Here is a 106,161-nt window from a genome sequence, read left to right on the forward strand (position 1 = left end):
AAAAATTAACAACTAAACCTTGTTTAAACAAATTGTTCATGACTCAAAAATATGCATTACATCAGATTTGAAATAAATTGTATTTGTATTTGTCAAGGACCCATGTAACAAAAAAATACACAAAATTCTAAAGGTGTATATAGCCCGTTCTAGCTCAAACAGTAGAATGGCACTTTGGGTAAAGGCCTCAGTTGGAGCTCATCTCTGCCCTCCAGGAACAGGTTTGGATATACAATACACATAATATCCGATCTGAGTTTACTGTAAGGCTAAAAAGTGCAAAATGCGAATGGTAATTTGGAATTTCTCTAATATTCTACGTTGGTTTAAAGCAAATGATTTTGCAATCTGTTGACTTGCAGTCAAAATATGACAAACTTGTTAGACAGGATTAGAGACTGAAACCATCACATCATCACACCACCCCGAATGCATTCAAGATCTGACAACCCAACCCTGGTATACAGTAAAAGGGTTGTCTTTGGGTTGAACTAGTAAACAGTTGAAATTTTTACCTGCTGATTGTGATTCAAAAAGTATGAGGTGGATGATGACCAATAGGGAGAGCGGGGCTAGATGTTACACAAGGTAGTTGTCAGTGTTGGATTGCGGAGGGAGGTCGTGGGCAGGTGAGGGTGCGTCCGAAACTTGCTGCCTCACAGCCCAAACAACTTTGCAGGCAGTGTTTGCACACAAAGGTACCAAACACAACTGATTTCAAAAGGACTTCTGAGGCAGTGTAACTGTTTAATGACCTACAACAAAATAGAGAACACTTTGATGAAAACTACGCAAATATTTAATGACTACAATCATTATTTATCACTATATATGACATCAAAAGTGTGGTTTAAAAATTACATTTACACACAAACCTGCCAACTTTCAAATGCCATATTTGCTTTTCAGCTTAACTGTCACAGAATGGAACAGAACGCACAGGATTGTGGGATATCAGTGGCAGCAAAGGATACATTAATGCTGCCTTAAAAAATAAATCATGTGAAGGTATCTCAGACAGGATGTGACATCATAGAAAGTTAGAGATGTGTTACAATATTGTTACTCCTTAAAAAGTAACTAATCGTGTTACTTTTTAGGGAAAGTAATGTGGTATGTTACTTTTTTTTAAATGTTTCTCATCTGGGCTGGGCTGGGCATGAGAAAATTGCTATTTTAACCAAGGACCGGGACGTTTGAGCATTGCATCTGAAGAAGTCGCTTGTCAATTGCGTCATATCTGCGTTACCCTCGGTTTTCAGTTTTATTTGGCAGAAGCGCTTTACTCTTAGCAGTGTGAATAAGTGTCACAGTAGCCGCTGAGTGAACGCACAGAGTAATGTCATAACATCATTTTAAACACACTAACTGATTCTAATATAATAAAGAGAGCAGTGTTACCTCATTCTCATGACCGGAAAAGCAGAAATAGCACGGGCGCCCGGCGATTGTGTCCCGTCACAATAAAAGTCTTGCTGCTTGCGAGGCGTGTGTTGTTCACGCCACATTAACAATCACTCCAGCGGTCTTGCTCAGCTCCTCAACACTCGGTCCTGCTCTGCTTCATACTACAGTAACGTTAATAACCTCATCCATGAACGTGATTTCTGCCCGAGTCCTATTTTCCACCGGCTGTGAGGTGAAGTCACATGTCCCAGGATTCTGCGCTCAAACTTCGCGTCATCAAACTACACCTTTGTTTTGAATAGGCGCCCTCTAGCGGACGGAAAAGTTGCATAGTGCATCTTTAACACAACAAAGGAGATTGGTTTAATATAGCCTACAGAAACTCAAAATATTATGTTATCTGAACCACATTAATTAAGTTGATTTATGCAAAAACATTTTTGGCAAATGTAAAAGCCCTTTCACCCAAAGTGAAATGAAGAAGCTGCAGGAAATGCCTGGGCGCAGCTCAAAAAAATTATTTTAGCTGTGCAGCCGTTCTGGATCTCAGAAGAATTGGCAGTGACACGAGAAGAAAGGCTGCATCCGAAATTGCATACTTCCCTATAGTAGGTGAAAAACAGTATGTGACTAAAGAAGTATGTCCAATTCACAGGAGTAAGCAAAAGGTTCCCAGATGACCTATTTTTTCCATTTTGAATGTCCCCACATTTCACAAAAACAAACATGTGTGTGTGTGTGTGTGTGTGTGTGTGTGTGTGTGTGTGTGTGTGTGTGTGTGTGTGTGTGTGTGTGTGTGTGTGTGTGTGTGTGTGTGTGTGTTATATTGTAAATTATCTATTGATAAGGCTGTTGATAAATTTACAAGAGGTAACAAATATCTGCGGATGGTATTAATAAAAAGAAAAAGGAAAAGAAAATGAAGAAATGGTGAGCTACTTTTAGGCTTCATCGACAATAATTTCCAGAAAAGCAACTCGTGTTGAAATGTGTTGTTCTCTGGGGACATTATTATCAGATGAGAAAGGAAATGACATGAAAATGAATCAAGTGTATTTATGAGTTCCCACTGACTTATTTTAGAGGGTAAGGCTGGTAGAGACTGGGCACGTAATCTACCACTGACGAATTTCTGAGAAGGCAGCTAAAGTGTGTCAGCAGCGAAGGCAGGAGATGGTCCTCCCCCTCCTCCTGATCTCCTGAACTTTTTTTTTTGGAAGTTTGCCTTTAAAAGCGCAAGAGCGGAACGGGACAACACACTGTCAGCTCGGCGGGTTTCGCGTTAGAAAAGCATTACCTAAAGTATTTGACTGAGGGCACATCAGCGACCATGAGTTCTTCACGCGACGTGGGACTTTATTTTACGCTTTTACTCGCTCTTCTGTGCAATGCATCGGAAGGTAAATGTTACTTTTTAGGCCTGCGTCACGCTAATGTTTTTATGTCGTTTGCTCAGAATAGAAAGCTTAGTCATTAATCACTGTTGCATATTAGCTTAGCCTATAAAATATAAGGTTTTAAGAAATATAATATGAATGTGTGGGGCGTTCACAATAGTAAATATTCAGTTGTTTATGTCACGTTTTGTAAGGTATTGTTTGTGTGTGACCAGGTATGTTTTATGGATACCAGTGTTAGCCTAGTAGTCTATATAAAACATGCGTGGCGTTGTTTTTTTATTTACTTATTTATTATGGCTAAAACCAATGTGTCCTACTTTTCCAGGAGCTCCTCAGTCTGCCCAAAGCGAAGTTACTGTTATGCATGTTTATGGAGGTCTGTTTTTGATTTTACACTTATTTCAGGAATTATTAATAGGAATTAATTCATATTATTAAATAGCCTATTATATGTGTTAAATGTGAAAAAGTATATAAAAGTAAAAAAATGGCATTGGTTATGCCTTCATTTTGGTATTTCTATTATTGCATTAGTATTGCATTCTTCTCAGGAGCTTTTATTAATTTTTGACTTTTCAGTGTGAGTTAAATCGCTTTGTAACAATAGGCATTTTTCACTTTCCGCCTTTCACTAACCATGATTATCCATGGTTGTGTCTGGAGCCTGACCTGATTTTTTTTTTGTTTGTCCTTTTTCAAGGTGGCTATCAGAAAGAAATGCCTGTTCCCCCTGAGGGTAAGTGTGATCAGTTGTTTACTTGCCCTGTTATCGATTTGTTTTTGTTATGGTCATTTTATTGAGTCAAAAAAAAAAAAAAAAAAAAAAAAAAAAAATATATATATATATATATATATATATATATATATATAATATACATTTTTTATTATTATTATATATGTGAAGCAAGAAATGCTTTTTTTCTCTCTTTCTTGTATCAGTACTGGATTTGTTGATAATGCAGAGACCGATCATCCCTGACCTTTCTAAATTGATGGGTGGGTGATTGCTGGCTGTTTCTTTAAATGTTCTTGAATTGAAAGTCAATTGATTTGTACTTTATTTGTAATTTTATTTATAATTTACATCCTTTCTTGTGTTTGTGTGTATTTAGTTGCAGCCTCTTCAGACGTGACCCAGAGAGAAGTCACAAACTTTCACCCTGAGCATGTCCAAAATGGTACAGTTGAATGCTTGTTTTTGTTTAGGAGCTGAGATTCAGTTCACCAATGTGCCAGAGGAAATAAGTGCAGTCCTTAGTTGAGCACTGATACGTTTATATAAAGTCCTGTTTGACCATGTTTATTTTTTAAGATGCCCATGACTGGATCCAATACAGCTCTTGTTGAATAGCAAAATTTGTCAGTCTTTCATCTTCCTCATCAGGTCTCCCAGTGTTTGGCCCTCGCTCAATTGGACCCAGGAATGGACCAAACGTTGATTTCCCCCCATCGTTTCCAAATAAAGGCAATCTGCGAGATATCTGCCAGTTTAGTAAAGCTCCGACCAGGTACCAAAAGGAAAAGTTTCCTCGAAGTGGCTTTGGCATGGAGCATCGTCAGGCTGATGCTGTCAATCAACTGCAGTCCTGGTACAGCGTCTGCTGTGACATTAATCTAACACAAGAAGAGCAAATCTGTTGTGCTGAACAAGCGGTGAGAGTCTCAACATTATTATACCTTCTAATGATTGTTAATGATTGGTGGAGCTGTCACAAGAGGCACTGAGGCAATTAGGGTGCATTCACACTCCCAGTTTAGTACAAACAGGGCACATTTCGCAAGGAAAAATGAGTGAAGTGAAAGCTGTCCTGCAGACCTGAAAGTGCATTGAGGTACCGAACCCGAGACTACCTGTAGGAGGTGGTCTGAGTTGGGTATGGAACTTGGTTTCACTTGCATGCATTTTAGCTGATGATGTCATTAGTCTCCTCAAAAAAATTCTCCTCAAAAGAGTCAATTTACAAGCAGCAGAACCATGCAACACACAAAAAGTAAACCCAAGTGTCTTTTACTCTGCTAACTATGCAACTACCACTTTGACCCTTGAAAAATAACATAGAGAGATCGTAAAATGTATCTATTTTAATTAAACAGTTCAGTCCAAATGTTCTGTAGAGACACAATTGCCTTATATGACGAAGAGACTGAATTTAGGCTTTTTATTCACATATAAACACTGATCAGTGAACATAAACAGAAGTAACACAAAACAAGTGAGAATGAACCTCGCTGGTTCTTGCAGAAGCTTAAGCGTGCTGCGTAACACAAGAGAATGGACCTCATTGGTTCTAATGCATCAAGCGAATATGTTTTAAATTCCGTTAACCACAACTTACCATGTGTGAGTTGATGAATTTTATATGTGAATAAAAGTAAATTAAATTTCTTCATAAATATAAAGCAGATTGAGTCTCTTTTTCTCAAAATTTGGACTAAACCTCTCAATTTATATGGATTAGTTTTACAATCTCTCAATTAACATTTTGAAGGTTAAAGTGGTAGTTGCGTAGCTGTCAATGGAGGGACAGAAATCTCTCAGATTTTATCAAAAATATTTTCATTTGTGTTCCGAAGATGAACGAAAGTCTTACAGGTTTGGAACGGCATGAGGATGAGTAATTAATGACAAAATGAATGACAATTAATGGCTTTTTGGAATCTTTTTTTGATTATTGCAGAAAATAAACTCAGAAAAAAGATTCTTGCATGTTTTGTTCATCATGATAATCTTTACTAAAGAACAGAACCGTAATGATTTATGAAGCCTAAATACAACTGCCAGAAGTAAATAGCGGAGTATAGACTACGCCACAGCTGTATGACTTCACCGTGACTATCACTACACTCCAACAACTCTTTCAGACTTCAAGTAACATTTTCCATGAAAGTTTGAGTTAGAATAGATTGCAAGTTCGTGATTTATAAAAGTAATGTTTTGTTGATCCAGCACCAAACTTCTGCCATTGGTTGAGGCATGTTGCCAAATCGCCCCTTCTTCTCAAACAAACAAAACAAACAGCAAAGTTTTAGTGGGACAGAGTCACAGTTTGTGTACACTCACATCTGGTTAACAGCTTTCAGATTCCTCACATTACTAAAGCAGACACTGCAGATCTAGGGAGAGGAACATTTCTTACAGAACCACATTAAAGGGGTAGTTCACCCAAAAATGAAAATTACTCAACATTTTGTTTTTCTAAACCCATAAGACTATTGTTCATCTTCAGAACACAAATGAGGATCTTTTTAAAGAAATCCGAGAGCTTTATGTTCCTCCATTGACAGCTACACAACTAACACATTTACTCTTCAAAAAGTTCATGAAGAGATTGTACAACTAATCCATATGAATTGAGCGGTTTTGTCCAAATTTTCTGAAGGGACTCGATCGCTTTATGTGATGAACAGATTGATTTTAGGCTTTCATTTGTGTTGGGTTAGTTCAACCAAAAATGAAAACTAGCCCATGATTTACTTTACTACTTTAAAGGGTCATGAAACCCCAAAACACTTTTTTTGAGATGTAAACAGATATGTATAGGCTGCACATCATTGAAAACACTAAGGGTACTCATTAATGGTATGCATATGTGAAAATAGTTATTTTTGCATTTTTCAGAGCGATTTCTGTCTTCCGGTTTGAAAAGTTTAGTCGGAGCAACGTCACAAATGCTGACGTCGGCACGGCCTTTTCGGCCCAAGTATGGGCAGCTGGGCACATGCTGACGTCGACCGCTCTGAGCAATTCTCGATATATATTCATGACATGAAGCTCATTCAGTCCAATCCCTGCGCTGTAGTATGCATACAAGATAATTTAGTTAATATGCATGAGACAGTCACTTCTGTCAGGCTCGTCTTACATCATTATTGTAGAGATATGGTGGGGAAGTTTTGGAAGCAGCGTGCGGAAAAGTCACGGAGGAAAGCTAGGCGTTGTGCTGATACGAAGTAACGTAAAGGGCGCCGAGCGAGCTGTAACCGGCGCCGTCTGTGGAAGCCTTTGCTACAAAGGCTCGGTAAAGTAAAATTCACCTGAGGAATCGCACGCCGAACCTGCAAGCGTTGACTATCTATGTCAGGAGTGCAAAATAACCAATCTGTAATCTGTAGACTAATGAACAAAAGCCACGTCCTCTCCGTTTTATTTGTCGTCACAGCCATGCACTAAACCGCATGTGTTCGGGCTCTTAGTGAAACAGTGTGATGCATATTTGGACAAATTTAGATTTAGCTGCCGAGTGATAGGCAGCGCGGATCGTCACGGCAACCCAGCGCGCGTCGCTCTGCTTCAGATGCGCGGTCGAGACTAGCCTCAAACCTCTTCGCTTTTACCCCGATCTAGAATTACACATCTCTTATCACATCGCATGTTGGGTGGTTCACGTTCTCTTATCACGTCGGCGCGTTGTTCATCTTGCCAAACAGCGTGCATATTTGGACAAATATAGTTTTATCACGTTTGCAAAATATTTCGTCATGCAGAATAACATTTATTTTCATTTCTCACTGAATTATGCTGGTTTGAACTTTGAAGAGCTGAATGATTTGCGATCTCTGCTGCACGCCACTCATAGCTCTCTCATTCGCTGTACTCATCCCTCATTTAATCTCTCTGTGGTAAACAATGCCAACGTGAACCAAGAACATGTCTCAGAACCGCTCAGCACCTACTGACAGACACTCCCCTATTTATGCAAACATTCCCTCTTTCCACACAATACCATCCCACATTTTCACAGTCGACCACTCCCCTTTTAACAAGCTTTTTCAAATCGAAGGTGTGAAAAAACACCGCTGCAGCAGGGGGGTTTCATGACCCTTTAAGCCATTCTAGGTGTATATGAAATTCTTCTTTTCAGATGAACAATCTGAGTTAAATTACAAAATGTCCTGGCTTTTCCAAGTTTTATAATGGCAGTGAATGGCTGTTTCTGCTGTTAAAAGTCAGTTAGCGTAAGTTAGAGATCACAGTTTAAGTTTTAAATATAGATATTTTTCCAACACAAACGCATCGCTTTGCTTTAGAAGCCCTTTATTATGGAGCTTTTTTATGATGGATAGATGGACTTTTATGGATTTCAAAACAGAAACAGCGATTCACTGCCATTATAAAGAAGGTGCCTGGAAGAGCCAGGACTTTTTAAAATATAACCGATTGTATTCGTCTGAAAGAAGAATGCCATACACACCTAGGATGATTTGAGGGTGAGTAAATCATGGGCCAATTTTCATTTTTGGGTGAACTAACCCTTTAGAATTTTTTTACTATCCCTTTCTAATTTACTCCATCAATATTGGGTGCGTTTACATGCACATTCTTAAGCCGATTATGACCAATAAGCCGATAATGAACATGGTCATGTAAACGCGGTAACCCGTTTTCTTTTATCGGAGTAATGTCATAAACGGCGTAAGAATAAACCGGTCGGAACAGGTAGTCTTTTGCTTCTTACCTCGATTTCGCGCTGCATGTAAATGCATTAACTGCTTTCTGTCGGCTTATTGATGTGCACATGTGTGATAGGTAACAAAAACGCAAACTTACAGAAGATTTAAATGCATCCAGACAGAGCGAGCTAGAGTTTTGCATGAAATCAGGACGTATATTACAAACGCAGACTCGTTTAAGAACCAGAAAATTGTAAAGATGTGTTTTCATCTCATGCAGCAGAAGTAGAAGAGGTTCAGTCAAAATGCTTCATAACTGCATAAGGGATAATATGAGCCGTAAATCTCCCGCTGACTCGGCGCACGCTTTAGTTAACATCACAACTGACGAAACATTTGAAAAACTCATAGTCAGATATACGGACATTATTATTTTTGACGGCACTACAAGGAAATAAACCGGTTTATAAATAGTCATGTAAATGCGGTTTACTTGCGTTGTCTGTTTACTGGTTTGCATGTAAACTGGGAAAACTGGTTATTTCATTAAGCTGATTTTTTTTTGGAGTTATCAGCTTACTGGTGTGCATGTAAACGCACCCGTTGTCTCATTTTTATGTTACTCAGTTTATCTTGTCTACTAAAAGTGTTTATATGGACATTGTTGACCATCAGGGAACTATCTGTGTTCTCATTTACGATTTAGATAAAATCTCCCCTTGTTTTCCTTTTACTGTTTAGTCTTTGTGGAAAAAGTATCCAAAACATTGGCAGACGTGAAATAGACCAATGCCAAAGTAAACCGCCTTGAGTTCTCTCATGACTGCAGTGCTGCGCTTTCTCTCTCTTTTTTTCATTGTAGATGTGGCTGATTGTAATTATACTAAAGCTGTTTTTCCTTTGTTTCTTTATTTCTGACTACAGTGGAAGAAGAGTCTGTCTGCCTACTGTACTAAGGAATTCTCTATTAAGACCAGTCACTACTTCTGCTGCAAGGAGAGCAAGAAGGCCAGGTGGAGCTGTTTTGAGAAGGAGGCCTCAGAGTCTTCATATCACGTCTCCTCCGAGGTCTCAAATGTCAAGACTCCACAAAAGGTCCGAGGCTTCAAGTATAACTCCCAGGCTTGCAAAGGGTAGGTTTCTACTGGAGCATATACAACATATTTTTGGGAGAGATGTTTTTTTTTAAAGGGCTTTTAAAAATAAAATAAAAATCTGAATGTTCAAAAGGGACCATCAAAATAAAGTGTTACCAAAAATTGAGTGAATCAAGATGAATAACATAACTAGGTGCAACTGTGATTTTTAAGAATTACTATATTCTGTATTTCTTTATGGTGTTCAGGTGTTAACAACATGTCAGTATTACAGAAAGATGTTTCTGGCATATATTTTTGGTAAGCCATGATGTCACATTTATGTTTTATAACGTATATCTCACAGGTCTAAAAGCTTTAAAGGAACTGTATGTAAGAAATGTATTTCAATTAATCATAAAATGACCCTGATATATCACTAGACATCAGGAAATCATGTTCATTTCAAATACTGATATCACTGACAACAGTAGTTCAGCCAGGATATTGTCATGTAAAAGTTGTTGTTGCAGCTCTCAACTTATGTTGATGTTAACATGTTGTGTTTTGGCCTGAAGCTCCGCCCTCCACCTATCGACCAATCATGAAGTCAGTAGTGTTTCGGCATCCGGGTTGCCAGATCTGCTCTAGTTACCACAGCTGCAGCTACAAACGTTCCTGCTGGATCCTACAGCCTATCTGGCAACCTCGAGTCAGGGGGGAGGGGGAGAGGGGATACACCGCTCTACAGTCATTTGAAAGTGATTGCAGTACCAGTTTTGGCCACAATCTTACATACACTTCCTTTAAAACTGAAATTTTTTAAAAATGACATTTTATGCCACAGTAATCATTTTATTTTGAATTGAATGCAGTTATGGAATGTTGTTGTGGGGGTGTGTCATTTTATTCTGTGCTTGCTTTTTCTATAACACAATGGTCAATGTATTATGGTATAGCCTAAGATTGCTTGATGTTTATATCATTCTTGAAACCCTGAACACATGGGATATGGCCTTAAGAGGCTGTAGGGTAGATTAAAAATGCACATTTATGGTAATGTCCATGCATATACTTGCTGGGAAAGTATTATGATCACACATTTACAGATAATGTATTACACAAACTCCTGATGAACAGTATAAAAGTTGACTGAAGAAAGTGGAGGTGTTCTTCTTCTTCTCATTTTTCTCTTCTCTATCACCTTATGTAAATGAACTATATTTTAGTAAATACTCAGTATTACACCTCTGACTCCTGAGTAGTCATTCTTCAAATCCTGGTGACACAACACTGGTTACACCACATGATCGATGGTCATATCAAATGATTAAAAGACACAATAAAAAATAAATTCTATACAACATATTATTTGTGTTAAATAGTATCCTTTCTAGTCTGGTCTATCTATAATAACACAAAATGTAAGTCAATTTTTGATTTAATAATAAGAAGGTTGAATATATATTTCTTTGTAAACATAGAAAGTTCTTTCAGGTCAGATTTGATGCATTGTGAGGTTACACTTACACTACTACATTGTATTAGTCAAAAAAAGTATTGAGGAATATTACTTAACTATGTACTTGTTATAGAGTTTGGGTTTGGTTTAAGGTTAGTTACTTGTAATTGTGCAATTAATATGTATAAGTTACCTTAAAATTAAGTTACCTGTGTTTTTTAATTTGCTTTCAAATAACAACAAAACACTTAAAGGGTTAGTTCACCCAAAAATGAAAATTCTGTCATTAATTATACTCACTTTAATTACTAATGTCATTCGACACCCGTAAGACCTCCGTTCATCTTCGGAAAACAAATGAAAATATTTGTGTTGAAATCCGATGGCTCAGAAAGGCTTTCATTGACACCAATGTCATTTCCTCTCTCAAGAACGATTAAAGACACTAAAGACGTAAAGACACTAAAGAAGAAATAAAACAACAACTAAATAACGACTTCTATAGTGATGGGCCCATTTCAAAACAAAGATTCGAAAGGTTATGGATCAGTGTATTGATTCATGATTCGTATCGCCAATGTCACAGGAGTTTGGCAGTTTGACACGTGATCCAAATCATGAATCAATACGCTGATTCATAACGGGTCGACACTTTTTTTTTTTTAAATCGGCCCATCACTATATAAGTCGTTATTTAGTCTTTAGTGTCTTTAATCGTTCTTGAGAGAGGAAATTACATTGGTGTCAATGAAGGCCTTTCTGAGCCATCGGATTTCAACAAAAATATCTTCATCTGTGTTCTGAAGATGAACGGAGGTCTTACGGGTGTCGAACGACATTAGGGTAAATAATTATTGACAGACTTTTCATATTTGGGTGAACTAACCCTTTAAAACTGTTAAAAATGTACAAATTACAATATATTTTCATGCTATAAGCTGCTTTTTCTTATGAAATCGTACAAAAAAACATTTCACTACTTAAAATAATAATTAAATGCGATTCAATAAAGTTCACTCTATTGGAATAAACAGATTTAAATATACAATGTTGTTTTTATAATCAATCCACATGACATTTGAAAGAGCCACAACATTCACGTTTAACAAAATGAAAAGTGTTATTTCTAAATTTCAGTTATAAGAGTTTTACAAGATTCTAGATTTCCAATGATATATGATATGCTTTATATATTATGTAGCCTACTATGATGTTACTTCCGGTCCAGGTTTTTTAAATACAAGATTAATTAATATATTGTGCAAGTCATTTGCAAAATACAAAACAATTATATTCAAAGATACTGTATTTTTTTCCAAATAATAAGTTTGTCAAATACTATACCTGTTACATCTGAGCAGGGATGAATCAGAGAGAGAATACCAGTCATAACTGGGCCATTTCACTAAATTATATTTTGAACCCTTAAATAAGAGAAAATAAGCAAAACTATAAAACATAATAACAGAGGGAATCAGATAAATAATTAGTGTAATTTCGGAAAAATATCATATGGGCAGTAAAAAGTATGTCTTGCCTCAAACCTTAAAAAAAGAAATGAGTCATTCTCATTCATAATTAGCCACCACCTACAACTCATTTTCTAGTTGTAGGTGGTTATGTAACAAATAACACATTCATTCCACCATGAAAACTTAGGTTTGCAAATAAGACACAGGAAACGGGAAAATGAATATAGAAAGTATTAACATTTCCACTGTCTTTAATCATCCAGCTCACTGGTGGCTTCTCCTAGACCTAGAGCGCCTAGGAAGCAGCCTAAAGTTCCGGACTTCAACTTTCCACCTGGCCGGCCCAATTCATCCAACATAGAACAAATCTGCACTCATCGCAAGATCCGGCCACGATACTTAACCAAGTGTCTTCCTTGCACTGGCTATGACTGGCTGGTCCGTCAATCGAAGGCCATCAATGTCCTAGAGAGAGAATATAACCAATGCTGTGAAGAGAAAAAGGGTGAACAAAGCTGTGCTGAAAAGAAGGTGAAGAAGATCATTTAAAAAATACCTGTTTAATATATATATATATATACAGTCTTGTTCAAAATAATAGCAGTACAATGTGACTAACCAGAATAATCAAGGTTTTTATTATATTTTTTATTGCTACGTGGCAAACAAGTTACCAGTAGGTTCAGTAGATTCTCAGAAAACAAACAAGACCAAGCATTCATGATATGCACGCTCTTAAGGCTGTGCAATTGGGCAATTAGTTGAAAGGGGTGTGTTCAAAAAAATAGCAGTGTCTACCTTTGACTGTACAAACTCAAAACTATTTTGTACAAACATTTTTTTTTCTTCTGGGATTTAGCAATCCTGTGAATCACTAAACTAATATTTAGTTGTATGACCACAGTTTTTTAAAACTGCTTGACATCTGTGTGGCATGGAGTCAACCAACTTGTGGCACCTCTCAGCTGTTATTCCACTCCATGATTCTTTAACAACATTTCACAATTCATTCACATTTCTTGGTTTTGCTTCAGAAACAGCATTTTTGATATCACCCCACAAGTTCTCAATTGGATTAAGGTCTGAAGATTGGGCTGGCCACTCCATAACATTAATTTTGTTGGTTTGGAACCAAGACTTTGCCCGTTTACTAGTGTGTTTTGGGTCATTGTCTTGTTGAAACAACCGTTTCAAGGGCATGTCCTCTTCAGCATAGGACAACATGACCTCTTCAAGTATTTTAACATATGCAAACTGATCCATGATCCCTGGTATGCGATAAATAGGCCCAACACCATAGTAGGAGAAACATGCCCATATCATGATGCTTGCACCTCCATGCTTCACTGTCTTCACTGTGTACTGTGGCTTGAATTCAGAGTTTGGGGGTAGTCTCACAAACTGCCTGTGGCCCTTGGACCCAAAAAGAACAATTTTACTCTCATCAGTCCACAAAATGTTCCTCCATTTCTCTTTAGGCCAGTTGATGTGTTCTTTGGCAAATTGTAACCTCTTCTGCACATGCCTTTTTTTTAACAGAGGGACTTTGCGGGGGATTCTTGAAAATAGATTAGCTTCACACAGACGTCTTCTAACTGTCACAGTACTTACAGGTAAATCCAGACTGTCTTTGATCATCCTGGAGGTGATCATTGGCTGAGCCTTTGCCATTCTGGTTATTCTTCTATCCATTTTGATGGTTGTCTTCCGTTTTCTTCCACGTCTCTCTGGTTTTGCTCTCCATTTTAAGGCATTGGAGATCATTTTAGCTGAACAGCCTATCATTTTTTGCACCTCTTTATAGGTTTTCCCCTCTCTAATCAACTTTTTAATCAAAGTACGCTGTTCTTCTGAACAATGTCTTGAACGACCCATTTTCCTCAGCTTTCAAATGCATGTTCAACAAGTGTTGGCTTCATCCTTAAATAGGGGCCGCCTGATTCACACCTGTTTCTTCACAAAATTGATGACCTCAGTGATTGAATGCCACACTGCTATTTTTTTGAACACACCCCTTTCAACTAATTCAACTAATTGCCCAATTGCACAGCCTTAAGAGCGTGTATATCATGAATGCTAGGTCTCATTTGTTTTCTGAGAATCTACTGAACCTACTGGTAACTTGTTTGCCACGTAGCAATAAAAAAATATACGAAAAACCTTGATTATTCTGGTTAGTCACATTGTACTGCTATTATTTTGAACAAGACTGTATATATATATATATATATATATATATATATATATATATATATATATATATATATATATATATATATATATATATATATTAATTTTCCATCAATTCTTTGGTTACCAACAATCTTTAAAATATCTCCTTTTGTTTTAAACAGAAGAAAGGCAAGTCTTTTTTATTTATAAAGCACATTTCATACACAATGGTAATTTTAAGTGGTTTATATATAAGGAGTCTAAATAACCAAAATAAATAAAAATAACAATAAAAGGCAGGAATAAATAATATATTAAATATATTAAAACAGTTTAGAAGAATGCAAAAATAAAATAGAGTGCAATCAGTTAGACGAAACAGTGTTTCTCTAAGTCTTGTCTGGAATCAAAGCGTCAAATTCTTGTAATATTTTTGAGATGATAGCGCACTGATTTAGTTATTGCTTTGACATACTGAAACTAAGGTCTGACCAAAATCACACCAAGATTCCTGACTTGATTTTTAATTGTTTGACCAGTAGAGAATTTCATCTTGAGAAACTGGTACAGGTTTGAAACAAGGTAAAGTTGAGTAAATGATGACAAAATGTTAATTATTGGGTGAACTATCTCTTTAATATTATGAAGGACATACTATGTATTAGATTAGTATATTGACATGTTTGTTAAATTAAGTCAACTCATTTTTGAAATTCTTCGTTCACGGAAAACTAATGTACTACAGACATTAATGACATGTTTTTTTCCAGTTTTTATATGTTTAATACAGTTCTGTTTTGAAATAACAGTAACTCTTCTATTTGATCAGACCACACGAGCCAGTCTTTGCTCCACGTGCATCAATGAGCCTTTGGCCGCCCATGACCATGTGGCCAGTTCACCACTGTTCCTTCCTTGGACCACTTTTGATAGATACTGACCACTGCAGAACAGGAATAACCCACAAGAACCCAGTTGTCTAGCCATCACAATTTGGCCCTTGGCAAAATCATTCAAATCCTACTTGACCCTTTTTCTTGCTTCTATCACACTTTGACAATAAATAAAATGTTAAATTGCTGCCTAATATATCCCGCTCACTAACAGGTGCTGTGATGAAGAGATAAGAAATAATCTGTGTTATTTCACTGGTCATAATGTTATATATATATACAATATATATATATATATATATATATATATATATATATATATATATATATATATATATATATATATATATATATATATATATATATATATATATATATATGGATGGATAGATCAAATATATCCATCAAAACAAACTGAACTTTTCCCACAATATCTTGCCTTTTAACTATATTTAACAAGAACTGAACAGTAAATATAACCATTCCTTTTTTATTAAACAGTTGTTTTTTATCGCTCACAACTTGGTAACATTCTTAATGAGCTCTTTTTATCTACTTCAGTGGAAGAAGATGGTTGACAAGTTATGTAAAGATGAGAAAAAAACCAAAGGACCAAAATTTGAATGTTGTGGAGAGAAGAAGGGAGAAGAGCAGTACGCCTGTTTTGCATCTGCTGCTCCAGATCCAGGATATAACTCCACTGATCCAGACCTCAGCGCTTCTGCTCCTCCAAATCTCCAAGACTTATGTGATACACATTCAACCATCAAGAGCATGTAAGATCCACTTAATTCATAACTACATTTTTAACAAATAAACTTAAAACGTAGGGTCAGTAAGATAAAAAAACAACGTTTTTTAAAGAAGTATTTGATGTTCACAGCGAGGATGCATTTACTTGATAAAAAAATACAGTAAAAACTATTTAAAATAACAGATTTATGTTTTAATATATTTTAAAATATAATTTAATGTATTCCTGTGATGGTAAAGCTGAATGTTAATCACAATTAATCCAGTCTTCAGTGTCACATGATCCTTGAAATCATTCTAATATGATGATTTGCTGCTCAAGAAATATGTTGAATACAGTTGTGCTGCTTAATATTTTTGTGGAAACCAAGTTGTTTTTTTTGACAGTGCAGGAGTATTTGCCGTCATTTTGGTCAATTAAATGCAGCCTTGCTTAATAAAATAATAATAAAATCAAATTTAAAAAATAATTTACTGAGCCCACACGTTTTAACGATCCTGTAATGTGCACGAGCCACTGGATGAGCTCTGAAATTCTCTTTGTACTGAAATAGTGTTTAATACCGTGAGAATAATATAAATATTGTTAACATGCCAATGTTTCGTGTTGTTTTCGTGCCTTTATTATCTATGTTGACCCTGACTGTGAATGCTGGTTAAAACTAGGACAGTTAAAAAATAATCTGAACGTGTGATTGCACGGTTAACCTCCGGCGCAGCAAAATATTGGTTCAAGGACAGAGAAAATCCAAAGATATAGCCTATCCAACTAAAGTCTGGATTTTATAGTAAAACATTTTGGATTTAATTTAACAATGGTTTTACCAAGACGCAAACTGTAGGCACTAGATATTTACAAAATATTTCATGAATTGGTAATTACATTTAATTTATCATCCACAGGAAGGGTTTCCCTTTTTCAGTCGATAAAATGGTTGAACGCTGCTGTCCTCTAGTGTTACAGGAGAAACCTGCATGCATAGAGGCCGAGGTTTGTGTTAATTGTCTCCATATATTTGTGTGTGATAAATTGCAAACATTCTCTTTTCAGTCATAGTGAGTCATATTTATTTATAAAGCACATTTAAAAAAACAGCTTGGCCAAAGTGCTGTACAAAGTGTACACTTTTGACGCCAATGAATGGCTAAAATAAAACTATCAAAAATGCTATTTATTCTTTATATTGTCCTTGGCTATATTCACTACCTTTACTTGTTCTCTTGCAGCTTGACAGCCACCTGAATGATCTTTGTAAAGCGAAGGAGCTGGTGAAGCCTCATTGTTGTGAACCCACAATCAAACACCGTGCCGAATGTGCCACAAAACTGCTCCTGCATTACATTGACAAGGCAAATAAAGACAAAATTAGTGGGAGGAAGAAATGCCCCCTCATCGTTCAGTTTCAAATGTGTAGATCCAGACTCAGACCCTGATACTTTGAATGTGGAGAAGTTTGAGGGCACACATTTCAGTATATGTTGAGTTGAACCAAACTGGTACCACTTATTGTTCATTTCTTTTCATATGTATATTCTGTTTCTTTATGCATTTTTGCAAAAAGTTGTATTAATTATTGAGAGAGATGTTTCAGCCTTCATAAAATACTGCTAGGATAGTATAAAATGTTAAACGGTTGTTTCCCTTCTGTTCCAAATGATATTAGAAATTATAGGCTACTAAAATGTCTGTTTTCCCCCCTTAAATCTTCTGTGATTGTATGTAATTTTTAGGCAACATTAATTATGTTTACAGCATAAACACAGGCGAATAAAACAGTATAGTTCATATATGTGAATGTTTTTGGGCATCTGTCTTTTTCTACACGTGTGTGTGTGTGTGTGTGTGTGTGTGTGTGTGTGTGTGTGTGTGTGTGTGTGTGTGTGTGTGTGTGTGTGTGTGTGTGTGTGTGTGTGTGTGTGTGTGTGTGTGTGTGTGTGTGTGTGTGTGTGTGTGTGTGTGTGTGTGTGTGTGTGTGTGTGTGTGTGTGTGTGTGTGTGTGTGTGTGTGTGTGTGTGTGTGTGTGTGTGTGTGTGTGTGTGTGTGTGTGTGTGTGTGTGTGTGTGTGTGTGTGTGTGTGTGTGTGTGTGTGTGTGTGTGTGTGTGTGTGTGTGTGTGTGTGTGTGTGTGTGTGTGTGTGTGTGTGTGTGTGTGTGTGTGTGTGTGTGTGTGTGTGTGTGTGTGTGTGTGTGTGTGTGTGTGTGTGTGTGTGTGTGTGTGTGTGTGTGTGTGTGTGTGTGTGTGTGTGTGTGTGTGTGTGTGTGTGTGTGTGTGTGTGTGTGTGTGTGTGTGTGTGTGTGTGTGTGTGTGTGTGTGTGTGGTGTGTGTGTGTGTGTGTGTGTGTGTGTGTGTGTGTGTGTGTGTGTGTGTGTGGTGTGTGTGTGTGTGTGTGTGTGTGTGTGTGTGTGTGTGTGTGTGTGTGTGTGTGTGTGTGGTGTGTGTGTGTGTGTGTGTGTGTGTGTGTGTGTGTGTGTGTGTGTGTGTGTGTGTGTGTGTGTGTGTGTGTGTGTGTGTGTGTGTGTGTGTGTGTGTGTGTGTGTGTGTGTGTGTGTGTGTGTGTGTGTGTGTGTGTGTGTGTGTGTGTGTGTGTGTGTGTGTGTGTGTGTGTGTGTGTGTGTGTGTGTGTGTGTGTGTGTGTGTGTGTGTGTGTGTGTGTGTGTGTGTGTGTGTGTGTGTGTGTGTGTGTGTGTGTGTGTGTGTGTGTGTGTGTGTGTGTGTGTGTGTGTGTGTGTGTGTGTGTGTGTGTGTGTGTGTGTGTGTGTGTGTGTGTGTGTGTGTGTGTGTGTGTGTGTGTGTGTGTGTGTGTGTGTGTGTGTGTGTGTGTGTGTGTGTGTGTGTGTGTGTGTGTGTGTGTGTGTGTGTGTGTGTGTGTGTGTGTGTGTGTGTGTGTGTGTGTGTGTGTGTGTGTGTGTGTGTGTGTGTGTGTGTGTGTGTGTGTGTGTGTGTGTGTGTGTGTGTGTGTGTGTGTGTGTGTGTGTGTGTGTGTGTGTGTGTGTGTGTGTGTGTGTGTGTGTGTGTGTGTGTGTGTGTGTGTGTGTGTGTGTGTGTGTGTGTGTGTGTGTGTGTGTGTGTGTGTGTGTGTGTGTGTGTGTGTGTGTGTGTGTGTGTGTGTGTGTGTGTGTGTGTGTGTGTGTGTGTGTGTGTGTGTGTGTGTGTGTGTGTGTGTGTGTGTGTGTGTGTGTGTGTGTGTGTGTGTGTGTGTGTGTGTGTGTGTGTGTGTGTGTGTGTGTGTGTGTGTGTGTGTGTGTGTGTGTGTGTGTGTGTGTGTGTGTGTGTGTGTGTGTGTGTGTGTGTGTGTGTGTGTGTGTGTGTGTGTGTGTGTGTGTGTGTGTGTGTGTGTGTGTGTGTGTGTGTGTGTGTGTGTGTGTGTGTGTGTGTGTGTGTGTGTGTGTGTGTGTGTGTGTGTGTGTGTGTGTGTGTGTGTGTGTGTGTGTGTGTGTGTGTGTGTGTGTGTGTGTGTGTGTGTGTGTGTGTGTGTGTGTGTGTGTGTGTGTGTGTGTGTGTGTGTGTGTGTGTGTGTGTGTGTGTGTGTGTGTGTGTGTGTGTGTGTGTGTGTGTGTGTGTGTGTGTGTGTGTGTGTGTGTGTGTGTGTGTGTGTGTGTGTGTGTGTGTGTGTGTGTGTGTGTGTGTGTGTGTGTGTGTGTGTGTGTGTGTGTGTGTGTGTGTGTGTGTGTGTGTGTGGTAAAAGGTCCCCCTGAGGAAAACAGCTTGGAAATCATAAATATTTTTTTGTTGTTGCATAGGCTAGATTTTTTTTGTTTTGCATACATTTTGGGGACTTCCCCCATGGGTAGCAAGATCTGCTTGCAAACATTCTTCCACATATCTTTCTTTGTGTACAGCAGAACAAAGACATTTAAACAGGTTTGGAACACCTTGAGGGTGAGTAGCCTAGTCTAGATGACAGAATGCTTATTTTTGTATGAACTATCCCTTTAACCGAACGGGTGTTCTTAACCTTTCATGCACAAACAGTTCTTCTTTTCAGTATCTATTTAATATTAAATAAAATGCTTTTTATATTATTTCACATTTAAACTATTATTAATTTCCCCAATATGCAGACTGTGTGGCAAGCACGCTCAATCCTGTCCGAGATGTTATCTACTCTGTGAACTGTTTTGTTATTTTTAGCACTGTACATAAAGGCTTGGCGAGTTTGTTTCACAAACTAATGGGTCGTTGACAAGGCAAGACTGTCTTCGTCAATATTTTCGTCAAAATTATTATTTGGGTAATACATTATTATTTGCGATATTCATATGTAATGTCAAATATTTATAATAATTTATGTATGTAGATAGTGGTCAGAATGTCTGTTAATGTAGCTGGTTAATCGCAAATAGGTCAGCGACAGTAAACGAGGCCTGCCAGAGAGTCGGTCCGGGCGGAACCGGACACTAGTTTGTCTGCCTGATTCCGGTCATGGATCGGGTCCAGTAAACCCGAAACAAAATGGCGTCCGCCGGTCCACCCGACACGGGCTTATCTGCCCCTCCAGGTAAATTAAATCGTTATGGATTTTATACTTATATTGGCGTGCGCGTTTTGTTTTTTTATGTTGTTTGTTGACCTCGGTCAACTATTTTTTTTATACCAGGACTGAATGGATTCACAGTGTTTATATGGCTTAATCAATCCTTGTGTTCAACAACAACAACAAAATAAATGTAATCTATAGTCGCTAAATTGGTCATTATAATATCTTCATAATTTATCAGATGCGTTTATGTAGGATTTATTGAATTTATTTGATTTATGATCTGAAGGTTTTTCTAGTAAGTTAATAATACAGATCGATGATGTGGATGTGTGGCTAACATGCTATATGCTAACGTTAACTAGCCCAGTTATAACAAACAACCTAAGCCAATATTAAAATAAATAACCTACATTAATGAATGCAATTCGGTTAAGATTGTCTTTTTATTTATTGCTCTATTAAACTTAACGTTAGTTGTTTTAGACTTTCTTGCTATTTGAACGAGCCACCCTCTGAATTTCTCTCTATAAATGTTGTCGATGTAAATGTTGTTAACAAAACAAAAAATAAAACCTAATTTCTTAGTTTATTTACTTTTTGTGAGAAAAAAAATATATATATGTATATATGTTAGATTTTTGTCAATAATAAGCAAAATGCCTATCTGAGTTAAAGTAGGGCTTCTTTTGGTAACGTTCAGTTTTTCGTATTTGTAATAGTCACGGGGGATGCATAATAACCTAACCATAATAAGCAAAATTTCTCCAATAGGACGTTGTCACAACGACGTGTTAATATTTAAAACTAGCGCAATGCTAATATGTTAAAAACGGTCAGGTTTAAGTTTAACGTTACGTCAGTATAGTTCTTTCCACAGGCGCACCCATTCTTGACAAATCAAGTATATTTTAACAAGTAAATAAAGTTTTTTTCATTTCATGTCATTGTTGTACACATAAGTCAAATTACGTTTAGATGAACAGGGGTTTGTAACAGTGGCGTTTTAGGCCAGGAGTTCCCTCAGTTATGATTAAAAGTGTTTAGTTTGACTTATTTGTCCTTCATGAAGGTTTAGCTAAGTTAATACTTTTTTGACGTTTGGTTATTTTGTCACTCAGTGCTGATTAAACCATGACAAACATGTAATTCTATCCTAATATTATATCATTGACTGTATGAGCATGCTAATTAATTTCGACTATTAGTTTGAAACTAAATTATTTGTCATAATGCATTCATCATATTCACTCTTCAAACAGTTTTGTGAATTAGCTAATTAGTTACTGGGATGTAAATGGCATTGACAGTGAATGTCCTGTGAGTGGTTATATTTTCTTTGACTCCCTGTCTATCTTTATTGGCCGAGTAAAAAATAACATCCCTTGGGAAATGAAGTGGTGATTGACTTCAGTAGTCTGAGGTGCTGAAGTCAAAAAGGTGTTCATGGTTTTGTCTGTTAGCTCAGAACATCATGGCATTTTGTGTGGGTAACCCACATTAAGATATCGTTAGCACTAGCACTCTATAAGAAGTATTTTTAGTGCTCACAGTCACGCATACGCTGCTCTCTTGCTCTAAATATAAATGGGAAAATGGGACAGAAACCAGCTCGCTCACCCAGATGAAATGGGACAGACTCATGACATCTAACAGACATCTTAGCCTTAAGTTTCATCTCTCTCACACAGGAGATCTCACCACTATTCACACCTCAAATGCATGTTTGTTTGTTTCTGTGCATAACTGCACATGAGGAAAAATATTTGTTGACTACCACTCTTAAAATATAGTGTAGCCTATGTCTTAAGCTTGGACTAAATATAGACAAGCTTTAGAGACAAGCCATTTTTTCTCTTAGTGGTCACTTCACTTGCTCTGCGATTTAAGGATGAGATGCAAAACAAAACTGGAATTTGTTAAAAGTGTTTTAGTGATAAATTAGCCTATACATTTGTAATTGTTTTAATCATGGCGTATGATATTAAATAATGTGTCTTTAATATTAGTTATTTGTTGGTGTTTTTTTCTGTTGTTGTTGTCTTTTTCTATGAGACAACCTAAATTTTCCTCTCTGAAACGTCCATCTTTTGCATCCATCCATGTAAGGATGACTCAATACCGGTTACATCACTTGCCCATGGTTTCACCGCCCCCACTTTTGTTTTGATTTTCTTTATGGTAATAAAAATCAATTTGTTTAGTTAGAGAACAGACTACGATTAAAAATGCTTAATAAAGCCTGAGCCAAATGTCGCAGTGACAGATCAGTTCATTCATCCCAAGAGTGGGGAGCTGACTGACAAGATGACGGTGAAAAATTTGGTTTCAGTTTTGGTTTAAAAAACCCAATTTAGTTTTTTATCCTTCGAATTGGCAGTGATTCTAAAGCAAAAGTAAAATGCACATGACCACATGGTAGAGGTCTGCGGGACCTGATCGTTTTTTTTTGTGACGCGGGAGTAAACTTCCAAATCAAAAATGGTAGCGGTCGCCAGCGCTGGTGTACTTTGGGTGGGAAAGGGCCCGCCTGCTCTTGACATCCTTTGACAACAGCGTATCCACGGTTAAACTCAAAATGATCCAAACTTTCTGCAGGGGTGGTATGTATATATATATTATAAATATATGTACTATAGATAGTAAGCAGACAGTTTTCGTTTATGTGCGTTTTTTGGCATATAATTTTGAGTGACAGATGTCGTATTTGATTTATAGTATTTTTCTCTTTTACTATTTTTAAGGTGTTGACAGTATCATAACAAATACAAAAATAACAATTAAACATAAATAAAAATTGTATAGACAACATCTTATATTTGTTATCTCGGCTCAACTTAACCCACGCTCTGCTCCGCTCCGTTATGAATGCTTATGCGGCCATGCTCAGGCATTTATTTTCGGTTTAGAATTAGCAATTTAAAAGCCCCCATCGGTGATACCGGTATTACCGGTGTTGTCATACATCGATTAACCGGTTAGAAAATGAGTTTTTAACGTCACAAACTATGCTGTAACCAATCACGTCAATGTGCAGGCGGGCTTTAGCATTTATATGCTGTGTAGGATGGGAGTCTCAAGGGAAGCCAGGTTATCCCAGTGTATTTTTCTGTTGATATGAAAAAGCGGGTACATGTAGCAATATAGCGGCAGGTGAATTATGTATGATGAATTACGATGTTAAACTATATGCCTTTCTCCACTGACATTCTATAATGTTTAAAGTGTTTAAGGATGCTGATTTTTAGAAGGCTGCTGTCTGACTCTGAGATCGGCGAACGGGAACATGGTTTGTGTAACATTAGCAATGCATATAAAACACATTTATCATTCTGATACATCGACTTGTAGACGAGCCGGTATAATTCACTCTTCCACTTCTTTTTCTAAATCAGTTTCTGGTTCAAACATAAATGCTGAATCAATCAAACCAGTATTTCCACTTGCCTTTGTGCAGCGTTTTTACTACAGTAAAGTTGAGCAAGTGCATATTCATGGATCCGCATACTAAATGAAGCAAGAATCTAGTTACATTCAAGCTATTTTAAGGCGTGGATAGTGTTTTTAAATATGTAATTTTGGTGATCTTAGATGAGTTTTAGGGGATACAATTATTGACTACAGTGGGATTTTAAGTGCTGAAAATATGATCCTTCTTATTAAAGGTCCCGTTCTTCACGTGTTTTTTTGAAGCTTTATGTTTACAGTGTGCAATATAACATGAGTTCATGTTTCGCGTGTAAAAAAAACTGTATTTTTCACACAATTTACTTAACTGTACAGCGTTGTTTCCTCTGTCCTAAAAACGGCCTGAGGATTTCCTTGTTCTTTGAAGTCCCTCCTTCAGAAACACGTAACGAGCTCTGATTGGGTCAGCGCTTCCCGTGTTGTGATTGGACAGCAGCTTAGCGCACTTTGCCCGGAAAGGTCCCGCCCATAACGGGGAGATGCAAGCGCTGAATGCGCGCTCTTCTCCACGTGGGAGAGTAACAAGACCACGCCCCCTTTTTTGCGTGTTCTTGTGGGCGGAGGGTTAGTCAACAAACGGTTCTAGTGACGTCATTCCTGAAGGAAGTGCAGGGGTGTAGTCCAAACAGGCCGTTCGCTGTAGGCTTTGAAAGGGAACTTCTGTTAAATAAAATATCTCGCTTGGCATTGAACTTTGAGCTTTATCATTTTACAGGTATTATTTATGCTCTAACAGCAACATTTCACACTAACTAAAGTTTGAAAGATGGAATCGCGAAGAACAGGACCTTTAAAACATCTGTTTTTACCCCTACAGATCTGAGGACTCCGTTTTGGAGGCTTTTGACCTCTCGGAGAGGTAGTACATGCATGGCTCAGTTGTGCTGTTTGATTTAGATTTAGAGACTCTGAATGCCAATTAACCAAAATGGCTTGTCTCTTGCATGGTCTCGTTTGCAGTGGCGATTTAAGCTTGATGACTGGGGGATGGGTGGAATGTGATGAAAGTGGAAGCTGTAACTGACTCATCTGTTTGTGCAATTAAGGCGGATGGGAAAAGGAATTGAAATTTCAGACGGATGATGAAAGGGTCCAGCTATCAGTGGGAACAAGGAAATATCAGTTCTTGGACATTGTGCCAATTGCTCAGGTTTACATTTTGTAGATCCTAATGTGCGTAGGCCTGCGTCTTGGTGAGATGAGCAATTGAATGTTGTCTTTTCATTATCACCCATATTGTTCAAGCTTGTTGTTCTCAAAAGCTTGCGTGATGACCACGAGTCCTTTCACATACCGTAGCTATCTAGATCTGTTAGCCATTGAAATGCGTTATCCGTCCTCACTAACTTAACCTAAAAATAGCTGTTGCTATTGGTTACTGCAAAAATGTTCAGTAGTTGTCTGGGGAATCGTGTGAAAATGGGTGAGTTACCTTCTATGCGTTCTTTATGCATAGACTTAGACTTGGTTATCAGCAATGCCAAATATGTCACATGACTTTTAGGGCTGCAACGATTCATCGAGTAACTCGAGTTAATCGAATCAAAAAAATCCTCGAGGCAAAATCATCTGCCTCGACGCTTCGCTTAGTCCATTTAACTACACACAGATATTGCAGAAAGACATTTTTTGTGTAAGGACTCGGAGTATGAGCGGATTGCGGTTATATCCGCGGTTCAGGTGCATAAACATCCCAAACATTGCAGGTGGATGAGAGAAATCGTTAATATGTTGATTTTAATAAAGACGCGGAACTCTCATATCACGCTAAAACGCAATGAATGCGTGTCGTTCTTTAACTTTCGTTTTCAGCTCATCACGAGATCCAAAGACCGCAATGCGAGAGAGAGAGAGCGGGCGGGCATCAGCACTGGTAATATCATTTAATATCGCTGTTTTTAAATGCAGACAACTGTGTGTTGAGCTTCAGGATGCGACGCTGAACATTTAAGTTTCATTTGCGGCAGTTCACGCGTCAGCTGAGGAGATACGAGCAACTCCAAACACATGAACGCGATGGAGTTTGCAGCTTTGCACATGGATCACCGTCATTGTGATGTGTGTGAAATCTTTAATGAGACTTTATATATCCTACTTGATAATATCTTCGAAATGCACCATTAGATGTTCTCAATACTAGGCGCAACAAATATCAGAACAAGCGTGTGTGTGTGTGTGTGTGTGTGTGATGAGCAGCGCTCGTGCTTTCAGAGCTCAGAGCTGCGTGCTTTCATTGATTTGTGTAATTTAAATATCACACTTTAATCATATTTATAGCTACTAACTTAAAACAAGCTGTGTTACAATGATGAATGATTAGCTCAAAAGATCAGCATGATGTACTTTAACTGAATTAAACATATCTCGCGTTTGATCACGTTCTAGCGGTTATTCCTCCGTGTGATGTATAGGTTGTCGACCCTGGTTTATGTAAATGTAATTTTCCAAAATATATTTTTTTGTTTTGTTTAGCAACCTACTTCAGTGTAGCTAATATGTGACGATAGCATCGCGCTTAACACGGAGGATTTGAAGTTGTGACTATCGGGTGCTGGTGGATGGTTTGTTTCTAACAGCTGATTCGGTGACGATAGAGCTGATCCGCACATCTCTTTCTCCAAGTTAACCTGTCCAATACATTTTGCTTCAGTAAAGGAGTAAATAAGACAGTAAATGCTTATGTCATGCCTGAGCTGAAGCTGATACATGAAAGTTAAGTTGCACAACATAAATACAATGTTTAGTTATTTATATTATTTATAGAATATTTATAGAATATTAGAATATTTATATTATTTATATTGGCATTATTGTTATTTATATTACTACTATTTAGATTTATTGGTTGTAGGTTTAGTTTTAGATTGAACTATGTTTACCTTTTTAAAGTAATTTGAAATAGATTTTTATTTATTATAATATGGCAATTGTATGCATTAAAATTGTTTAGTTTCACAGTTATTAATGTATGCAATTTCAGCAATAAAACTTAATTTTTCTAAAAAGAAGACAAATTAGATGTTAATTTTAAGATACGCGTCTTAGTGTCTCTTATTGCTCTTTAATAAAGAAAAAGTAATTATTATCCGATTAATCGATTAATCGATCGATTAAGTGGTAGATTAATCGATTACAAAAAGAATCGATAGCTGCAGCCCTAATGACTTTTTCTTCCATGATGAAATGAGGTGATGGTAGACGTGAGGTGAAGCACATATGCGTTAAGAGTTTGTGATATTGTAAACTTTTTTCCCCTGATGCAACCTGTTTGTTGTAATCCTAATTTTGATAATGGTTTATCCAACTATTTGTTCTACATATAAAGTTACTTTTGGTAAAATAAAAAATCTAAAAATTCCCACAAAAGCTTAGTATATCATATTATTATTTATTAGATTTTTTTTAGCAAAACTGCTTATTTCAAGTCCAACAAATAACTCAGATACACCTAATTTGGTGCAACCAGTATGCAGAAAATAATTGTTTTAAAGTCAATAAAATATCATATAATTTGACCGGTATATGAAAAGGCAAGGTTAGTTTCATGTTCATGTAGCCTAAATTTTATATCAATAAATACTTGAGATATGTTCATCTATTCAAAGTGGAAGGAAATTAACTTCTTTTTTTTTTATGTTACACCACATGACTTTCTCCTAAAATATTACAAAGGTTTTTTAAAACCCTATGCAACCAACATAAATTAGATATTTTTCTTTATCAGTCATTGGCCCAATCAAACCTGGTTTGCGCTCACAGATACCGGTAATACTGTTACTCTTTTTGTAGGTTGGATTCTAATCCTGATTGTGTGTAATACTATCAAGCTATTGGCAGGATTTAGGTTGCTATGCTATTGCATCTCAGTCTGTTTGTTTTGACGACGAGCAGACAAGCTTTGTTGTATAACTTCTGGCTCGCCTGAAGACATTCGATCGTTCTGAATCAACGCAAATGATCAAGACCCATTGCATACCATGCATTGCTATTATACAAGCCTAAGACCCCAAGTGTTTTAGGTCATGTGTTGTTTAGAGTGAATCTCTTCTCCACCAAGCATCTGCTGTGACAGTCTGCTGATCGTCTGGCACCCCTGGTGTCATGACAGACTTTGCCCTCTGTGACATTAGCAGGTGGAGGATAGTTGAAAGAACTCTGTTTTTCAGGGTGGATTAGAGATGACAACCAAATTTTGTAATTGAGCTTTAATTATTTACATGTGTACAGAGCTGCTCTTTTCAAAGTAAATGTTCTCCATTTGAACTCCGTCTCTGCATCTGCTGTTTATTTGGGTTTCCAATAACATGCATTTAGAAACGCATATAAAATCGGACTCTGATGCTGTTTTATAGCAAAGTGTTGCACTGTTATTAACTTATAATTTACATGCACGGAGTGCGCCTCAGCAGCTTAGTTAACGAACTCCATCTCGGCATATGCTGTGAGTTTGTGTTGCCTTGCATATAACGTTCATATGGGAAAGCAATGTGTGCCATTTCACCAGATTTGTAGCGTAAATCATAAACCTATACCAACATCAATATTGGGGCTGCAACTAATGATAATTTTGATTAATCAATTAGTTGGATGATTATTTTGTTGATTAATCGGATATGAAGTCTATTTAAACACACTATTCCACATCCTGCCCCATGCTGTCCTTCAAAAAAACAAGAGGAACGTTCTGCAGGAACACATTTGTTATGGACACAGTAATTTCTTTATCCTGTAAATATGCTATAAGAATAAGACATTTACATTTAATTACATGCCGTTATCCCTTTATAGTTACTGCTCTCATAAAATACTTGAATGACATGTTGACTTTTAAACAAAAATTTTAGCGCCCAACAGTGGATATTTCAGCTAAATGAATGAGTGTTTTGCGCTAAATATGAATAATCTCCCTCTCGACTGCGTTCTGTCTGTTTTGACACAATTTTCAGTGAAGTTAAGCGCAGACGGTCAGGACACGCTTTCATGCAAAATGGAAATACTGGCATGAATTAGTTGCATTTACAGATATAGCTACTGTTCTCTATATTGATCAGCCAGTGGATATAACCTGTACAATTAACGTTTTGCGCTGCAGACGCACACACATTTGTCAAAGTGCATGACAGAGTATGTTAAACTGTAATGCATTTGCTGGAAGCTTATAGAATTATCATGTTTAGGGCACTTGGATCATGTACCTTTCCTGCAGCAGCTCACTCTGTTTCCACTCCACCATTTCTTTAATTTTGTCCATAGAGATGCGTTATTCGGTTCTGTAATTTGGCGCAACTGTTGAAAGCCAGGTGGAAGGGCAGACCCGACTAATCGATAATGAGAATAGTTGTTGATGATTTTCATTATCGATTATTATTGATTTTATTGACTAGTTGTTGCAGCCCTAATCAATATTTTTCTAAATATGCAAATTGTTTGTGATTTCAAAGTAAAAGTTTAAATCTTCGCTGTAGCATTTCTATTGTAAACATGTGGCCAAATATTAAGTGGATGTTTAAGCAAAATTTTGTTTGGCCAATATTAATTTTATCATGCTGTAATGTGTAATAACAATCACCCCCTTATGGGGGTTGGCTCCCTTATAATCAACCTGTTATGTACTATTTTTATATTATGTATGTGACATTATGTATTTTAAGTGTCGTTCAATAAAACCATGTGATAACTTGCTTACGTTATTTAAACCGATTATTATTCATTCTTATTATACATGTGTTTTAAGTCAGTTAAGTTACTTTTACCACAAAAGTCATATTACTCGATTAATTGTCAAAACAATTTAGTTTTAGTTTATAGGATAGAAACTGCAGGAAGTGGTGTGAAGTTCATATTGTTTTTTTTTTCGTCCCTCCAACACATTTTAATGTTTTGTCGTGTTTCTTTCTCTTTTTGTCCAACTTTAAAGGATCCAGCGGAGTTCGAAAGATGACCATTACGGAGGTAAGCCTGATCTCATGTTGGATTACTCTCTTTCTGTAAGGCATAGAAATAATTTCTTAATTGCTTTCTAAATTCTAAATCTGATGACTGTTCAGTTTCGATTATTATTTCATCACTCAAATTTTGCATCAGTCAAATCATGTTCCTGTTTCATGAGAATTTCCATTATTTCATTCTGTTTGTGTCGGAATGATATATAACTAGAAGAGGAACACATGGACAAAAGTATGCCCTATCAGGGCTTGCTCAGTTGGGGTCACTTAAATTTAAACTATATTACCGATACGCTCGCATTGGCACTATATGATGATTGTAATTAGCTGGATAACATCATCGTTTTCTCCAGAGCATTATTTTCCTGTTAACACTGAAGCTGCTTTGAAACAATCGGCATTGTAAAAAAACGCTATAAATAAAAGTGACTTGACAGGGCAAGGATCTTACCTTAAACAGACAAGTCTTCCCAGTGCATAGTGGGATATGCAATGTTTGATCGTTATAAAACAGATGGTTCCATTCCTGAGAGCTGATTGGTCCATACAGCTTCCCAGCTGTGTTAAAATGCAGAGTATAATTACTCTGGTACTCTGTCTGAAATGGTTCATTAGAGTCATAGGTTTGTAGCATAGTTGAAGTTAAATGTAAATATGTAACTTCAGCTAGGCCCACATTTGTTAGGCCGGTTAGTAAATAGCATGGCAAGTTTATTTATATAGCACATTTCATACACAATGGTAATTTAAAGTGCTTTACATGGAAAAGGAATTAAAATATTCATAAGAAATATAACCTGAGTCACTAAGTTCAGGTTACCCCTATCTAGAGTGGAATAAAATATACATAATTAATTCTCACATATTCTCAAATTTCTGAATTTTCTCTTTAGAGGTTTAAGAAAACTTAGAATGTTTTTATGAAAACAGTTTTAAGTTAATTTCTAGTCAGATATAACTTGCCATTCAATAAGTGAGTCAGTTGTAAATTGTTACACACAGCTTGTGCTGTTTTAATTTACCTCAAACTTGAGAAGGTCCATTGTCCAGTCAAGTTAGTGTAGATGAAGCACAGCTCACACAGAAGTCACTTTTATACCAAGCAGCAGTTGGTCAACATGGCAAATTGGCATAACCATCTTCAACAAGACATGAGATCGTTCCACCCTCACACAAAATCCCCTATTGCCCGGAATCCTATTAATATAAGTTATTTAACAACTACACCTTTAGTATTACTTCACTGCTCCCAGCTTTTTTGTGCCTTTAATGTTAGCTCTTTAACCTTAAATGCATGAATGTTTTGCCAATCATTACATACTCGGGTCTTTAGCAACACAGATGGACCTCTACCAGTCACGATACAATTATATTATTAGTGTAACAATTAGATATTATAGTAACAATTACAAAAGGTTACCTTTTGGAGCTTGGAAGGGTTCAGTTTGAGGAAATGTTTGATACCATCATCACTGTCCTCTTCAGAGCTCATTCCTCAGAACATTCAGCATCTGCCTCATATTCGTCATTCTCAAAACTATCTTCTCAACATCTTCAAGATCAGTATTTTGATGGCTGACAGCTTTACCAGATCCACCATCAAGTGACAGTGACAGTAATATTTAAAATGCGTTTAGTACTTTTAAACCTAAATTTAGCACCGCACAGCATATATTTTAGCTAAACGAATGAGTGATGATGCTTCCTATTCTTTTGTTTTCTGTCTGTTAGCTATGAGTGAAACATCACTTCATCATTGTGTATCAGACATTACCAACTTGTGGAATAAAAGTGAATTTCACTTATTTAGTCATCAAAGATTAAATTTTAGTTTTTTATGAAATGCGAGAGCTTTCTGTATTCTCCATAGAGTAACATTGTAGGCATCAGGATCCATTTTACACTTTGCCCATTGTCAAAATTATTTTTTTCCCAATTGGTGACCGTTTTATTACAGCAAAAGGTTGTGCTGTATGGTAAATATGGGTTTAACATTGCCTTTAAGACTGTTTTCACAATAATGTACAGCCTCTTGATTTATCGCTAAATAGATGTCAAGTCCTGTCTAGTTTCTGCTCTCAGTGCTTAATGCGAACATTTTCACCTTCCCTTATTTTCTCAGTTCTCTTCAGTCAGCCGAGTACTTGTAAAATCTCAGATCAGTATCCACAGTGTCATCCCAGTCTGGGTGTTTTTTTTTTCTCCTCTCAACATTGATAGAGGAATTTGAACACATGAGCCCTTTAGCCTGAAGTAAGATTGACCTTACTGTTACCGTGTGTTGATTAAACAGTCATGCGAGAAGGATCTTGAAAAGGACAAATATTGACACAGTTACACACACACACACACACACAGCTCCCATTGTCAATTGAAGATTCACGTGTACCAAGGCAGTGAGAGGATGAACAGACTCACAGGAAAGTGTGTGTGTCTGTATTTGACTCGAGGAAACACCTGACAAACAGGAAGTCAAACCTGAATTGAATCCCCTCTATTGACATGAAACCAGTTGCCTTTTTCTGTTCACCTTTTTTCTCTGTCACTCTTTTGTGTCTCTGTCTCTCCCACATAGGGGCCAGGATCATCTCAGAGTATGAAGAAGACCATTGGTCACCGAGGAGTTGACCCTACAGGAGAAACGACTTACAAAAAGGTCAGCTGGCAGTCAGATTTGTCACCTGATAGAAGAGGAAGGGCAAGAGAGCGAAACTGGGCTAGAAAAAAGGAACAGACCAAAGGGAGGAGTTGGAAAGGAAAGAGAGGTTATCATGAGAGACATGCTGAGAGGATGTAAAATGAAGCAACATTTGAATATCACAGTGATTTTTTTATTTGCCTATTAAAGTAGGTAAAGAAGGTAAAGTTCACCCAAAAAGTTCCAGTGACGAAAGCGAAGGCTCAGAGGATAGAGCAAAACAAATCTTTGTTCTTGTAAGAGCTCGGATATTCTCACCAGAGGCTTTTATTAACCCCCCGGGGCCGTGTGGAGCAGTTTTATGATAGATAGATGCACTTTTATGGACTTTATTGAAACAGAAACAGCCATTCACTGCCATTATAAAGCTAAGAAGAGCCAGGACATTTTTTAAAGGGGGGGTGAAACACTCAGTTTCAGTCAGTGTCATGTCAATCTTGAGTACCTATAGAGTAGCATTGCATCCTGCATATCTCCGAAAAGTCTTTATTTTTTTAATAATTATATAAGAAAGATGCGCTGTTCCGAGTCTTTCCGAAAAAAGCCGAGCGGGTGGGGGCGTGTCGTGAGCGGAGCTAAATAATGACGTGTGCAGCAGCGCGCTGCTATTGTGTTGAGTCGAGTGCGTCATCCCTAACAGCGGGAAAAAAACTTTATTCAAAATAAAAATATGGCTTTTAATCAGATACAGCCATACATCTATGATCCGGAATCAGACCCAGAGGCTGCAGTTGAACAGGAGCAGCAGCAAAAACGACTAGAGCAGGACGTCTCTATGTGGTACAAGTTATACACTAACTATATAATATGCTTAGCGGCTTGTGTTATTTACATATTTATACTTGAATTATATCGTCGTATTTTTGTCTTTGAAGGTGTACATGTGGGAAGTGCAGTTGTGCACGTGTGTTTGTGTGTTTACACGTGGTTTGTGTAGACAGTAAGCGGACTAAAAAAAAAATAGACATTTGAAGCAGTCTCACTCACCCTTCTAACGTTGGGACTGCTCCATCATTCAGCATTAGGCGATTGGGAAAATCCGGCGTCGAGCTGGGCCTTGTTTATGAAACAGTCGGCACCGAAATGCAGCGAACAGATATAAACATTCGCGCAACTCAGTTGCTGATCCGGAAAAGCAAATTACATCCACTGTTGCCTTAACGCGGGGTTTTGGCGAATCTGTGCAGGACTGTCTTGGTCTGGCAACCAAAAACGCACTTTTTTGGTGACATTGTTATGTGCACATTACCTGTGCAGCGCAGCCTACAAGCCAGCGCTTTGATGGGCGTAGCCTGTTGCTTTCGCTCTCTCCCTCTCTCTCTCACGCGCTTCCGGTAGAATTGTCCGTAAGGCCCATACAAGGAAATTCCGCCCCCATTAACGTCAATGGGGACGCATGATCTCAAAAAACTTGCCGAAACTTATGACTAACCGGAAGTAGTATTTTTGACAAAGAAATACTCCCATCAAACGTCCACCTTAACTTTTGAAACTTTGTCTATGTTTAGTATGGGATTCCAAGTCTTTAACAGTGTAAAAAGATCAGTATGCATGAAACAGCATTTCACCCCCCCTTTAATATAACTCAGATTGTAGTCATCTTAAAGAAGAATGTCATACACACCTAGGATGACTTGAGGGTGAGTAGAAGTGGTGTACCAGATGAAAGGAACCAGATTTATTTTGACACTTGACACATTCAACTCATAAAAAAATGGTAAAACTACAGATTTGAACAGAGACTGTTTAGTTGAAATGATGGTCATCATTTTAAGCATTTTACATAAGCAATACATCTATTTATAAATGCATATATTAAATGTTGTTATATAAAAATATCAACAAATAATCTCCCACTCCTAATAATAACAACACATTCCAGCATTTGTTTTACTGGAAATTACATTTTTTTAAATAAATGCATTATGTTCCCACGCCACCTACATAATAGCTCATTTATAGGTTATTTAAAATAATCATTGTGGTATTTATCTAGTGTTTCCTTTCTGTTTGCACTTCTTTCTCACGCACGCAGTCTTTCTTTGTCTTTAGACGACCTCCTCCGCCCTCAAAGGTGCCATCCAGCTGGGCATCGCGCACACGGTGGGCAGCCTCAGTCAGAAAGCTGAAAGAGACGTTCTCATGCAGGACTTTTATGTAGTAGAGAGCATCTTCTTCCCCAGGTGTGTGTGCAAAAAGACATTGTGCTGTATGCATGTTACCACTTGTGTATATGTTTGCCAGAACAACTCAACCATGCTCTGTAGGTGTATTTAATATTTATTTCAATAGATTTGAAGGGGTTTGCTGACTGAAGTTTGTGTCTGTAAAAAAGTGAAATGTCAACCGTCTTTCGGCGTCTTGTGTGTTTAAACCTCTGGATCGAACAGTAGGAGGTTTGCCAGGTTACATATGTAATGAAAAAGAAACTCATAACCCTGTCTCAGTTTTGCTCTCCCTGTCTTCTCTCCTACAGTGAAGGAAGTAATTTGACTCCAGCACATCACCACGGTGACTTCAGGTTTAAGACCTACGCCCCCATCGCCTTCCGTTATTTCAGAGAACTTTTCGGCATTCGACCTGATGACTATCTGGTTAGCTGAACCATTTATATCAAAGAAATATGATTTATGATTTCTTTTAATACTTGTTTTGATTAATATTAAAGCTGCAGTAAGCAATTTTTGAAAAGTGCTGTTAATATTTGAAATCACCAAAACGCGCACCTACCCAAAAGGATCACCCCCTCTCCTTACTATTAAGTATTAAATAAATTAATACTTTTATTCAGCAAGGACGCATTCAATAGATCAAAAGCAGCAAAGACATTTATGATGTCACATAACATTTCTTTATCAAATAAATGCTGTTCAACAAGATATTTAGTGGCACAATTATATTGAACATTAATGATAGTAATGTTTCTTAAAAACCGAATCATCATATTAGGCTGATTTCTGCTTTGCCATCATAGAAATAAATTACATTTTAAAATAGATTAAAATAGAAATCAGTTAAATAAATGAAATCAAGTAATAATTATTATAATTAGGGCTGTCAACCGATTAAAACATTTAATCACAATTTAATTGCACATTTTTATCAGTTCTAAATTTAAATATGTAAATTAATATGTTTTAAGTTTTTAATACTCTAATAAACATGGGTATAGACAAATATCCATGCTTTATGCAAATGTACATTTATTATTAGTGAAATCATACTCCGAGCATGAAGACTAGACGTGTATCAAAGGTCACAGTTGTTTTTCAAAAAACTAGTTCATGTCTCTTAAAGGTGCCCTAGAATGATTTGAAACAATATGTTAAATTGTTCTCTGATATCTAAATAGAGGGTATGTGGCTTATTTAAGGTCAAAAATTGCCCAGATATAGTTTTACAGGTCCAGTTACAACCCTAGAAATTGTCCCTAGGATGTAATGCTCTGTTTTTTTCTTATTTGGAAGGGTTGTGAATATTAATGCAGAGTGAAAATGAAATTGATGTCATTAGTGACTCACCCTAATGTCGTTCCACACCCGTAAGACCTTTGTTCCTCATCGAAACACAGTTTAAGATATTTTATATTTTAGTCCGAGAACATAATGCAGTCAATGCCCACTTCACTTTCCATGTCCAGAAAGGGAATAAAAACATCATCAAAGTAGTCCATATGTGACATCAGTTGGTTGATTAGAGTCTCTTGAAGCATCGAAAATACATTTTGGTCCAAAAATATCAAAAACTACGATTTTATTCAGCATTGTCTTCTCCTCCATGTGGCTCCAAAAAGAATCAAACGGTTAATGAATCAGTGAATCGATCAATGATTCGGTTCGCCAATGTCACGTGATTTCAGCAGTTCGGTTCGCGTCAAACTGCTGAAATCACGTGACAAGAGACTCTAATCAACCAACTGATGTCACATATGGACTACTTTGATGATGTTTTTATTCCCTTTCTGGACATGGACAGTGAAGTGGGCATTGGCTGCATTATGTTCTCGGACTAAAATATAAAATATCTTAAACTGTTTTCCGATGATGAACGAAGGTCTTGCGGGTGTGGAACGACATTAGGGTGACATCAATTTCATTTTTGGGTGAACTAACCCTTTAAGAGACTTCTTTTAAAAACATTTAAAAAGATCTTACCCACCCCTAACTTTTGAAGTTTTGTGTGTGTGTGTGTGTGTGTGTGTGTGTGTGTGTGTGTGTGTGTGTGTGTGTGTGTGTGTGTGTGTGTGTGTGTGTGTGTGTGTGTGTGTGTGTGTGTGTGTGTGTGTGAGCCTGTTTATGTGGTTTATGAGGACACAAATTTTTATAACTACATGGGTATAACACTGGTATTACACTATAAATGTGGTTTATGAGGACATATCAAATGTCCTCATAATTCAAATGTCCTTAAAAACATACTAAATGATGTTTTTTTGAGAAAGTAAAAATGCAGAATGTTTCCTGTGATGGGTAGGTTTAGGGGTAGGGGCAGTGTAAGGGGATAGAAAATACGGTTTGTACAGTATAAAAACCATTACGTCTATGGAGAGTCCCTGTAAACCACATAGACCAACGTGTGTGTGTGTGTGTGTGTGTGTGTGTGTGTGTGTGTGTGTGTGTGTGTGTCGAAAGAGTTAATTGTTGATACCAACATCCCTAATGTGTTTTTGTGATTTCTTTCTGTCTACAGTATTCTCTATGTAATGATCCTTTGATTGAGCTTTCCAACCCTGGAGCGAGTGGATCAATATTTTATGTGACAAGTGATGATGAGTTCATTATTAAAACAGTACAGCACAAGGAGGCAGAGTTTCTGCAGAAACTACTGCCTGGGTACTTCATGGTAAGCCTTACACATATGTATTCATGTACTTCAGATACATAATACATGGTATAAGTCAAATTGTAGCATTCATCTAGTTTTGAATTGTGATGTTACAGCATTTCTGTTCTCCTCTCCTTCCCTCAGAATCTAAATCAGAACAAGAGAACGCTGCTCCCGAAGTTTTACGGCTTGTATTGCGTGCAAGCGGGTGGAAAGAACATCCGTATCGTCGTAATGAATAACCTGTTGCCCCGAAGTGTGCCTATGCACCACAAATATGACCTGAAGGGCTCCACGTACAAACGGCGTGCCTCACCAAAAGAGAGAGAGAAAAGAGTCCCCACTTACAAAGACCTGGATTTTATCCAGGACATGCCCGAGGGCATCCAACTAGAATCTGACAACTACAACGCCCTCTGCAAAACCATCCAGCGGGACTGCCTGGTGAGCATGCATGCATGCTCATGTTTGGGTGTTATTGCATGTTAGTTTAAACAGAATCCAGGATTATGTTAATAATGAATATTCAGTATACACTACCATTGATCATTTTGCAAAAGGTTTAGATTTCTGTTAGTCTGTTATGGTCACCAAGACTGGCTTTATTTAAATTAAAAATACATTAAAAACAGTGATATTGTGAAATATTACAGCAATTATTTTTTTTTAATTTTTTAAATGTTATTTATTCCTGTGATTGCAAAGCTGAATTTTCAGCATCATTGCTCCAATCTTCAGTGTCACATGATCCCTCAGAAATCATTCTAATATGCTGATTTGGTGACATTTTATATTATTATTACAGTTTTAAAAACTGTTACTGCTTAATATTTTTTAGTAAAAATGATGCATTCTTTTCCCCAAACATTGAACAGTAGTATGGCATAAATTGATAAGCGATAAGTACTTTAAAGGGTTAGTTCACCCAAAAATGAAAATTCTGTCATTAATCACTTACCCTAATGTCGTTCGACAACCGTAAGACCTCCGTTCATCTTCGGAACACAAATGAAGATATTTTTGTTGAAATCTGATGGCTCAGAAAGGCTTTCATTGACACCAATGTCATTTCCTCTCTCAAGACCCATAAAGGCACTAAAGACGTCGTTACAAAGCCCATCTCACTACAGTGACAGTACAATCATTTTATAAAGCGACGAGAATAGGTTTTGTGCAGAAAAAGACTAAATAACGACTTGTATAGTGATGGATCGATTTCAAAACAGTTTGGAACCGTTATGAATCAGCGTATTGATTTATGATTCGGATCGCGTGTCAAACCGCCAAACTGCTGAAATCTGACTTTGGCGATCTATATCATGAATCGATACACTGATTCATAACGGTTTGAGTCTTTGTTTTAAAATCAGCCCATGACTACAGAGGTCGTTATTTAGTTTTTTTTCTGCGCACAAAACCTATTCTCGTCGCTTCATAAAATGATTGTACAGTCACTGTAGTGAGATGGGCTTTGTATCGACGTCTTTAGTGCCTTTATGGGTCTTGAGAGAGGAAATGACATTGGTGTCAATGAAGGCCTTTCTGAGCCATCGGATTTCAACAAAAATATCTTCATTTGTGTTCTGACGATGAACGGAGGTCTTACGGTCGTCGAACGACATTAGGGTAAATAATTAATGACAGAATTTTCATTTTTGGGTGAGCTAACCTTTTAAGTATCCTAAAGATGTGATCAGACATTATCAGATTTGTAGTCTCCATGTTGTGCAGTCTTTTTTTATGTATTAAAATGTTTAATAATATAATATAAAAAGTAAATGTTGCTATTTATTTACTATGTATTGTTATATTGGTGCATATATATGAACATTAGTTTGTATTTTTTTCTCATGCATTAAACATTTTGAATCTTTTTCGTTTGGTTGAAAAGATGCTTTCTGTGTCAAAAAAACAAAAACAATAATAAAATGAATACATTTTGGTGCAAATATTTAAGTATTGAATATTTTCAAAAACAAGACTTGTTTTGTTTATCCATCTCTGTATTTGACAGCTCCTACAGAGCTTTAAGATTATGGACTACAGTCTGTTGGTGGGGATCCATAACACCGATCAGGCATCTCGTGAGCGAGCAGGGGCCGTAGAGGGCGGGGGTTCCGACGGGGCCGTGACGCCAGACCACAGGAGGCCGCAGACTCAGAAAGCTCTGTACAGCACCGCCATGGAGTCCATACAGGGAGAGGCCAAAGGGAAAGGAACCCTGGAAACAGAGGACCAGTTAGTCAACATATTATTCTACTCACTTACGTTCCCTGTTTGATTTTTCTCTCCGTACATGCAGTTAATTCACTAATCCATCCATTTTATGTGTCTTTCAATGTATTTTCCCTTTGTCTTCTTTCCTCTTCAACTTTCTAATTGTTCCATCTTTGTCCCACAATACAATCCCTTTCTTCACTTGGCTTAAGCCGAATACACAGCACACTAGCTGTTTCCATCCAAACTTGTGAATGTATATGAATACATTTTTAGAATTGATATGCATTTTACAATTTCCATCCAGTGTTTTTTTACGTGATAATCCCAAAATGCACATAAAAATATGTGGATTGAAACAGTCACTGTATGATTTTGGCAACGCTTTGGCCGTCTTGAGAAAAATTTAGCTTGTCCTAAAAGATTTATCTAATTCTAGGATAAAATCTGTAATATTTTACAGCTAGTTTGACATTCGCCAACACCTGATTTATGACCGTAATTTTTACCTCTGATGAAATTCTGGAGATTTGTCCTAAGATTTGATTAACAGTCTTGTAGTGTGGTTTCTCCTACGACAACCATCAATTCAAAAACCGATAGAAGTGCAAAACCTGATGACACAAGTAGTGCAAAAGCGATCCATCACTTGCTCCACACACACCTTTACTTTTTTTGCCATTTTTCTATTCGACACACAAGCCACGATCAAAATTAACACTAGAGATTATTTTTGTTTGCTAGCCACCATTTCTGTCCTACATGGAAATGCAGCTCACAGTCGCCGAATGTGTCACAGATTGATCATGTAAAGCTCCAGTAGAGTCTTGCGTGCCTCCATTTTGAATGTGACTGCTGTATAGTCTGACATTAATGACAACTTGGATGATACAGTGTGATACAGGCTTACCACTGTGATCATGTTCGTATAGTCTGACCAGCAACATTTGTAAAAAAAAAAAAAAAAACTGTTATAAATAATACACTGTGCACCCAGCTTTAATTTGGCTGCAATATGTATTACGTAATTTCCGGACTATAAGTCACACTTTTTTTCATAGTTTGGCTGGTCCTGCAACTTATAGTCAGCTGCGACTTATATATCAAATTTAATTCATACTGACTGACAAGAATAAACATATAGCCGCGAGAATGCTCTCTATGCTGCTCCTGTAGCCTACCCCAGAAAAAAAAAACTCTTAACTGAAATATTAACTTAAAGACAACAGCTTAGAAAGACTGAACACAGACAAAATGCCCCCATGAAGAAAATCTTATTCTGCAAAATACAAACAGCATGTAGTAAAATATGCAGCCGAGAATGATTCACACAGCGTTTGAAGTTGAAGTTGAAGTTCAAGGATCTGTGGACTCGTTCCTTCAGCGTTGGCCATCTTGCTTAGAAGTCCGCAAGTAGCTTTCTTTGTTTTCTTCATTACAGTTAAAGTAACGTCTGCTTTTCGCCAGTCCCTTACAAGTTTCTCACTCACTTCAAACTTTCTTTCTTCTGCTCGGTTATGCAGTGAAGCGGGCACGAGCGAGTGCGGCTCCCACTCTGCCCTAATGCAACTTATAGTCCAGTGCGACTTAGTTATGTTTTTTTCCTCTTCATGACACATTTTTTGACTGATGCGACTTATACTCCGGAGCGACTTACAGTCCGGAAAATACGGTAGTCATTTAATGCAAGTAATTTCCTGTTTTGTCCATAGATGGGGAGGAATCCCAGCACGCAACAGTAAAGGAGACAGAATACTGGTTTATATTGGGATCATCGACATATTACAGTCATACAGGTGACTAGTCACTGACAAGAGTTGTGTGAGCATGTTTACATGTTTGTGGCCATCATTAATATCTCTTCTTTGTGTCTTCCTTCAGATTTATTAAAAAAATAGAGCATTCCTGGAAGGCCTTGGTTCACGATGGGGTAAGTTATATGTTCCTGTATGTTACTTTAAAGCAAACATAGTTATTTTGCATTTAGTTATTTGCAAGCATGCGAGTTCAATAGCATTGTAAAAAAATTGTTTGCAGGACACAGTCTCTGTACATCGGCCCGGATTCTACGCTGAGCGTTTCCAGCGTTTCATGTGCAGCACAGTTTTTAGGAAAACACGTAAGTAAAAAAAACAAAACATCTGCTTGTCCAGTTAGTCTTTAAAGGGTTAGTTTACCCAAACATTTTAATTCAGTCAACACTTACTCATGTTGTTCCAATCCCATAAAACGTTCATTCATTTTCTAAACAGGGATTTTTTTTATTAAACCTGAAAGATTTCTGTCCCTCCATTGAAAGTCCATTCCACCAAAACTAAAGTGTCAAAAATGTTGTAAATACAATGTAAAAGTAATCCACATGAATTGAATTGTGAAGAGACATGATAGAATTATTTACCAGAAAAAAAAGATCTACAAACATTCAAAACAGCCCATCATAAGGATACATTTAACTGTTCATCATATGAAGTGATTTATATGACGAATCATATAAAGACGGTTTAAACCTCTCAATCTAAACGGACTACTTCAACGGCATCTTTATGAACTTTTCGAAGCTTGAAAGTTTCAATGGAGGGACAGAAATCTCTCAGGTTTTAGTAAAAAATATCTCTGTAACCAGAAATATATCAGGTTTGTTTTTCGAACATGAATAAAATTCTTATGGGTTTGTAATTACTTAAGTGTGTGTAAATGACGATCATTTTCATTTTTGATCATTTTCTTTAAAGTTGACGTAAGATTTTTTAAAATGCTAATATTCATTCTTTTAAGCCATTTTATTGTTCATTGACTATTAGTGCCGTTCATGCGTTTCTCTACCCTGAAAGTGTAAAAATGAAACCTCTCAGGCACCATCAAAACATTTGAGAGAGGTCTGCTCAGATCTGGCAATCTCTTTCCAGCTGGACCAATAGCGTGAGTTTGGGCCATGGCTACTGTGGCAGGCAGAGTGTGTTGAGCGTAGTGAGCCAGAGAGTGTTTATCTGGTGTGAGACCATGACTGATGTGTTACATGGGAAAAGATAGTGGTAACCGCAGTGCCAAGCAAAAAAAAAAAGATGAAATCAAAGATGACATCGGACATGAACACATCAAAGCGAATGGGGCATTATGATGCATCTAACACTCTAGAAAGGACTCATCAATACCGTACAGCATCATTATGCAGCCGTTTAGAAAGACAAATGTACCAGTTTACAAAGTTTACTTTGATGTGTCCAAACAACTTCTAACAGTTGTTGTGCATCAAAAATGTTCCTGGTGCGGATGGGTATATAATAAGCGAGGCACTTCCAATCCCTATAGGCAAAGTGCTAGTCTACTCATTTGCTTACTCATGACACGTAGCAACACAGCTAAAATTATATGTTTATTGAAAGTAGACTAGCTTTATCTGTTAAAACATGCCTTCACAAACACATGTAAGAGCTGTATGTGTGATGTTTGAGTTGGGGGAGGCTCGACGTGCCAAAGGGGCGTTGCCATGTTGTTTAAAAATATGGTATAATTTTTTAATTCCACTAGGTGCCACTACTAGTGTTGCAGACACTACATACTTCACCTTTAAGTCTTTATTTTGGTAACTTTTAGTGTTTTTGTGACGTCGTCATCTTGTGCCTCTCTCCATTTCCAGTAAAATCTTCCCCCTCAAAGAAGAGTCGAAGTGGCTGTTCGAGTGTTGTGAGACGCCTTCCCATGGGAAGCTCTGCTCCCGGCCCTGGCGGACAGACAGTTTCTGATGCCAGACTCATGTACCATACTAACCTTAACCAGTCCGATACAGAAGGAGAGACCAGTGAGTACCACGACCAAAACTATTTACATCAAGTCTCTGAATTTGTTACTTTATGTAAACAAAAGTTGGGATATGGCAGTAGGCGTCACTGTAAGTTATGTTGTTGTGCGAGCTGATAGAGATGCATTGTTTTAAAAAAAAAATGTGCATGCTTTTCAGTTGAGTCAGAAGTAGTGTGAATAGGCCTTTAATAGTGTACTAATAGTGTACTGACTGAAGCATAAATCCAATCATAACTCCCTGTGTGACTGTCATCCTCAGGCATGCAGTTGGGCAGACCGGACCTGCTTCCACAAACCGATCCCTTGGCAGGAAGCTCTAGCGAGTGTGCGGCATCAAATCGGTCCACCTCATCACAAGGCAGCACAGGAATGGCATCATCTTCACCTCCTCAAAGGTACCTCCACACTATCTCCCTGTCACTTTTTCCGTCTCTTTCTCTATTTTTGTGTAGTTCTGTCATTACATTTCGTCTGTTACCTCTCTCCAGCACAGTTTCACCTTCATTTGTATAATTATGGCTGCTCACTTCCAGGTCAGTAGGGGTGGAGGTGCACAAATCTGCAGTCACTGAGCATGACAACAGCGCCCCCCAGAGGTAAAACCAAGCACACATTTGAACTTTATATTCACCATTAATCCTAAAAAAGTAATCAGCAGCACAACTGTTTTCGCCATTGATTGTAGTTATTAGAAATAGTTTTTGAGCTCCAAATCAGTATTAGAATAATTTCTAAAGGGTCATTTTGACACTGAAGACTGAAATAATAATGCTGAAAATTCAGCTTTGCCATCACAGGAATGAATTACATTTTAACATATGTTGGTAACACTTTACAATGAGGTTTCATTAGTTAAAGCTGTACTATGCAATTTTTCTGTCTGCTAGAGGGCGCCTATTCAAAACAAAGGCGTAGTTTGATGACGCCAAGTTTGAGCACAGAATCTTGGGACATGTGACTTCACCTCACAGCCGGTGGAAAATAGGACTCGGGCAGAAATCATGTTGATGGATGCGGTTATTAACGTTACTGTAGTATGAAGCAGAGCAGGACCGAGTGTTGTGGAGATGAGTACGGCCGCTGGAGTGATTGTTATGCAAACACACGCCTTGTGAGCAGCAGGACTTTTATTATGACGCCCGGACACAGTCACGGGCGCCATTTCCGCTTTTTCTGGTCATGAGTAAGAGTAAAGTGTTTCTGCCAAATAAAACCGAGGGTAACACAGATATGACGCAATTGCCAGGCAATTCCCTCAGAGGTCCCGGCTCCTTGGTTAAAATAGCAATTTTTTTCAATAGCAAATAGTTGGCAATATTTGGGCTATTGTAAGAACTCAAATGAACAAACTATATAACACTGGTCTAGTGGTTTTTGGATATTTTACTGCAAAAATACTACATACTGCACCTTTAACTAATTTAGCTAACATCAACTAAGAATGAGCAATACTTCTACAGCGTTTATTAATGTTAGTTAATGTTAATTTCAACATCTAATACATCTAAGCAGTGCTTTTAGTAAATAACATTTAACGCAGATTAATAAATACTGTTATAAATGTATTGTTCATATTAGTTAATACATTAACTAATGTTAACAAATGAGACCTTATTGTAAAGTTTAACCAATATATTTAAATAGAACATTTATTTTAAATTGTAATACTATTTTTACTGTGTTTTGGATCAAATAAATTCAGCCTTGGTAAGCATAAGAGTCTTCTTTCAAAAAATCTGGCCAACTTTGTGAATTTGTTTGGAACAATAGGGTGATTATATAATGATTGTAATATTTGGGTGAAGTAACTGTAAAGAGACCAGTCCTTCATCTCTCGCTCTTCTCTTCAGCGCCGGAGCCGAATGCTTAGATGAGCAGTTAAGCAATGAAGATGCCATTTCGCTCAAAGACATCATCCCGGAGACTGACATTTGTTTTGTAAGTTGTATATAAACTCAAAACAATTTCATTGATCCAAAAATGTGATTTTATTAAAGACCATATTGCTTGTTTCCAGTAATAGCAGAGCGATGACTGATGACACCGGAGCAGAGAGATTGACACAAAGCAACTCGAGAGAGATGAAGGGCTAAGCTATGAGCACTGCTATGAAGGCGGTTTTCTCTCAATGGGAGCTTGGGAAAGTTCTCCCGGTCCTCAGCACAAATGTTTTAAAAGTGAGTGAGAAACAGAGAGAACGAAGAAAAGCCATTAAGCGAGGAGCTTTGATGGCTTTTTCTCTGTCTCTCGCCCAGGAGATGCTGCTAAAAACCAGTTTTAACCACAAACTTAGATATGTTAGTATCTCATCCACATTCTTTACTGCCTTTGTTCCCTCTTAAACTTTTAAAACAGAGCAAGCAGGATGCACAAACTCATTTGAGTTTTCTCTGCCTAGCTAATACTAGGAGAAAAAAAACACATTACACAGTTGGCACCACTTTATATTATCTTATCAATGGAAGCTATGTTGCATAAAACTTTATTTATATAGTTCTTTAAACCTGATTCTCGCTGAAGTGGCGCAACTTGGACGAACGGCTGCTAGCGCTCCAGTATGTTTATCTCAGAAGGCATTACATCAGAGATGAGCAGACGACTTCTATTTCTCAGTGGCTTCTGTAAATACTTATGAAGGGTAGTTGTTTTGACTTTTCTTTTTGACTAAACCTGATGAGCATCGCTTTTCCAGCTCTTTCTGTGTTGAGACAGCATGTGCCCTAAGAATGACAAAAAGGGGGGAAACGACCAAAAAATGATTCCCAGTTTCTTAAAAAGTAAATGCATTTGAATGTTACAGATAAAATAGCTTTGTATCTTCTAAATATTCTGCAGTCAAGCTTAGTATTTAATTGTTAGTTGCTTAACGATTGCCTTCTCTGAGGTGCCACTAAGTAGATCTAGATATTGTTTTTTAAACAGGTTAATTCATATAATTATGTCTATGCATCTCTTTTGCCTTTTTTCCCTCCCTGCTTATTGTAAGTTGCCCCTCCATATTGGACCAATCAACTGTCGAGGTTGAGAAATGGAGTGATTTGCATGCATGTCACATCTTTTTTTAATGCACATATTGCTGCCACGCCAAGGGCCCCGTAGTATTAGTGTACTGTATTCGTTTATATAGATCTGTAAATATTTATTCAATCTGTGTTTCTGTACATTATAAAACTCTACTAATGTGCTCTTCCAGCACAGCAGCTATTGTCTTTTAACTAACATGTTAATGAATCGACTGATTGATTGATGTGCCATGACGTCTTCCAATCATCCGCCTTAATGCAGCCAATCGGAAGCAGCGCGTTGGTATGAAAACACTCATTTCTGCTGGTTACAGAAATTCCTTGGACCAACATGGATCTGCCTGCGTCATTTCAGATCTACCTGTTACAGATGTTTTTGTTACACAGCGCATGCTTTACTGGCTCTTTCATACAAACCTAATTGTTTTCTAGCGTTATACACAGTCCTATAATGTGTAGACAGGACTGAAAAGCAATTTGAATATCAGGAATGTAGGCTTAATTTACATTCTTACACGTTATATTGTCAGTAGATAAGAAATCTTGAGGATATTCACAGCTGATTTCCAGTCGACGGGATATAACATCACTTCAACGGTTGGAGTTAGACTCGCCCTGAGAATAAATAATCATTTAAACTGAGTAAAGAAAGAAAATGGACGCTAATCGACTTTTAAAAGGGCACATGTGAACACTTTAGAGAAGCTGGAAAGAAACTCAGCTGGGTCTTTGGCTCACTACAAGCTCTCTGATGAATCTGCCTTTCTATTATCACTTCCATTTGGATTGATTTTGATAAGAGGAAGTAGTTTTTAATGGATCCATTGGTTGACAGGCATTACTTACAGTTTCTCTGTGGCCGATTCCAGGCCCTGATACCTCTGCCACACACATCTGAGGCTGACGTTGCGGTCTTGAAGTATTTTGAAGAAGGGCTGACTGTAGGCTTGAATAGTGTTGTATCGTCACACATAAAACAGTCGGGGAAACCGCAGCTCTTAAAATCATGCAAGTGTGGGAGCGAAGTTGTGATCGTTTGCCAAGGATTTGCCTTTGCAGACCCGAAGAAAATGCAGATAGAATATGCACAGGAAGTACATCGACAGTCTTTCATGAGACTGTATTCAAGAAGCCTATAGAGCTTCACAATGGATGCAGTATTTATGCATATTCTAGTTTTTTTTGTGACATTTTTAATGTATGTTAATCATATTGATCATGTATATTTGTGCACAGAAATTAGGTTTGGGTCTATTTAGTTTTTTTATGGTTTGGATAATTTCAATGTCTTTTGCTCAAGTCTTTGTCAGACCCTATTACAGAACATTTTGATAATGCACCTTAATGCTTCACAACACTCTAGAAAAAAAAGATCTACCCCACAACAAGATAATATCATTAAAAAGCTAGAGCTAAACTCACAGTTGTCCCTTGAAAACACACTTTTCTGATATTTAAAAAAAAAAGATAAGAAGTTTGCCATATTTTGCGGGGGGATTAATGTTGCATAGCATGTTTATAAACTTTATGGGTAATTTGTGAATGTCAAAAATGACCTATGTTCACATTTAACCCCAGAGTCGCACAGTAAATAAAACAAGATTTACAATGGCCTGATTAACTTTTACATTTTATATTCAATTTTATCCCCTCAAGGATATTAGGTCTATATATATAAATGAGTTACTTTCATAAACTAATATTGCACAATGTTCGTATTCATTTCACTTTCCAATTATGGTGCTTGTATCTTCTCTGTATAATGCATCTTCTTTTATAGACCTTTTTAGATTTGAGGTTCTGAAAGTCAACAAAGTCAAACTCAAAAACTGATCTTGGATCATCTCTAAGTGGCATAATTTCACATTTGGTTTGTGGGGTAGTTTTCTAGAAGCCCAGAAGTCTTAAGCGCACCGGTAGGAAGTTTATTTTTTATTTTTGGGTCTTCACAATTGCTTCACAATTTATTTATTAATCTGTGTTTATGGTTTCAAGATGCTACAATAACTTACTTTCTCTGAATAACACTCAATAACTGATCAATTCTCATTGCTAGAAACCACACATCTTGATCTAAATATCCCAAAAGTAACTTTTTGGCCTGACAATAATGCAAATATAATTCTGAAGGAAAGTGAGCGGGCAAACAGAGACAGATATTCTTTACGCTTTGGTTCATGTAGGGCTTTTTCCAGTGTTTGTATCAATACAGTGAAACAGATATTTGCACAACAGACACATCAGTTATGCTCAATGCACATCGGATTAAATGCTGGCAACTCTTGACACTAAACAGACCAACCAACCTACTGCAATATGAACATTTCTGCCAATGTATTTCAGTGATTGTATTTATTAAGAAATGTCTTTTTTTTCTTTTGTATTTGTGGACTGAATTCTCTATGTACCATAGATGATTGTATGTATTATGTAAACTGCCTGAAGTTTCTGTGATCTAAGTAGTATGTATGTTATTTTGGGTCTGAGGGAAGTTCTAGACAATATAAACATGATTTTTTTGTTTTTGTTTTTTTGTGGTATTTTGGGTCTGAGGGAAGTTCTAGACAAAAATTATAAACCTTTTTTTTATGTGTTTGTGTCCAAGGTAAATATTCCTAATCATTATAAATCTGTGAAAGCTCTTCCTCAGCTTTTCTACTTGTGAATGTCTGGCGGTGTCAGGAACAACACTGGCAACCGTAAGTGCTTTGAGGACTATATTTTTACCTGGCCTGTATAAAACGTGTATATAATATGTATATAAGCAAGTCACGGAAATGCCTTTTTCTTGTGTGGTATTTGCAACCTGTTTCTCCTACCATCTTTCAGTGATGTGGTGATTGTTTTTTTTTTTTCACATTGTCTTTCTGATTTAAAAAGAATAAAATATTTTCCAAACCAATGCATTGACATTCACAGTCATTCAGCAATATTTGTTACAGTGTGCATTCATCTTATATGAAAAGACAACTTTATTGTTAGTTCATATTAGCTCGGGTTCATTAAACAGATGCAACTCTTTATTTTAAAGTATTAATACATGTTAAAATTAACATAAATACTATTTGTCATTGTTAGTTCATGTAAATGTAGTTAACTAATGTTAACAATTGAAACCTTATTGTGTTTATAACTGTTACCAAAGTTACGGTACAATGAATGCTAACCAGCACACACCCTGCATATGTAATTGAAATGAAACAAATACAAAGTAGTTGAAAGTGTGTCTGTGTCAGTTGAATATCTGACGAGGATTAATGGAAAACAGTTTGAACTACATTTCCCACGATTCCTATCGTTCAGCGCCACTTTAACCAATAAACGTTCGCCTACGTGTTTACGTCACTTAGAGCGACAGTAGATTTTCAAGATGGTGCTTGAAAGTACTATGGTCTGGTAAGAAAAACGACTTTATATTCTTCAAACAAGAGATGTGTTTTGATAAACGCGATGTATTTAAAATATTACGCAATTATATATTGAAATATTGTGTGTTGGAGTTGAGAGAGAGCTTGTGTTGAACGGAAGGACCGATGTGCAGTTTTCCTGAGTCATGATGGAGCATTCAGTCAGTTAAACAGCTTCTTTGTGTTGACATGTTATGAGAGGAAACCTTAGAAAAATCATAACTGCGATTGTCAGGTGGTTTGAGTTACCCTTTTATGAAATCTATTAGTTTTGAATGTGCAACGTTATGGGTTTGTTGATTTTTGTTCTTTTCTTTTCTTGTAACAATATAGTTTTGTTTATTTATAAATAACTATCCAGATAGGTTTTAAAATCCTACCTTTGGACTTTCAATTTGGTAGCATAATAAAGTATTTAGTCTGAATGGCGTCCTCGGCTTTTTATTAATTTTTGTATACATTTTAAATAGAACGAAATAGTACGATCATTTGCTGGAATGTAGGACGCCACTGTTTAACTTAAAATATTTTCAAAACTGCTTGTAAAATGCATATTTTTTAGTCATGAAGAATGTTTCAGTTGTTAAATAACATTTCAGTGTTTAAATTCTTGTCATGTTCTTTAGTTGTACATGAGTGTATGGGTCAATGACGTGACGTGTCATTTTTTTGTCCAAAGGCCTTAATAATAATAAAAAATAAAGATATGACAGCCAAAGTATGTAAGATAGTACAACTTGATCTCTTTTATTGAATCCAAAATGTTTTAATTATATCTTCCTACATATAACAGTATTTTAACGACTTTGAAGTGTCAAAATGTCATTCGGTTTAACCGTCCAAAGGCCAATACAGCCATTTCATTTGTGATTAAAATATCTTAAAATGTAATACAATTATATATTTTTTATTCTGGCATGATTTTATATCATCATATATCAACATAGTGCAAAATGGTATTGAAATTATGTGGCGAAGTCATCGCTTTGTTATGAGAAAGAATGTCCGGAAAAATGAATTTCATTGATGTCATTCGGAGTAACCAGTATAAAGGCACCATTTTGGATCAAGTCATGCTGTCAATATTATGTGACAGGATCTGACATCATTCAGACACCTGCAAAGGACCACACAGTTGTGAAGCAAAGTAAGTAACTCTCCCTTAACTATTTGAAAAAATCATGTTTCCACTTGCTCATACGCATGTCCCGAAATATCAGGTCATTCGGTACAACCGCTATAAAACATAGAAAATGTTGTTATATTTTAAAAACTTGTACTGAATATAAAATGTTTGATTGTCCTTTTGCTAGCTAGATAGCAAGATGTTTAGCTAGCTAGAGAGATATCAGCCTGTTAGCACTGTTTGTATATTTTGTCATTCGGTATAACCAAAATTGTCATTCGGTAATACCAAAATTCTGGTTATACCGAATGACCTACTGGTTGTACCGAATGACTGCAATGCATGTTGATCATATTTGTACATATCTGGAATTAATAAATACAACATTTTATTAATAGGAAATGTCCAGAGGATATTTTTACATAATTTTTTACTGAATTTTACCTTTGCAGGTGCCTTTATCAAATAAGGTAAAAGCGGCTCGCTATTGGGAAAGGATCAATGCTGATCCTGTTAAAAAAGAAGAGCTACTCTCCAAAAGAAGAGAGAGGCATAATTAGTTTTTATTATTTATATTATTATTACTATTATATTATACCATAGCAACCATTTAGAGCACCCTAGCAACTGATCCCATAGACTGATCAAAGAGATCAAAAGGGACATCTTTGGATAGAAGTGTCATAAAAACATGAGGGTTGGCTCGTTTAACTTGGGGGAGCAAACAGCTAATCATCAATCAACTTCAACAGTTCCTAGCCACGCCCTAGCAACCCAAACCCAACAAGGAATATCTTTGAATCTGAATGTCATAGAAGCATTGTGGTTGCTTTATATCATTCATACTGACAAGCAGCCTATCATCATTGACAGCTGCCAAGCCACTCCCTAGCAACCAAACAGAGTACCCTATCAACCAAGACCTATATCTCTGATTCTAACATTGTATAGACATAAGCTTTGGTCCTTTTGACTCATGCTAGCAAACAGGAGCTCCATCATGCTACACATGCTAACAAATTAATAACTACATGCTAATAGTGATTAGCTAAGTGCAAAATCATGTTAAGAACTCTATAAAAACTCCATAGTAACTATCAGTGATAACTACCAACCTCCTAGCAACATCATAGCAACCACCTAGAACACCCTAACAACTCCCTAGCAACCACTCAGAACATCCTAGCCAGTTTTGCCCATCATTTTGTAGGCCAGGTCCTCGAGGTGACTGAAGATGAGATTGAGATCAACTGCATGCAGCAGTCAGGGGAGAGAAATATCTTTATCTGGCCAGCCAAACCAGACAAGATATTTTACTTTAAAGATGTGCATGCAAAAATTAGTGAGCCAGAACCTCTAAATTCACGGTCCTCAAGATTATGTTCCAGAGACTGGATGACTTTCATCAATGTATAGCAGCTCATCGTTTAACAATTTAAACACTTGTTCTGTCTACAATTAAACATTTAATTGTTTTAATTACTTATATCATTACAATATGAGTTTTATTTAAATATGTTTGTTCCAATAACAATTAAATGTTAACAATAAAATGTTCTTTTGTTGCTTTCATGAATGTATAGCAGCTCATCGTTTAACCATTTAGACACTTGTTCCATGTACAATTAAACATTTAAGTGTTTTAATTACTAATATCATTACAATATGAGTTTTTCTTAAATATGTTTGTTCCAATAACAATTAAATGTTACCAATAAAATGTTCTTTTGTTGATATTTGTGTCTGTGTATTGTCTTATTTAGTCATAATATCAAGGGTAGCAGACATAGTCATTCGGTAAAACCAGCCTTGGTCATTCGGTAAAACCAATAAAGTAAATATTTAAATTGAATGATTTTGTTTTTAATAACTAAAAGGAACTACAATAATACAAATATAAAGCAGATTAGGCTTTTTCCCCTACATTTGCCCTTTTCTCCTTTCCCTGTGCAATGTTTTACTTGAATAGGTTGGTGGGTTTAGAGTGGTTGAATAAAAATGTATATTTATGAGACCAGTGATAATGTTATTTTATATTTCTTCTGTATTACACACTACATACTATCTCAACATCAATGTCAAATCAGGTTTGTTCATGAATAATTATCTGCTAATGAATTATTTAAAATATATTCATGGTTAAACCGAATGACTTTTTTAGTGTCAGATTTTTTACATCTTGTAAAAAATGTCAAAAGCAGTGTTAATTGATTGTAAAAACCACATAATTTCATTGTTAACACTTAGTTAAACAAAAAAATGATTTTAAGATTAATTAGGTCTCCATTATATTTTTTTACATTTTTAAAAACCTTATTCGTCATTGACCCGTATATATGTATTGTGTGTGTGTGTGTGTGTGTATATATATATATATATATATATATATATATATATATATATATATATATATATATATATATATATATATATATATATTACACACACACACACACATACATATGTTCATATCGTTGCATCCCTAACGAAAAGGTTTGTTTGTTTGTAGATCTCTCAAAATCCTGGTAAAAACCGCTAATTTCCAGTATGCTGCTTTCCATGTCAAGTGGTACAACTAAAGAACATGACAAGAATTTAAACACTGAAATGTTATTTACATATATATATATACACACACACACACACAAATACAAATTTGTATATAATATTTGAGAGCCTGATTACAAAAACAAAAGTCTCATCATTAAAAGCCATGTTCCAAGCACACAATTATTATGTTCGCATCATAATTAAGTGTAGCCTATATCAGTGATTTTCAAATCTGTCCTGAAGGCACACCGGTTTTAAAACCTGAATTTATCAAATAATTATAGTAGGAAATAATGCACTTGTACACAAAAATAGTCATTGACCCATGTATGTTTATTATTTCTAGTGTGGACAACAGTGAATATATGCGCAATGGAGACTTCTTACCTACCAGACTTCAGGCCCAGCAAGACGCTGTCAACATCATCTGTCATTCAAAAACTCGGAGTAACCCAGAAAACAACGTGGGGCTCATCACAATGGCCAAGTAGGATGCTGTGTTTTTTAATACTTTATATTTTTACTAACAGGTATAATTTGGGATTATTGTGTATGAGGGAATCTATAGAGGAGACCCACTGTGTGTGTGTGTGTGTGTGTTTCAGTAACTGTGAGGTCCTAACCACACTGACCCCTGACACGGGCAGGATCCTGTCAAAGCTTCATGCTGTTCAGCCCAGAGGAGTCATCAGCTTCTGTACAGGCATCAGAGTAGCCCATGTGAGTAGATCGGATCAAATCACAATTTTATTGTATTTTGTAAATATTTAGTTTGTAAAAAAAGTTTGATTTCATTTTGCCCATCAGAGTCACATTTTTAGCCATGATTTTTTGGACAAAAAACTGTCATAATTTACTTTACATTTTAAACATTTTTATCTGAGCCTTAAGGCCCTTTCACACTGGACGCGATTTTGACGTGCGAATAATTTGCGCGATGTTTTTTTTTGTTCGATCAGCTGTTTGTGTAATGAGCGCTTCCACACCGAACGCGAATGTGCTGAGGCGAAAAAACGACATTTATTTTTTTCGTTTCGATGTCGATTTTTTTTTTTTTTTTTTTTTTTTTTTTTTTTTTTTTACTCTAGCGGTGACAAAAACGGCTTCAACCAATCACATAAAAGTAAAGGAAACAAAGGTGACGAAATGTCCAGTTGATGTCACGCGCTATTCAATCAACTTTAACCTTTGCCAGGCATGGCATTTCTCATGAGATTACAACTGTAAGCTGTACAGCTGCAGCTGTGTTTGCTGCAGCTTGTATAAGTCGCTCCGGAGTATAAGTCGCATCAGTCAAAAAATGCGTCATGACGCGGAAAAAAACATATATAAGTCGCACTGGACTATAAGTCGCATTAGGGCAGAGCTGGAGCCGCGCGCGCATGCGAGCACCCGCTCGCGTGCACTCGCTCGTGCCCGCTTCACTGCATAACCCGAGCAGAAGAAAGAAAGCTTGAAGTTTGTGTTCAGTCTTTCTAAGTGTTGTTGTCTATAAGTAAATATTAGGCTACAGGAGCAGCATAGAGAGCATTCTCGCGGCTATATGTTTATTCTTGTCAGTCAGTATGAATTAAATTTGATATATAAGTCGCAGCTGACTATAAGTCGCAGGACCAGCCAAACTATGAAAAAAAGTGCGACTTATAGTCCGGAAAATACGGTAAGTGTTTTTAGCTAAGAATAAACTTAAAAAAGTTACACAGTGTAGCTTTAAGGGTCAGTGATTATTATGTTTCTATCATGTTATATGTTTGGCAAACCTAATTGATGGAGGGTCTAGCTTTTCATTTCTTAAACCACCATGTAGGAAGACACATCATGGCCATATTCCAGGATGACAATGTCAAGATTCATCAGGCTCAAATTGTGAAGGAATGGTTGAGTTGGAGCATGAAGAATTATTTTCACACACAAATTGTCCAGACCGTGAGGAGACTTTACAGAGATTTTGACCAAAATATGTTGTGCTATTATTTCCATTGAGAGGTCTGTCAATTTTTGGTCAAGGTCTTGTATCAGTCATAAAACATTTTTTGGGGGAATAGAAAGTTCAACAGAACGGCATTTACCTGAAATAGAATGCTTTTGTAACATACGCTACTTCTCAAAAATTGGGGTCAGTAAGAACTTAATACTTTTATTCAAGGATGCATTAATTTGATCAAAAGTGACAATGTTGTGTACAAAAATGTACATAACGTCCTCTCTATGTGTATACTTCTGATTCTCTCTGCTCTTCTCTGTTTCACAGCTGGCATTGAAACACAGACAGGGAAAGAACCATAAGATGAGGATAATTGCTTTTGTGGGGAGCCCTGTGGAGGATCAGGAGAAAGATGTATGTTTTTTCCCCCTTCATGCATCTTAGGTGTAAACTGCACCGTATGAGTCTGTTTTCTTTTTTTTTTAGTCCAATATAATGTTATTTACCTACTTATTTGTGCTTCTGACTTGTCTATCTTAGTTGGTGAAGATGGCAAAACGTTTGAAGAAGGAAAAAGTCAGCGTTGACATCGTTAATTTTGGAGAAGAGGTGAACATTTATTCGGACGGAATGTAGTTTATCACACTCATCCAGAATTTACTTCTTTTTCCATCTCATTTACTCCCGTTTTCTTTTTTGTCACATTGTTAGGAGGTCAACACGGATAAGCTGACCGTGTTTGTGAACACCCTGAATGGAAAGGAGGGTGTAGGCTCTCACCTGGTAACGGTGCCTCCTGGCCCAAGCCTGGCAGATGCTCTTCTGTCCTCTCCTATCATGGCTGGAGAGGGTGGCACCATAATGGGCCTGGGTCCCAGTGACTTTGAGTTTGGAGTGGACCCCAGCGCAGACCCTGAGCTCGCTCTGGTTAGTAGCACAGTGATTTATTAAGTCAAGTCATTTTTATTTATATAGCACTTTATTTAAAGGTTTATCTTTCAAGTTTTTTTATTTTATTTTACATCATGCCCTGATGGAGTTTTGGTTCCTTGCCACTGTTGCCTTTGGCTTGGCTTGCTCAGTTAGGGACATTTTAATCTAAGTCATCAACTATATATCCAAATAAAATTAATTACTAAATGAATAGTATCAACTATATTACTGATCTGCCCACATTGTCGCTATATGGTAAATTGAAAGGAGCTGATTACATCACCCGTTTTCTCCAGAACGACTGTACAGCTGAATTAAGTTTAAAGGGGTGATGAATTGAGAAATCAACTTTCCCTTGAGCTTTTGATATATAAAAGGTCATAGTAATATAATATTATCCTGTAAGTTTCAGAGCTGAAAACTTCCTTTTTAGTCAAAGAAAAGCTTTTATAGACACCCGGCCCAGAAAATGATTGTGTGCTTCATCCTTACGTCATTGCGCGACGAAACACGCCTCTACAGAACGTGTAATTCAATGTAACCCCGCCCACCGACTCATGGAGCTGTTTGAGCTGAAGCTCATTAAATATGCAAAATGTATCCTATCCTAGCCGTGGGTGTTTACTTCTAAAGCTGCGTTCACACCGCACGCGAATGACGCGAATAAATCGCACTATTCGCGCGAAGTTGGACGCGTGAACAATTTGAATCCATTCGCTTCATTCTCGCGTGAAATTCGCTTCAATCGCGTGTGACATTCACTACACAACAGACGCGAATTCGCGTCATGGGAGGGGGTTCTGCCAGGCAGCGGCAGTCGGCAGAAAGACTATCCAAGTTAAGGCTGCTCTCAACAGGGTTGATGAGCGCTGAGCTCCGGTGATCACCTGGGTCTCACACCTCCGAAAACACCAGATCAAATTTTTAAATAGGAGCTCTTTTAATAAATAAATCACATATTTGAGCTTTAAACAACTACATTCTCGCCTGAAAAACTATTAAAAGTACATTTTGTGACACAATACAGTAGTATTTTTAAATTACTCTGGCCTCGGGTTTCCCCTATGGGTTTCCCATCCGTCACTTCACCACGTGACAGCAGTAAGCAGGCTCCTCATTGGTTAACGCGGCGCGAATATCAGATTTTCAGATGCAATATCAGATGCAAAGTTCAGATTTTTCAACTTGAGCGATTCGCGTGTTTCGCGCGGTTCGTGCGAATCACGCGTTTAAAACGCTCAATTTGCGTGATCATTGCCGCTTCATTCGCGCGAATCGCGCCATTCGCACCGCCTCATTCGCGCGAATCGCGCCGCAGAATGCCTATTCGCGTCTCTGCATTGACTTAACATGTAAATCACTCGCGCGAATCGCGTCATTCGCGTGTGAACGCAGCATTAGTCTCCATTGCAGCACGCCCATCAAAACCCAGCGTTCAGAAGACAGCTTCAAAACCAGTGTAGAAAATAGCCTATTAGTTATGACATTTTTGAATGTAAAAACCACACGAACATCATTATTTGACCTCAGACAACAGTATATAAAAAGAAAAAAATCCAGTTCATGACACCTTTAACATTGTGAAGCTGCTTTGAAATAATCGTCGTTGTAAAAGCGCTATGTAGTGTAGATAAAGTTGACTTGACTTTAAAACAGATTGTTTCAAAGCAGCTTTATGGTGACAACAGGATTTTAGGATAAACTTCTCTGCTAGGACTGTTCCAGATTATACATGTTTTTGCTTGTGTCTTTGTTCCAGGCTCTGCGTGTGTCGATGGAAGAGCAGAGACAGAGGCAGGAGGAGGAAGCTCGCAGGGCAGCAGTGGCTTCAGCTGCAGATGCTGGAGTCTCATCACCCACTGCAGATGGTGAGAGGAGGAGGATTGTGTTTAAATATGTATTGAACTAGTTGGGCTGGGGACACACCTAACCGATGCCAAAGAACTAGCGCTGATGAAAGCTGACTGTGTTGTCACCTGCGTCGGGGAAGAACTAAAGCTAGCACGTGCGTTCTGTTTCTTAAGGAGATAACTGACTATTTAAGCAGATGTGAAACTAAGACGAGTATACAAACCATAAACAAAGCAGCGCTTCCTTACCATTTTGAATATCAGTCATGCTGATCACATTCTTTAGTCTACTGCGCTCATGTTATGAAAATATTCACGTAGTGGAATGCTCAGTTAAGATGACGCAAAATTAGAACATATTGTGCTGTCATGACTTCTTTGATGGCTTTCTTCACTTTTGCTTGTATTCTCGGCCACTGACTCATTTGCTAAACTGAACAGCCAGAGTTCTTTCCATCACGGACAGCTCAACGGCAATTCCACATGCCGACCGTCAGCTTGGTTTGTACCTGCCTTTACAAGTGTAGCTGTGGGTTTGTATGGGGTCTCTAAAGCAGTGGTCACCAACCTTTTCGAGCCTATATATATATATATATATATATATATATATATATATATATATATATATATATATATATATATATATAGGTCCTTCTCAAAAAATTTGCATATGTGATAAAAGTTCATTATTTTGCATAATGTAATGATAAAAATTAAACTTTCATATATTTTAGATTCTTTGCACACCAACTGGAATATTTCAGGTCTTTTATTGTTTTAATACTGATGATTTTGGCATACAGCTCATGAAAACCCAAAATTCCAAAACATTCTCAAAAAATTAGCATATCATGAAAAGGTTCTCTAGACGAGCTATTAACCTAATCATCTAAATCAACGAATTAACTCTAAACACCTGCAAAAGATTCCTGAGGCTTTTAAAAACTCCCAGCCTGGTTCATTACGCAAAACCGCAATCATGGGTAAGACTGCCGACCTGACTGCTGTCCAGAAGGCCATCATTGACACCCTCAAGCGAGAGGGTAAGACACAGAAAGACGTTTCTGAATGAATAGGCTGTTCCCAGAGTGCTGTATCCAGGCACCTCAGTGGGAAGTCTGTGGGAAGGAAAAAGTGTGGCAAAAAACGCTGCACAATGAGAAGAGGTGACCGGACCCTGAGGAAGATTGTGGAGAAGGACCGATTCCAGACCTTGGGGGACCTGCGGAAGCAGTGGACTGAGTCTGGAGTAGAAACATCCAGAGCCACCGTGCACAGGCGTGTGCAGGAAATGGGCTACAGGTGCCGCATTCCCCAGGTCAAGCCACTTTTGGGCTACAGAGAAGCAGCACTGGACTGTTGCTCAGTGGTCCAAAGTACTTTTTTCGGATGAAAGCAAATTTTGCATTTCATTTGGAAATCAAGGTGCCAGAGTCTGGAGGAAGACTGGGGAGAAGGAAATGCCAAAATGCCTGATGTCCAGTGTCAAGTACCCACAGTCAGTGATGGTCTGGGGTGCCATGTCAGCTCCTGGTGTTGGTCCACTGTGTTTTATCAAGGGCAGGGTCAATGCAGCTAGCTATCAGGGGATTTTGGAGCACTTCATGTTTCCATCTGCTGAAAAGCTTTATGGAGATGAAGATTTCGTTTTTCAGCACGACCTGGCACCTGCTCACAGTGCCAAAACCACTGGTAAATGGTTTACTGACCATGGTATTACTGTGCTCAATTGACCTGCCAACTCTCCTGACCTGACCCCCATAGAGAATCTGTGGGATATTGTGAAGAGAAAGTTGAGAGTTGAGAGGGAATTTTGGGTTTTCATGAGCTGTATGCCAAAATCATCAGTATTAAAACAATAAAAGACCTGAAATATTTCAGTTGGTTTGCAATAAATCTAAAATATATGAAAGTTTAATTTTTATCATTACATTATGGAAAATAATGAACTTTTATCATATATGATAATTTTTTGAGAAGGACCTGTATGTATGCATGTATGTGTGTGTGTGTGTGTGTATATATATATATATATATATATATATATACAATTAGCAAATTTATTTGTTATTGATTTGCTCTATAATAGCCTTTTGAAATTAGAAGCAACCAATGCGTTTTAATCACGGTGCAAACATTTTTTTTCTTCGGCGGAGCATTTTTTATTTTATTTTTTTAATTACCGGTAAAATAGATTGCATAATTTCAAGACTTAAAGCAAATACAGAATGTTCTGACTTTAGCTTTGTGAAATTGTTACATGAGACGCCTTTATATTTTTCTTCCTATATTTCAAGCATCCCGACCAGTGATCTTCCTAGGCCTATTTATACCTGGTCCACTTCATGCGTTTTTACAGATCAGATATCTATCTGATTTATCAGAACAATTCCATTTACACTTGGTCACACAAATATGCTTTTCACATCACATATCAGATCGGAAAGGCATTTATTTTCAATAAAAATAGAGAACACATTAGAAAAGTGGGGAAAAAAAGAGTCAAACACCTACGTTTTTCTCGGTTAGGGGTAGGTAAACAGACGTGTTGAATTAGTGACGATAAAAGTAAGTGGGTCCAATATCATTGGTCTTAAAAAGTGGGTGGGTCTTGTCCTCACGACACACAATGGTTCAGACGCCCATGGATCTTACACAGACACACGCTAATCATCACTCATAAAGCATTCTTTTATTTGTGTTTATAGGCTACATACAATATCCAGCATCTGCCAGGGCTCTTAGTCCATCATTTGCGCATATTTGGAGAAATAATGATTCATAAACACATGTTTGTAAAATATGTGTCCCGACCTCAGCAGACTGGTGAGAGTAGGCTACAGGTTACCGTCTGGCTCACAAATCTCGGAGATGTCTGAACAGAGTTTGTGTCGGTGTCAAGGTCAGCGTCGTTGTTGTTGTTTACATACTTTATTTGAGAAGATTTCCCAATTTTACTTTTCTTAACCGTGTTAGTAGTAAAATGCGTTTCTGCTTCTTATTGCTAGCCATGACCAAACGAGAGTGAGCGAGGTGACGTGACGGTGACCAAAACACTTCCTGAGGAATTAAAATAATTAATCATTAGTTTATATCTTATCCACTGCCCATTATTTTAATCCCATATCAAACACAGTATGTTATGTCAGTCTATTTTAATTTATTTTATTTCATTTCATGTTTTAAATACAATATAATTTCAGTCCACAGCCCCCGACAAGGGGGGCTGATGCTATAACGATGCACCCCCCTTCCCGCGCTACTGTTTTCTAATTAATTTTCGGTTATTAATCGGGAGCTACCGGGACAGTAATAAAGCTCTACCAGTCGATCGAATGTTTTCTACATTGATAAGAAGAAATGTTTCTTGAGTTGCAAATCATCATTTAGAATGATTTCTGAAGGATCATATGACACTGAAGACTGGAGTAGAGATGCTGAAAATATAGCTTTACCATCACAGGAATAAATTACGTTTTAAAATATAGTACAATAGAAAATGTATATTAAATTGTAATATTTCACAATATTACTATTGTTTTTTACTGTGTTTTTAAATGCTTTTTAATACAAGTATAATTTAATAAAAGTATTAATTAGTTAATATTTTGTGCGTAAAATGTAGAAGTTGAGTTGTGTATAAGGGAAGTTCTAATGCTCCAAATTGTAGAAGATGTATTTTAACAGTTTATATATGTGTGTCTTCTGAGAATCAGCGTTTAATGTGACCTGATGTCTTCTGTATTTGTGTTTAGAGTCTGAAAATGCCCTGCTGAAGATGTCGACGGCTCCTGCTCTGCCTGATTTCAGCCGCATGACGGAGGATGAACAGATTGCATACGCCCTGCAGATGTCCATGCAAGGAGGAGGTCAGTCTTTTTTATCTTCATAAATTCTTGTAAGGTTTTCTTAACTTTTTTTTTTTAAATCATTTGTTTTATACAACCAAATATTTGTCTTTGTGCACAGAGTTTGGCTGTTCAGAGGCCATGGATGTTGAAACAAGTGCAGCAGCAGACAGTGAAGCTCCTAAGGTGTGTATCCCAGCTCTTTTCCTCCAACCAGACCTGCTTTCTTATAGTGTGTACTCACACTAGGCGATCTGAACTGCATATTGCGTGTCTTCATTTTTTTAATTTCTTTAACGCTATTATTTCTTTAACGCTATTTAAAACATGCGCGCAGCTGTATTCGTTAAGCTGCATTTCCTTTTCCTGCTCTCCCTCTCTCTCTCGCGCTCTCTCTCTCTCTCGCGCATCTCTTGCGCTCTCTCTTTCGCGCTCTCTCTCTTTTGCACTATCTCTCTCTCTAGCGCTATCTCTCTCTCTCGCGCTCTATTCGCTCGGGAAAATACTATTGAATGCCATTGAAAAATGGCTATGATGATGATCAAATATATGCAAAAAAGAACACCAATCACAATTCAGTATGCAGATGTCACGGTGCTGTTACTGTTGGTTACATTTTGAATCTTGACCACAGAGTCAAAGGAAGATTTATATTTATGCCAGTTGTGTTTTTGAAGTTGTCTCATTAGCCAGTATATTCATGTTTTATATATTCATGTTTTTCCAAGAGAACCTGAAGCTTAGATTTGGGATGGAACTATTTATAATGTGTCTAAGGAAGCGGATAATAATTAAAGTAATTACATATTAATCAGGCACTGTCTTTAATTTTTCACATGGTAAATGTATAATCGCATGCACCTCGGCACAATGGGATAAGTGAAACTCTGTGTGTGTGTTCTGCAGGAGGATGAGGAGGATTACGATGTGATGCAGGATCCAGACTTTCTGCAGAGTGTGCTGGAGAACCTTCCTGGAGTCGACCCCAACAATGAAGCCATCCGTAATGCAATGGGCTCTCTGGCATCCCAGAACAGAGCAAAACCACCTGAGGGCAAGAAAGAGGATGAGAAGAAATAGAGAAACGGCCTGGACTGACAGAGGACAAGGGCAAATGCAATTGATGAAGAGTTTCCAACCGGATGATGGATAGAGATGAACACAATGCATATAACTGATTTAAAAAAAAGCAAGAATAATGATTTAACGAGTTTCCTTAACAAATGTTAGAGGGAGGAACAACAGAACAGACTAACAAACTTTATTGAAAGAAAAGAATATCCATAGAACACTTCTCACATGTAATGGTCTTCATTTGTTCCTTTTAAGTAACATGTGATCTTGAACCTATTTAGTGGAGCAGAAATATCGTCAAACACTACTTCAAATAGTAGTGCTCACTTCAGTGTTTATTTACTAGGTAGGTTACTTCATGCCACCCAACTATAATTCTTTTGTGGTTTTTGAATGACTTCTTGTAAAGGTTTCTTTGTCAATTTTGTATCACTATTTTCAGTTCCTTTTTTAATAAAGGGCTTATGGTTAAGGGAATCTAAAGATGTTAGTGATGATCTCTCTTTTTTTAGGTTTAAACCAATGACACTGTTTTCTATGCAAAAAGGCAGATTTTTAGATTAAAATGCCAGTAGAAATGGACTTATAACATTTCAGTTTTATCTACCAGTGTGATCATAATGGTGTTTGATTAAATGCATTAGGTAACCGCCTCAAAAAGCCCAGAATGGATGTGCATAGATGGCCTGATGTTTTATAAACTGTGAGATCCATAATTGCCTAAAGGCAGGATTTGAGATGTAAAGCATGTGGGTTGTGTGGAAAACCGGTTATCTGAAAGAAGAAAAGTCGTTTCAGAAAGAACAAGCCGACTCAGCACTCTGAACTCACTGATGTACCGCAGTAGAGAGAGAGGGAGAGGGAGGAAGGGGCTGTAAAACACGCTGCGCATCATCATCCTCATGAGTTAAGCTACAGCAGCGACGCAGTGCAGGAGCGCCGCGCGCACATTTACTGCACTAACCTACAAACCAGCCTGAAGAATAGCGTACTCGACTAAATCTAGCGAGGGCGCTCACAATTAGCCCGCACTGCATAATGTTTCTAATTCACGTTTATTTATTTTTTACTTTTTAGAGAGAAAACCGGTTCTTATTGAAAAATCAGTTACTGGGGTTCCCAAGGCGCAACTGAACGTTTATTTATGCGCTCGTGCGTCCGCGCACGCGACCGCTTTGCTTTCACTGTCCAGCGCGTGCAGCGATAATGCACCACTGAAGACTCGCGCGGGGATCCTACATCCCAGTCTCTCCCTCCTAATTTAATCATTTCTACCGCTTCTTTGCTGTTTTAATTTGACTTGTTTCACCTTTTGACTCTTCTACCTTTAGTAAGGCACCCTGAAAGAGAATGTAAGTATTTGTGGAGACTTTATATTCTACAGTTTTGTTACAAGTAAAGACCTACGAATATGTTACTTTTTGTAAATAATTTTCAAGCTTAATTTCCCATATGTGTGACATTTTTGACCGATTTGTTGGTGATGTGGTCTATTTGTTTTTATCGAGATGCTGGAATCATGGATCTCTTTCAGTAACACTAAACGGTCACGATTAAATGTTAATTATTATTATTATTATTATAAAAGCAAAAACAAAACAATTTTTTTTTGAAGACCTGGAAATCAATAATAGAAGTAGGCCTAATTAATTAATAATTAATGTATAGTTAAACTAGGAAACCATACCCTGTGTTTGACATAACTGGAACAACAAATAAGAACTTGTGCATTAAGCCAATTCAACCGTTTTTATTTGTCATGATTGTCTTTGGATGTTCAGGTCTGCTACAGATGATGCCAACCCAGCAGGTGCTCCTGGAGCTCCAGGCGGCCCCGGAGGAACCGCTCCCCCTGCTCCCCCAAACACCACCAGCAACCGCAGACTACAGCAGACACAAGCTCAAGTGGAGGAGGTGAGTGAGTGAGTGTTTATGGACAAAAACAATGGAAGCATTAGCCATATGCACAAGGCATAATAGGCAAGATGTGCAGATTTGCACAAATACTTCTTTCTGAATCAATGCTTCACAACAAGTTTTCAGTGTCGTTGTTTCTTGTCTCATGTCTTCTGTGTGGTTTTGGTCTGGTGATCAGGTGGTGGATATCATGCGTGTGAATGTGGATAAGGTTCTGGAGAGAGACCAGAAGCTGTCTGAGCTAGATGACAGGGCAGATGCTCTACAGGCCGGAGCTTCACAGTTTGAAAGCTGTGCTGCCAAACTGAAGAACAAATACTGGTGGAAGAACTGCAAGGTGAGACATCCTGACTATACTAATATACTAAATAAGTATTTTATATATATATATATATATATATATATATATATATATATATATATATATATATATATATATATATATATATATATATATATATTTAAATATATATATATATATATATATATATATATATATATATATATATATATATATATATATATATATATATATATATATAGTATAATATAAAAAATACTAAATAAGTGGAAATAAAATTAAATAAAATAGATGAAAAACATAAAGTACTACTTGAAGTACTAAAGTTCAAGTGCCTACTAAAATGACAAAAGCTAAATTTTAATTAAAAATAATAAAACCTATAGGAAATGTAATAATATATAAATATATTAAACATTAATAATAAAAAAATGTTTTTAAAAAATCCCCCTCAGCCTCTTACATAACACACAAAGTGTTTCCCTTTCATGCCATTGTGACAAAAGAAATGCACAAAGAAATTGCTACAAAAACATTTAAAATAATTTATAAAAGATTATATTAATAACAAAATTATATCAAATTATTAATAATAGTATATAAATAATAGGACTGTACTCAGAGCTCTATATAGTGTGAATGAAATCACATGCAGGAGGAAATAGGTCAGTGGTTATTGCTCATGCTGTGCTCAGCAAATTTGCTCTGCACAGATGCTAGTGTTAATTAGTTAATTAGTCTAAACTGGAGCTTCTGGGTTTTGCTAATTAGATGCAGAGAAACATGGGACATATCAATCCTTCTCTATGTGATTGAGAAACTGTTACTCCGAGACTAGATGTCAAGTAAAATGCCTTGTTGAGGATGTTTTTAAAATTTCTGTTTAACCCTTGTTTGGCTATCAGCAGACCAAGCTCTATTTAAGATTGAACATTGGTCTGTGGAGTCTGCTCTGTAATCTACTGCACAAGAGGAGTGATAAACGAGCATAGTTCAAATGACTCTGTACGCAAATAGTCCTTCAACCAATCCGACCACAAGAGGCGTGATCAACGGGCAACGGGCCATCGCTTCTCTATCTGTCATCGTGTTAAACAGCCAATAGCACGGCAGGTGGATAATCCAGTCTGTGATTGGTTCCCGCAAAAGTGTAAAAGAAGCAGTAAAAATTAATGTACAGGTTTCCAGACTGAGCTGCAGGGTGAAATCAAATCGCTGGCAGGTCAGGCTGGGTTTACCCAGTCTACACTTAAATGCATGAATGTTTCACCAAGCATTATTACACATTCAGGTCTTTAGCAACGCTAACATTTTAATGCATTCAGTACTCTGCAGTAAATCGCTGAGCCATTTCAAGTTTTGCTGATGATACTTCCTATTCTTCTGCACTGTCTTTGTGCACTGGTGCACAGTCATATTGGAACAGGAAGAGGCCACCCCCAAACTGTTCCCACAAGGTTGGGAGCATGAAATTTTCCAAAATGTATTGGTATGCTGAAGAATCTAGAGTTCCTTTCAATGGAACTAAGGGACCAAGCACAACCCCTGGGAAACAACCCCACGCCATAATCCCCCATCCACCAAACATTACATCAGTCTGATTTAAAAAAAAAAAAAAAAAAATTTACTTTAGTAAAAATGGAAGATACTGGACTATTAAAAGGGGCTCTTTATTAATCCATAAAATTACTATTTTATTATTTTATGATGAGCGATTACATCAATGACAGTAGGGACAGTTGCAAGATCTCAGACACATGCTAGCTATGCCTTTTATAAGATAAGAAAACACAGATTAAAGTTATATTCCTTTACAATTCTTTGTGCCAACTGTGTATATAGTATGACAAAAACTCTGATCATAAAAAATAATTTTTTACCTTGAAAAGTATTTTTTCCAGAAGGAATGAGCAGATGTGGCAGAATTACTAAAACGTAATTTTGTAAAATAATCATTTTAATCCTATAATTTCTCCTATTGTTTATTCATTTGCTTGGTCAGTGTTGTTGTGGGTTTGGGTTATTACCGTGCAGTTCCTTGAAATTAATTGCACACCTTAGAATGTCCGTCAACCAATCAGATTCAAGCATTCAACAGCCCCATAGTATAAAAGCTTTTTACTAATGCTTTCATCTACAAGGGTCTACATTTACACCAATATAACCATTTTTAAATCCGCTTCTCTACATTTTATGATCACATTTATAAACAATCAGCCAGGCAGAGGATAAAATGAACAAATCCCATAATCCCTGAGTTCTGCTCGAGGAGACACCTAAAAACATTTTTACTTAAACGTTTGTTTTTAGATTCTTCCTTCTTGTAATGTAGAGTCAGTGATGCATTGTGGTTTTTTTCCTCCTTCAGATGATGATTATTATGGGTGTCATTGGAGTCATCTTCGTTGGAATCATTTTCTGTGAGTTTCAAATCATTAAGGCTTTTACGTTTAGTTTGCATTATCGTCAGACAACTTTGCCATTATCTCCTATTATCTTATTATACTAGAACGTTGGTTAGTTTTATAATTGTTAAAAAGTTATATAACAGCACAATTACCATTTTTTAACATTTGTTATTATTTTAACTGGATTTCTGATTATGTATTTATATTGAGATCTTAAAGCTTTGACATAAAGTTGTATTGTTTTTAATTATTGTAATTTTTATTTGTTTAATCTCATTGCAAATAAGAATTTATTCAATTCAATATCTAATACCTGTATTTACACATAATTTTCTTTTAGTTTTGAATGTGCATGCAGGCCATACTGGGATGCTCAGCTTCTTTTAGTGATGCTTAGCTTTATTAGAGGCATCAGTGCTGGTGCTCAGACCGTGAGTTTACTGCATAAGCTCAATAATTCATCATTACACATATTACAGTGAATTATTCATTGAGGGCAGTTGTGTCTAACAGTGAGGTGTACCGTATGTATGGCAACTGAACCTGACAGAAACACATTTTTCCTTGGAATATCGACAACCTTTTTTCACACTGTCCCTTTTTATCTTTCCTTATGTAGTGTATTTCTTCTCTTGAGGTGATCCACCTGTGACAAACAAGAAAATGAGTGAAGAAAACACAACTATGAGCTCCACCCATTTCCCAAATGCTTCTGTCTTCAATCCTGAGGTCTCTCCATTTAGACATTTTGCACCATGGTGTGACAGTAGTATGTAGATGTCTCCTCTCCTTTTTCCAGTACCAGAATGAACGCATTTCACATGCTCTATATCTTTCATTTTCTGTCGCTCTCTCTCTTGCCCTCCCTCTCTAATGCCTCTCCTGCATTATTCAAACGTCCTGCAGACATTCATACATGAATGCAGAGAGAGAGCAAAGAGAGAGAAAGCAGAAGAAAAACAAACTAAGTGGGAGAAGCCAGGAAGGAAAAATGTGGGGACACTTGTGAAGGCAAAGTAGGAGGATGAAAAAGAAGGTAAAGTGGTAATGGGAGGAGTACACTATTGTTCAAAAGTTTGGGGTCAGTAAGAATTTTATTTTTAAGAAAAGCAAGGCATTTAGCAAGGAAGAACAACATTGATTGAAAGTGACAGCAAATACAAATACATGCTGTTCTTTTGAACTTTCTAAAGGGCGAGGGGGGGGGGGCACAATCATTCGAATATACTCCAAGGTTTCTACTGACACAAAGCCATATGCTAATCGCTGAAGTAACCCTTTAAATGTATTAATAATATTTCACAGTATTACTGTTTTTATTGTATTTTTAATCAAATGAATGCAGCTTTGGTGAGCAGAAGAGACTTTTCTCTCAAAAACATTTTCAACATACTTTTGAACAGTAGTGTATGTAAGAGAGAGATAGAGTGTGCATGTGTGTTTGTGTGTGTGTGTGTGTGTGTGTGTTTAAGTGTGTGTGTGCCCTTGTTTATATTACATTGTGGGGACCAAATGTCCCCATAAGGATAGTAAAACCTGAGAATACCTACATTGTGGGAACCAGCCAGCGGTCCCCACTTTTCAAAAGTCTTATAAATCATACAGGATGAGTTTATTTGTGAAAGTAAAAATGCAGAAAGTTTCCTGTGATGGGTAGGTTTAGGGGCAGGGGCAGTGTAAGGGGATAGAACGTACAGTTTGTACATTATAAAAACCATTACGCCTATGGAGAGTCCCCACAAAGATAGTGAACCGTGTGTGTGTGTGTGTGTGGAATAGATGATCATAAAATCAGGTAAACATTCTTTCTTTCTCTGTAATGCCAAAGGCAAAGCTTTCTCATCTGACATTTTGGAGAACTTTTATAAATTGATACTGACATAATCTGTCCCGCAGATATGCCCCCATCCCATTATCACTACTGCTGTTGCCATAACTCTATTACTGAGAGAAGATTCATGAGCTGCCATCCACTGACTTTATTCGAAATGTGTATTGTGTACTTAAAGGTGCAGTAAGTGATTTCTGAGAAACACTGGTGATATTTGAAATCAATCCAAACAAACACACTCTTCTCTTCATTGCTCCACCCCCAAAATGCACAAACACACAATGCAAGATTGGATGTCTCTTTATCATAGCTAAAGCTAAGCTAAATAATGACAATTGAACGAGAAGGAAGAACAAAAGATGAACATACAGTACGCAAGAGTATATACAAGCAAGAGTTGGTTGATAATCGGCAGAAGCACAACAGCTCCAGACAACACTCAAAACTGTCCTGTTACAGCTAATGGTACAACAACAGCATATCTTGGTTCTGTGAAGAATAGCAAAACCAAAAACTCATGTTTGGAGCAGAAAAAACTGACTGGCTTCAAGTGTGCTGTTGTGCTCGGTCCAATCCACTCGGTCCGAACAGTGTTTCTTAGAAATCGCTTACTGCACCAATATAGATTTTTAAAGGGGGAAAAAAACAACTAGACAGGTCATTTATGAGAATGCTATGAGATAGCTGTTTTTTGCACTGAAAAAAAGGCACAAAAGCTGTCACTGGTGGTAAAATAGTGCATATTAATAGTGATGTTACATATGACACTGAATTTTAAAGGCATGTATCAAGCAGCTGAATCTCCAGTGAGGCCCGGTACCAGGGCGTGCATTGGCAGAGACTTTACCTACTTTGCTATCGGTTTCACTTAGTCACATGAATGACGATAAACAAAGCCTAACTTTCTGTTAAATGATGTTTACATTATTCTTCTATTACATTGATATTTATACTGGCATTTATTGCCACATTCTAATGGGTAAATTAATTTATCAGAGAGAGAAATGAATGGGTGGTTACTGAAATACATACACTCCCAGTAAAGGCTTACTGCCTTAAAATGCTGAACAATATCATTTTAACCTGTCTTAGTCAAAAAGAACACCATTTGAACTTTAAGCTTACTGAAGATAATTTTAAAAAAATAATAATTGAGACATTTTACCGCATTTTGAACCACTGTATGTCACCGTTTTTCCAGTGTCCCCAGGCCTGCGGATCCAAATTTCATAATAAATACAACACTTACTATAGGTGATTTTCTCACACAATTTTAAACTGTTGGGTATATTAGTAAAGATTATTTTTAATTCTTATTTATTTTATTCTAATAATTTATTTTAGCAATTATAATCAGGGTTTTTTCAGGGTACTGACCCAATGACAGCTTTTGTACCCTTTTTTCTGAGTGTATTCCTGGAGGTGCACAAGTTAATGAAAATAGACGGTAAAAACATTGCTAAAACTGTTAAATAGGAAAATGAGAACACGTAGAAAACTTAAGGTTTTAGAAGTTCATTTGTTGTTTTTTGATTTGCATGGCAGGGAAATCCCATTGTTAGACTCTTTTACTTGTAATATGTTGATTTATTACTATTAACTGCCTGTTCTGAACAAAATAAGCCTCATTTTTATGTACTGTGAAAACAAACCTCACCTGGGAACAAGTTGTGAATGCTACAAGCCTGCCACAATGTACTGAAGTGTACAGAAACAAACCGATAATCAATGCAAAAAGAGCATAAACAATAATCTATACTGCCATGCAAATACAGCTGTTGGTTCACATTCCTTTGTCAGCACAAATTTTTATATTTTGTTCTGTTGTTGGAGACAGACCAATTGAGAAAAATTAAATATGATGACAAATTATTATGTGTATTAATATGAATGAATGAAACATTTCATAACAGAGGGGTAATGCCATCAGCCAGGATTAGATTGTAATGGCATAAACTGCATGCTTGTACATCCCTGATACTGTAGATGATGTCAGTAAAACCATCAACCAAACCTGATCTGTTTCTCTTTTTATTTCACAAAAACAATGAAAATGTACAACAAATAAACAGCATCCAATAGGTCAGAAACAACAGAAGACAAAGAATGGAATTCATTTGACATTTATAGAATAAATTATACGCTTGAAACCTTTTTTTGACATTTAACTTCTATTAAACAAATGTACCATGATTGAATTAAAATAAATCCAGTGGAAGACAGTTGGGGCACGACGTAAAAAAAAACTAAAATGGCTCCTTCCAAGATTTCATGAAGACAGGTCCTCAATTTTCTTAAAAGACAACAACAACAGTAATAAACGTAATATTTAAGTCCCATCACTACACCTCACATAGTTCATACCGTTCAAAATATTTGTTTTTCTTGTTTCTGAAAGTCTCTTATGCACACCAAGGATGCAGTTCTTTGATCCAAAATACAATTAAAAAAAATATTAATATTGTGAAATATTAAAATTTCTTTAAAAAATGATTTTATATTTTAAAAAGTAAATGTATTTCTCTTTGTCAAAGCTGCATTTTCAGCATCGTTTCTCTTTAGTTTCACATAATCCTTCAGAAATCATTTTAATCTGATGATTTGATGCTCAAGAAACATTTATTATTATTTGCAATGTTGAAAACAGTTGTGCTGCTTAATATTTTATTGGAAACATTGATATTTTTTCTTTCTTTGATGAAGAAAAAAATATATTTTTAACAATAATGTAAAAGTCTTTACTTTTTCACATTACTGTCACTGTTTAATGCATCCTTGTTGAATAAAAGTGTTAATTTCTTTCTTTTGTTTAAATCGTACTGCCCCCATATACTATATCATATATAGTCAATATTGTATACACATAGATACATGTGGAGGTGTTAAAAAACGAAACTCACCTGCACCTCTGAATGCTTGATACAAAAACAGCCCTGATATCGCCAGCATTAAGATAACTGTCCAGAAGCCTTTTCCTGTTCAATTCAAAAAGTTCAACAGCTTTCATTTGCAACAGAGTTCATGAATATCTCAATTAAGACATGACTATTTGCAGTAATCACTCATTTATGTTGCATATTAAAGTGCCCCATTATGCTATTTTACCAAAAACTCTTGAATTCCAGCACGAGTCCTCATCTTTTTTATAAGTGAATTCAAAGCTGTTAATTTTTCTCCCAGTGTTGAAAACAGCTTCTTCTCGACGTGTCGACAACACAAACCAAAAATCTCCAGGCCTCAGCTATAACTACAGTGATTGAGGGTGGGTCGAAGAAGACATTGTCCGTGGGCAGCCAATGAAGACCATAGACTGGGAATCGCAAATTTGTTACATTGTTACATACAGTTCAAAAGTTTTTGATCGGAAAGATTGTAATGTTTTTAGAATAAGGGTCTACTAACAGCTTGCGTTAAAAATCTACTGTCAGGTTTACTGAAGACATGCAGTGATAAATTAGCGCTGAAAAGGCTGACCTAATTGCATATGCATTTGTAGGAGTTTCACTTTAGGGTGCAAAATTCATGGGTATTTAAATGAATCGTGCAAGGTGATTTACTAAGGTTTGCACTTGTCAATTTACTGGGGTTTGCAGCATTATTTACCACCCAAAAAGCATATCTTAAACCAGACTCTAACGGGTCGATGCGTTGGTCATTATGAAAATAATCTGGCGGTGTCTGTGTTCTTTAATTTGTGCATCGTCAGTAGATCACACGCTGAACTTTACACTTCCATCACAGCTTTTATGGAATTGCGTAAAGCCTAGAAGCATTTTGAATCAGCATATTGATTTATGATCCGGATCACGTGTCAAACCGCGGAACTGCTGAAATCACGTGACTTTGGTGATCCGAGCCCCTGCTCTGAGGCTGTTTTGAAATTGGCCCATCACTATATCGTCGTTCTTTCGGGGGGAGGGGAGGGTTTCCGCACAAAAACTATTCTCGTCGCTTCATAAAATGATTGTAGAGTCACTGTAGTGAGATGGGCTTTGTAACGACATCTTTAGTGCCTTTATGGGTCTTTAGAGAGGAAATGACATTGGTGTCAATGAAAGCCTTTCTGAGCCATCGGATTTCAACAAAAATATCTTCATTTGTGTTCTGAAGATGAACGGAGGTCTTACGGTCGTCGAACGACATTAGGGTGAGTCATTAATGACGGAATTTTCATTTTTGGGTGAACTTACCCTTTAATTAACCCTGTTTAATCTGTTAAGTCTCTTCTGCTCACCAATGCTGCATTTATTTTATTAAAATAAAAAGTAAAATATTAAAATATAAAATAGCTGTTTTCTATTTGAATATATTTTCATTTATTCCTGTGATTGCAAAGCTGAATTTTTAGCATCATTACTCCAGTCGTCAGTATCATAATTCTTCAGATATCATTTTAATATGCTGATTTCAAAATTTTTTCAACGGCAGAGTAGGTACAGTATGTAACCGGAAGTGAGACGTCTCTTTCTTGATGTCATTTAAGCAGTTTCTTTCTTTTAGGAGACAATAACTTTATTTTTCATGCACTTTAGATCTGTAAAAGTTTGCAAACTTTTTACATTCACAAACTGCTACATTACACGCTGCACGAAAGGTATATCGGAAAAAGCATAATAGGGGCACGTTAAAATTGCTCCGTTTTTTTAATGACTAGTTTCCTTTGTGACAAACATTAAATCTATATATCTATATATATATCTTACATATATATAAAAACATATTTGTGAAAACATCATGGGTGACTTAAAGGGTTGGTTCACCCAAATATGAAAAGTCTGTCATTAATTATTTACCCTAATGTCGTTCGACGACCGTAAGACCTCCGTTCATCTTCAGAACACAAATGAAGATATTTTTGTTGAAATCCGATGGCTCAGAAAGGCTTTCATTGACACCAATGTCATTTCCTCTCTCAAGACCCATAAAGGCACTAAAGACGTTGTTACAAAGCCCATCACACTATGGGCAACAAAAATATATTTTTTTGTATTCCGAAGACAAACGAGGTCTTACGGGTGTCAAACGTCATTAGGGTAAGTAATATTGACAGAATTTTCATTTTTGTGTGAACTATAACCTTTTAACTCTTAAAATCTCTTACTTGGCTCAGGTTTGTCCACAGTCAGGCTGACATCACTCGATATTTCTAGGGCTGGGTGAGAGACCCTACAGGTGACGACCGTCCCCGGCGGGTGCGTGTTGGGCCGTAGGGTGAGGTAAGAGGAGAGGGAAAATGTTCCATCACTGTGCTGCCGATGGCTGGAGAGAGAGGATTCTCTTGTGAAAGAGACAGGCTCTTCCTCAGAGGGCGTCTGGGTAAACCAGTCCACCTACAGGAGCACAGGCCCGTCAGGACACTAAACTGGACAAGGCAACCACCCAGCACCGAAGCTATCATCTTAAAAAGGGTTTGTACATGTTGGCTGTTGCGAAAGCGAGCTGACCTGCACATCCAGAGGGTAGTAACGATTACAATGACAGCTCAGCTTCTGAGGTGTCGAGTCCTGAAATGTCAGCTTTTCCTCAGAGAGTGTGACGTGAGGAGGTTCTGGATAAATATACAGTGTGATATGGATTGGAATCTTGAACTAATTACCTTCACATAACATTTAGTATTTATGGATGTGAGCAATTTATGGGTTTCTTCAACTTTGAGCACTTACTGTACATCCAACAGATTTATGAAGCTCACATTAAAACTTTTTATCATTCATGCATTTATTTTTGTCTACTTTTCATGTCCATTTTATGTAGGCTTATCGATTGCATTTTTTTTACTCTTGTTCCAGCTTCAGACTTTCAATATTAACCTATGAAATTACATTATAAAAATAGGAAATATTATGTTTTTTAAAAGACAAGTGAAGAAAGCAATGGTTATGCTGACATATGAAAATGCTAATTGTGTGTATTTAGGATGTTAATATGTTTGAAATAATAATGTAATGACTTTTTCATGACAAATGACTGAATTCACCTGTCATATATGTCTACTGTTGGACATTGCTAGTTTATGATTTTAAATAAATTAATGAAAGTGTGTTTTAGAGGGATAGTTTGACCCCATTGACTTCCATAGTATATTTTTCCTACTGTGTAAGTCAGTAGGACCCATCAAATGTTTGGTTACAAATATTCTTTAAAATATCTTCTGTGTTCAGCAGAAGAAAGAATCTCATACAGGGTGTGAATTGAGGGCGAGTAAATGATGACAGAATTTTTCTTTTTGGGTGAATGATCCCTTTAACAGTTTTTTATATATACAGTATGTATATATTATTTCCCGCTATTGTGACTTTACATCTCACAATTCTAAGAGAGAAATAAAGTCGCTATTGCGAGAATTAAAGTCAGAATTGCACATTTATATCTCACAGGTTGGACTTTATACCTTAACTCACAATTATGAGTTTATATCTAACAATTCTGAGAAGAAAAAACACATCTGCGAGATGTAAACTCGCAACTGAGTTTATGAGTGTATATTTTCCAGATCTGACTTTTTTCTCATTATTGTAAATTACAGTTTAAAGTCCAAACCTGCAAGACATAAATGTGCAGTTGTGACTTTATTTCTCGCAATTGTGACTATATCAATTGCAACTTTACAATTCTAAGAGAGATATATAAATATAAAAACAATATATATATATATATAAATATAGATATATAAGATATATATTTATCTCTCAATTGCAAGTTTATATCTCTTAGAATTGTGATATAAAGTCACAATTGGGAGTTTGAAAAAAATAAAAATAAAAATAAAGAATAAATTTGCGTTAATATAAATAAACGCAAAATTCTGTCTTTATAACTCGCGGTTACAAGTTTATGTCTCGCAAATACCTTTATAGCATGTCAGGAAATCTCTGCGACATATTGACAAATCAATGAAAGGCTCACGTGTGATGTGCAGCTGCACAATCTGCTGAGTCTGAAAGTCCCCAGAGCCGACAGTACAGATGTATGTGCCCTCATCCGTGACCTTTAACCCCTGCATAGCCAGAGACGCGTTACCGTCCCTCACCAGAAGATCTGCTTCAGCGCTCGTGCCTTCCCGGTCCACGAATACTGTAGTGTACAATAGGATTGGGATGTTTAGCATCCAACGATGTCATTTCCTTTAATTATCTGAATATTTCTCACTTACCATCTGGTGCCATGTCCGTCTCTTTCGCGTTCATTTGAAGAATTTTACGGCCATTTCCTCTATGTTGTAAGCGCCACTCAAGTGCCACTTCCTGTCCAGGGACTGAATCCTTCTGTCTGAAGCCGCAGTCTAAAAGCACATCACCCCCTATTGGAGCCACAATGGATGGGACACGCGAGAACACCACAAACACAACTGGGTAGAGAGAGATATAGAGAGAGGAGAAATCTTAACAATGTAATTACAAACAATGCAAAAAAGTACGATTCCTTAAAGAAAATCATAAAGAGTGCACAGATAATTTGTTAAAATAACACTGCTTTGGTCCTGCCCCAAATGGCACACTTTATATGCACTTTCAGTCTTGTGGACTTAAAATGGCTGCTGAGTGCTCGTGTCCGTTAAAGGGTTAGTTCACCCAAAAATGAAATTGATGTCATTAATGACTCACCCTAATGTCGTCCCACACCCGTAAGACCTCCGTTCATCTTCAGAACACAGTTCTCATTCTCAGTTGGCTCATGAACTTAACATGGACTTCTGAGTTGTGTACGCCAAAGCTACATTACAGGTCCTTCTCAAAAAATTTGCATATGTGATAAAAGTTCATTATTTTCCATAATGTAATGATAAAAATTCAACTTTCATATATTTTAGATTCATTGCACACCAACTGAAATATTTCAGGTCTTTTATTGTTTTAATACTGATGATTTTGGCATACAGCTCATGAAAACCCAAAATTCCTATCTCAAAAAATTAGCATATTTCATCTGACCAATAAAAGAAAAGTGTTATTAATACAAAAAAGTCAACCTTCAAATAATTATGTTCAGTTATGCACTCAATACTTGGTCGGGAATCCTTTTGCAGAAATGACTGCTTCAATGCGGCGTGGCATGGAGGCGATCAGCCTATGGCACTGCTGAGGTGTTATGGAGGCCCAGGATGCTTCGATAGCGGCCTTAAGCTCATCCAGAGTGTTGGGTCTTGCCTCTCTCAACTTTCTCTTCACAATATCCCACAGATTCTCTATTGGGTTCAGGTCAGGAGAGTTGGCAGGCCAATTGAGCACAGTAATACCATGGTCAGTAAACCATTTCCCAGTGGTTTTGGCACTGTGAGCAGGTGCCAGGTCGTGCTGAAAAACGAAATCTTCATCTCCATAAAGCTTTTCAGCAGATGGAAGTATGAAGTGCTCCAAAATCTCCTGATAATAGCTAGCTGCATTGACCCTGCCCTTGATAAAACACAGTGGACCAACACCAGCAACTGACATGGCACCCCAGACCATCACTGACTGTGGGTACTTGACACTGAAATTCAGGCAATTTGGCATTTCCTTCTCCCCAGTCTTCCTCCAGACTCTGGCACTTGATTTCCTAATGAGATGCAAAATTAGCTTTCATCTGAAAAAAATACTTTGGACCACTGAGCAACAGTCCAGTGCTGCTTCTCTGTAGCCCAAAAGTGGCTTGACCTGGGGAATGCGGCACCTGTAGCCCATTTCCTGCACACGCCTGTGCACGGTGGCTCTGGATGTTTCTACTCCAGACTCAGTCCACTGCTTCCGCAGGTCCCCCAAGGTCTGGAATCGGTCCTTCTCCACAATCTTCCTCGGGGTCCGGTCACCTCTTCTCGTAATGCAGTGTTTTTTGCCACACTTTTTCCTTCCCACAGACTTCCCACTGAGGTGCCTTGATACAGCACTCTGGGAACAGCCTATTCGTTCAGAAATTTCTTTCTGTGTCTTACCCTCTCGCTTGAGGGTGTCAATGATGGCCTTCTGGACAGCAGTCAGGTCGGCAGTCTTACCCATGATTGCGGTTTTGAGTAATGAACCAGGCTGGGAGTTTTTAAAAGCCTCAGGAATCTTTTGCAGGTGTTTAGAGTTAATTAGTTGATTCAGATGATTAGGTTAATAGCTCGTTTAGAGAAACTTTTCATGATATGCTAATTTTTTGAGATAGGATTTTTGGGTTTTCATGAGCTGTATGCCAAAATCATCAGTATTAAAACAATAAAAGACCTGAAATATTTCAGTTGGTGTGCAATAAATCTAAAATATATGAAAGTTTAATTTGTATCATTACATTACAGAAAAAAATGAACTTTTATCACTATGCAATTTTTTTGAGAAGGACCTGTATAGGCTATATTGCATACAGTACACAGTCTACGACGTAGCTACGGCGTACACTAGCCGGAGAAGTAAGTGTTAAGTGACGTACCGTGACGCGCACCTCTCCAAAAATGTAACAGCGTGTCAATTCTATGCGGACTGCAAGTGCTGTGATTGGTCTGCCAGAAACCCTCCCTCAGGGGTACACATGCTCCCTCTGCATGCGAAACTGCGCGTCGGCTCTGACAATGACAGAAGTATAAATGAAAATCGGCATGTAGCCCAAGTCCAAAAGACCGAAAGTGCATTTGAAATGTGGACAGGGCCTGAGTCTGTGGGAGCGGGAGTGTGTGTGGGCGACTGGGCGGGACCTTGATACCGCGGCTCCACCTCATGAGCACTACTGCACAGACTCAGGCTCCAAGGGACGTAATTGGAGGATATTTTGGCTTAATTTTTCTACAGTGGATTGAAATGAAGACGTGCCGTCATCCGTCTTTTTTTACAGTCTATAGCTCTTAACCCCCCCCCCCCCCCCCCCCCCCATATGTAGACCAATAATATTAACACATCACAACATTACCCTCTGTCAGCAGTGTTCCTGATTGGCTGAGAGTCAGGTTGAGTTTACTCTGCACAAGTGGTTGCGTGTCGGGTTGTGCTGTCTCACTGTGAAGAGTCTGTAGTACCAGAGTGAGGCTGATGCCGCCGCCCACCAGCTGAACCGAGCTAATGAAATGAGCAGGCCGGGAATCCATATCAGCATCACGAGGAACATAACGGCTGATCTCACAAACCACCTCCTGCTCATTACAATCAGCATGAAGAAGCAAGTCTGCATTAGGAATGTGAATGGATGGTACTGTGGGGGTGAGAAACAATAAAGAAAGATATTCAATGTTTTTAAAACCTTTTTTTTTTAAATTTAGACATCTAATTTTGTGACTCTCTGGTCACTGCACTTACACATCAACTCAAAGATCAGATCATCAGCATTGGGGGTCTCGGGGGGGTTATACGGGGTCACAAGCTCTGGTGAGAGATCAGCATTCTCAACCAGATCCCTGAATACCAGAGTGGATGGAGTGCGCTTGAACATCGCCCCGCCCCCGCCCATCAAGCCTCCCATCCCTCCCCCCTCTTCGATCAGTGAGCAGGACAGGACCACATCCGCTCCCTCCAGCCCTGTGACAGCAGTACAGTGGTTAGGAGGACAGAGAGTACATTCACTTCAACAGCAGAGGGAACCAAATCTACCAAAATCACACTAGCGAAAATAAAACCGAAAGCAAAATTCATTAATCGGTCATTAAAACATTACGTTCATATTACATTAACTCATAGCCTATACAATGTATCTATGCAAATATATGGAAGCAGCTCGACTGAAAACACTAGGAACATTGAAAACTCACCATAAACCAACGAAAGGAAGCCGAGGATTGATAACATCACCGAGAAGCTCCTGGCAATATAACTAATAATTTAGCTAGATGTCGCTTATCATATGTAGGCTATATATCTACATTTATTGAGCAAAAACGCATTTTATTCAAAGACATGAAATAGCTCTCTGCTAGGCTAGCCTCCAAACACGAGCCGTGAGACGTCCAATACTAGGTAGTAGTAATTCAACAGACTACTTTCACTTTTGATCAGAGCTCTTCCTCATGCGCAGGTTCAAAATAAGAGTGAACTTTTTAGTTTAGTCCAATGTAAATTGTAGGGCTTTTGTTTATTTTTATTATTTTGTGTGTGTGTGTGACAGCATATTGGCAAGGTATGCTATATCGCACAAATGCTAGAAGTACAAAAGTAGTTAGGCCTACTCCAGGATCTTTAAAGGTGCCCTGAATGTTTTGAAACAATATTTTAAATTGTTCTCTGATATCTACATAGAGTGTATGTGGCTTGTACAAAGATGGTGATGATAGAGATTAGATATAGATAGATAGATAAATAGATAGATAGATAATTGAAAAAGCACATAAATTTAAGTTTAACCCCATGAATACATGATTTAAGGACACGCTTTAGGCTCTTAAGAAAGAAAAGAAAGAGAGAGAGAAAAAAAACAGGAAAGCTAAAGAGTTTTGGGTCATTATACCTGCAGATTCTTCAAAAACCCCAGAAACCAAGTTTGGAAACTTGTCTGGTGCTGATTTTAATATTGTTTGCTATTGGAAAACACTGCAACAGGAAAACGCAGTTATGCAAGCAGGCAAATCATACTTTTGTATAAAGAAGAATAGCCTACATGTACAACAGTGAAGATACTCCGGTATTGTTTATTTAACTGATAAAATACAACCATAAAAAATATGTACAAGGTAGGTTTTTAAAAAGACATCAAAACAACATACAACACGTAATATGGGTAAACTATACATGCATTCCATGCAACAAATATGGTGAAAAGTAGTGTATTTATGGCATTGTTCTAGATGATTCTAGATTTACAACATATGTCTTCCTCAAATGATAAAGATCTCTTTAATTTTCAAATATCATGAAGCACAGATAAGTAAGTCGATACATGCTAAAACCCGGTACTTTTTTTAGGGCTTCACGCTGTTGGCCACAAGGGGGAGACAGCACAAAAAAAAAGACATTAAACTTGACTGGATTTTTATATAGTGCTTTGGAAGAGCATTGTATGTGTTGTTCAGATCATCACGTTTTTCTAAACAATTTAAACTGTACCAGTAGGTCCACTGAAGTGCATTCCCAAGTCAACGACTCCCGAAGACGTTTTCATCTTCTAATACAGAGGTCAGAAGACCCAAATAGGAGTTTTTATGCACATATTGAATTGTGTGCTGCTTCAGGATCCCAATGAGGTCCTCCCAGTAGAACCATGTTATTGCGGCACTAACATTTAAATTTCCGTGAGCGTGACCCGGAAACAGTCCGCCTGATTGTCGATGGCCAGGATAAACGTGTCCTCGTTGCAGTAGTGCTCAATGATGTTGTCGTCCATGTTGACCAGGATACTAGTGGTTAAATGAGAGTCAACATTCAATCAATTCCAAATGAAACCAAAACATACATGAGCTTTTTAGTGCTTTTGAGAGAATGGATTAGGTAAATGTTTACTGACCCTTTCTTGCTTTTCTTATATATTTTAGTCATCTTCTCCATAGGAACAGAATATTTGCCTGATATCTTGGGGAGGGAAGAGAGACTTTAAAATCTAAACTGCAGCTTAAACAGAAAATCCTCTGTGAGTTTCAGTTTATTTCAATTCTGTTGTATTCAATGGAGAGTAATCTGAGCTGCTACCAAATGCAGTGTAATACCCTAACACTTCTTCCTCTTAAAGCGTTAGTTTACCCAAAAATGAAAATTCTGTTATTATTTATTCATTTCATTATTATGTCGTTCCAAACCTGTAAGACTTTCGTTCATCTTTGGAGCACTAATGAAGATCTTTTTGATAAAATCTGAGAGATTTCTGTCCCTCCATTGACAGCTAAGCAACTACCACTGTGACGCTTCAAAAAGTTGATAAAGAGATCATAACCACTCGATTCATATGGATTATTTTTTAGTCCAAATTTTGAAGAGACTCGATCTGTTTTATATGATGAACAGATTTAATGTACTTTTATTCACATGTAAAATTAATCAACTCACACATCACTTTTGAGCTTCTGCAGGAACCAATGAGGTTCATTTTCAGCACGTTTGAGCTTCAGCAGGAGCCAATGAGGTTTATTCTTGTGTTACACACCATGTTTGAGCTTCTGCAGGAGCCAATGAGGTTCATTCTCATGTTACACACCATGTTTGAGCTTCTGCAGGAGCCAATGAGGTTTATTCTCGTGTTACACACCATGTTTGAGCTTCTGCAAGAGCCAATGAGGTTTCATTCTCATGTTACACACCATGTTTGAGCTTCTGCAGGAACCAATGAGGCTCATTCTCGGCACGTTTAAGCTTCAGCAAGAACCAACTAGGTTCGTTCTTGCACGTCAATCAGGTTCGGTAGATCTTCTGTTTATGTTCGCTGATCAATGTTTATATGTGAATAAAAGACTCAATTAAATCTGTTCAGCATATAAAGCGATCGAGTCTCTTTAGAAAATGTCGATTCATATGGATTAGTTTTATGATCTCTTTATGAACTTTTTGAAGGTGTCAATGTGTCAGTTGCATAGCTGTCAATGGAGGGTCAGACTCAGAAAGCTCAAGGAATCATTTAAAAAGACCCTTATTCGTGTTCTGAAGATGAACGGAGGTCTTACAGGTTTGGAACGACATGAGGGTGAGTCATTAATGACAACATTTTTCATTTTTGGCTGAACTAACCCTTTAAGAATCAAAGTGTAAATGTCATGTGCTGTGTGACACTGTACTTACTGCCTCAAGTAAACTTTTCAGTGTTGGAGACCTCAGCATCAGTGCATCAAAAACCTCATCAGTTTCTCTCCTTACGTACAGCAGGACTGCAGAAACATTATGTACAGGTATGATTATAAATGAATGTCAAAGCATTAATATAAAAGAATGGGACTTATTCTGTTGTCTCGCCATGTAAATCTCACACAAATTGCAGTAATTCATACCTCTCTTGTCCTCTCTGCTGCATTTGGCGGGTGAAGATTCATCATTCTCTGACCGGAATGATCTTTTGATGGCCAGCCTGCATGACAAATACATTATTTTATACATCTGAGATAAAACCTTTCAATGTTACAATTATCACAGCAATAACCTGATTCTACTAGTCTGATCATAATGCATATTTATAAAAGAAATAATACAAATAGGGATGCACTATTTTATTTTCATGTTATGCCCCAAAACGAGTAAGTACTGATCATTTTAAATGCAAACGTAGGCCTCATAACATTATAATTTGCATTTAGAGAGTTGCTAAAGATTACATTTAACATTGTTATTAGTGCTTTTTTTAGTCCAGTTGCACGACAGCAAAGGTAATCAAAATCTAAAAATAGGGAAACTAAGCATGCACAATTAAAAGTTGGCCAATATTTTTCCTCCATTATGATACATTTTTAAAAAAAATCTGCAGATAACCATCGCATCCCTAAATGAAAATGTTAAATGTTAGAATAAACCAGGACATTCAACGGTAATCACACTGACCCATCACTCTCCATTTCTTCAACACCAAAACTGAACACCTATACACAAAGAGAGCACAAAACATTATAGAGAATTAAACCTGCACATGTGCTACATGACAATGACATTACTTTTAAAAAGTCACTATGATCTACTTAAAGACTACACATTAATGACGACTTCCGAGCAGTCCACCCACATCAATACCCAACATTTCAGTACTGAAACAACTTTAATATGACTTTAAGAACTGCATTTATCATTGCTCCTCACCTGACCGGCTCTCTGGAGGTTGTTCAAATGGACATCGGGGATGAAGAGGACAGGCTGGGACTCCAGGTCTGTCATACTTTTGAAAAGTGAAATATCTGGCCTCTTTTGAGGCAAATTGGCAAAACTTCCTCTCTTGCCTAACAAGGTGAAACAAAACCAATTACTAAAATGCTGACAAAATCATATAACATATATTGATGAGACACAGTGGACAAAAAGGTCATAGACATAAGAATATGACAAAAAAAGTTAGCACTACAGGTTTTTACCTAATACGTGACGACTATATGAAGAGCAGCCATGGAACTCTATTTGCGTTCTGATTGGCTGTTTTAATGTAACTTCCACAGCCAATTGATTTCACATATCCATTTCTAGGGAGCTTTATAACCATGACTCAACCAAAGATATACCCTAACTGCGCACTTTGACAATTCTAGTTCTCCTGACATTTTTTTTATCTGAGTAAAATGTATGATTCATGGACACATCATCTCAGGATAATAGCACCACATGTTCGGGTTTGTATAAATTAATGTTTGGTTGACTGACAGAACTCTCACCATCATGACCATGGCCGACAGTCTGACCTTTGACCCTCTTCCGGAGCTGCTTTTTCTCCTCATCCCGAATTTTTCGCTCAGCTCCCTGTAGAGAAGAGATGAGTTTGTGTTATCATACTGTCTATTATTGTTGTTCAGGGCCGCCTACGTATGGCTAAAACGTAGCATTTTCAACTGCGAGAGACGGTCTGGCAGAAGCTAGATATTTTACTTTAGATTTTTCTTACAAAACCCCTCGATTCGCTTCAGAATTCCTTTATTAACCCCCTGGAGCCGTGTGGAGTACATTTATGATGGATCAAACTCAAAGTTCAAACTCACCTGCCATTATAAAGCTTGGAAGCGTCTAATTGTGTTTATCCGAAATAATAAAGTCATATACACCCAAGATGACTTGGGTGAGTAAATCATGAGGTAATCTCCATTTTAAAGCGAACTACAATTTTGGCCACCCCTGAAATGGGTCAAACCACTGACATTACCTGAGCAGTTGCAGTGCATATGCTGGAAACCCCACTGACTCTCTCAAGCACATATGAATTTATCGCATGGACGAATCAAGAACATAATGTGAGTGTCTAAAATGTATGTGCACAGATCAGCAGAATGATAAAGTTTGCCCTCTTTTTAAACAAACATGCGAAGCAAACTGTTTGCAGAAATAACCACAACTTTAACACAACATGAGTGTGTGGTTTATCTGTCAGATGTGTGTGAAAGTAGCGTTTGTTACAACATAACAGTATACTCTCTCTGCAAATTTTCTTTCAGAATCATAATTGGCTGGTATAAAAACAAAAAAACAAACCTTACGTTATGTGTTTTAACATTTTCAGCATACACAAACGAAAACACCACTATTTACTATTAAGTGAAAAAAGTGAGTTTAGGATTGGTTGGGAAAGTGAATGATATATAGGGTAGTGATATATATGTAACATCACTAAAAAAGAACCAACATGATATTACAATGTACAAAATTATACTTATAAATAAAATTCAATTAACCAAGATGAACAAATGAATGAAAAATATATTCAAGATACCCAAGTTAGAATCTAGTACATATTAACTGTGTAAATAATGATTACAACTTTTTTATAAAGCGTTTGGAATCCTTAGTTTAGTATATCATGCAGCATATCCACACTACATGTTAGTCACATAATTACAGTGACTACAGGAAATGGCAATGACAAACACAGGAAACTGTAACTGTGGGTACTTTTTGTGTAACTTGTGCATGTGACATGACTTGTGACAGAAATGCAGGTATATCTGAGCAAAAACAAAATCTCACTGACTCAGCACCAACCTTGTCACAGAAGACCTTGATCTGCGAGTAGGCTCTGTGGATGGGTCTGTTACTCCTGTTATTATAACTGTAGGTGTCAATCTGGATCATAAGTGGAAGACCTTTGACTCCCTTCTGTGAGGAGAAATCTGTGCTCAGACAGTTCACCGTGATGAAAACCTGGAAACAAAAATAAGATGCATACAAAAATTTGACAATGACAAAACATGCATTTCGGAGCTTGAAAAGGTCAAGTGCGGTTAGGCAATCATGTCTTATTATCTTACTATCTTCTTAAGGCATGGCCTTCTAAAAGTGTGGGAGAGATTTCTCAAATGTCTCAAGACCTTGCATTTTCCCCCATTTTTGTGTTTCGCTGCACTTCTTTTGAAGTGCCAGCTAATATGCCCACCTTGCAATTTTTTTTTTTTAAACGCAACAGACCACAAAAAAGAAAAATGATTTTTTAACTTGAATCAGGGGGCACATGTATAAAATGCTTATACAAGCTGTAAAGATGTGCTGCAACAGTCCAGAACTAGCGCTATTGGTTCAACCAATGGTACAATTCTAGGGGGCGGGACTCTCTGTTTAGCCAATGGGAGACAAAGGGAGTGTTTGGTAGTGAAATTACACACCTGAACTTCATTTCGTTACAAACTGTCTGATTAATAGACTGGTCCTGAATAAAAAGATATTATGGGATTGCCTCCATGAATGCAGAAAAATGGCAGTTTTCCTTTTAAAATCGTCCTAGCATTTATTTTATTTTTTTATCTATCCGGCTTCTTTGCAGACATATCCTTCTATCAGTCGTGAACTTTAATATGGAATAATCTTCTGTTGAATGATAAATCTTAAAATAAAATCTCTAAATGGCAACTAAACAACCACATAACTTCATTGTGTGCCCGTCTACGGTTTATGCAAATAGTAAGCGGAACGAAATTGATTTTGAAATATTCCCAACTGTAACCTGTTTTATGCCAATACATCAAGAGACACTGGAAAAACGACTGTTGAAAGATGAAAGCTGGCAAATCTTTCAGCCCGAGGTGAAAATAGTTTCCCACTGACGGTCTCCCGTCCTTTCATGTCTGTGCCTGTAGCTGTTGTTTCATAGAAGAGCTTGTTGTTCAATGTTATGAGAACCAGTTACTTTCTCAGGGCCACGTGATCAATTCTGACAGGAATCCGTTAGCAAACGCTTACACGGACAAATCTTTCACAACAAATCTTTCTAGTGTGGGCTCTGTCTTTCGGTGTGAATGAGCATGTGGGCGCATGCGAGCAAATGATGCCTGAACAAATACAACGTATCACTGAAATCTTACAACATCCTTCTACACTATTAAATCATCATTAGTCGGCATGTAGATGTGTATATTTTTGCTAACTTTATCAATGATATTTAGAAAACGCCTTAATTAGGAAACTTTAGTCTTCTATTAATTCTTCCACTGGTTATTATAATTACATATCAGACTACTTCAAAAGCCCAATTTTAAAAGACAAATATTGACCAAGCACTTGCTGGACCTCCTCCCTTGAGTGCGCACTTAAAGTAAGCTTGTGAAGCACTGGAACTAAGAAGGAAAAATCCTCCTACAGTGAATACAGTAAATGCTGCAGGGAAGAGGAGGAGAAGGAAGTTATCAAACTTCAGCTTGACCCACACACAGCTGTCTTAACATCCAGGTTAAAACTGAGAATCAAAACTGAAGTCTCACCTTTGCCTCTTCATTGACGTCCCAGGTGAAGGACACAGCGTTGTATGCGATTTCCTCAATGTTGCCGATGGTGTTAAAGCTCTCTTTATAGTCAGCTGAGGGGTGAGAATGAGTTGAGAAAACATTCAATTAATTAAGATTCAAAATTAAAATGATTACAATATATATTTAAGGCCTTAGTATATATAGCGTACAAATGTCTTAGGCCATATAAAAAAATCTGCTCTTATTTAAATGAATAACAATAATAAACACTGAAATGAAATGAGCAATGGCAGTAAGTCACTCATCATTTTTTGATTCTCCGTAATTATTCTTTTTGCATGTCTTAAATGACACACACAGGTGGAATAACACTGGTTATCTCTTCCTCACAGCACTTGTTAGTGGGTGAGATATATAAGGGCATCAAGTGAACAATTTTTTCCTCAAAAAAAGGAAAAATGGGCCAGCGTAAGGATTTGAGCGAGTTTGACAAGGGCCAAGTCTCAGTGGTCAGGATCTATCAAAAGTGCTCCAAGGAAGGAACAGTGGTGAACCGTCCATAGTGGTGAACGGGCGACCAAGGCTCACTGATGCACGTGAGGAGTGAAGGCTGACCGGTGTGGTCTGATCAAAGAGACGTTTTTTAAAAGTCTGAGGTTACATGGTAAATCGGGGATATCTAGAACATTTTTTATAAATAAATTGAATAAAATTACTAAAACGAGTATAGCATAAATATTATTAGTACAGTCCCTGACAAAAGTCTTGTCGCTTGTGTACAAATTGAGCTAAAGTGCCGCTGAAATATATTTCTAATCAAGATTTTTTTTACAAGAAATGGCTCATTTTAATCCCACCAGCTTTTGTGATAATGTTTCAGTGAAAAACTAAACTTTCAAAAAGTATTCTAATATTCACAGCTTGGTAAAGCCCATTGAGTCAATTTTTGCAAAGACATAAGTGTTGTCACCTTGTCATATGAGCTTCACCTGTGACTAATAATGGATCAATTAGGTCTCAAGTGTGTATAAAAAGAACCCCAGTACACTAGACCTTCACATCAACTGCAACTAGACCTCTGCAAACATGCCTAAGATTCACCCTGAGACTAAAGTTTTGATTATCAAGAGGCTGAAGACCAGATCAACTGCTGATGTGGCAGACACCTTCAATGTGTCTCAGCGTCAAGTACAGAGAATAAAAAAAAGATTTGAAGAGACTGGAGACGTTTCTGACAAGCCCAGGTCAGGCAGACCCAGCAAGACAACTGCTCGAGAGGACCGTTTGTTGGCTTGAAAATCCAAGGCCAGCCCATTATCCACTGCAGCAGAGCTCCACGAGACCTGGTCACCTGAAGTCCCTGTGTCAACCAGAACAGTTTGTCGGATTCTGTCTCGAAATGGCCTCCATGGTCGAATCAGTGCCCAGAAGCCAGCACTAAACAAAATACAATTGAAAAACCGTGTGGCATTTGCCAAGGCCCACAGCCTACTAAAAGGATGGACGCTGGAAAAGTGGCAGAAGGTGGATTTTTCAGATGAATCTTCTGTTGAATTACACCACAGTCGCCGTAAATATTGCAGGAGACCTACTGGTGCCAGAATGGATCCGAGATTCACCCAGAAAACAGTGAAGTTTGGTGGCGGAAAACTCATGGTCTGGGGTTACATCCAGTATGGGGGTGTGCGAGAGATCTGCAGGGTGGAAGGCAACATCAATAGTCTAAAATACCAAGAAATCTTAGCTACCTCTTATATTCCCAACCATAAAAGAGGCCAAATTCTGCAGCAGGACGGTGCTCTATCGCATACTTCCATCTCCACATCAAAGTTCCTCAAGGCGTAGAAGATCAAGATGCTCCAGGATTGGCCAGCCCAGTCACCAGACATGAACATCATTGAGCATATGTGGGGTAGGATGAAAGAGGACGCATGGAAGACGAAACCAAAGATCATTGATGAACTCTGGGAGGCATGCAAGACTGCTTTCTTAGCTCTTCCTGATGACTTCATCAATAAATTGTATGAATCCTTGCCAAACCGCATGGATGCAGTCCTTCAAGCTCATGGAAGTCATACAAGATATTAAATTTGGATCTCACAGCACCACAACTTAATTTGCTGACATATTTTTGTATTTGCAGTAAATTTGTTCAATTTTTGTATAGGCACCACAACTTTTGTCTTGCCAAAATTTGACCTTTCTGTCTTGATTAAATGATAAATATTTTTTCTGTGAAAATTATTTATTTCAGTGCATTAAACATCATTTGGGAGGGTTTTAGCTTTTCATATGAGCTATTTCTAACACCAATGAATTAATTAAAAGTCAGGTTAATATCAGGTATTTCTAGAAAATAGATAAGTGACAAGACTTTTGTCAGGGACTGTATAAGTAAAGTATAGATTTATCAAGTTATATTTAGATTTTAATAATTTTAATATATAGAATTTAAGATTTATTTTAAATTAAATTGTTTTATTTATTCTGATTTTTTTAAACAAGAAATTGCATGATGTAAATAAATATTTAGTATTATTTTACATATTTTTATTATAGTATAAACATTATATATAAGATGATTAAGTCTCCTATCACGTTTGTCACCATTTGAACTCCTTTGTGCAAAGTCCAGTTAACTGAAACACAATCTCAAATCACGGATAACATGATCGTCAGGTTTTGCCAGTTTGAGTGCTGCTCATATTAAAGCAAACGGTGGACATACCAAAAAAAGAAATTCATGTCAGTTTACAAGTTCAACTTGTCACTCAATAGTTATGCTGATAATATTAAATACAAAATGCAAAATTTTGCACCTCACTGTATTTTTAAACAGCATGAAGACAAGATAAATGTGAGAAAGCATTTTCATGTATTACCCTGAGTAAAGTATGTATATAATATGCAAAGCTGCAAACAAATGTAAGCACTTCAGGTTATATTCAGAGTCATTTAAGATTCAAAGAAGCAAAAAACAAAAACCGAGACAAATTCTGACCTCAGACGCGGCGTTCTATTACACGCTTTACGATTATGACATGTTACCTGCCTGCTGTGTAAATACAACTCCGCTTAAATGTATGGCAGATGTTACTCAAGCCTTCCGTTTACAAAAGAGCAGGACCCTTTCCCAAGCCCCCATTTGTCTGAGGATTCACCCAAACGGTTAACGCTCCTATTCAAATCCCGATCTTCAGCCTCAGGCACTATGAAAAATCCCTGGATACTGTTATTCAAATCAGGACAACATCAGGATCAGCAGATCGGGTTTCTTTTTTCCAAAATCATGCCCAAACCACGTCAGGTTGCCAGCTGCCACGGAGAAGACCATCACAGTGCCCCCCAGGTGTCAAACCCCCCTCCCTCCTTTAACCTGACCCCCCCCCATTGTCCTTCTATTTCCCAACTGGGAGTTATGATGGAATACTTTGCCCTAAGCATTGTGCTAAAGTTGCAGACCCTTTTTTTAGGATACACCTCAAATAAAGTCAATGAAGAAAAAGATGAACAAAAGAAGGGGACTCCAGTTATCTGGTATCCCAGTGATACAGACACAGAGAATAAAAGAGGAAAAAAAGAATAGCCTATAATGATGCACACACAGAGTCACACATACAAAGACACACCCCGAAACACTGGGCAGGTCATTCTTAAGGCACGGTTATATCAATAGTTGAAATTGAGCCATTTTAATAGGAATCCACACTATTAGGCCGCCTTAACTACTATGTACTTACATCAAAGAATAAGTACAGTGCGTTCATATTGTCAAATACGTTTGCTCATATTGAGGTGGGATACGGGCAAAGTTAAGTTAGGGACAGGTGTGGAGGTATGGGTAAGTTTAAGGGTAAGGTTAGGTGTAAGGGAAGTGCAAACTGTGTAATTATAAATGTAACTACAGAAATTAATTACAGACGTAATTACATACAAGTATTTTTTCAAATGTAAGTACAATGTAAAAACATGTATGTACACAATAAGTGCAATGTATCAAATGAGTAATTTAAATGTTAATACATAGTAGTTAAGGTATATATATATATATATATATATATATATATATATATATATATATATATATATATATATATATATATATATATATATATATATATATATATATATATATAACGTGGGTCCTAATGTTTCCTTCCTCAATATTTCTCTCGTTTCCGTACATATATCTGAACATCCTTAAATAAAGCAGAGAAACAAAATTACTTAAAGGGATAGTACACCAAAAAATGTAAATGTCGTCATCATTTACTCAACCTCAAGTTGCTCCAAAGCTGTATGAGTTTCTTTGTTCTGTTGAACACAAAGAATAGATTTTGAAGAATGTTGGTTATCTAAGTTGACGGTAGCCATTGACTTCCATTGTAAGAAAATAAAATACTATGGAAGTCGATGGCTACCGTCAACAGTCTGGTAACCAACACTCTTTATAATATCTTTTGTGTTCAACAGAAGAAAGAAACTTGTACAACAACATGAGGGTGAGTAAATGATGACAGAATTTTCTTTTTGGGGGGAACTATCCTTTCAAAATATTAAGACTTGTTTTCTGAATTGCTCAAAATGAAGTGATACATAACATAAACAAGTACATAACATAAACTTCATTTAAAAGGGAAAACAATGTGTTTTCTTACCACATTGGCAGATATTTTTAGTTTTAAGCATAAATTACCCTAATTTTGACACCTTTTTCAGACAGCAAGACTTATCTCATGTAATTTCCCTTCTCATGTAATTGTATCTTGATTTAACAAAGTTTATATATTTGTACTGGACAAAAATATCGAGGCAGATCATTTTGTTGGAGTGCGTGAGGAGCAAAAGATTTCAAAAAGGTTTAAGTTGGTCTCGCAGATTCATCGTGACGCTTGGTTTGAAAGTGAATTCTGTATCAGCTGTACTGATGACAATGAGCAAACAATATTTTTGCCCATTCAGAAGAAATTAGGCAAGAACGTGCATGTTCAAAGTGTTTTTTGACCTTGGATGCATGTAAACCAGGGGTGTCCAAACCCGGTCCTGGAGGGCCACTGTCCTGCAGAATTGGGCTCCAACTTGCCTCAACACACCTGTCTTGAAGATTCTGGTACTGTATGCCTACTAAGACCTTGATCAGCTGGTTCAGGTGTGTTTACTTTGCAGGACAGTGGCCCTCCAGGAGCACCCTAACCCACCCTTGATGTAAACGTATCATAGGAGACCTCCAAAACAAAGTTAGAGACGTTTAAAATAGCACAAGGGGACATATGTAAAAGATATAAATAAAGCAGGATCTCACCTATGTCAAGGACTCTCTGCTTGGCCGTGTGCTGACGGGTGTGCCAGTAGTTCCAGTGTTTTAGCTGCTCATCTCGACACTTATCCTGTCCAAACACCACCATGACTACACTCTGAGAGAGACAAGAGTTTGGTTACAATGGTTCTGGGGGTCCTTAATATCAAATATGGTACAGAGCTTGTCACGGTAACAGCCGAACTCACCCGCACTTTACTGATGGGATGACGAAGGCCCTTGTTGGCCCCGGTCTCACGGAGACTGATGCCGTAGAACTGACCTTTGTTCAGATAGATCATTGGGCCCTCACCGGCCTTCTCACGGACAGAACGACTCGCTTCTATATTGTACTGGAACATGTCTCTATAGGAGAGGATTGGAAAACTTTTGTGTGAGTAAAAAAATTTAGAAAGAAAAAACACTTTGATTGTCCTTACGCTAACGCTACATCACTGACACAAGGAGATAATTAAAAGCAAGTCTTTTGGCACAAGTTCATATGCTACATGATTCAATATGATAAAAATCATATACAAATAATTTGTATGGCAATAAATCAGACAAATGATCTTGAACCCACTTTACTTCACTTTTCCATTAATCACTTGCATCTTTTTGTATACAGTAGGGCAACATTTGTTAAATAATTGTGGGAAAAGAAAGATGTGCAGTTGTTTTGTTATAGGTGGCCACGGTTTTGTAATCAACCTAAACATTTTTTAGATATCTAATATTAGCCAATATATTGGCTTTAACATATAAATATTTAATATAATCAATTATTATCAATAATGATCAGTGTTGTCTAAATGATGCATCGCTCTTTTCAAGCAGGTTACTAGAAAATTAAATTATAAGAGAGAGTCTACAGAGGACCACTGCTGTTAATTTAATAAAATGAATAAAATATCCAAAAGTTATGCCATACCTCTTGTGAAATGTCTCATGAAGTGTGATAAGGATTTTTTCATTCATGACAGAACAATCATGGCTCTAAAATTGCAGGCTTTAATACAGAGATCCGTATTACTGTGATTCAAATGTATTTTTGCAGAGAATTTTAAAAACTAGAAATAATTTAAATGGATTCAATAAAAAAAGATCAAAGATTTATTAAATGGATCAAAAGTGACAGTATAGACTTTAAGGATATTACAATGTTGCAATAATTTCTAATAAGTTCTAATCATCAAAGAATGTGTCACTATACTAATCTGAAGGATCATGTGACACTAAAGACTGGAGTAATGATGCTGAAAACTCAGCTTTGCCAACACAGGAATCAATTATATTTAAAAATATATAAAAATAAAAAGTTATTTTAAATACACAATATTGCTGTTTTTACTGTATTTTAATTTGAATATTAATTTTGTTGAGCATAAGAAAGCATTAAAAAAAAATCTTACAGACCCCCAAATTTTGAATGGTAGTGTAAATAGAGATTAAGAGTTGCTGTACTTACACTCGTGGATGTTCCTGGCTGAAATGTTCAGCCACTACTGTGGCGGGCGCTCTGTACTTCTGAAAAACAGTACATGACAGACGTGTGAGCGTACTGAAGAAACAAATCAGACTAAACTGCATTACATAGGATCCCTGAGATGTATAATGGCCTGTAGCTTCCATTATCAGTGATTGTCATAAACTGCCAGAAAGCTCACCATAGTCTCCTCAGGGTAGGAGTCCTCGTAGGTGCTACTATCTGGTGTACTGCACTGCTCATCCTTCATGTATCCGTCATGGCTGGCGCTCGCTGAATCCTGTAGAGCCGAGTGGTAGTGCATGCGCTGATACTGAAGCCCCTGATGCTGGTGATGGTTGGAGAATGACTGAGCATAAACCTCAGCCTTCACAGTGGCCACAACACCCTCCTCGACCGGCATCGTATCGAACAGGTCCTGCTTACTTTCTGCACCGTGCATGTCTGTATTCAAGGACAGGTTGACTGGACGTGACTTCAGGACATGAATACGATTCTCTGTGGACTCAAAAACATCTTGACCGATCCGACTGAAAGAAAGAGGTCAGAAATCAAAGGGGTTAGTCCAATTTATTCCAGTCGGAACATGGATTTTGTTTCCATTTATACCTGGAAATAAAGGTAAAAATTAAAACAATTAAATGAATGGCCTAAAATGAAGGAATATATAAGATATAATGATATAAATAAATGCAAGCAAATTATTTAGTTGCTACTACCAAAGCACAAGATGGATCATTCTCCACTCATGCTGGATTTATGGATCACCAATATGTTCTGAAGCTCATTTCAGTTCAACCTTTGACTCAAACTGCTACGCTTATATGCGTGCGTGTTTGACTGACCTCTTCTCATGATCTTCTGGAAGTTTGGGTACCGGTAGGAGCCTCTTCTCTTTAGGAACCTAAAGGAAAATGAGATGGTATAATATAACTTACAAATAAAATGTAAATATTTACACCCCTAACAGGGGGCACATTGTCTTCTTAAAGGGATAGTTCACCCAAAAATGAAAAACTGCTTTTAATTTTCTTCAGTAAAGAAGATTTTTAGATGAAACTGTGGTCCGCTGAGTCAATGGGTTCCATCAGTGAGATAAAAAAAAACATGCAGACAAAAAATTAATAACCCTGGCTCTTGACGATACATTGAAATCTTAAAAAGCGAAACGATTGGTAACTAAACATTATTTACAACATTATTACCTCTAATCTACAGCCACTGCAAATGTTCCTGAGGCTGTTTGTTTACTACAGAAACGGAGGGCGCATTCACCAGCAATATGAACGTCTAAACGTCTGGAGTATTTTACCTCAGCTTACACGAGGTCACTCCCGCACATACATAATTACGTGACAGGAAGCTCGCGCTGCAGACTCTCGTGAACGTGCTGACCGTTTGCCAAGACTCTGGATTAGAGGTAAAAATGCTTAGTTCCTTGCACTGACCGATCATGTAGCTTCTTAAGACCATAACGGAACGCCAGGAGCCACGGGTATTCATATTTTTTTGTCTGCATAAGTTTTTTAAATCTTAGTGTGATGGCACCCATTGACTTCCATTATATGAATCAGCAAGAACCATGATTTAAAGCTGCACTATGTAATTTGTCCTTAGGTTAGAGGGCGCCTATTCAAAACTAAGCCGTAGTTTGATGACGCCAAGTTTGAGCGAAGTATCCTGGGACATGTGACTTCACCTCACAGCCGGTGGAAAATAGGACTCCGGCAGAAATCACGTTCATGGATGAGGTTATTAACGTTACTGTAGTATGAAGCAGAGCAGGACCGAGTGTTGAGGAGCTGAGCAAGACCATCGGAGGTATTGTTACACAAACACATGCCTCGCGAGCGACGGGACTTTTATTATGACGGGACAGAGTCTCGGCCGCCATTTCCGCTTTTGTGGACATGAGTATGAGGTAACGCAGCTCGGTTTATCATATTAGATACATTTAAGTGTCTTTAAAATGATGTTATGACGTTACTCTCAGCGGCTACTGTGACACTTGTTCACATCGCTAAGAGTAAAGCGTTTCTGCAGAATAAAACTGAAAACCGAGGGTAACGCAGATATGACGCAATTGACAAGCGACTCTCTCAGACGTCCCGGGTCCTTGGTTAAAATGGCAATTTTCTCACAATTTACAAATAATTGGAAACATTATTTGGAATATATTGTAAGAACTCAACTGAACAAAATATATAACACTGGCCTAGTGGTCTTTGGATATTTTACTGCAAAAATACGACATAGTGCACCTTTAAGCTGTTAAGATAAATATTGATTAAGGCTTTGATTATGAATTTAATTAGGATATATATACACACAGGTATATTAAAGCGGCAGTGGATTTCAGAATCGCCCTTTCAAAGATAAAAATCTTTAGCGTTCCACTGAAGAAAAAAGTCACTTACATCTTGGCTGGTCTGCGGGTGAGTAGATCAACAGCTAATTTAATTTTTTTTGTGAAATATCCCTCTAAATATAAATATAACTCTAATGCATTACAGATGACCTCTGACCTTATAGTAATCATAAAGGATTCCCAGGGCAGCCACACTATCCTCATCTCCATTAATGCTCATCATGGCCTTGGTGGCAGCGGTCAGGGGATTCTCTAAGTAAGATTTCCATGCCTCATCTTCACTCGTGAAGGCACGGCGTGATGGAATGTTCATCTCATTAGGGACCACGACCACCAGACGCTTGCTGTAAAATACATGGCATTTTAAAAAGAGGGCACATAAAAGGGTCTAGGTACAGATATGATGATCTGTATATAACACACACAAGATTGAAGATATACATTCACCAAATAATCTAAGGCATAGACAAACAGGCAAAATATCATACAATTAATGTAATAAATAAAAGAACAACAGGCTTGATCCCAATAATACCATCTCTCTCTATACCTTAGGGTTCGTGAAATTTACAAAGGGCTTGAGCACACAACTGAAATTCCCAGCACTATCCTTTTACATATTCAACACAACTGCTTTTTTTTCTGTGGGACAATGGACTATATCCTGCTGGATATTGATACTACAGTGAGGAAAGGGTTGCATGGGAGGGGCTGTACAAGGATGTTAGCTAAAATAAGCCACCTGCCCCAACCCACCGTTACAGTTGTTCGACAGCAAACAAACACAAACAGAAGAGGAAAAGAAAAAAACACTTGTTCTGTCTTATTGCAGTGTATATGGCTTGGAACCCCTTACTCTGGAAATCCCCTAAACAATATAATAACATATATTTATATAATTCATTCATTAAACATTAATAATAATAATTAAATTCGCATTTATTTGTATAGAATTCGTCATACTACATATCGTTTCAAAGCAGCTTTACAGAAAAAGCATCAGTGTAGCTACATTGCAATTTAGAGCAATCTGTTAATCAGATAACAATACATTGGGAGTTCCTCCTTTTGGGCCTTTTCGGTTTTCTTTGTAATAAAATGTAATAAAATAACCACCGGAACAAAGCATACTAAAAAAATGTACTTTGCATTTTATCAAACGAAACAACCTGCTACGGTGACATGACGTCACATATGAAGATACAAAACGTCATGAAATCTCCCAGTCTAAAAACATGTTGCTATATAATGTACTCAAGTTTGCAATTTCTTAGATAGCATTAGTGTTTACATTGGCGACTTACTTTTCCTCCTGAGCCATGTGCAGTGCGGGGCTCCCACAGTGAAACTGGACTTTCAGGTCGGTGAAGATGTGGCAGGTGAGTCGCAGGGAACGGCTGAATGAAAACTCGGACTACAGGTCAAACAACTTCTCGCATCCGACTCTCATTACAGCATCCTCCGTCTGTTCCGCACAAAGGAGAGCAGCCAAACATTCAGGATCAAGCGGTAAATTGTGTTAATTCTAGGAAGTTTCAAGGTGACTGTAATTGGGAGCAAGCAAAGGTGCGCTCTCGTTACCTGGAGGAGGTGACGAACCAGCCAATCCACACGAGGCTGCTTTGATTCGGAGATGGTGATTGGCTGTATAGTAGAAAGAAGGCGTGGCGGCTCTGCCTGCACGTTATCTACTGTTAAAATGCGTCTGAAATAGAGAATCCAATTCTGTTCGTGGGAATTTTTAATAATTGCGCAATTGCATATTACTAGAGAGGCGTTTTTAATGGCAAATTTTTAAATGTTACTTAAACCTCTAAATGCTGAATGACTGGAGAAGCTCAGCAAGGAGAGATTTTTTAGGTCTGTAGGGGCTACTGTACATAATACTGACGGATGGCAGAGCTGTCTAGCCTGTGTATAATGAAATATGACTTCTGTTTCCATTGAGTTGTTCCTGTTGGGAAAGGGATTGTTTGTTCACATTTAGCCCTCTGTCTGGGCTTATCCAAATACAGCTATTGTTGACCAGCAGACTGCTATTTGTTTGTTAGGGCTGCAAATAAAAGTGTCTGTTAGACTAACAGGTGTGGCTCAGTTTTAAAGGCTTCCAATGTGCTCTTTCTTTGCTTGGATCGGGGGATCTGGGATTTGGCCGGCCTGGGCTCAGCTCATACCGATTATTAAAAGAAAAGAAAAAAAGTTTTATTTTTTAAAGAAACTCAGTCATATTTTTAAGTGGTATGTACGTGACAAATCACAGATGAGCAGGCTTCAACAAGACTAGAAGTGAGGTGAAATGATGACCTACCGTTGTCAGTCATGGGAACCGAAACTGACACCTGAGTGCACAACATTTCATAATTTTCACCAATTTAAGACATTTAGAGAGAGGGGGGCATAATAAATGTATAATCAGCCTGTTTTTCATAGTTTTAAATAGCTTGTCTCGTTCTGCTATGAATAAAAACCAACAACAAACACTCAGTTCTGCTTGATCCGCATCATCATCACACTTCATGGGACATTTCACAAAAGGTGTGGCGTGCCTCAAAAGAAAAATAACCTGTTTTGACCTGGAGAAACGCTTCAGCTTCTACCTGTCTGACAGGTAACGATTCTGCTTTGTTAGCAAAATGTGACAGTAATTTATACATCACAAACACACACACTGAATTGACATATTTTACCAGTCGCACCACTACAATAAATGCAGACTTCTGGAGAGAATTTGTATGCAGTATTCGCATGTTTTTTGTCTGTTAATTATTATATCATTCAAAGGAAGAAAGAAAACGTATGCACCAAACTTTTTATGGTTATACATACCTTCTGTCACTACCATAATATAAAATTTGGTCAAGCAAATGTACCCTTAATTGAAATTTGATGGGAAAATATCAGGGAGCAATTCAGGACTAACCCTGCTGACTCACATGATTCTCATGATGTCATCTCTTGCCTGAGCATGAGAACAAGGCCCGCCCCAGTGTCCTGCTACAGAAACCAGAGAGTTCACAACAGCAGACATGTGCCTCTAGAAAATACAAAAACTATTTCATATTCTCTATCCATCTATCGCTCCCTGTGAACAAATGTTAATGCTAAAGCCAAATTGTATAAATATAAGGGTTTCAAGCCAGTTATTTGAATCTTTTGCTGTAGTGTGTCAGGAAATATCAGTTTACATTTCTAAACATTCCTTTTGCCTTTAATTGTAATAATCCAGTGAGATTTTGTATGCACAAGGACGGAGTCTGACAACAGCCGATGTACTCCACACTGAGATCTGGTCTCACCATCATCAAGTCTATCTTACATGAAGAAACAGAAGAAAAAAAAAGAAAAAAAACACGGAGATGACTAATTCCAGCTCCAAGACGCTTGAAGAAACCAACCTGCAAAGCTGTGAAAAATTATATGCAAGTGTACAAAAGCAGTTTTACAAAATGCAAAGGGTGGTCACACCAAATATTGATTTGATTTAGTTTATATAAGTTAATTAATAAATAAAATATATTTATGACTGTTTAGGCTTTAGAGCCTTTTTGTGCCTAGTGCCTAATAGATAGACAATGAGGACTACTCAGAGCTACTAGCTTTACGGGTGGGTTTCTTCGGCCGCAGTTCTTCCGGATTTAGTCTGTCTTAGTTTTTTCTGGTTCTTCATGTGATTCCAAGTGTACTTACAAAAATCTCCCTGGATTATTATAAAAAATAAATGTTTGGAAATGTAATCTGATATTTCCAACTAACACACTACAGCAACAGATAACTTAAAACCCTTTATTAAACGGGTTAACCCTTTAAACCCTTTTCCATTGTTGCACTTTGAGATTCTTCAGAATGAAAAGTGCGTTATAAATACAATCTATTATTATTATTTAGGCGGAAATATACAACTTTTACAGAGTACTGTACATTTATATACACACACACACACACACACACACACACACACACACACACACACACACACACACACACACACACACACACACACACACACACACACACACACACACACACACACACACACACACACACACACACACACACACAGTGAATATAAAGTAGTCTATTGTATCCCTTAACCCCCCCCCCCACACACACACATTTAATTTTGTTGCAGCCATATGCTAAATGTTTTTAAATGACTTTTTTTCACATAATTCCACACTCCATAATGACAAAGCAAAATCAGATTTGTTAATGTAAATATTAATGTCAACTTTGCAAATGTATTAAAAAGAATAAACGGAAGTAATTACATAAGTATTCATACCCTTAAAGGTACAATATGTACGATTTTTGGTTTAAAATATCCAAAAACCACTAGAACATTGTTATATATTTTGATGACTTACATTACATCATCCTAAATGTTGTTTAAATCCAGAGAAATAAGGCATTTTAACCAGGACAGGGACTGTGTCTGTGCTTTGCCTAATGACATCATATACATCCATCGACAGAAAACGAATGATTGTTATAGCTCAACACAGTTAGTATTTGTTATTGTTTAAATCTTGTTTTCTTGATTTCCCACGAGTACCATGTTTTACCATGTCGAATATCGATCTAGCTCACTGCAGGGTGCAACCAAATTTGAGCCGCCTCAAATGTATCTAATATCATAAAACAGCCCTGCGTTACCTCATATACACGAGTGGAAGAAGCGGAAGTGGCGACTGTGGCATAATAAAAGCACTGTGAAATCAAGGCGTCATCAAGCTACGCCCTTGTTTTGAAAACGCGACCTCTAGCGGCAATTTTTTTTTTACATATTGTGGCTTTAAGTACTTGGTTGAAGGGCCTTTACAGCCTCAAGTCTTTTGGGTATGATGTGACAAGCTTTGAACATCGGTATTTAAGGATGTTCTGCCATTGTTGTCTTCAGATCCTCTCAAGTTCTGTCAGGTTGGATGGGACCACTGACAGACAGTCATTTACAGGTTTCTCCAGAGATGTTTGATTGGGTTCAAGCTCTGGCTTGGCCACTCAAGGACACAGAGTTCACTGAGTTCATAAGCCTCTTGCATTGTCTTAGCTGTATGCTTATTGGATCATTGTCCTGTTGGAAAGTGGACCTTCTGCCCAGTTTGATGTTCTGAATGCTCTGGACCAGGTTTTCATTAAGGATATCTGTATATTTTGCTACGTTAAGTTCTTCTTATACTCTGACAAGTTCCCAAGTTCCTGCTGCTGAAAAAAACCCTCACAACCCTCACAACGTGAAGCTGCTCCACCACACTTTACTCTTGGGATGGTATTGTGCCGGCAAAGAGCAGTACTAAGGTCTCCTCCAGACATGAGGCTTGGAACTGAGGCTCATCAGACCAGAGAATTTTGTTTCTCACGGTCTGAGTCCTTTAGGTGAATTACTATTAAAAACATTGTTTTGCAAATTCCAAGTGGGTTATCATTTGTCTTCACTGAGGGGAAGTCTGGCCACTCTGGCATAAAGCCAAGATCGGTGGAGTGTTGCAGTAATGTTTGTCCTTCTACAAGTTTGTCCCATCCCCATTTATGATCATGGAGCTCAACCATCTCTGAATGATCCAATGTTGACCTAAATGACTAATGATGATAAATAGAATCCACCTGTGTGTAATCAAGTCTCCGTATGAATGGACATGCACTGTGATAGTCTCAGAGGTCTGTTTAAAGCGCAGAGAGCATCATGAAGAACAAGGAACACACCAGGCAGATCCGAGATACTGTTGTCGAGATACCAGATTTGGATACAAAAAGATTTCCCACGCTTTAAACATCCCAGGGAACACTGTGCAAGCGATAATATTGAAATGGAAGGAGTATCAGACCACTGCAAATCTACCAAGACCTGGCCGTCCCTCTAAACTTTCAGCACATACAAGGAGAAGACTGATCAGAGATGCAGCCAAGAGGCCCATGATCACTCTGGATGAACTGCAGAGATCTACAGCTGAGGTGGGGGACTCTGTCCATAGGACAACAATCAGTCGTATACTGCACAAATCTGGCCTTTCTGGAAGAGTGGAAAGAAGAAAGCCATTTCTTAAAGATAGCCATAAAAAGTGTCATTTAAAGTTTGCCACAAGCCACCTGGGAGACACACCAAACATGTGGAAGAAGGTGCTCTGGTCAGATGAAACCAAAATTGAACTTTTTGGCAACAATGCAAAACGTTATGCTTGGCGTAAAAGCAACACAGCTCATCACCCTGAACACACCATCCCCACTGTCAAACATGGTGGTGGCAGCATCATGGTTTGAGCCTGCTTTTCTTCAGCAGGGACAGGGAAGATGGTTAAAATTGATGGGAAGATGGATGGAGCCAAATACAGGACCATTTTGGAAGAAAACCTGATGGAGTCTGCAAAAGACCTGAGACTGGGACGGCTTTGTCTTCCAGCAAGACAATGATCCAAAACATAAACCAAAATCTACAATGCAATGGTTCAGAAATAAACATATCCAGGTGTTCGAATGGCCAAGTCAAAGTCCAGACCTGAATCCAATTGAGAATCTGTGGAAAGAACTGAAAACTGCTGTTTACAAACGCTCTCCATCCAACCTCACTGAGCTCGAGCTGTTCTGCAAGGAGGAATGGCAAAACTTTCAGTCTCTCGATGTGCAAAACTGATAGAGACATACCCCAGCGACTTACAGCTGTAATCGCAGCAAAAGGTGGCGCTACAAAGTATTAACTTGAGGGGGCCGAACAATTTTGCATGCCCAATTTTTCAGTTTTTGATTTGTTAAAAAAGTTTGAAATATCCAATAAATTTCGTTCCTTTTCATGATTGTGTCCCACTTGTTGTTGATTCTTCACAAAAATTTACAGTTTTCATATCTTTATGTTTGAAGCCTGAAATGTGGCAAAAGGCCGCAAAGTTCAAGGGGGCCGAATACTTTCGCAAGGCACTGTGTATAATATTATATATATATATATATATATATATATATATATATATATATATATATATATATATATATATATATATATATATATATACACATACATACACACTCACCGAAAGAATTATTAGGAACACAATACTAATTTGACCCCCTTTCGCCTTCAGAACTGCCTTAATTGTACGTGGCATTGATTCAACAAGGTGCTGAAAGCATTCTTTAGAAATGTTGGCCCATATTGATAGGACAGCATCTTGCAGTTGATGGAGAGGGCACAAAGCTCCCGTTCCACCACATCCCAAAGATGCTCTATTGGGTTGAGATCTGGTGACTGTGGGGGCCATTTTAGTACAGTGAACTCATTGTCATGTTCAAGAAAACAATTTGAAATGATTCAAGCTTTGTGACATGGTGCATCATCCTCCTGGAAGTAGCAATCAGAGGATGGGTACATGGTGGTCATAAAGGGATGGACATGGTCCGAAACCATGCTCAGGTGGCCGTGGCATTTAAACGATGCCCAATTGGCACTAAGGGGCCTAAAACGTGCCAAGAACAAATCCCCCACACCATTACACCACCACCACCAGCTTGCACAGTGGTAACAAGGCATGATGGATCCATGTTCTCATTCTGTTTACGCCAAATTCTGACTCTACCATCTGAATGTCTCAATAGAAGTCGAGACTCAGACCAGGCATCACTTTTCCAGTCTTCAACTGTACAATTTTGGTGAGCTTGTGCAAATTGTAGCCTCTTTTTCCTATTTGTAGTGGAGATGAGTTGTACCCGGTGGGGTCTTCTGCTGTTGTAGCCCATCCGCCTCAATGTTGTGTGTGTTTTGGCTTCACAAATGCTTTGCTGCATACCTCGGTTGTAACGAGTGGTTATTTCAGTCAAAGTTGCTCTTCTATCAGCTTGAATCAGTCGGCCCATTCTCCTCTGACCTCTAACATCAACAAGGCATTTTTGCCCACAGGACTGCTACATACTGGATGTTTTTTTCCCTTTTTACGCCATTCTTTGTAAACCCTAGAAATGGTTGTGCGTGAAAATCCCAGTAACTGAGCAGATTGTGAAATACTCAGATCGGCCCATCTGGCACCAACAATCATACCACGCTCAAAATTGCTTAAATCACCTTTCTTTCCCATTCTGACATTCAGTTTGGAGTTGAGAAGATTGTCTTGACCAGAACCACACGCTTAAATGGATTGAAGCAACTGCCATATGATTGGTTGATTATATATATATATATATATATATATATATATATATATATATATATATATATGTGTGTGTATGTGTATATATATATATATATATATATATATATATATATATATATATATATATATATATATATATATATATATATATATATATATATACAGAATATTATATACATAGATAGATAGATAAGATCTATATTTACTAAATAGTAAATTTCAGATGTGTTTCATCACCTATCTAATCTTACCGCTCTACAAAGACAGTGATATAGAGTTTCCCAGAGTAGCAGAGAGTCTCAGACGTGGGTAATGTTTCCTCACTGAAGCCCCCGGGCTGGGCAGAACATCTCAACAGCACTCACAACATTGGAAAGAATAAAGTACTTTCAAAAGTGATGGAATTTTTAAATGTGTGTCAAACATAAGTATTAAGTCAATGCTATTTTAGGAAAGGAATTTTGCAGAAACGTATGTATAGCACTGATATCCAGTTACTTAATTTTTTTTTTTTTAACAATATACAAAACCAATAAAAATTTCACTTGCTTTTCATCCATTTATGTTTAGATTTTATTAATTGAACTCAAGAATGAAATAATTAGTTTCTGCAGACACACACACACACACACACACACACCGATCAGGCAGGTGAAGTGAATAACAATGATTATCTCTTCATTACGGCACCTGTTTGTAAGTGGGATATATTAGGCAGAAATTGAACATTTTGTCCTTAAAGTTGATGCGTTAGAAGCAGGGAAAACAGGCAAGCGTAAGGATTTGAGAGACCTCCCCATAATACATCCTGGTGCCATGAGTTCCCCAAGTAAGCGACACACACACACACACACACCAGGCCATCCACGTAAATGTAAACGTGATTCATCAGACCAGGCTACCATCTTCCATTGCTCCGTGGTCCAGTTCTAACGCTCACGTGCCCAGTTAGCCCTTTTTGGGGGTGGACAGGGGTCAGAATTGACCCCCTGACTGGTCTGCGGCTATGCAGCCTCATTTGC

General features: G+C 37.5%; 6 protein-coding genes across 9 annotated transcripts; 4 read left to right on the top strand and 2 right to left on the bottom strand.

Annotated features, from left to right (window-relative positions):
* The first annotated feature begins 2,635 nt into the window (after nt 1-2,635).
* ecm1b (extracellular matrix protein 1b) lies at nt 2,636-17,814 on the top strand. The gene is made up of 11 exons (XM_067449164.1): nt 2,636-2,807; nt 3,133-3,183; nt 3,508-3,543; nt 3,747-3,803; nt 3,920-3,985; nt 4,192-4,460; nt 9,123-9,331; nt 12,472-12,739; nt 15,835-16,049; nt 16,930-17,017; nt 17,254-17,814. The coding sequence occupies exons 1-11, from the start codon at nt 2,738-2,740 to the stop codon at nt 17,458-17,460; spliced, it is 1,536 nt and encodes a 511-aa protein (XP_067305265.1). The 5' UTR covers nt 2,636-2,737; the 3' UTR covers nt 17,461-17,814.
* A 2,417-nt stretch (nt 17,815-20,231) lies between these two features.
* pip5k1ab (phosphatidylinositol-4-phosphate 5-kinase, type I, alpha, b) lies at nt 20,232-49,382 on the top strand. Of its 2 annotated transcripts, XM_067449161.1 has the most exons (17): nt 20,232-20,258; nt 20,371-20,525; nt 29,890-29,924; nt 32,493-32,573; nt 34,668-34,798; nt 35,092-35,209; nt 37,305-37,457; nt 37,584-37,883; nt 39,454-39,677; nt 41,369-41,452; nt 41,538-41,586; nt 41,694-41,775; nt 43,294-43,455; nt 43,717-43,852; nt 43,991-44,053; nt 45,308-45,395; nt 45,475-49,382. In XM_067449161.1, exons 2-17 carry the CDS (start codon nt 20,480-20,482, stop codon nt 45,475-45,477), a joined length of 1,755 nt encoding a protein of 584 aa, XP_067305262.1. In that variant the 5' UTR covers nt 20,232-20,258; nt 20,371-20,479; the 3' UTR covers nt 45,478-49,382. The 2 variants fall into 2 exon arrangements, with proteins under 2 accessions (XP_067305262.1, XP_067305263.1); XM_067449162.1 differs by lacking the exons at nt 20,232-20,258; nt 20,371-20,525 and adding an exon at nt 24,807-24,831.
* Nucleotides 49,383-49,778: 396 nt separating this feature from the next.
* psmd4b (proteasome 26S subunit ubiquitin receptor, non-ATPase 4b) lies at nt 49,779-63,675 on the top strand. Its single transcript, XM_067449167.1, has 10 exons — nt 49,779-49,876; nt 53,910-54,050; nt 54,169-54,283; nt 55,815-55,901; nt 56,028-56,096; nt 56,199-56,414; nt 58,180-58,288; nt 62,026-62,139; nt 62,240-62,304; nt 63,025-63,675. Exons 1-10 carry the CDS (start codon nt 49,851-49,853, stop codon nt 63,196-63,198), a joined length of 1,116 nt encoding a protein of 371 aa, XP_067305268.1. The 5' UTR covers nt 49,779-49,850; the 3' UTR covers nt 63,199-63,675.
* Nucleotides 63,676-64,046: 371 nt separating this feature from the next.
* On the top strand, nt 64,047-71,662 carry vamp1b (vesicle associated membrane protein 1b). Of its 2 annotated transcripts, XM_067449169.1 has the most exons (5): nt 64,047-64,544; nt 64,974-65,106; nt 65,288-65,446; nt 67,779-67,830; nt 68,438-71,662. In XM_067449169.1, coding segments are annotated over exons 1-5 (363 nt in total). In that variant the 5' UTR covers nt 64,047-64,542; the 3' UTR covers nt 68,455-71,662. The 2 variants fall into 2 exon arrangements, with proteins under 2 accessions (XP_067305270.1, XP_067305269.1); XM_067449168.1 differs by lacking the exon at nt 64,047-64,544 and having other exon boundaries at nt 64,966-65,106.
* Nucleotides 67,837-80,573, bottom strand: tapbpl (TAP binding protein like). 2 transcript variants are annotated; one of them, XM_067449165.1, is made up of 9 exons: nt 80,340-80,573; nt 79,891-80,109; nt 79,508-79,786; nt 76,803-76,997; nt 76,556-76,723; nt 75,094-75,197; nt 74,751-74,979; nt 72,550-72,624; nt 67,837-68,464 (listed from the first exon to the last, which is right to left on the bottom strand). In XM_067449165.1, the coding sequence occupies exons 1-9, from the start codon at nt 80,374-80,376 to the stop codon at nt 68,430-68,432; spliced, it is 1,341 nt and encodes a 446-aa protein (XP_067305266.1). In that variant the 5' UTR covers nt 80,377-80,573; the 3' UTR covers nt 67,837-68,429. The 2 variants fall into 2 exon arrangements, with proteins under 2 accessions (XP_067305266.1, XP_067305267.1); XM_067449166.1 differs by having other exon boundaries at nt 68,438-71,942; nt 80,340-80,572.
* A 619-nt stretch (nt 80,574-81,192) lies between these two features.
* On the bottom strand, nt 81,193-98,587 carry grhl2a (grainyhead-like transcription factor 2a). Its single transcript, XM_067449775.1, has 16 exons — nt 98,315-98,587; nt 97,168-97,354; nt 95,488-95,546; nt 94,824-95,172; nt 94,625-94,683; nt 93,366-93,522; nt 93,163-93,274; nt 87,876-87,970; nt 86,167-86,325; nt 84,852-84,936; nt 84,289-84,425; nt 84,037-84,074; nt 83,493-83,569; nt 83,287-83,372; nt 82,025-82,089; nt 81,193-81,917 (listed from the first exon to the last, which is right to left on the bottom strand). The coding sequence occupies exons 1-16, from the start codon at nt 98,329-98,331 to the stop codon at nt 81,803-81,805; spliced, it is 1,797 nt and encodes a 598-aa protein (XP_067305876.1). The 5' UTR covers nt 98,332-98,587; the 3' UTR covers nt 81,193-81,802.
* Nucleotides 98,588-106,161: the final 7,574 nt, after the last annotated feature.

This window comes from Pseudorasbora parva, chromosome 7 (genome assembly GCF_024679245.1).
Source record: "Pseudorasbora parva isolate DD20220531a chromosome 7, ASM2467924v1, whole genome shotgun sequence".
NCBI lineage: Eukaryota > Metazoa > Chordata > Actinopteri > Cypriniformes > Gobionidae > Pseudorasbora > Pseudorasbora parva.

Coding starts and splice junctions, on each gene's coding strand:
- grhl2a (XM_067449775.1), bottom strand. Junction 93,523..94,624: donor AGCCAGGAACATCCACGAGT/GTAAGTACAGCA, acceptor CCTCTCCTATAG/AGACATGTTCCAGTACAATA. Junction 87,971..93,162: donor GCAGAGAGTCCTTGACATAG/GTGAGATCCTGC, acceptor CTCACCCCTCAG/CTGACTATAAAGAGAGCTTT.
- vamp1b (XM_067449168.1), top strand. CDS start 64,966: ATGTTCAGGTCTGCTACAGATGATGCCAACCCAGCAGGTGCTCCTGGA. Junction 65,107..65,287: donor CACAAGCTCAAGTGGAGGAG/GTGAGTGAGTGA, acceptor TCTGGTGATCAG/GTGGTGGATATCATGCGTGT. Junction 65,447..67,778: donor ACTGGTGGAAGAACTGCAAG/GTGAGACATCCT, acceptor TTCCTCCTTCAG/ATGATGATTATTATGGGTGT.
- tapbpl (XM_067449165.1), bottom strand. CDS start 80,376: ATGTTATCAATCCTCGGCTTCCTTTCGTTGGTTTATG. Junction 80,110..80,339: donor CTTCCTTTCGTTGGTTTATG/GTGAGTTTTCAA, acceptor CTGCTGTCACAG/GGCTGGAGGGAGCGGATGTG. Junction 79,787..79,890: donor TCTGATCTTTGAGTTGATGT/GTAAGTGCAGTG, acceptor TCACCCCCACAG/TACCATCCATTCACATTCCT.
- pip5k1ab (XM_067449161.1), top strand. CDS start 20,480: ATGGCGTCCGCCGGTCCACCCGACACGGGCTTATCTGCCCCTCCAG. Junction 37,458..37,583: donor TACTGCCTGGGTACTTCATG/GTAAGCCTTACA, acceptor TCCTTCCCTCAG/AATCTAAATCAGAACAAGAG. Junction 37,884..39,453: donor CCATCCAGCGGGACTGCCTG/GTGAGCATGCAT, acceptor TGTATTTGACAG/CTCCTACAGAGCTTTAAGAT.
- ecm1b (XM_067449164.1), top strand. CDS start 2,738: ATGAGTTCTTCACGCGACGTGGGACTTTATTTTACGCTTTTACTCGCT. Junction 3,544..3,746: donor AATGCCTGTTCCCCCTGAGG/GTAAGTGTGATC, acceptor TTCTTGTATCAG/TACTGGATTTGTTGATAATG. Junction 9,332..12,471: donor AACTCCCAGGCTTGCAAAGG/GTAGGTTTCTAC, acceptor TTAATCATCCAG/CTCACTGGTGGCTTCTCCTA.
- psmd4b (XM_067449167.1), top strand. CDS start 49,851: ATGGTGCTTGAAAGTACTATGGTCTG. Junction 62,140..62,239: donor GATGTCCATGCAAGGAGGAG/GTCAGTCTTTTT, acceptor CTTTGTGCACAG/AGTTTGGCTGTTCAGAGGCC. Junction 62,305..63,024: donor CAGACAGTGAAGCTCCTAAG/GTGTGTATCCCA, acceptor TGTGTTCTGCAG/GAGGATGAGGAGGATTACGA.